This window comes from Lepidochelys kempii, chromosome 19 (genome assembly GCF_965140285.1).
Source record: "Lepidochelys kempii isolate rLepKem1 chromosome 19, rLepKem1.hap1, whole genome shotgun sequence".
In the NCBI taxonomy this organism is placed as follows: Eukaryota; Metazoa; Chordata; order Testudines; family Cheloniidae; genus Lepidochelys; species Lepidochelys kempii.
This window is the reverse complement of record NC_136398.1, coordinates 7,021,746-7,146,235: the sequence shown is the minus strand read 5'-3', so window position 1 is coordinate 7,146,235 and position 124,490 is coordinate 7,021,746. Positions and strand designations below refer to the sequence as shown.

Sequence of the window (124,490 nt, the reverse complement as noted above, 5' to 3'; positions counted from 1 at the left end):
TATCCACTGACCATACAGACTAAAATAAGTATTTCCCTACTTTTTAGTCCTCTTAGCCCACCCACCTACGAGAAAGTGAGCTGGATTCTATTCTGGCTTATGCATCACCATCAGTTCTGTTTAACTAAGTTCCAACTGCAGAACCATTATAATTAGTGACAGAGCCAGGAAAGGCACAGCTTGAATTTCAGATCCCAGATGGAATCGTAGGGCTGGCAGCTAGAATAGCCATCTTTTTCCTTGCAAGCTGAATGAGTCTGATGTGGAGCCATAGAGAGAGATGATAATGACGGAACCTTGTGATGCCATTTTACACTTTTCAACATATCACTGTCCTTTTAAACTGATAAGGAGAAACTCACTTGAGGCAACCAATTGCTAAACATAACTTCTTTGTATCAACAATACCCCTTTCTCAACTGGTGTAACTGACATTACTGTACGTGCCCTTAAGTCAGATCAGATTCCCTTGACTTTTAAACTATACGGAAGAGAGCGGTTAAGGGAGGGAGTTTATCAACTTTTACACCAGGTTTTAGTGCACATTTTATTTCTGTCCTTTTAAAATTACACTGCAGCAAAAAGATTTGGCAGGAAGATCTGATCAACTGCTGAGAGAGGAGAACAGCTAGAACAGGTAGTTAGCTTTTGTCTTGCTGTTGCTATTAGAGTGCAACACAATGGTGAATGCTCTTACTAGATTTGAAGTTGTAAAACATTTTATCACAGGGCTCAGATCTTCCTTTGGGGGTGGGGATGTGTGCGCATGTGTGTGTCTAGCATGATGGACTACTCCAATCCTCATTGAGGCTACTGGGCACTATCACAGTGGAAATAATAGACACTAATAAGGCCCCTACCTATATTCTAGAAGTGAACATGTAATTTGTCCTGCCATGAGCATTACATATATGATCTCTCTCTTTCTCTGCCCTTGCAGCCCCTCTGAGGTACAGTATTAATCAGTTATGTTGAAGAATGAAATCTTTAGCGATAAGGCTGTCTGTGACCCTGGAGTCTGTAGAAAACGCAAAGCTGCCCTGCGGCAGCTCCAGTGCACGTGGGAGAAACATTAAGATCACAAAACACAGGTTCAGAAGGAAGTCCCCACTTCCGCCTACTCCTCTCCAGCACAGTGGAGCCAGCCCTAGACACAGCACATATTGTACAGAACACCACCATCATCTCAAGTGAAAGACCTTACAATGTGTTTCTTGGTCAGAGCCATTTCATGTTCTCAGCATTGGTAATTGGTAATAGAATAACTGCTTTAAGGAAAGGCTAATATAAATAGTCTCCTAACTGCTGTGTTTAGTTTAATAGCTGATTTATAAGAGAAACATAAAACCTAAGAGGGTTAGCATGAAAATTCTTTTTGGAAATCTTTAGGCATAAAGGAGTACAGCACCTAAGCATCCACTGTTTAACAGAACTGCTTGCTTGTGTCCTTCCCACCCCCTGCCCCAGCTCTGAAGTGCCAAGGCTGATTGATAGTGACTATCAATCTCTTGTTAAGATGGGGCTGCAGCATCCCAGCTGTGCCAATCTCAGCCTGACTCCAACAACATCCGCCAACCCAGTGCTACTTCTTGGCCTTCCGAGGGAAGCATTATTAGCTGACATGCCTTTGCAAGGGAATGTGCTCTGCAATTTAACTCATGCTACTACGTCTTGCTTTTTTTTTTTTTCAAACACCCTAGAAAAAGATTAATCCAGGAGCCCTTGCCCCTTCTTTATTATACAAGTATTAGGAACAGGTAGGCTTTAGAGACAAAATCCTCAGCACAGGGATCTGTGTTTTAGGACCACACACAAATAACTCCCTTTCAAGATGCACAGCCAAGTAAATACCTGGGACTCTTTGGCTTACAAGACAATGGCCACTGTAAGAATGGTGCTAACATTCTCGCCTCCCCAATCAGTAGCTGCCAAGTGATAGTACTTTCCCATTCTATTCAAGGCTCCCAACAAGAAAAGGAGTACTAGGGGCACCTTAGAGACAAACCAATTTATTTGAGCATAAGCTTTCGTGAGCTACAGCTCACTTCATCGGATGCATTCAGGGGACTGAATGCACCCGACGAAGTGAGCTGTAGCTCACGAAAGCTTATGCTTAAATAAATTGGTTAGTCTCTAAAGTGCCCCTAGTACTCCTTTTCTTTTTGCGAATACAGACTAACACGGCTGCTACTCTGACTTCTGATTGGAGAGGTTTTCTAAAAGATGCATGTTTCAGCTGTTGACATAGCCTTAAAAATTGGGCACAGTCCCACCTCAGCACTTACAGACTAGCGGCAAATTGACACACCCTTAATAATAGCCTTCTTGGGACTCCATGGTGGCAGGCAAAATGTTCTCTTTCATTAACAAATGCAGTATATAGAAGTTAGAGCAGGGGGCTAGGAGTCAGACAAACCTGGGTCCCATTCCTAGCTTCACTGCTGATGCACTGAGACACCGGGCAAGTTATTTAACCTCTCTGTGTCACAGTCACCACACTTATAAAGCGATCATTACGAAGGTGAGTAAACTGCTAAGCCCCTAGAGATCCAACATGGAAAGGTGCTAGACAAGGGCAAAATATAGTACATGAACACAGAAACACTGAAAAAGAAAACCTGGGCACTGTGCTATTTTTTTAAAATTACATTAGCCAAAGCTGCCATGAGAAAATCTGATAAAAGGGGAAACCTTGTGAGATTTGCCAAATGGTTCTGACTTGTTCAATGCTTTGCTCTTGTCATTTTTCCTGTCAGCTGCCAGAGAAAATCAGGGCGTGAAGTTGACTCCATGTTGCTAGTATTTCATGTACTATACACAAGAAATATTTTGTCACCCACTGTTGGACTGCTTTATCAATGCTTTACATAGAGCATTTAGGTGAAACAGTTATACAGCACATGCTTAATAGTCCTTTAACACACAAAGCTACCCTAGACTAAACTGATACTTTCTCACTTAAAATGTATTCATTAATTCTAGTTTTCATTCAGCACCTTCCATGTAACCAAAAGAAAGAAAACCTGCCTGAAGCAAACACTCATGGCTGGACAAAAATTGGTTAAGGGATGTGGAACAGAAGTGTACTCTTGCATATTTGAGATGGTCTCTCCCATTAGGAGTTCTTATAAAAGGATGGTCTCCCACCCACCTGCACAACAGTTGAGTTTTTGTTTAGAGGGGTAAGTAACTAACAAGAACAAGAGCAAACATAGGCAGAGGTTTAAAGGCTGTCCGAGTACGTGTTTGAGGCTACAGAGTCCATTGACAGGTTTCAGAGTAACAGCCGTGTTAGTCTGTATTCGCAAAAAGAAAAGGAGTACTTGTGGCACCTTAGAGACTAACCAATTTATTTGAGCATAAGCTTTCGTGAGCTACACTCCGATGAAGTGAGCTGTAGCTCACGAAAGCTCATGCTCAAATAAATTGGTTAGTCTCTAAGGTGCCACAAATACTCCTTTTCTTTTTTGAGAGTCCATTGAAAGAATCTAACATTGCAATGGTTGAGTTACTCCTTCTCAGGGAAGTTGATTTTAGCTACAAGAGAACTACTTTTCCTCCTCCTCCTGGAGGAGATCCAGTTAAGCTGTCAAAGCTACAGAGAACTATGGGATGTGCCTAGGAATGATGAGATTCCTATGTATGTACTTACTATCACACAACTGACAAATTATGGAATAAGTCCCATTCCTCAATCACATACTACACGACAGGTCTTCTGTGGAGGAATGGCGAGAAGTGATGCTGAGCTCAGCACGGTCCCCTCCTTACACCCAGTACACCAGACTGAGACAACAAATAAGGCAATATGAAGTTCCACTCGTGAGGCACAGAGAGCTGCTCTGCCAGCTGCTCCACATTTGTTTGTTAAGCTTTTTAAATTCCCTGAAGTAATTTGTCTGAGATGTGTCACTTTAAATTTCTATAAATAACTAGATGGAAATAATAAATGTATTAAGTTCAATAAATGATCTTCATTTTCACTTGTCGATTTTACAATGTGTTGTTGTTCTGCCTCATGGACTAGGTTAGAACTACACAATGCAAAGCAATAAGCATAACTGCTATTTACACTGAGACAGCTGATGAGCCAAGAGTAGGAAAGGAGGCCCTTGTTAATCATTCACTCCACCTCATCCTATAAGGAAGGGAAGCTCCAGTCCAGCAACCCTTTGTTCTGTGCACTTGCCAGATAGGGTGGACATGAAAGCTTCATCTTTCTTCACTGCAATGACCCAGGCTATCTTGGTTAACTTGCCCTTTAAAAAAAATAGAAAGCCTCCTTGAAGAATTTGTTTAGCATAAGGGGACATGAGATCAGAACACATCCACTTAACTGTTGATAGGGTCCAAGAAAGGCCTTGTGCAGCAGAAGAGCCAATATGGACTCACAAGAAAATAGGTAAGCAACTAAGGAAGCATTCACATCAAGGCTGCTATTAAACATATGGAGGAAGCTACAAGTTCTCTCCTTGCTGTTCGTTCAGATTTCTCGACTGTCTTCACTTCAGAGCATCAGACCAGCTCTCCAACTAGAGCAAGCTGGCTCCTTCAGTTACAGTGCTGTTATTCCTAAAACATGGGTAGGAAACCAGATTGCAAGAAAGGGCAGAGGACAGGAAAGGACTCACACACACACACACACAGGGTCGCATCAAAAACAAGAGACATTTAGAAGTGCAAATTATTTATAAACACTATCAACAAAGTGCAAATCTACATGTAACATTTCACAAAGAAAAGCTATAACCAAAGATGACAAACAAGGGAGGCAAGTAAATTTGAGGAATGGGGAAAATAGTCTCTTAATTGATGCCAACTTGATGTGTCAAGCCAGAAGACTGCCTTTGTCAACCTTCATAAAAAGGACATCGACCACACAGGTGATTCCAACATTAATGGTGTCCTAAGGGAACCTAGCAGTTGCTCTAAAAAACTTAAAGCTTCGTTGTGAGCCCAGGCTCTGGCAAAAAGATTTCCATTCTAAATTGCATCATCCAGCTCCTGTAGCTGAAGCATTATATCCGTTAGATTTCTCGTTCGGTGTGACTTCCTTTTGAACAGTGGGGACACCGCTGTTTGTCAGCAGCTCTCTGGAAAGCTTGCTTTTGTTTCAAAGAAAAATACTGATAAGAAATGCTACAAAGAGTTACCTGTACAGAACAGATCACATCTTTAATTTGTATTTAAAAAGGAGGTTCTGAAGGTCTCCAAAACAAAGACACACAAAATCCTCATACTGGCCTTATTAAAAAACAGAACAATCCATAGATCAAACAGCTAAGCTACAGGACAATTAAAAACGAACTTTAAATGTAGAAAAAACAGAGCACAGTCCCTCCGTAACAAGCAGCTCAGACATTGGAGGATGTTGTGACAGAGCTACGCTGGAAGTGGTCAGGAATGTGCTGGAAGCGACGGTGGTGGGCCAAGTTCCTGCTCACCCATTCCTTAAGGCTGCACTTTTGGGTGGGTTTCTTGGAGAACCTTGGGTATTTTCTGCAAGAACAGAAGGGGAATAAAGGTAACAGAATAATTAAGGCAAATATGGTGTGTAGGAGCATGCATACAAGAGCAGCAGGAACAGTGGCTAATTTGCAAATGCCTTCCCTCATCCCGTGGCACTTGCAGACACCTTTCTATTGCCAAAATTTTTAAAAGAAAATTATCTTGCCACGCTGCTATGTTAGGTACAGTAGAAGAGGAGTCCTTCTAGGAGCATTATCTAGTGCTTTCTGTTACCCTCCTTGCAGAGATCTGTCTCTCCATGGCCTGCCAGAGAAGTCTGAAGGTTGCTCAGTTCATGACAGTTAAATGAGAAGTAAATTCCCACAGAAGGAGCTGTTGTCATGCAAATATTGCCATTTCTTGGATCTAGCACATTCTGAAAAAGCTGCTGGCTTTGGTCAAACAAAAACCCTCAAAAATACTTCCTACAAGGACTTAAAATAAAACAAGCAAAAAAATTTCCACAACACAATTCCATTTTCATTAACTTGTTTATAACACACTTTCAGATGCAGGAAAACAAAGCTTTTCCATATTAGCTGTCAGATGCTGCCTTCCCCCTTCTGCACATAGAGTTGGCTCCTCTTGAGTCTTTTCATTTGGTCTGGGCAGATATATTAGCATGGCTAGGAAATAATATTTATTAACTGCAGAGCCATCTGGGGAACCATGAGACATTGGGTGGGGTCACGCTTACAAAAAAATTAACTATCAATATAGTTATTTAAGAGAAGGAAAATTCATACCAACAGCTTTTCAGTTCTACAGCAGTGGTTCAACACAAGTTATTGTGATTAAACAAGCCTAAAACAGCAAAGTGGCCTGGCAGTTTCAGTCCTGAAAGACTGGTGTCCATATTACAGGTCACCATCACAACTCATTCCTGTGTTGGGAGCCTCTCTGAAGAGTTGGAGATGGAGCCGGGGGGGGAGGGGGGGGCAGGGAGCGGACAGAGAAGGGGGGACCTCCTCTAGGGAGGACAAAATTCAAAGTAAGTGTTACACTGGCAAGATAACACACAAACATTGTTACCAGATACTTGTGTTGTCACCTTGATTTGGCTTGAAATTTTGTTTCCAGCAGTGTCAGTCAGGTACTTCTGGTGAGCATTACATTCTGAATAGATATTTAGAATCCAGGACACCTTCCTTCTCAAGTTGTAACAATTTCAAACAAAGGTCAGTGTTCAGGCCTTAGCTACTTCATATTCTTAAAGTGAATTTTAAAAAAGTCAAAACAAAACGCCTCCAATGGAAATAAGCTCCTGAACAAGTTACTTTGTAAAGCCTATTTCATTTCCCATTGTGAGAGGGGCTTTCCTCTGCTCCCTCCCCTCCTTACAAACATTTGATGCCATACCTCATGGTGAGGTCTGATGGATGCTGCCATCTGCGGTCCTGGGTTTGGTACTCCCTGCTGGCAACCTTATCCATCAGTGCGTACAACTCATTTAAGGCATCTGCAATGCAGCAAAGTAAGGAGTGAATGGGAGACCGCGCAGGCCACATGAAGCTGGAAAAAAGACAGCAGCAGCATGGGAACTCTGGCCCCAGCTCGTAAGGTTGCTCCTGGTCTTACACCACGGGACAAACAGAGTCTGCCCGAAAGACAAGAGGTCTACACGTCCATTTTCAGGGACACTTGTGCAACATTTCCCTGGAAGCAGAGAAGAAGCAGACACCTGCTACTGACATGAGTAGGATACTACTTGCCCATGATGCTTGCCAAGTAGCGGACTCAGCTCCTCACTGCAGTGACGGTCCACTGCAAGGATCCATTCGCACATGTCTATAATCAGAGTGTAGCAAGAGACATCCCTGTCCACAATCACTTACATCTGAAAAGGATGTAACATTATTGCTCATGCAGCAGGGTTACCTACTGCACAGAACAAGCCCTTTCAGTAGATACAGTAGTTCTCCAAAGGCCTCACACCATGAATCCTTGGTAAGGGAATGCAACGGATGGTTTGGCAAGATACATGAGACTGTGTGTCCAGGTCACAAAATAGCTCAGACCATATCTGCAATGCTTGTACTCTTGCCCACTCCTCGCTTCAGTATCTGATAATGCAGGCTGAGACGACATACTGCACACTACTTGTGATGCACACTACAGCAGAAGTCTGTTGTTATGATGTTGCTACCAACAGAAAACAGTGCCCTTCCTCAACCAACATGAACGGAGGTATTTCTCCCATCTTGCTACTGTAGTCATGTTGCTAACACTAGGAGTGGTTCTACATGAGACTTCTTCATTCCACAGGAAGTGACTGCCTACTGAGTGCATCTGTGTAGAGTGGCCCCACCTCTCTTTCACCCACTGGAGCATCAGCTTCTGTTTGAAGTGACCAGTCCCAAGTCTGACAAGAGGCCATTCATTTTTAACTGCACACTTCCTAAAGATGGCTCTTTGAAAGTCCACAGTCTGTGTTCAGCCAGTATTGTTTACGGAGAAACGCAAAGTGACAAAAGGGCTAACAACATGCAGACACCCTCCATGCACACGTTGCAGAGCTGTTAAGCCCAGACAGCAACTCACCCTTTGAATCCATTTAGATTAGAGTAGAAGTCCCTGGAAGACTCGTGATTTCTTCCAGTTTATCTATCTTAAGCAACTTCCCTCCTCAAGTTCTTACTCTTTCTACACCAGGGCCCCTGACCGAGTTTCAGTCATGCCATCTTTGGGCCATCCCCCAAACTTTTTGCCAGTACGGCTGATGTAACTTGGATCTATTTGCTGTTCTCAGCTGCTGGGGACAGAGCGCAGAGGCACTCTGGCCAGATCTCCTTACCTGCTGAAAGCCCTAGTACACTGGCGCAGTAATAGAAGACTGGTGTAGAGCTGTTAAGTCTTCTGTACACCAGCCACAGATTAGGGGAATGCAATAGTCTGTTCAGCTGGCTTTCCTTCTGCTTTACCCCAATGTGAAGCCAGAAGAAAAGGTCAGAATCAGGACCATAGTTTTATTTATAAGACAGAAATTGGTGATTGATCTTTTCCATAAGGGTCTTCTGTCCATCCCTCACTCCCTCAGGGCCAGTGCAGGGTTTTTCCCTACAGCAGAGCATCTCAAAAGTGTCATAGCATGGAGCACATTTTAACATGTTTTATGGACATTTCTCCCACGCATTCACAAAAACATAAGCTACTTCCCTTTCCACTGGCAATCACAGCAATTGTTTCCATAGAAGAGTAACATTAAGCAGCCATTTAAGATTTGTAGCTTCTTTTAGCAGCTGAAAATGAGAGCCAACACCATGTAACTTGCCAATTCTCCAGACTACCAGTGGTTCTTGGATCACAGTGGAGAACCAATGCTGTACAATAGAAATAATCCCCTGCTTCTCTTTATCAGCATCTGATCTCCTTGGAATTTTTGGACTCTTCAAATACTTGGCGCTTCTTGCACTACTTAATCCAAAGATCTCAGAGTGCTTCGGCGAAAGCAATAAAAATTGTTATTGTTATTTACAGATGGAGAAAGGGGAATGGAGGCACAGAGACGAAGTGACTTGTTACGGTCAGTCTGCATGAGAGTCAAGAATAGAACTTGGATCTCATCTCCCAGGTCTGTTCCCTGACCACTGAGTTATTTTTCTGCGCTTACAGATATATTCCCATGCCCATCCTCCCAAAATAGCAAAACGGGGAGAAGCTATACATTTACATTCAGATTTTCATAAAAGCTGAGCCCTCATTTAGATACCAAGAATCTTCAACTGTTCTCAGTGGGAAGTTCTGGATGTTGAGCTCTTTTTGAAAGTCTGGTCACTAGTCTTAAACTTCCCTTAAAAAATAATCCAGCCCCCTTACTTGTTGCGTTTGGCTTCCCACTAGAGAAGCTTCTGCTTTAATGCTGGGCTTGGCTTAGGGGTGGGGGTTGGAAGGATGGAGGTAATGCTACCGTGGAACAGCTGAACGTCCAGAAGCTTCCCCTACCCCAAACACAATTTAAGTCTCATTGTGAGTAGGCACCTTTCCCAACCTGCTGTACAAACAGAGCCCATACACTCTGAAGTCCAAACTTATCCCCCTTCCCAGGATTTGAATTTATTATGGGTTTGGGTGGGGTTTTGTTTGAAAGAACCAATTCAAGCCTTCTTCCCAGACTTGATTGGGATTAGGATTTCTCCTTCAGGAAAGCTCAGCCCACACCATAGATCCTCTCCCTGGAAGAGCACTCCCCCATACTTTATATCCAAGAGCATCAGTGAAATCAGCAGAACCCACTTAACCTCTGCCCTTAGGTCCCTTGTATGACTTAATCCTCCTTGTCTGCAACACTTCCCAAAAATCTGCAACATGTATTTAATAAAGATAGTTAACCTTCATAAATTAAAGGTATTAAATAAAATCAGGTCCTAAAAATTCCCTGAGGCACTTCACAAGTTGTCTCCTCTCTCTCTGCCCCAGAGGGTCCAGCTTCATCATGTTTTTGCCCAGCTGCCAATGGCATGATCGAGTTGGGAAGCATTACAACGCAGATTGTGTGTTTCCAGAGAGGCGATAAACAGGTCACCTCCAAGTGGAGGCAGCCCTGTGTTCCTAATACGCTGTGTCAATCTGCCCTTGGATAGAACTCCTGGTACAGGTTTACTAGCAGAGGGGCTCTTAAGGAAAGAGGCTATTAGACGCCAGATTGGAAGAGCTAGTATTGCTTTCCAGGTACCACACAGCTTACAAGCCTGAAGAGAGTCCACGTGACGCCATGAACGTTGTCTGAGCAGCAGGTGGTGCAAGCACTATTCAATATGCATAATTATGTCGTCAATACCCTGCAAAGGCAAATTTACTGAACAATGCTGCAAAAATCAAGAGAGGGATATACAGAGGGAGAGGAAAAAAACCTCACCACTAAATTTGTTCTTCACCTGCTCTTTAAAAAAAAAAAGGGGGTTCTCAGCTGTTCTGTATTCTCTCTCTTATAGACCAAGACGAAGTAACAAAACTGGGTGAACATTCAATGCCAAGAGCCACAACAATAGTCACTTCCAGTTATGAAACTAGGGAGCCTCATCACGAGTGACAAATGATTCTGGACCAAACTGAATCCACAATGAGGATCTCGTCAAGAAGGATTTGATTCTATTTACGGTTGAATGAAGACCAATAATGAAGTTTGAATACTAAGCTAGTGGTCAGCTGGCAAAATTTCTTTGTGGTCAATTATGGACAGTTTCAGCCAGTCATTTGGAAACAGATGTTCAAATCACATCACAATTTTACATCCGCTAGGACACAGCCTCTGCAGCATTTAGATTCATGTGGAAAGCTGCAAACAAATCTATTTCATTGGAAATATTCTATTCCCTAGTTCCTGGAGGATATCCATAGACCCAAAGCCACAGGTTTATTCTGCACAGGGTCAGTTCACTTTGCCAAACAGGGAAAAGTTAGCTCAGAAAATGGACTCCTTCCAAACTATCCAATATCCATAAAGACTAAATGGTTGGCAGTTAGTGCAGCTGTTACTGTTACCTTTAAGTGGTTTAGCCCACAAAAGCCACCAACATGAGCACAGAAAAGTTTTATTTGTATAATATTGTGCTGGGTGCTATACAGACAGGTAAAAAGACAAGTCCCTGCCCCAGACTAGCTTACAATTGAAACAGGCAACATACAAATGATGGACAAGAGATGTGCTACAACAAAGAAGTGTGGGGGAGATTATGCTGAAGAGTGTGAACAATTAAGTTAAATGCCAAAGTACAAGTGACAGCCTACAATACAAAAAAAGACTAAAAGTGGTGGCATAACGAGGTATTACTTTCAGTCACCTGGTTGGTTACCCCTTCCCAGCAAAAGGCACAGATCTGGTGGGCTTTCTGGCCTAGATTCCAGGAGGAATTACTCACAGCTACAATACATGTGCTGTGGCTCCTTGACAGGGTTTGATTACAAATTCTCACTGGGTTTATGTGTGTATGGAGAAAGGATCTTATGTGACTCAACTGGAAAAACCCTCCCACCTGTCACGCTACATTCCAAGCCTAAAGTTATTTGGAACATTTCCACTAAGAAGCAAAAAGATTAGGTGCATCACACATAACATTCTTCCTCAGTGAAATGGAAGATCCTGCCAGCCTCGTTCATCAGGCTCCTTCCTGACTTGCTACGACTCAGAGATACACCTTGCATTTTTAATTTCAAAGGAGGAGAAAACGGGTCATAATTAGTTTTCCTCGCAGAGTCCCCTCTGCATTACGTATGCGATATTCATAGACTGGAAAGCAGCCCCATGGCTCTGCGGCTGTTTGCACTGCCCAGAGAAGTGGCGGCTCCATGTGAGCAGCGACACAACTGTCAGTTTCTTGAAACTCTCAAGAAGGGCCAGTTACCGCACCCATGAAAAGCCTGACGAACGAACACAGTTTGAGACCATCTTTGTAAGCCGCAAGGGCCATCTTTAACCTCTGGAGTTTCTCAATTCCACCCACAATTCCTTTAGGGGTAGCTCTTCATCTACTATTCATGTTTGCTCTTTATGTGTAGATTCTTCTTTAACCTCTGTCTGCAATAGCTTTTGTATGACTGATCTGAGAGATGCACAGCCTAAGAGTCCTGGAAGGTATTTGCAGGAATTTCAAGCCTTACTACTTGGCACTTAAGTTAAAGGTTTCACAGTTTTAAGTTCTATGCTGCCAGCTAGGAAGAATGGCCTCCCATCACTAATCACCATCAGAGACAAGCGCCCGTGTCTACCTCTCCCATTTTGCATTTTATGGCCAATTTATAAGTGCAATGCCCTCACTGCCCAAAGTGCCAATTTTTGACAGTGTACCTGCATTCACCGCACAACTTGAGCACGTGCATCAAACTCCTTGTCTATCGCAGCTCTTACAGGCAGAGAAGCTGCTTCTGAGCTTGTCCCAAAGTGGGGGTGGTTACATATTGGACCCTAAGTTCCCTCTAAGCTGCGCGGCCATGCAGCAGCCTATTAAGCACCGCGCAGGCGCTCAGGGGAGAGATGGCTCTCCCCCAGCCCCAACCCAGCCCCGGCAGGGGAAAGGCGCCCTTTCCCCAGCCTCGGCCTGGATCTGCCATGGTGGGGTGAGGATCTCCCCCCAGCCCAAGTGTTGCTGCGGGGAGAGAGGGCTGGGGGGCATCCTCTCTCCCCACCATAGCCCTGGGGCAGCCTGCACCCCAAACCCCTCATCCCCGGCTCCACCCCAGAGCCCACACCCCCAGCTGGAGCCCTCATCCCCCCGCACACACACCCCAACCCTCCGCCCCAGCCCTGAGCCCCCTCCCATACTCCAAATCCCTCGGCCCCACCCCCACCACATGAATTTTGTTATGTACACCAATATGGAGATGAGTTACACATGATCTCCATATTGGTGCGCATAAAATTAATTCTGCGCATCCGTGGGAAAAATTGGAGGGAACACGGATTGGACCCCACAGTTTCCATAAGTGGAGCAGGCAACATTATTCTTATTGCTACCTAAAAAATAATATCTGAACCAACTTTGCTGAATGCAAACTGACAAAATTTGGTCCTTTTGGTTTGGTCTGTGCCTTCCCCTCACCCCATCCCAATCCTTACTGCAGGTTACCTGGTGTAGGATCCATGGAATTCTTTACATGGGCACGCACACATTGGATATAAATACACTTCTTTTGCTCAAGTTCTGCTTCGGAAATGCATATCCGTTGTTTTGGTCTTTAAAAAAAAGAGAAAAGTTAATTTTTCTGAAGTACCTGTCAAGCAAGGCTCCATGTAACAAACAGCACCATGATTTCCTGTGTGGCGAATACAGATGGAAGGTCCTTATAGCACTATTCTTTTGGACACACTAGTTGTAAGAAGGAGATCTGGCAAGCCACTCCTAGGAGCAGGACAGCTGACAAGTCTGCTCTCAGCCTGTGGGAAGAGGGGATGCTTGTCTCCCATTAGCAGTGACCTACAGAAAGCTGAGGAGTGACAATGGCAGGAAGCACCAAAGTCTGATTGGAGTGAGACTCAGAGCTGAAGCAGGTGGAGGGAAGGGAGTAGCAAATCTAGGAGTAAGAAAAGATCATGTCAGCATCTTTCCCCATGTCACAGACTGCCTGCTTTAAAGAGGGTGGGTGAGGTAGTATCTTTTTATTGGACCAACTTCTGTTAAATACAAGATATTTCCTCACCCACCTTGTCTCTGATATCCTGGGACCGACAGGGCTACAACAGCACTGCATACTGCCTGCTTTGATAGTTAACATGCTTCCCTATCTTTGGTCCGCAGTATTGTTGCTGCCATCTGCTGGAAACCAAAGGGATAAAGGGGAACAGTGACCACAGCAGGTGTTCTCACACATTCATAATATGAACTACATCCTAATAGACACTGCCTCTCAGACTCAGGACAGCTTGGATCACCTCCCCTCCCATTCACAAGTAACCCTTGTGACAACTACAGCAATCGCTTCCATGGAAAATATTACCTAACAGGGCATTAAATAAATTTACTTGCAATTTAGCAAAAGTGGAAATGAGAAGAGTTATTACCCTGTGAGCAGCCAACTCTCCAGACCCCTAGCGAGTGCTGCACAAACCAGCGTGAGAATTGCTGAGCTAAGGTATGTTTAACATGTTACCTTTCTTCCACCTGTGGCACAGGAATGACTTTGCCTAGCTTCTTCCCACAGGTAGTGTCTTCCCCACAGTTCTGGTCTAAGACTGCAGAGTTTGACTGGATAGAGGAGGAGAAAGAGGATTAGCCTGCAAGACACTCCTGTGTCCATTAAGATGTATTATTTTCCTATAGAAAAGCTTACTTATTGTGCAAGGCTGCAAACCCATGTATGCACCCTGATATTGCTACTGACAACTGACCTATAATGTTTAAATAAAAACGTGTGTGATCCATCCACCCTACTGCTTATTTGTTCTGCTTCACAAGCTTATGGCTTTGTTGAAAGACAAAAACATTTCACTTTAAAACATACTGATTAAAAAACATTTTCTATTAAAAATACTTAGGCAAGGCTGCTTTATAAGAGTAAAGAGACAGAGGTGTGTGCTGTTACTTTAAGATTCTCTGGTGATTCTTCAACAGACATGGATTCCTGGCTCAAATCTTCCTTTTGGGAGCCAAAGGTCCCTGATAATCCATTGTCTGTTCCTTTGGAAGGGTCCTGATTTAAGACGACATTAGAGGTTTTTGGATGCAGTAGCAGTACAGGTGCTGTATTCTCCACTTTGTCCTTACTTTGACTATAGGCAGGGTCAGGAGAGTATGTGGAAAATTTTGTGTGCGCATCACAGAAGGAAGAGGATTCTTTGATTTCTGATGGCAGCTTTTCCACATTATCCATGCCCCCCCTGTGCTGCTCTTTAGAAACCAGGGACTCAAGGGACTCTTCAACAACCAAGCTATTAGAACTGATTTCCTCATACTCTATACTTTGTTTGCTTGCATTTTGTAGATGGTCATCTCTTATTACTTGTGAAGCTTTTTTGCCAGTTTTCTCCAAGCCATCATCGCCTTTCGGCTGATCTACTGAATCTGCATCAGTTGGGGAAAGACTTAGAGGCCCCTGAAGATCACAGTCAAATAGCGTACAAACGACTTGATTTGATTTCAAGCAGTCCACATTCAAGCATCCTTCACCCTCAGAATTAGCTGTTTCATTCTCAAGAATTCGAAAATATCCAGTATTAACTGAAGAGCCGGTCTGAGATAGAGACTCGTTACTTACTAACTCATCTATGGTCCTGAATGTCGTCTCTGTGCCTTCAGGGGGGACTGATGCCCAACTACAATTGCTACTCACTTCCTTCTCACTTTGCCCCCATACATCTAGAGTCACTAAAGCACTCTCTCCAGTGGAGTTCTGGTCATCTCCTAAGCAATCATCTGCTAACATTTCCCTACACTCTTCCTCGGTATAATTGAAGGGAGAGTTCCCTTGCTCATCATCTGAGGGTTCCAGCAAAGAGTCATCTGGCTCACTATCATCAAAACATCTAGTTGTATCCACAGAAAGGACTACCGCATTGTCTTCTGGAAGACAAACTCTGATGACAATGTTCTCCAGCTCAGTATCATCCAGACAGCCAGGGAAGCAGGCAGAATCTGGGGAGCATAGTGGTAGTTTCTTTGATGGACATGGAGTGCTACAATAATTACTCAAGTGGCACTGTTTCTTAGCAGCTGATTGCAGGGGCTGATCCTCCTCCAGCAAGTCTAAGGGCCTTTTAGTCCTGTGGATTGTATCATTAACAAGAGTCACTTTATGATTAGGATATACACCAAGCCCAGAGGAATGTGGAGAGCTGTCTTCCATGATGCCGTTGGTCTCTGTATTTAAGTGACCTCACTGCTTCTGCTTTGGCCACTAGAACCAAGGGCAGAATAGGTACCAGTGTTTACTGAGCCTCTAATCAGCCTATAATGTGCTTCACTCTTCCAGAAAGTTAGTCAGTCACAGGATGGATCCCACTTGCCTGCAAAGAAAAAACAACATAAGTGAACTAAAGGAGTGTTTCTCACCTGTTCGTATCTCAGCTAATCTTACTCCCTTTGCAGTCCCCTCTGTCCTCTGGAAAAACAGATGTACACCTCTCCACCTTGGGCAAGTTAAGTGTTGGATTTTCACTTGGCCCAGAACAGCTTACACTTATCCTGTGACTGATCCATGTTAGAAATACTAGTCACTTTGAAATCTAGGGCATTCTGCTGCCTAACTTTTAAGGAAAAAAAGTATTGCACATATTTTGCCTCTGTTGTTTCTCTTAAATTTAGTCCTTCCTGATGCAACAGCAAGGGAAGAGCCTATCAGCATCCACTCTTGGAGCAAGTAGCCCAATGTCTGAAGATACCTGGCCTCCATAGCCTTCACTCCTGGCTATTATAACCTTTAATAACTTTTATTTAAGTCATAACAGAGTGAGCTTGCTCACGCTATTCAAACATCAGCTAGAGAACTACAGCCTGTAAGCCAGACAAGCTAATGAGCAATCCCCCACATAGAGAGGGCTCACAAGTCAGAGGTCTAACTTCAACAGCTATATTAGCCAGCACTAATAGAGTCTAAATCATGAATACAGTGACCACTGCATGCGGTTTTCTTTTAAGCTGTTGATATAATCAGTGTAACATGCCTCAAAAAAGACTGTATAAAGAAATATTGTATGTTTTCATAGCACCTTTCATCCAAGGATCATAGAGCAGTTTGCATACTAAATGAAGCCTCAAACCTTTCCTCCCTCTCCAGTGAGATAGCATTATATCATTTTTAAATAAGAAAACTAACAAACAAAAGGGTTAAATAATATAATATTATAATGTTAATCCTTTTAATGGGTAATAATATTTCTTTGGATGTGCTCTTAGATTCGTATACTTACACCCTTCCTTGAGGACCTGGTGCTGAGAGACAAAGGACCAGCCCTGCCTCTGGCATGCCAAACGAATCTGATGGTCCAAGTTTCTCAATGCCCGAGATGGATGGTAGACAATGTTGCCTGATTTAAGGAGGTTAATATTATCATTTTAGATAATCTGGGTTATAGGCTCACCAGTTAATCTGATTAGAAGATAATAAGGTTCTTGTCCCAGAACCAGGCTACACAGAGTTTGCAAGGACACTTGGGATGTACGACAAGGATGCTCACACTGAGACAAATGTAGCCTTAAAGACTTTTATTGAGATAAATGGAATAGTAATCAAATAGTAAAATAATCAGAGTTACAAAGGAAATAATATTGTTCTAGAGATATATGTGATATTATGCACTATAAAGCTTTTGATTAATATACTCAGACCCTTCCTTGATAACCTGGTATGAGATAAAGGACCAGCCTTGCCTCTGGCATACCAAGAGAGTTCAGGTCCAGGTTCCTCAATTCAGGAGTGGGAGGTGCATTGCTTAGGAGAAGCTAAAGAGCTAAGAGCTATAGAAGACTAAAGAAGCTAACTTAGAGTTTTACTTAACTCACTGACGTAAAACTTACAATTAAGAACTAACGGACTAATAAACAAAAGGATAATAAACTAAGAATGAAGAAGCTTCCTTGGCACAGTTGGTCACTCCTCTTACAGAGCTTGAACACTTGAGCCCTCCTTCTATGTCCAAACTTAGTTTCCTCACCCACAAGATGCCAGGGTACACTTGCTCCAGAGGCAGGTATGTTCGTACATACTGATGACACACATACATGTTAATGACATTAGCTCATTCTCACATTTGTTATTTCCGTCCTAACCGGTCATTTCCAAGTTCTTTGTGGTGTACCTGTTAAGTTTAAAGAGGGTATGAACTTAGGTAGCTCTCCTATGCCAACCTGCTTCAATGCATCCTTTATCTACATTAAAGGTCGCAACCATATATGGACCTTATGGTTTAGCTCACCACCACCTATTTAGGTGAAAGGTCCCAAACATATGTACGCTAACTTTGCCTTAGCTCCGCATACAGGATGTGGCCTGTAGGTCCCTTGTGTTACAGCCAAAAATACTCTAATATAAATCTATAAACCTAGTATAATAAAACAAATAATCAAGCACACAAAAAAATAAGAAACCCATAAGAAAAGCTATATAGGCAAGCAAGCAGACTAGCCCTGTAGGCTACAATAACAATAGAGCTGAAGGATCATATGATGGAAAAATACACTAATTCAACATGCTGGTTTGCCCTAAGCTAATGCTCAGCCTTCCATGCCCAAGTCTAACTTCCTCACTCTCAAGATATTGGGGTGCACTTTTCCTATAGCTTAGGATATTAATACATATTAATGCCATTTAGCTAACTGTCATATCCGTCACTTCTTGCTCAAGCAGGTTGGCGGTTATCATTTCCATGTTCCTTTGGTTGCCATTTACCCTTAGGTTTCAATTCCTGCCACAAAGCAAGCTATTCCTAGTTCCCCAAAATCTAAGGATAACCATCAGGCCATTTATCTACGCCAAAGGTGGCAGACCTACTATACTTATGCTAACTTGTTTAAGCTAATATCTTACAGCAGTGGTTCTCAACCAGGGGTACATATACCCCAGGTGGTATGCAGAGGTCTTTCAGGGGGGTAAGTCAGCTCTTCTAGATATTTGCTTAGTTTTACAACAGGCTACATAAAACACACTAGCAAAGTCAATACAAACTAAAATTTCATACAATGACTTGAAAATTTGAAAGCAAGCACTTTTTCAGTAATAGTGCACTGTGACACTTTTTGTCTTTTTATGTCTGATTTTGTAAGCTAGTAGTTTTTAAAGTGAGGTGAAGCCTGGCGTAGGCAAGACAAATCAGACTCCTGAAAGGCGTATAATAGTCTGGAAAGGTTGAGAGCCAGTCTTACAGGATACAGACCTGTACGTTCCTTGCCTTTATTACATTCAGCTATAATGCAAGCCAGCCCTATAGGCTACAACAACAAAGTAACGCCATCCTCTTCCTAGGCCTGCTATGCAGATGGCTAGCCCCATAGTATAGCTACTAGACCAGAATCTATCCCAAATATATATACTTATTAAAAAAGAAAAATAGATAGAAATACACTACATATAGGCCTCATTAGCCAAAAATACCCCACAAACAAAACCTGTAGTAGTTTTCCTGAGCAACTCTTGATTTCATATTTTCTTAAACTCTTACTCTGTAAGAATATCATAGTCTGGGAACCTAGTATTCATCTGACTCTCTTCAATCAGTTAGTCTCAATAGTGGGAGGTATTTTCTGTCCCCTTTGACCAACTGGGATAAAGAAACACCTTTTGTCCATACTCTTCACACTTTCTATTGGTTTGCCTGCTTACTGGGACTAATGAGGAGGGGTTTGTTAGGGAGCTACACTATATAGAAGAGAAAATCAGGCAGCCCTGCGGCTTAAAGGGCTTCTGGCTACCATCCCAGTCTAAACACAGGAAAGAAAGGAAATACAGAAGGGAGCAGCCACATATTTAGAAGAAAAAGGGGAAAGTAACTGATATGGTAGTCTGTACTTGCACAATGTTTTGCAATTCAGATACAAATATTTTAACAGAAGAAATAGAGCAAATAAAAAGAAAACTAAGAACTGGTTTGGGTCCTGCAGGGTACTGCTCTGTGGTGGACTACTCTATTACAACAATAAACACTTGAAGTAGTAGAACATATGGAAGCTATCCAAGATTTTACTAGAACTGTTTTAGCAAAACACGTTCAAACATATTTACCTGCTCCGTTCATAAAATAAAGATAATTTCTTTAACTGCCATCCCTGCTGACTCACCTTTCCATCTGAAAGCCAACCTGGGTACTGTACTTTCTGCCTCACACATCAACAGATTGTGCAATCAGAATTTAAGTAACAATGCTATTGTTGATACGTGAACCAGAACAGAGTCCAGCTCCTTGCCCCAGGGCTGCGTTGACTCTGCAGGACTAACTGAAGTAAAAAAAATAAACTTGTTAGTAAAGTAGACCTGACTGAATACCCACAGGGAGTGAGTCTGCTGAGTTAAGAAGTCCATTTTCAGAGTAGAACCATGCTTTAAGTTGTAGGGGACACCTGCCATTGGACAAAGTTTAAAAAAAATGTTTCAAGGCTCAATCTCTCTACGTCCTAGTAAAGAAAGAAATAGGTTAGAAGAGACATTGGCAGGATGTTAGCTGTAAGTAAACTCAGAGAGCAAAGATGAAATGTAAAAATATTAAATACCGATATGGACTGTAATATCGCATTTTAGTAGCTATGTAAAGTGAAATCCTACTCCTTTACATCAAAGCTATACGCAATTCAGACCCTTAGATCCCTTGCCTAGACTTCAGTTCTATTCACACCTTTTTACTGATCTATTTCCTCTGTAAATACCTATTAGCCTTTGTAACCTTGATTTTTAAATGTTCCCAATTAATATTAAATTGTCAAAGATAAGGATACATTAAATCAAACTTAGTTTCCAGGTCCGAGGCTCTAGGTTGGGTACAGACAATTTAATTTAGCAGTGGACCCTGGAGGACACTTTGAACAATAGAACTTGAGAAAAATTATTAGTTAAGCAAACAGACATACAATTACTGTAGCATTTACACAGGTACTAAAATTATACTCACATTCAAAGATGGAATGGTGTATGAGCTGATCAGCCTACTGACAACAAAATGAAGTATAGCTTTTATAATCAGGTAACCTAGCTGTATGCTTTTGGTGTTAATTGGAGCTTCCTCCAAGTTAGCAAAGCTACTCCTTTTGTAACTTATTAAAATACTAATTAACATTAAATCTATTACCATATTCACATTCTGCCACTTCTTTATTGGCTCTTTACATTACAGATTATTTAAATTAACACCTGCACCAATTTCCTTTCCATGCTATCAGTATAGATAGCATTTTAATAAAACATTCCAAATTCTCAAAAACACCCATTAAAAATGGCTGCTAAAACCAGTTATAACCGCAACATAACTCGAGGTCATGTCCTTGCTACCTTCCATTTTCCCATCTTGCTATCTCCAACTTATCTCTAACTTTTATTTCCACTAACAAGCTCAATTTTTCATACTCCTCCATATTTAGCCTAATTTCTACTTATTTTTTAACCTAGCACATTTTATAGACTACATCTTCTCCCTTTGTAGTTTTCCTTTCACCTGAACAGCACCTACTTCAATTATCACTCATTTTTGTTGAGCCTTTCCTCTGACCTCTTCCAATTAAATACCTGGTTTTCCACCTTTCCTTCTGCCAGCTTTACCCTCATTTCTAAAGGCAGCCTCAAGGTATAAATATCACATCCATTTTTATTTTCTGTTTCTAGAGTCCACCCAAGGGAACAAGTCTCTCTTACATTACCTAATCCATTTCTTATGCAGAAATTCTCACACACACAGAAATTCTCTTTCTGGGGAGCAGAGGTCTCTAAAGGAATGGGCATTTAGTGCCCATAGATCTCATTCTATTTGGGGGCAATCAGGAAGAGGGAGGGAGTACCAGGAGGCAGTATCGCCCCAGTCAGAGCCCTTGAGAGGTGGGCTCTGACTGGGGAGTGGGCAGTGCCCCTTGTAGCCTTATTAATGGATTGGTGGTTAGCTAATTTATATTGATCAATCACTTAGACCACAATGGTCAATGAAGGTTTGGTCTCCTGAGGGCTACAGCATCAGGATGATGATCATCAGTATCATTAGAATAAAAGATGCTAGAAGCACATAAGAAACAACTGCAAGTCTCTTTATTAAAAAGTGCACTAAGCAGACGAACAATCCCACAAACACTAAAATACAACAGATAGAGAAAGAGTGTGAAGTTTAGCCCTATGATTAGCATCACTCACATCTCCTGCCGGGTAACCATAGAGAGTCAAAAAGAAAAGGAGTACTTGTGGCACCTTAGAGACTAACCAATTTATTTAATAAATTGGTTAGTCTCTAAGGTGCCACAAGTCCTCCTTTTCTTTTTGCGAATACAGACTAACACGGCTGTTACTCTGAAACCTGTCATAGAGAGTCAGTGATTATCTTCCTCCTCCTCATCAACACCACCAACACCAGTGGTTGCCATCCTAGCATCTCTCCTCTTCTTTGCCCCTCCCTCCCCCCCAGGCTGGCTCACCTTTTATTGAATCATGCTTACACACACTAAGACTCATACATATGCATATGCTTCCAATGCCTTTTTCCTCATCCATACTTCCACATCCCACTAATTTAGGGGCACCTCATTTCTCATTGGCTATCCCTTAGTTCCCCTTACTCTCATTATACTCTCTGTAAACTAGTTCCCATAGTAACCTGCAGAATTTCTCATGATGTTACAACTGGGTGCCTCGGGGTCTAGACAAGTACACTGTGGTCTATTTTCCCTAACATCACCCACTGGCACATTCTTTACAGAAACCTTGTAATTTCACTGGTACAGGGTTATTCCTGGGCCACCTTCTTATGCCAACGCTCCTTAGGCCTAATATGGCTAAGTGAAATCTTATAGGCCTCAACTTGTAGGCCCCATCACCCAACATTAATTTTTATGTTTCGCTCTATATCTTAAATATACTTAATATCTATTATTCTTGGCTGCACCCTCCTGTCCAGAGTTCACCTCAGCAGGGGGACAAGGGGTGAGGACTCCCCCTCCTCCCCATTACAGTCCATCTGGAGGGGGAAGTTGTGGTCAGGAACCCCCATTACATCCCACCTGGAGGGCAAGGGGGGTCAGCTGTGGTTGGGGTCAGGGCTCCCCCATCACATGCCACTCCTGCGGGAAACCAGAGGGCCCTGCACCCCAACTCCGCAGTCAGACTTGACTCTCAGTCAGCAGGTAACAGAAGGTTTATTAGTCGACAGGAACACAGTATAGAACAGAACATGTTAGCACGGAAATCAGTGACTTTCAGACAAGTCCATCTTGGGGAGAGGGGAGCCCAGAGCCAGGGCTCTGGCCCTCCCCCTGCGCCCCAAGCCAGCCGAGACAGACTCGCTTCCAGCTGCCTGGCCCCTCTCTGCACAGCCCTACAACGTCCTTCTTAAGGAGACGGCTACACGCCATCACCACGCTGTACCCAAGTGGTCAGGGACTCACAGGCCTGCGCTCTCTCAGCACACCACGGTCCATGGGAGGAACCCCTTCAGTGCCAAAGCCCAGCTGGGGGAGGGGGGGAGCGGCAGTCAGGGTCACAGCCCAGCTGGGAGGGGGGGGGAGCGGCAGCTGGGGTCAGGGCCTCCCCCCCTCCCAGCTGGATCACAGTCAGGGTCACAGCCCAGCTGGGAGGGGGGGGAGCGGCAGCTGGGGTCAGGGCCCCCCCCCCCTCCGGTCCAGCCCAGCTGGGAGGGGGGGAGCGGCAGCTGGAGTCAGAGCCCCCCCCCGTCACAGCCCAGCTGGGAGGGGGGGAGCGGCAGCTGGAGTCAGAGCCCCCCCCCCCGTCACAGCCCAGCTGGGAGGGGGGGAGCGGCAGCTGGAGTCAGAGCCCCCCCCCCCCCGTCACAGCCCAGCTGGGAGGGGGGGAGCGGCAGCTGGAGTCAGAGCCCCCCCCCCCCGTCACAGCCCAGCTGGGAGGGGGGGAGCGGCAGCTGGGGTCAGAGCCCCCCCCCGTCACAGCCCAGCTGGGAGGGGGGGAGCGGCAGCTGGGGTCAGGGCCCCCCCCCCTCCGGTCCAGCCCAGCTGGGAGGGGGGGGAGCGGCAGATGGGGTCAGGGCCCCCCCCCCTCCGGTCCAGCCCAGCTGGGCCCCCCCCCCTCCCGTCCAGCCCAGCTGGGAGGGGGGCGAGCGGCAGCTGGGGTCAGGGCCCCCCCCCCCCTCCGGTCCAGCCCAGCTGGGAGGGGGGCGAGCGGCAGCTGGGGTCAGGGCCCCCCCCCCCCTCCGGTCCAGCCCAGCTGGGAGGGGGGGGGAGCGGCAGCTGGGGTCAGGGCCCCCCCCCGTCACAGCCCAGCTGGGAGGGGGGGGAGCGGCAGCTGGGGTCAGGGCCCCCCCCCCCCGTCACAGCCCAGCTGGGAGGGGGGGGAGCGGCAGCTGGGGTCAGGGCCCCCCCCCCCCGTCACAGCCCAGCTGGGGGGGGGGGGAGCGGCAGCTGGGGTCAGGGCCCCCCCCCCGTCACAGCCCAGCTGGGAGGGGGGGGAGCGGCAGCTGGGGTCAGGGCCCCCCCCCCCGTCACAGCCCAGCTGGGAGGGGGGGGGAGCGGCAGCTGGGGTCAGGGCCCCCCCCCGTCACAGCCCAGCTGGGAGGGGGGGGAGCGGCAGCTGGGGTCAGGGCCCCCCCCCGTCCCAGCCCAGCTGGGAGGGGGGGGAGCGGCAGCTGGGGTCAGGGCCCCCCCCCCCCGTCCCAGCCCAGCTGGGAGGGGGGGGAGCTGGGGTCAGGGCCCCCCCCCCCCGTCACAGCCCAGCTGGGAGGGGGGGGAGCGGCAGCTGGGGTCAGGGCCCCCCCCCCCGTCACAGCCCAGCTGGGAGGGGGGGGGGCGGCAGTTGGGGTCAGGGCCCCCCCCCCCGTCACAGCCCAGCTGGGGGGGGGGCGGCAGTTGGGGTCAGGGCCCCCCCCCCCGTCACAGCCCAGCTGGGGGGGGGCGGCAGTTGGGGTCAGGGCCCCCCCCCCCCCGTCACAGCCCAGCTGGGAGGGGGGGGGCGGCAGTTGGGGTCAGGACCCCCCCCCCGTCACAGCCCAGCTGGGAGGGGGGGGAGCGGCAGCTGGGGTCAGGGCCCCCCCCCCCCGTCACAGCCCAGCTGGGAGGGGGGGGGAGCGGCAGCTGGGGTCAGGGCCCCCCCCCCGTCACAGCCCAGCTGGGAGGGGGGGGGCGGCAGTTGGGGTCAGGGCCCCCCCCCCCGTCACAGCCCAGCTGGGAGGGGGGGGGGCGGCAGTTGGGGTCAGGACCCCCCCCCCGTCACAGCCCAGCTGGGGGGGGGCGGCTGGGGTCAGGGCCCCCCCCCCGTCACAGCCCAGCTGGGGGGGGGCGGCTGGGGTCAGGGCCCCCCCCCCGTCACAGCCCAGCTGGGAGGGGGGGGGGCGGCAGTTGGGGTCAGGGCCCCCCCCCCGTCACAGCCCAGCTGGGAGGGGGGGGGGCGGCAGTTGGGGTCAGGACCCCCCCCCCCCGTCACAGCCCAGCTGGGGGGGGGCGGCTGGGGTCAGGGCCCCCCCCCCCGTCACAGCCCAGCTGGGGGGGGGCGGCTGGGGTCAGGGCCCCCCCCCCGTCACAGCCCAGCTGGGAGGGGGGGGGGGCGGCAGTTGGGGTCAGGACCCCCCCCCGTCACAGCCCAGCTGGGGGGGGGCGGCAGTTGGGGTCAGGACCCCCCCCCCCGTCACAGCCCAGCTGGGGGGGGGCGGCAGTTGGGGTCAGGACCCCCCCCCCCCGTCACAGCCCAGCTGGGGGGGGGCGGCAGTTGGGGTCAGGACCCCCCCCCCCCGTCACAGCCCAGCTGGGGGGGGGCGGCAGTTGGGGTCAGGACCCCCCCCCCCCGTCACAGCCCAGCTGGGGGGGGGCGGCAGTTGGGGTCAGGACCCCCCCCCCCGTCACAGCCCAGCTGGGGGGGGGCGGCAGTTGGGGTCAGGACCCCCCCCCGTCACAGCCCAGCTGGGGGGGGGCGGCAGTTGGGGTCAGGACCCCCCCCCGTCACAGCCCAGCTGGGAGGGGGGGGGAGCGGCAGCTGGGGTCAGGGCCCCCCCCCCGTCACAGCCCAGCTGGGAGGGGGGGGAGCGGCAGCTGGGGTCAGGGCCCCCCCCCCCCGTCACAGCCCAGCTGGGAGGGGGGGGAGCGGCAGCTGGGGTCAGGGCCCCCCCCCCCGTCACAGCCCAGCTGGGAGGGGGGGGAGCGGCAGCTGGGGTCAGGGCCCCCCCCCGTCACAGCCCAGCTGGGAGGGGGGGAGCGGCAGCTGGGGTCAGGGCCCCCCCCCCGTCACAGCCCAGCTGGGAGGGGGGGAGCGGCAGCTGGGGTCAGGGGCCCCCCCCCGTCACAGCCCAGCTGGGAGGGGGGGAGCGGCAGCTGGGGTCAGGGCCCCCCCCCCGTCACAGCCCAGCTGGGAGGGGGGGAGCGGCAGCTGGGGTCAGGGCCCCCCCCCCGTCACAGCCCAGCTGGGAGGGGGGGGAGCGGCAGCTGGGGTCAGGGCCCCCCCCCCCGTCACAGCCCAGCTGGGAGGGGGGGAGCGGCAGCTGGGGTCAGGGCCCCCCCCCCCCGTCACAGCCCAGCTGGGAGGGGGGGAGCGGCAGCTGGGGTCAGGGCCCCCCCCCGTCTCAGCCCAGCTGGGGGGGGGGGCGGCAGTTGGGGTCAGGACCCCCCCCGTCACAGCCCAGCTGGGGGGGGAGCGGCAGCTGGGGTCAGGGCCCCCCCCCGTCACAGCCCAGCTGGGAGGGGGGGGAGCGGCAGCTGGGGTCAGGGCCCCCCCCCGTCACAGCCCAGCCGGGAGGGGGGGGGGCGGCAGTTGGGGTCAGGGCCCCCCCCCGTCACAGCCCAGCCGGGAGGGGGGGGCGGCAGTTGGGGTCAGGGCCCCCCCCCGTCGCAGCCCAGCCGGGAGGGGGGGGCGGCAGTTGGGGTCAGGGCCCCCCCCCCGTCGCAGCCCAGCCGGGAGGGGGGGGCGGCAGTTGGGGTCAGGGCCCCCCCCCGTCACAGCCCAGCCGGGAGGGGGGGGCGGCAGTTGGGGTCAGGGCCCCCCCCCGTCGCAGCCCAGCCGGGAGGGGGGGCGGCAGCTGGGGTCAGGGCCCCCCCCCGTCACAGCCCAGCCGGGAGGGGGGGGCGGCAGTTGGGGTCAGAGCCCCCCCCCGTCACAGCCCAGCCGGGAGGGGGGGGGCGGCAGTTGGGGTCAGAGCCCCCCCCCGTCACAGCCCAGCCGGGAGGGGGGGGCGGCAGTTGGGGTCAGGGCCCCCCCCCCGTCACAGCCCAGCCGGGAGGGGGGGGCGGCAGTTGGGGTCAGGGCCCCCCCCCCCGTCACAGCCCAGCCGGGAGGGGGGGGCGGCAGTTGGGGTCAGGGCCCCCCCCCGTCACAGCCCAGCCGGGAGGGGGGGGCGGCAGTTGGGGTCAGGGCCCCCCCCCGTCACAGCCCAGCTGGGAGGGGGGGGCGGCAGTTGGGGTCAGGGCCCCCCCCCGTCACAGCCCAGCTGGGAGGGGGGGGCGGCAGTTGGGGTCAGGGCCCCCCCCCGTCACAGCCCAGCTGGGAGGGGGGGGCGGCAGTTGGGGTCAGGGCCCCCCCCCGTCACAGCCCAGCTGGGAGGGGGGGCGGCAGCTGGGGTCAGGGCCCCCCCCCGTCACAGCCCAGCTGGGAGGGGGGGGCGGCAGTTGGGGTCAGGGCCCCCCCCCGTCACAGCCCAGCTGGGAGGGGGGGGCGGCAGTTGGGGTCAGGGCCCCCCCCCGTCACAGCCCAGCTGGGAGGGGGGGCGGCAGTTGGGGTCAGGGCCCCCCCGGCCAGAAGTCGCGCGCTCCCTCCCTCGGGGGAGACTCACTCACCCGCCGCCATCTCAGACGCGACCCCCGGGCTCCAGTCGCGACTAACTAACGCGAGCTCCTTAGGGCTTTGGGGGGGGCTCGCAGGCTCCGCCCCCGCCCGCTGCGAGGCCACGCCCCCCATCGATATGCTCTGGGCTTGACTTCTCCGCCCTGTCCGTGCGGCGGAAGCGCTGTCTGGGGCGGTTGAGTCGCGGCCCGGCGCCGCGCGACGCTGATGTAACCCGGAGCCGGCGGCTGGAGACGGGCCGCGGGGGCGCCTCGCCGGGGAGCAGCGGGTCGGGTCACGGTAAGAAGGGAAGGGGGGGGGGAGGGGTTACACCCAGGACCCACAACCCCTCTCTCACCTCCGGGCCCGAGGCCCCTGCCTGGCTGCGGGGGGGGGGGTCTCCCGCTTCCCGCGCGTAGCGGCCTGTGGGGCCGGCTCTGCCCCGCTTCTGTGGGGGGAGTAGCGGGGGACAGGCGGGCGGGCGGGGGGGGGGTAGGAGCACCCCGCACAGCGTTGACATGGTGAGAACAAAAGTGATCCAGGAGCCCCAGGGCGTGAAGGGAAGAAATCCCCCCCACACACACACACACACCCCCCCCCGGCAGCCCGGGTGACAAACACCAGGCCTCGGCATCACTCTCCCCGGCGCGGGTCGGGGGTGCTGAGCATCTGGCGGGACGATTCGCGCTGCTGGCCGGCGGAGGATCCGTGGAGCTGGCCTGCTTCGGGAGGCTGGAAAGGGAGCGGGGCTCTGGGTCCAAAACGGCCCCCGCGGCTTCCGCGTCCCTGATAACGCCGGAGGGGAAGGGCCTGGCACGCTTCGGGATCGGTGTCCTTACAGGTAAAGGCCCACGCTGGGATATGAGACCACCGAACAGCCCGAGGGAGCCCATATCTGTAATGTGGGGGGAGGGCGGGGAAAGCTGCGTGATCATGGGGGACTTTCCGTCTGAGTGACCCGTGGGGAGGTCTCGCGCTACCAGAATTAAAGCATGGTTGGAATTTCTAAACCCTGTATGTGACAGTTTCATAACTCAAAAAGTGTTGCAGCCAACAGCAGAGGAATTCTTTGTCAGATCTTGCTTTACCGGGTGTAGTAGGAAGAGAGCCCTGAGACATGCGCCCTTGTATCAAAGGCCTGGTATAAGGCAGGACCTGCTCGCAGAATCTGGCAAGAACAGGGCTGGTATCGCGGAAATGCACATTCCGAACAAGTGCTAGTCACAGAGTACTCACACAAACACGTCCCGATATCAAGGATGGTATAAAAACATTAACAGGATAACAGGAACACACCGACCCCTCCTAAAAGATAAGGTCAGGATGACAGTACGTAACCTGTTTATACGTAACCCAGGGTATAAAGATGTATCTCAGAGGGAGTATCTTTGGCCAGCCAAGGGGGGAATGGATAGTCCTGCCACTAACTGAGCTGTGTCCATTGTCACGGGCACTCATATCTTAGTATCCTCGTAGAGTCTGCCAGGTGCTGTTACTGTGCTTTGTCAACAGTAAACCTGGCCTGGCGCCTTCGTAAACATTAACGGGTCTTGTGGTCATTGGGGGGTTGGTTCGAGGTCTGCTGTGCCGGCTGTCTGCGCAGAGTTGGGGCAGCACACAGAAAGAACACACACGCAGCCAGACATCTGACTACACCAGATAAAGTTGTGAACAGATTTAGTTCTGATCACAGAACTAAAAAGTAATGGTAGCTTAAGTAGAAGCAGTCTTGACTTGATCACATTTATAATGTGCAAGTAGAATAAAATCCAGACCAGTAATATATATACACTTGGTACTTTAATAGGACCAATATCACAAAGCTGAAAACAATTATGAGCCAAATCAACTGTAAGGAAGAATTTAATCAGAAAAAAGTGAACAATAATTGGGAATCATTTAAGAACACCTTACTAGATGTCCAAAAATCCATAATCTAGGAAGAAGGCCATGGTGGGTTAAAAAACAAAAACCTGGTTTAGAGGAGAAGTAAAGGCAGGTGTAAAAAAGATTAGAAGAAAGGGGAAGTTGATAGTAATGAATATAAATCAGAAGTTAGGAACTGTAGAAAATTGATTAGGAAAGTAAAGGGACACAAGGAGAAATCTATGACTAGCCGAGTTAAGGACAATAAGGAGGAGTTTTTAAAATATATTAGGAACAAAAATAATCCTGACAATGGTATTGGTCCATTACTGGATGGATATGGTAGAATTATCCATAAGAATGCAGAAAAGGCAAAAATGTTCAATAAATATTCCTGTTCTGTATTTGGAGAGAAAAACAGATGCTTATACTCTCATCATCTGGTGATGTTAACACTCTTTGCATTCCATTAGTTTCTGTGGAGGATAGACACTTTTAAATCTGCATGTCCAGATATCTTGCATCCAAGAGCTTCCTGAGGCTCTCCCTGGACTGTTCATGTTGATTTTTAATAAGTCGTGGGGCATTGGGGAAGTTCCAGAAGACTGGAAGAAATCTAATGTTGTGCCAGTTTTTAAAAAGGGTAAATAGGATGACCTGGGTAATTGTAGGTTTGTCAGCCTGACCTAGATCCTGAGCAAGGTAATGGAGTGACTGTGACTGACACATTACTCCCCTTTAATTCTTTATTAAGTGAGTCACGTAATTAATGTAAATCAATGATGGGTTTATGGAAAATAGAGCCTGTCAAAGTAACTTGATATCTTTTTTTTTTTTTTAACCAGATTAGATGTTTGGTTGACAAAGGTAATAGTGTTGACATAGGATACTTAGACTTCTGTAAGGTGTTTGACTTGGCACCGTACGATATTTTGAATTTAAAAAACTAGAATGATATAAAGTTAGCGTGGCACACATTAAGTGGAATAAAAACTGTCTGACTGATAGGTTTCAAAGTGTAATTATAAATGGGGAATCATCATCAAGGGGGTGTGTTTCCAGTAGGGTTCCTCGGGGATTGGTTCTTGGCCTTATGCTATTTGACATTTTTATCAATGAGACGACACACAAATTGGGGGAGCGGTAAATAATGAAGAGAGCAGGTCACTGATTCAGATCAATCTGGATCACTTGGTAAACTGGACACAAGCAAACAATGTGCGTTTTAATACAGCTGAATGTAAACATATATATCTAAGAACAAAGAATGTAGGCCACGTTCCAGGATGGGAAACTCTATCCACCAAATCTCTTTCAGAGTCACTGCTTCCTGGGATAATCAGCTGGACATGAGCTCCCAGCGTGAAGCTGTGGCCAAAAGAGCTGATGCAATCCTGGGATGCATAAACAGGGGAATCTCAAGTAGGAGTGGAGAGGTTATTTTGCCTCTGTATTTGGCACTGGTGCGACTGCTGCTGGAATCCTGTGCCCAGGTCAGGTGTCCGCAATTCAGGAAGGATGTTGATAAATTGGAGAAGTTTCAGAAAAGAGCCACAAGAATGATTAAAGGATTAGAAAACCTGCCTTATAGTGATAGACTCAAGGAGCTCCATCTACTTAGCTTAACAAAGAGAAGGTTAAGGGAAGACTTGATCACAGTCTGTAATTATCTACATGGGGAACAAATGTTTAATAATGGGCTCTTCAGTCTAGTAGAGAAAGGTATAACATGATCCAATGGCTAGAGGTTGAAGCTAGACAAATCCAGACTGGAAATAGGGTGTAAATTGTTAAGTGAGAGTAATTAACCATTGGATCAATTCACCCACTGTCTTGATGGATTCTCCATCACTGACAAATTTTTAAATCAAGATTGGGTGTTTTTCTAAAAGCTCTGCTCTAGGTATGATTTTGGGGAAGTTCTGTGGCCTGTACAGTACACGGGGTCAGACTGGATGATTTTGGAATCTATGGTTTCAAACCAGTGGCTGGGGAGTGAAAGGCTCTGTGTCCCACTACCCAGCCCTACCTGCCCCCAGTCTGTGAGTGGTCGGGGGAGAGATGCCGCCCTGCCAGAGTCATAGGGTGGTTATAGATATTTAACAGAGTCTGAACTGCCCCAGGGCGCGTGCCTTGCCCATGCCCTCTATTGAGCTGTGCCAAGAGACCAGCAAGGGGGTGAATCCCACACAGCTTCCCCTCCCCCTACACAAGGCCAGCAGGGTGCGTGCCTTGGCTGAGTGGGCTTCTAAGCCTAATACAGCCCCTCCCTGTGTGCAGGGGCAGTGGGGTCTGTGCCCTGGTTGAGTTGGAAACCACACCAGGAGTCCTCCCTCTGTGACTATCAGGAGGGTTTCCCCTCCCTCCCTTTCCTCTTGTGACATGTCTTCTGTTTAATCACAGTTTGTAAAGGCTTGACTGGTCAAAGGCTGACGCGATGGGGGACGAGCTGACCGCAAGGGAGAAATGCCACCTGATCACCCGGAACCTACAGGTACCTCTGGGATGGGGGCCTTCTCTGCACGGTTACTGAGACGAGAAATACAAAGGGATACTTGCTTCGCTCTACTTATCTAATTATTACTACTTGTGTTGCGGTAGCGCCCCGGACCCCACTGCACCAGGGGCTGTACAGACCCAGAACACAAAGCCAGTCCCTGCCCCGGAAGGCTCCCGATCCAAGAGGTGTCCTGAGGATTGGGGTGCCCCTAGTGCACCCTTCCCTAGACCATTGTGGGGTTTCTATTGTAACCACACTTCTGGGCTTGGTTCCTGCCTCTGCTATACTGTGACCTTGGGAAGCCCCTTAACCTTTGTGCCTCCATTTCCCCAGCCACAGTATAGGGGGAATACTGAGTTGCCTTACGGAGGTTTTTCTTTAGCTCTTGGCTCTTCCATAATGCTCATCAAGTGCCTCACAGTTACTAATGGATTTATCAACTTAGCAGCTCAGTGAGGTCAATAAAGATCATTGTCCCTATTCTGAAGATGGGAAACTGAGGCACAGATAAACTAAACAACTGACCCAAGGATAGAGAGAGCCAGGTATAAAACCTAGATCCCTTGATCCAGAGTTCTAACCGGACAGCTATCCTTCCTCTCCTGGAGTTACGAGCCCAGTGTATCGCGTTCCTTCTCCCATGGCTGTCGTGGTCTCTGCTGGGTCTGTTGTGCTGTGTAACATGCAGCCTCTGGTTTCCTTGCAGGAGGTTCTCGGGGAGGATAAGCTGATGACCATCCTGAAAGAGCGTGATCTGAAGGTATACTGGGGGACAGCCACAACAGGAAAGCCTCACGTAGCCTACTTCGTACCGATGTCCAAGATTGCAGACTTCCTGAAGGCTGGATGTGAGGTACCTGCTCTAACCTAGATGCTGAGACCTTGGGGAGGCCGAAGGCGGAGAAGGGGGGCTTCAGACCCAAAGAGGTCAGGAGCAGGGGATACCTTCAGCTCCAGGCTGAGTGACGGAAAGGAACCTGTAACGCCTCTTATCTATGTGACACCCAGTGTGACGTGCCCAACTCCCCACCCCCCCAACCCCATTCTGTGCCAGGTGACGATCCTGTTCGCTGACCTCCACGCGTACCTAGACAACATGAAGGCGCCGTGGGAGCTGCTGGAGCTGCGCACACAATACTATGAGACCATGATCAAGGCCGTGCTGGAGAGCATCGGTGTGCCTCTCGACAAGCTGAAATTCATCCGGGGCACCGACTACCAGCTCAGCAAGTGAGTTTGCGGGAGCCTGCTCCTCTCTCAGGGAGTGTTCCTGACCATATATTGCCTGGGGGTGGGATTTGACGGCTACTACGAGGGAGAGGGGACAAGTGGCATGGAAGGAGTGAGCTTTGTGGAGCTGACAAGCTCCACAAAGGAACCCGGGGGTGGAAGAGACAAGTGGGATATTGAGCCAGTTGGGGAATCTGTCTGTTCTGAGCCAGTGTCATTCAGGAAAGGAAGGCGGGTCGGGGGTAAGATATCCACACGCCTGATTTCTCTGCGCTCCAGCCAGTGTCCTCCTTTGCGTGTGGTGGCTATAGAAGAGGAAGGTTTGAAGCTTCCATTTGGCTGGCTTCAGCAGCAGTATCGACCTGTTCTTTCCCTCCAGGGACTACACGTTGGACGTCTACAGGCTCTCTTCTCTAGTCACCCAGCACGATGCCAAGAAAGCTGGAGCAGAGGTGGTGAAGCAAGTAGAGCATCCCTTGCTGAGTGGTCTGCTCTACCCAGGACTGCAGGTACCTTTGGGGAGGGTGGCAGCCACCTGGATGGAATGCATCCCCTTCCCCATGAAGGCTGCAATGCATGCGCCAGGCTAATCACAGTCCCCCTCCCCCTACTGCTGAGTAGGGCAGATTTACTTTCTCACTAATCAGCATGAGTATCTGATGTGCAGCCCAAATCTCGAGGACATCACCTGGTGTCGGGGCAGTGCACGGATATAGTGGAGGTTTGGTTGGTTGTTTTTACAGGTGTTTGTACCAGTTGCACAATATCCCTATGTAGCCAGAATGGGTGTGGGATTCCGCTTTCATGTGAAGCTGGGATTCCTAGCCCTGACAGCTCGGTAGATTTCTAGGGTGTGAACCCTGAAAGTGTGATGTCAGCTGGGGTGTGGGAGTCCACGTGCTGCAGCGTAACGCTTGTGGGTGTGTTCTCCCCACAGGCCCTGGACGAGGAGTACTTGAAGGTTGATGCTCAGTTTGGAGGAGTGGATCAGAGGAAGATTTTCACCTTTGCAGAAAAGGTTAGAACTGGGGAGTGTTTTGAACTTCCAGAAATGTAAGAGGCTCCCCCAGGCGGCTGGTTCCAGGTCTCTGCGTTTGAACTCTGCCTGCAGCTGGATGGCCCGCGTGGTCTTATGCACAGTATCTGTGAGGTCACCCAGACCTCTCTTCAGGTTCCTGCTGCTGCCCATCGGTGCACAGTGGCTGCTGATGTAGCTGTTTACAGGGATTCGCTGCCAGGTCAATGTTTGATGCTGGGACCCTGCCTCATGCAGGGGTGACAGTGACACAGCTTTTCCTTCCCCTCTCAGCACCTGATGGTGGCTGTCGCTTGCTGCCCCCAGCAGGTTGCCCACTGCTGTGTGCTGGGAGTGGGTCTGGGCTGACTGGAGAATGGAGCCTCCTCCAAGCAGAGGGAATTGGGATTCAGCAACGTGTTTTGATCCCAGCTTTCTGCACTGGGGGAAGTCTTGAGCCCGGATGCTAGGGGGGAAGAATGCACTGGGGAGTGATGGTGAAAGCTGCTCCTCAGATGGGAGGATGCTTAAATACTTTTAATTCCTTTTCTTCACTTAGTACCTGCCTTCCTTGGGCTATGCCAAGCGCCTCCATTTGATGAACCCAATGGTTCCGGGGCTGACAGGCACCAAGATGAGCTCTTCGGAAGAGGTAGGTTGATGAACCGCATGTCTATGCAGCAATCCCGCAGGGCGAGGCGTTTAACCCTTTGGGGCTGGTAGGCTAAGTCCTGGAACTCCACTGGCTGAGAAAGGAGCCCTCCTCTCTGCTTACTGTTGGTGGTGGCTTGAGACAGGTGGTGCCAACTCCAGCACACCCTGCCTCTCCTAGGGCGGAGGTAGGGAAAGATGCTGAGAGCCCCAGAACAGAGACAGCTGACCTCGGAGTTTCATTGCAGGTAGCTTGGCTGTGGAGCACTGAACCCTACAACTGGGCTAAAGTAAAACTCCTCTGTGTCCAGAGTGATACTCAATTAGTGCAGGATTCCAAGTGGCTGCACTGCCTGCTTCTGGTTTCAGCTCACAGGTCTCCTCTTCTCCTCCCACGTCCTAGGAATCGAAGATCGACCTTCTGGATCAGAAGGAGGACGTGAAGAAGAAACTGAAGAAGGCATTTTGTGAGCCAGGAAACGTGGAGAACAACGGCATTCTGTCCTTCATCAAGCACGTCCTCTTCCCACTCAAGTCAGGTGACTGTCTCCATGCCCCAGAGAGGTTGGGGTGCAGTCTTTCAACAGGAGCCCTTGCTGGGCGACGTTTGCTTAAATGTAGGCAAGAGGCATGAAAGCGAGCACGTGTTTCTCTGCATCCTAATGCAAGGCACCCCCTCATGTGCTCCAAAACCTGGCGCTGCCTCCCCCTCTCCCAGAGCCAGAAAGGAGACACCAGCCGCTCACAGCAATGACATGACCTTTTCTGGTCCCTGCTGCAATACCCCTCATCAGTTGTTGAGGGGGGGGCATTGGGGGTTATTAGAGTTGCCAGTGGGGACAGTGCCTCAGGGATTTGCCTTCATATTGGTTAATCTGACCCTCTAAACCCTCCTTGTGTCACAGAGTTTGTGATATTGAGAGACACAAAATGGGGAGGAAACAAAACCTACACGACTTATGAAGAGCTGGAAAAGGACTTTGCGACTGAGGTAACTCGGGGCAGGGGGGTCGCTATCCACCTCCCTCATGCCCACACTGCTGTATGCTTGGAAAAAACCCTGGAGCATGCAGAGAGGCCCGTGTTGTTTCCTCTGCCACAGGCTTTGAGTAGTGGGACAAATGTTGATCTCTTGCACCACATGTAAGTCTGTAGGCTCGCCTGGGGCATCAGGAAGGGCAGATTCTGGCCCGGTGAGTGTGGTGGTGCAGGCACCATGATGGTGTGAGGCAGAGACGCCCAGGAGCAGCTAGACAATCAGTGGCTGGTGCAGTACCCGCTCTCTGTAGGTCTAGTCGTTAATGATCTTCCATTTCTGGCAGTGCCTTTCATCTCTAAGCACCCTACAAATTGAGCAGTACACAGATCACTCACGGGGAAATGCAGCCATCTCTGGGTGGGAAAACAGCTGTTCAACAGTGCAGAGCAACGCTGCCCAACAGTTTAGGATAACAAGTGGAGAAGAATCTGTTTCCCATTTAAGCCTCAGGGAAGTTTGAGGGACATGAAATGCCATTATCAAAGCTGGAATTTGACCAGCGCGATGGGGTAATGTCCCTGCTCTTTGCTGGCAGGGGAGGTGAAAATACCATGAGATCTCTAATTACAATGGTGAAGACTTCGGTTTTACATTTCCAGTGCCACAGCGCCTCCTAGCACCACAAAGGAGCGTTGGGTGCAGCACTGACTCACAGGAGAGCATGGCTGAGTCACCAGCCCCACATCCTGCAGCTTCCAGCTATTCCTCTGGGGGGCGGGTCTCCCATCCAGCTAGCGACCCAGCCCTGACCTTCTTAGGACGTGATCCTATTAACTCTCCCAGCATAAGTCACTGTGGCTGCCCCACCTTACAGCTTTCAGTGAGGTACTTGTCTAAATGGGCACAGCCATGCGAAACTGCTCCACCCTTCCAGCCCACTTCTCCCCATGCCCTGGAGAAAGTCTCCTCCACAAATCTCCTCCTTTTCTTTATTCACGTGGCAGGTCGTGCACCCGGGGGACCTGAAGAGCTCGGTGGAAGTGGCCCTGAACAAGCTGCTTGACCCCATCAGAGAGAAGTTCAACACCCCAGACCTGAAGAAATTGACTAGGGCAGCGTATCCTGACCCATCCAAAGCCAGTAAGTGCATGCCATGAGTTCCCATGGGAGGGGAAGGCCTGGGCTGGGGAGATGAGTCCTACAGGTGGGGCTAAGAGCAAACAGAAGAAATTCTGGAACTTGAATTCCACCAGCAATGACCATGGGTGGCTCAGAGTCTGGGTGATACTGGCTTTGACCTTGCTGTCTGATGCAGCTCTTCTTCCTGCCTCTCCTTAGCCAGCATCTGACTTGGATTGTCCCCAGCAGGGCTGATGAAAGAATGGCCTATGGGCCATGTGCCTACCCCAGAAACTACAGATCCCAGCATGCAGTGTTCCATTTCTATTGGAGCTGCAGTCAAGCTGGAACAGTGCATGATGGGACCTGTGGTCCCCACAGGCTGTATTAGAGATGTGGGTGGCTGCAGTCTGCTTGATTTATATATGAATTGGGTGCTGCTGGCAAACCAGAGACAGTGACCCTTGTCTGGACAGAATTCAGGTTCTCCTGGTCCCTGCACCCCTTCCACAAATGCACCTTCACTCGTGGCTGGGTACAACTCTTCTCAGGGCAGGCTGGTTTCACTCTTTTGCACATGCAGAGGCTTCAGTGAAAAACTCCACCAAGAATTCAAACCCTGAGGACGTGATCCCGTCCCGGCTGGACATCCGTGTTGGCAAAGTGATCAGTGTGGAAAAGGTACCAATGCTTTAGCAAGGATCCTGTGATGGGAGAACAGGCATGACAAAGAAAGGGGGGCAGACAGTGGTTTTCAAGGAAAGTAAATCCTTCCAAGCTAGGCAGAAAGTGTTAACACTCTCCATATGCTTAGCTCTAGGTTTGCTCTGCAGGAGCTGCACCTTGGAGCAGTTCTTCCCTCGGGTTTCTGAAAGCTCTGTGCCTGGGAATTCCCCATACAGGAGGCACTGGGCTTGGGAAGCAATGAGATTAGTAACTGAGCCCTGACCCCAAAATACCATCTCTTTGCTGCTTGGTACCAGAATAGGGTCCTTCCCAGACTGATATGGGGGCAGTGGTTTGGTAACATATTAGATGACAGTTTTTCTCCACAGAGCTGTTTAATTATCAAGGCTTAATGAGCTCACCAGGTGCTGGGAAATGGACCTTACCTTTCATTAGTGGTGGTCACTCTCTGGAGCGCAGCTGAGCAAGGCGGGTGGGGATCTAGAAATGATCACCTGCTGTGTCTAAACTGGCGGAGTGTTTGAGCAGAGATGGTGTTGCAGGGGAGACCTGCCACCAAATGGCACACTTTCCCTGAAACAGCTCTGTACTGTTAACACAGCAAGGTTGACCTATGGAACTCACTTCTGCAAGACTTTGAGGCGAATAACTTAGTTTAAACAAAAAGATCAGATGCTTTAACGAATGAAAACATCACTGCAGTCACACAGCACGGGACTAACTAAAGCAAATTACCAAGGCCAGTGATCATGATGCTTCAGTGCCTCGGGTGATCAGCTGCTGGGGTCAGGAAGAAATTCCCTGCTCCCTGAAACTCTTCATTAGCGGAATAGTATTGTAGAGAGGGGACATATCCCCAAAGGCAGCCAGCATCAGCCCCTGTTAAGGTCCTGGACTAGATGAGCCAGACAGTGGTTACATTCTCCTGTTCATCTCATTTGATGGCAAGCAGCTATCAAGGAAATTGCCCCATGGGAAATTCTCCCTCTTGGCACTGTCAGTTGCCTCCTCCTAGCCTGAGATGAGGAGGGAGGCAGCCAGTGAGGAGCAATGGGGACAAGGATTTGGATCATCCAGAAGTGGAGGCTGCTCTGGGGTCTTGTTTCCTCATGGAGTGACTCAAGCACTCACTTGGAGGGCGTATGTAAACCACATGGGCGCCTTCCTGCTTGTGTGTGCTCTCAGCCCCCCTTCCTGAGGGATGACCGCTCCCGGCTTCTCAGCTGTACCTGCATTGGCATTTGCATTGGCAGCACCCTGATGCCGACAGCCTTTACCTGGAGAAGATTGATGTGGGCGAGCCTGAGCCACGGACAGTGATCAGCGGCCTGGTGCAGTTGGTGCCGAAGGAGCAGCTGCAGGACAGGATGGTGGTGCTGCTGTGCAACCTGAAGCCCCAGAAGATGAGGGGAGTGGAGTCCCAGGGCATGCTGCTGTGTGCTTCCAGGTGAGGGCGTGCAGGGGGTAGGGATAGCAGGGGTGACGAGGCTGAATTTCAGTTTGTTTTCCATATAGGGCAGGAGGGGAGAATACAGCGTAGTCCCCCACAACATCCAGGCTGCCTGTTGACCCCTGGTTCTTTGCTGTCCTATCTCGGGGGAGGATTAGGACGGGCCCCTTCTTTGAGGTCCTAGCTGGTCACTCCCTCCCCCTTTCCCCGTGTGTTTCTCCGCAGCGTGGGGGAGCCCCATCGGGTGGAGCCCCTGGACCCGCCAGCGGGCTCCTGCCCAGGAGAGCGTGTCTACGTGGAAGGCTACGACAGCGGGCAGCCTGACGACGAGCTCAAACCCAAGAAGAGAGTCTTCGAGAAGTTGCAAGTAAGGGGGGGAAGAGAGTCGTCTTGCTCACAATGGGGCTGTTGGGGACGGGGCCCATCTCTGCAGTCAGAGCCCTATCTGCTCTGGCAGCTGAGCTCTCTAGTCACCCAGGCAGCCTACGCCAGTCCTGTCACAGCTTCATGGGAGGCTCTCAAAGCGCTTTACGGCCCCTGCATGAGACAGGGATGTCGTCCCTCTTTCCAGGTGAGGAGACTGAGGCACACTGCATGAAAGTGACTCACATGAGGTCCCACAGAGGGCAGAGCAGAGCCTAGAACAGGAGTCTCGAGTCCTGTGCTCTATCCCCCCTGCCTGGGGAGTAGACGAATACAGCTGGCACTATGCTGTCTAATCCTTGCTAGCCAGGCATCTGCCAGCTGTCAATTGACTGGCAGTGAGGCTGGGGTAGGCCAAGAAGGCAGCTATTGGCAGAGACCTGTTTAGACCCAGTCCATCTCAGGGGGTCTTGTTACCTAGCAGCTGGCAGGCTGTCGCCACTACAAAGGGGACATAAGGGCAGTGGTCAGAGAGGGCAAGTGGGAGTCAGGACTCCTGGGTTCTCTTTTCTGCTCTGCCACTTACTTGCTGCACGGCTTTGGGCAAGGCACATTCCTGCTCCATGCCTCGGTTTCCCCAATGTAAAATGAGGAGCGGGGTATCTTGTAGGGAGGTTAGGAGGCTACGCTCATTGCTTGGAAAGCACTTGGGGATCATCTGGTGAAAACAGTGACAGAGCGGAGTTACAGCAGGGGCTGCCTGTGCTGCCATTTTGCTTCACTATTGGTGCCTACAGTGAGGGTTACGGGCCCCCTTTGCCCTTAATGTGAGTTACATGGCGGCATTCCCTGTTAGACCTTTAGCTGGCATGCCCTCCTTGGGCCTGGCAGGAGCAGGGTGCCTGTCCCCAGGGATTTGAGAGGTGGTGAGGGCCCCAAACAGGGATTCCCAGCTGCATGTGCGATTGGCTAGCCAGTCCGACATATCACCCCCCTGCCTCTTCCCAGGCTGACTTCCGGATCTCTGAGGACTGTGTCGCCCAGTGGAAGCAGAAGAATTTCATGACTAAGCTGGGGAACATCTCGTGTAAAACACTGAAGGGCGGAAACATCAGTTAACAAGTGCCAGCCCGTCCCTCTTGTCCTCTCCTCACCTGTTGTCATCCACTGCTCCATTTTGGGTTCTCTTCCCCCAACTTCCACCACAATCGCTGCAGGGCCACGCTCCCCCCACTGCAGCATGCCTCTAAGTGAGGGAGCTTCGGCCCAAAGCACCTGGGGCTCAGAGGCTGAATGTGCGAAATGCAGTAGATGGTTCACACCTTGTAACTGAACTTAGGTAGGTTCAGTGGAGAACTTGCCTCCAGAAGCAGCCTGTTTCCCTTTGAGCTGCCATGGACCTGTTCCCACCCAGCTGATCTCTGGAGAAGGCCAAGCATGACTCAGGGGGACCATGTAGCTCCTGAGCCCCCAGCAGGAGCTAGGGCTGCAGCCAGTTGTCTGTTTCCCCTGTGAGTCCTCCTACGTGCGGCTCTCCTGACGTGCCTGAAACAGGGGTAACGCTGTGATTGTGTAAAAGCACGGGCTGTCATCTGACTTTCTGGGGGTGGATTCCAGCGGCTTTGAAGGTTGCACTGGCAGCCTGACCGGCAGCTGCTGCTGTTGGAAAGCTCTGGTAATTTTGGGAAGAATGGTCATTCAAACCTGTGTAGTTTGTAACAGGGGAAGAGGGACTGCGTGGCATCCTGTGTAATGACCGTCATCCTGCAGCTGCCTCAGCCCCACATGCGCTTGGTGCAGGGCTTGAACTGCGAAGACGATGGGGCTGGGCCTGTGGAGGGCATGCAGGGCTCTCTAGATGCTCACGGCTGCTCTAACAGGCAGCAGGGCTGCTCTGGCAAGCCTGTCCCTGGGCTTGCAGAACAGGGTTTTGGCACTCAGCCCATGGGGCTGCAGGTGGGGGTCCTCTCCCTTTAGTGTTGAATCTGAAATCATCCATCAATTGTTAAAAACCCCAATAAAGTGTGAAACTGACTGAGGCGTGTGTGGTGGGGGATGGGACTGTCTTGCTGGAGCCAACAGCCGGATCTTAGAACGTGCGGGCAGGATTAACTGCGCTGAGCCCCCTGCCAGCCTGGGAACTCTGAGTCCTCTCCCCGGAAAGGTCTGGTGCAGGCAGGGGCCTGCCTCTAGGGGCAGGAGGGGAGTTCTAGCCACTTCTTCCCTTCTGCTGAGCCATAGCCCAACTGCAGCGCAGAGTGCTGTGGACACCTGTCCTCCAGCACTCGCTGACTCCACCCAGGCTCCCCTCAGCTGGTTCCACCTTTCAGGCCTAGAGACTATTACTGAGTGGATTTGTTTGCCTGGGGAGACAATAGAGCCTTTGTCAGCAGCAGAGGCTACTCCTGCTCCTTCTTTCGCATGGCAACAGGGGACCTGTGAAAGCAACGGCATGACTGCAGTTGGACCTTACGGACTCTTATCCCGTGCAGAGCAGAGGGGGTAGCCACGTGAATGGCTGAAACACCTCCAGGAGGAGCATGGATCGGGCCATTGTCCATCTGTGAACAGGTTTCAGCGCTGAGGGGGTTAACCCCGTGGACAACTGGTAGGACAGTTGGTTGTCTCCTGCCAGTTGCTTGATCCCTGCTTCAGGTGAAGTTTTACACTGCCACCCTCCAGGGGGGTAGCTGGGCACCTTCCATGTAAAAGCAATAGCTGAGGCCCTCGTGGACTCCAGCAAGGTTCTGGAACTTCTCCCTCGTTAGGGTGAAAAACTAAACAGCTTGTGTGTCTGTCTGGGTGACTCATCTGTTCCAGGCTTTTGGGGAGGAGGGGTGAGTTATGCAAATAGGGGTCTCCCTGTTGTCACTCCAGGCATCCTGGAGGAGGGAAACCCCCGACTGTTAGCCAAGAAGCAAAGGAGACAGCCAATTTCAATCATCATCTTTAACCAAAGAGAGACAGAGCTTGTAACTTTTACTCTGCAGCTTCTCAAGGCAGATGGTTTTTACAATCAAGGAAATCAAAGCATGACCCCATGTTTAAAGAAACAGAAATCAAGGTGCCTGGTTCTAGAGACCAGGGATGAATGTAAAACTCAGGCTTTTGGTCTCATTTAATGCTGCATCCAGTGTCACTCCCTGCTACAGGGTATCTGAAAAGCTTCTCCCTCCCCCGGGGCTGTCTGTGTACACACAGGGCCTGGCTGGGGTGAGGGCACAACTCTGAAATTACAGAGCATGAGGGCAGTGGAATCTCTCAGGGTAGAGATTAGGGAGCTTGGAGAGGCCTCAGTGTCCAGATTCTCCTCCCTTGGACCCAGAAGGCTGGCAATGTGGGAGGAAGCCCTTCCTTCTGTCCCAGACAGGCCCTGGCTGGTTGCAGCTCAAGGGTAATCGCGCCCTGCAGTGACTGAGTCCTCCCCTGCACTTCCTGCCGAGCGCCCCAGACTCACAGGGCAGCAGCTTGGGGCTTGTGCTTTCGAACAGCCCAAAGAAAAGGGGGCTCAACGCTCCCCTAAGGGGCCACTTGTGGCTAACCGCAGCTTTGCAGGGCCCTGCCTGATTAACTGCTTGCTTGGCTATAAATCCCTTTCCAGCTCCTCAGCCAGCAAAGCTGTAGCTCAGAGGTAGGCAAACTATGGCCCACAGGACCCTCCTGCCTGGCCCCTGAGCTCCCGGCTGGGGAGGCTAGCCTCCGGCCCCTCCCCTGCTGTCCCCCCTCCCTCGCAGCCGTGCCACGCGGCCAGCGCAACACACTGGGCGGCTGGGCAGTGCCGCTGCAGAGCTGTGGCCTGACCCGGGGCTCTGGGTGGCATGGGTGTAGCGCTGCCAGCCACCGGTGCTCCAGGCAGCATGGGAAGGGGGGGGTTGGATAGAGGGCAGAGGTCCCGGGGGCAGTCAGAAAGGAGAAGGGGCATTGGATGGGGCAGCAGGGGACAGGGAGTGGTGGATGGGGCAGGAGTCCTGGGGGGGTCAGATAGGGGGTGGGGGCTGGGACACGCCTGGCTGTTTGGGGAGAGACAGCCTCCCCTAACCGGCCCTCCCTACAATTTTGGAAACACAACGTGGCCCTCAGGCCAAAAAGTTTGCCTGCCCCTGCTGTAGCTTGAGCCTCAGCAGCATGTAACATGAAGCAGCGTGAGCCTGGTTTGTTCAGCTCCCTCGGGACTGGCAGAGGGATCCTCCTAAGCCCTGCTTCTGCCTGCCCCCAAAAGAACTTCCCAAGGAGCCCTTGTGGGCCTGCCCCATCCCCACCTTCTCAGAGCACGGCACAGCCAAAGGGACAGTAGAGCCAGTCAGGCGGGGCCCCCCCACAACACACTAGGGTCCAAGCACTGCCTTGGGGTTGCTCCCTTGCCCAGCTGCGTGGGTGGGGAAGGCCTTGTGCCTACACACTACCACTGGCCCCAGGGAACTTACGCGTCTCCCCTGCCGGAGCAGCAGAGGTAGGGAGCCTGCACTCACGAGCACAGGAGGCCAGGCTCACACAGCACGTCCCCTCTGGCACCCTGGCCTTGCCTGCCCACTGTCCTGTAACAGCCCTAAAGAGCGAGGGAACAGCAGCCAGCCTGACACAGGAGGAAGCTGGGCCCTGGCCACCTGCGTTGTCTGCTGTAGGAGCTCGGAGGTCTTTAGCAGCCTGGGCCCCATTTCCCCTCCACTCTCAGCCAGGGCCTGTTCAGCACAGACTCACCCCCCTGCACATTCTCAGTGAAGTGGTCCTCGAGCCTGGGGAGGCCACCCAGCAAGACAGAGGCCTTTACCGCACCTCGGCCAAGCTGCTGCCAGCCTCCGCGCGCCTCAGGCCTGGTGCTGTACCTTTCCAAAGCTAGTCGGGGCATATCTAGCACCACACAGCACGTGTCCTGGAACACGAGGAGTCCCCTGCAGCAAAGCCGGCAAAGGAACTCCTTGGCCAGCCAGCCATGAAGTCCGAAGCATTGGGGACGCGCCTTCAGCTTCTTTTGAAGAGGTGCTTTGATTTCGTGCCGTCTCAGGTGCACAGAACAGAGCCGATCCTCTGCGCCGTGGAAAAACGAGTCCCCAGCCAGGCCGTCTTCTCCCCACCCAGGAGGCCATGCTTCAGGTGGTGCAGCGTGGTCTTATAAAAACACCCCCCCACACGCCTCACAGCGGCTTCTCTGCAGCCTTCCCTCCTGCACCAACAAAACCGGCAAATCCAGCGGGTGAAGGGCGAGGCACTGGACTCCAGGACAGGGTTTGGTTTAGTTTTTTGTTTTGTTTTTTTTTTAAAAAAAGCACAATAAAGCTGTATTATTGAAGAAAGTGAAACCAACACCAGTTTTTGCATAAATATCAAGGCCATCAGAGGCTAAGGCTGTTTGCTTCCATTTAGTCAGTCATGCCAGCTCCACGCTCATCCTTTCACCTGCTCAGGTCCCTGAGAGAGATTTGTATTCCTGGAGGTCAGGGCACAAGCACAGCAGCGTCATCCTTCAGGCTGTCTCTTCCCGTTTGTCTGCAGGAAAAGGAGAGCAATTCCCGTCAGAGCCGGGCGGCGCTCAGGTGGGGTGACAGCTGCTTCACATCCACCCCAGCCTCCTGCCCGAGCTTTTTATACTGAGCCCAGCACACTGAGCAGCATGGGTTTCAGGCTCCCCTCTGTCTGAGCCACGGAACGGCGGTGCCCGTTAACAGAGCTGGGGGCTCTAGCCACTGCTCTTAGCTCTGGAAGCCCCTGGTTCAGTCTTGGGGTCAGCCAAGAGGGTGGCCACCTCCTGACGCTGCTGGTTTCTAAAGCTGAAGAGCCTGGGCTTGTGCAACCCCCCTCAGCCACGGTTTTATTGCCCCAAGAGGCAGAGTTACCTCCTAGCACGTCAGCCTGTTTCCGAGCAGCTTTGAGCCAGGTTGTTTCTGGACTGACTGATGTTTAGATAGAGGGATGGGGTCAAACTGGGCCAAACAGCCAGCGCTAGTGGGGATCCTAACAGGGCTACGTTTGTTCCTCGTCTCCCTTTGATTCAGGCATTAGGAGATGGGTCAGAGAAAGTCACAATTCTCCCCACCATCCCTGCCTAGCACTAAGCTGTTCTCCAGAGGGTTCCATCATCATCCTCTGTCTTGTTTTCTAGCCCTGTTCCTGCTGGTAGAGAGACAGGGTGAGTGCAGGACAGCAGAAGAGTTATGCGGGAGGAGAGCTGCAGTGGAGGGGAGGAGGGGCTGCAGGTTGGGATTGGGGTGCATTAACAGCTGAGAGTGGAGTGCATTGACAGCTGCAAGTGGGGGGTTGCAAGTCAGAATTGGAGTGCATTGACAGCTGTGAAGGGGCTGCAGTTTGGGATTGGCGTACATGGACAGCTGTGAGTGAGGGGCTGCAGGTCAGGATCACTATTCCCTCTAAGCTGTGGGCATGTGCGTGCACACACAGATCCTAAACCCCGCACACACGGCGAAACACCGCACGCACAAAAATTTGCACAGAAGCTCAATTTGCACAGAAGAAATTTTTTGCACACAGGGCCTGTCAAAAATTAGAGGGAACATTGGTCAGGATTGGGGTGCACTGGCAGAAATGAGAAGCTGCCTGGCTCCTACACTACCCTGTTACACCCTGCATTTTCCAATCGGCACCTCCTCTCCCACACTCCCCAATCCCTCTGTACCTTGTGCAGGGGGATTCTGCGATGGCGTCTCTGGGCCTGCCAGGTGCCCGGCTCTGCTGCTCTTGGCTGCGGGGGCCGCGTTCACAGACAGTTCGCTCTTAGTCCTGTTCTCTTCGGCCGAGGGAGCCTTTGCTTTACTGTCTGGTAGGGAACAGTTCAGCACTTCCTCCCCCTGCGGCTTTGGGCTCACAGGTGACTGACGCTGCCCCATGCCAAGCGAAGGCTTCCTGGCTATGGGAGGTGGAATCTTGCTGGACTTCCTCTGTGCTTGTGACTTGCCAGGGGGCACCTGGCCCTGCTGGGTCATTGCTGGGACTGTGGAACGCTGCCCGGAGAAATTCATCAGCTCAGCTACCAAGTTCCTCTTCAGGTCGGCCTGAGCCTCCGGGGAAGATGGGGTCTCTATGACCAGCTTCTTGGAGCTCTTGGCGAAGATGAAGCTGGCGGTGGAGGCAGGTGATTTGTGGATGGGGGACACCTGGCCGTCCTTGGCATCCCCAGCGGTGGGCTCCAAGCCAGAGGCCGCGTGACCTGGGAGAGTCAGCTTGTTGCCATTGGTCCTGTCCACCAGTCTGGAGGTCGGGGCGTCTCTGGAGGACAAGGTGGAAGTCTTCAGCCGTACGGCATTTTGCAGCTGGTTCAAAGGCACGGTGTCTTTGGAAGAAGGGGACTGCCGCAGGGACAGCGACTTGCGGATGGGTTTCTGGGGGACAGGCTGAGCCTGCTTCCCTAGGCCATTGGCGCCCGGTCCATTCTGGCCAGGCGTCTGCTTGCCCGGGCCGGCCGGCGCGTGAACGCTGACCGAACGCAGGCGCACCATCTGCAGCAGGGAGGGAGTGACGATGGGGAGGTTAGCGTCCTCCTTTGGCGTGGGGTTGCTCTTACTTCGAGAGACAGGCTCCTTCTTAGGATCCAGCCGGGAGCCATTCGTTGTCTTCTTCAGGCTTGCTTGAGGCTGCAGAACCATGGGCGGGGCTGGAGCCGCAGGTGCAGGGGGTGGGGCTGCAGCCACTGCAGGCTGGGGCTGGCTAGGCTGCAAGCTGGGTGTTGCTCCGGCTGATGTGGGCACGGTGATCAGCATGGGCAACTCCCCGGCGGGAGCTGGCAGTGTTGATCCAGCCAACAGGCCCTGGTGCTGCTGAATCCTCAAGGAGACTTTGGTGGAGAACGCGAGCGAGGCTGCCCCTGGACCATCCCCCGTGGGTGCTGCTTTCAGGCTGGCCGGCTGCTCGGAGCCCGTGAGCTCTGGCTGGGCTGCAACAGAGGAAGACACCGCGGTTCCAGTGACAGGGAGAGGCTCCGGCAGGGTGGAGAAGCTGGCCTCGTCTGGAGGAGGGAAGTCCGCCATGGACAGATCCTGCTCGTCCAGCGCTGGGGGGGGAGGTGGGGGCCACGAGGGGTCCTGAGGCACCTCCTGAGTAGTCTCTGAGTGGGGGGCCTCTGGGCTTGCCTCACCCTTTTTCACTGGTGGTGGTGGAGGATGGTAGGGAGGTGGAGGAGATGGAGGGGGTGACCTGCTAGTGGGCTTGGGAAGCACCGAGGGCTCCTGGATGGCCATGCTCGGGGCAGGGGAGGAGACAGCGGGGCTGGCAGAAGGCGCTGCCTGCCGGAGTTTGACAGGCGGGGGGGAGATAGGGGCCGGCACCTTGGGGTGAGGAGGAATAATGAACCTGTCCATTCTACTCTGCAAGGAAAGGGCCGGGCCAGCTGGGGGCGCCACGGTCTCTGCAGGGGCTGGGTCGGAGGTGGAGGAGGATAAGGATGCCAGGGAGGAGGAGATGGACAGCACAGGAGACTGCAGCGAGCAGACCCTCTCCGGTTTCTTTGGCTGGGGCCTCCTCTTTCCTGGAGACGAGGCGTGAGAGCCAAGGCCTTTTGTGGGGAGGGTAGGGGTGCCGCTCTGACTCGAATAGCCACTGGAGGGCGACATGGTGCGCTTGAATCCCTCAGGGGAGCTCTGCCTGGAGGGGGCCTGCTGCTCCCTGAGGATGACGGCCACCCCCTCCACCTCCCTCTGGAGCTTCTCCCCCGGCACCGGGCTGCACCGGGACACGTCGGGGGAGCTGGCGTCAGCCGAGTAGGCCAGGCTCTCGGAGCGGATGCTGCTGGTCTCGCTCAGCGAGCCGGGCGAGAAGACCTCGTCCTCGCCCAGGGGGCTCTGGCTCTCCAGGCACGGTGTCCACGGCTCACGCTGGTGTCGGGGATCTGGCTTAGGGGGCAGGCCCAGCACTTTCTGCCCCCCCTCGCCCACCGCTTGCTGCTGCTCAGCCCTTTGGTGCAGGGAGTGGGTCCTCCTAGGGGGCGCCGGCGGTTTCTTCATTTTCCTGAGGGACACGCTGCGCGTGGAAGAGCGGTCACTCCTCACGCTCACGGTGTCCGAGCTGCCCGCCATGCTGCCGGTGCTGTACGCGGGGGAGGTCCTGCCACTGCTGCCCCCCAGCCCCGCTGCCAGCAGGCCGTGGGCTGTGTAGGCGGGCCTGGCCTTGGCACAGGAGTTGGTGCAGCTCGCGGCACTGTAGACACTGAGCTGGTCCGTGTCGGACCGGCCTGCCGTATCCGCCTCGCTGGGCGGCCCAGCCCCCCCCTTCCTGCTGTCGGAGCCGCCCTGCGAGGAGATGGTGGAGCTGTCGGACACTATGGTCTCCGTGGACTGGGAGTGGCTCCAGTTGTCGCTGGAGGAGGAGTGCTCCCGGCTGCGGCCGCCGGGCTCCGAGAAGCGGGCGAGGGAGCGGACTGAGGCTGGGCTGGAGGAAACCAGGCTGCAGCGGCTCAGCGTCCGCACGCTGCTCCTGCTCAGCGCGATGACGTCCACCATGGGGGGCAGGACGGCGTTGGGAATGATCTTGGACATGTAGGTGGCCTGGGGGGAAATGGACATAACAGGGCCCAGCAGCTCCGGAGGAGGGCTGGCGTTGGTGGTCATGCCCGGCACAGCCAGTGACTTCGGCCTCAGCAAGGGAGACAGCTTGGCTGCCGTCCTCCTCCCTAGCAGCATGTCGTCGTAGTAGACGCGGTTGATGTGCCTCTGGATGGCTGCGTCTGACTCTGCCTCCTCCAGGGCTTGCAGGGATATGCGAGCGCCGCCCTTGGGGGCTGGTGGGGGCTGCAGGTTTCCATTGATGGTGGGGATGTGGATTGTGCCACCGTCTGCCTCATCACCATTCACCAAGGGCTGGGATGCCATGCTGGGGGGGCTCCCGCCCTGCCTGGGGCCGTCTCTGGGGGAATCACTGCCAGGGCGTTTCCTCAGCTCGTGACTGTTTCTCAGACCTGAGGGTGGATAGGAGCAAAACCCGTATCATTATAAACCGATCCTGGCGGGCAGGCAGCCCTTGCTGATTGCATACAGGGGTTACTATGGGCTGGCAGGGCTCACTTAATCAACGCTGGCCAAGCCGGGGCCTCAGTGCAGCTCAGTCCGCCTGTTCTCTCCCTGGGACACCCAGGAGTTCAGACTCCTGAGGGCTGTAATACCATGGTCTGCTTCTGCTTGTCGGGCAGGGTGTGACGCGGCTGGATGGGGTGAGGGCCTCTGCTACACAGGAGGTCAGATCGGGGGCTCTGGTGGTCCCTTTTGCCTTACACTCTGACTCCTCCCCGCCGCCCCTTGGACACTCCACTGCTAAAGGGGTGGCAGGGGGACCTCCAGGAATAAGCCAGCTCCTAGCCTGAGCCGGAGCTGAAGTCTCAGCAGGGAGAGAACTCTGGCTCACTTATGCACACGGAGCAGCCACCGTTCCTGAGCTCTCCCTCCAGCAAGGCCCATCTGCCCTCCTTACCCAGCTCTTTCTGGACATGCTGGGGGATGCCCAGCACCGTCGTCCTCCTCTCCTTCCTCCTCTTCCCTGCCTTCTCCGAGGATTTGGGGAAGGAGTCGTGAGGCCGGAAGGTGGAACCTGAAATGAAATTACGATGAAATAAAGTCCCAGACTGGTAAGCAGGGACCAGCCACTGTGACGTCGCCCGCCCACGGTCTGCGCCTCTGTAGGAACACAGGCCCACATCAGACCTAAGTAAACAATGGTTTTAAATTGAGGTTGGATTTTACCATGAGTGAGAGGCCCCAGGTCTGTGACCAAAAAGACTGAGACCATAAGAAAGGGGAACCGTTTGTGGTAAACTTGTAACAACCCTGGAAATACCAGGTATCTTATTTAAGGGTTGGGCCAAGCACTAGAAATAAAGAAAACATGGGTAATTGGGCACCAGGTGCAGCAAATAATTGGCAGGAAATGCTTAGTCCAGTAGCAGGGGAAAATATGGCAAAGTGAGATAAGAAGAAAACCTTGGAGAAAGCAGAGTGCAGCTCTCAGCTGCTATAGCCGAGTTTAGTGAAGGTCCAATAACCAGCAATGCCGTCACTTGTTTGTTACAGAGCACAAAATGCCCCGCGTTCTAGGGCTGCTTTGTCAAGGGCTGCTTTGTCAGAGCGTTCCTTACCCCTCTGGAGCCATGCCATGATGGGAAGGCGTCTCCCAGGTCTGAACCAGCTGTAAATATCTTGGCCAATGCTTGCAAATGGACTGTAGCTGGGTATCGAATATAAGGCTGTTTATGTTTATATTGGTACTTTGGATGTAATCAACACCGAGTAGCCATTGGGGCTAACGAAGGAATGCCTGCGTGGAAACTGAGTCCTGGAAAACCTTGACAAAGCTATCAGGGAAATGATCTCCCACCATTCCGGTGTCATTCTGCCAGGAGTTCTCCCTGCTACTGCCCTAGAGCACAGTCCAGCCCCAGTGCAGGGGAGCCAGGCTCAGGACGACCAGTGGAGCCCTGACAGCTGTGTGAGCATACAATGAACATCTGCACAATCTATTGGGAGTGGCAGCTACCCTGGGCAGAGCTTGGAAGAGTACTACTACTCCCTGCCAGCGGCCCTGCCCTAATCCCGGAACAGTCCCTCCCCCCATCTCAGCTGCAACCTCTGGCCCAAAGGACAGGCTTGATGTCCCTTGTGGAATCACCCAGCAGTCCTCAGGCTACCCAAACCCCAGCTCACACGTCTCGGCTGGATTTTGTGCTTAACTCTCGCCAGAGCAGACTGCTGAGATGGCTCACCCTTCCCAAAACTCCCACCCTGCCCGTGGCTAGTACCTTTCCTCTGGATCATCTCCGAGCGGATGGAGAGGGCATCCTCGGAGGCATTCTCCGTTGTGCACGACTGGGTCCTGCTTCGGAAGGAGATCTCATCCTCCTCTGTAGAGGTGTGGGAAGACTGCATGGGGAGGAGAACAGATTCAAATAAGTCCTGAGCCTTATAGGAACAGATGCCTCCCTCCTTGTGCAAGCCGCTCCCCAGCATCAGAGTCCCCCAACTGGGCCCCTTCTCAGCCAGAAAGTGACTCAGCAGCTACGCACTCTGAAGACATAAAACTTCTCGGAGGCCCAGTGTTATGAGTCAGCCCCATCTGCATGCAGGCAGAACCCTCCCAACTAGGAAATGGGGCCAGAGAGGGCAGGCGGGAAAGCCCTCTGCCCCAGGTTCCCTTGGGCCCCCTTGACAGAGAGGGCCCAGCAAGAGGGAATGAATGCCCAGCAGTGACCTGACCTGGCACCAGATGGCGCTGCCTACTTCACCTACCCGTGAAAATGAGCCCTTAGCAGCGAGTGGCCAGCTGCAGTTGTCTGACTGGGGATGCACTGATTGCAGTTGAATTTAACCTGGCTCCCAAGCGAAGTGCAGCCAAACTGGCATAACCCTGGTGTGAGCCAGAAGGAGAGTTCCACCCAGCCCTCGGCACCACTGCGTGCACCCTGAGCTTCCCGGATTTCATCTCTTTCTGCCCAAGGGAGGGGAGTGCCTCTCGAACATGCCAGATGGGAATGAGGGAGCAGCCTGGCTGTAGATGATTAGGAAGGGCATTGGGAGGGATGCAAACAATTGCACAGCGGTGGAGCTGCAATTTGCCGCAGCGGGACCCCAGAGCCCCCTCCCTGGGTGAAACAGCAGCACAAAATCCCAGCTGGCAAATGGGCAGCTGCATTTGCCAGCAACACCCTGCAGTTTATTTCTGCTGCCTCTCTCTGAAAACTACCACGCTGTCCATCTTCCCCTCCTCTTCTCTGTGCCTCCTCCCTCCCCCATCTACACACTCACGGGCATTAAGGCTGCTCGCTCGCAGCCCAGCGCTGCATTGCTCTGCTAGAGCTTTGTCCAGTCTCATTTCCAACATCGCCAGCTCTGGGGCTCCCCCAAATTCCCTTGGGAGACCGTTTCATAGCCCAGCAGACCCTATCTGTGGGAAATACATCCTGACATTCAACCTACATTTTCCTTGCTTGATAATATGGCAACCAAATCAATGGTCTGCAGTTGGGGTGTCTGCAGCCAATATGAATAGCCTTGTCGTTCAAGCTGGGAGTCACGAGATCTGGGCTCCATCTCCAGTGGCTTAATTGGCTGGCCTTGGCCAAGTCACTTACCTGCTTTCTGCCTCAGTTTCCCCATTTTGCAAAGCAAAGATGATAATCCCTCTCTCACAAGGCATAGCGAGCATTATGCTGCCGAAGACAAAGGTACCCTCCACTTAGCCTCTGCCCAGCTGGATACGTTTAGATGAACCATGCCAGCATATGAATCATATTTGCTGCTCTTCTCCAAATTCCCTCAAACATTTGATATGGAGGAGTTCAGAACCTGCCCCACAGGGCTCTATCTGAGGTACTGTGTAGGACAGAGGTCTCAGGTTTGCCTTCCCCAGTGGCTCTGTCTGCCCTACTGAGTTACAGTCTCACTTCTCAGCTTTCTGCCTCTCAATCTGCCACCAAAGGGGTTACGAAAGCAAAAAACCAGACAGTCAGCTGTTGGAGCAAATACACGCAGTGAGGCTCTAGGAGTGGGAAGGGCGTGGGCGGAGGAGGGTCAGAGGCCCAGAGACAGGCTGAAACCAAACTTTGGCCAAAGGGGCGGGCATTTTTTGGCTGTTAGAGACTGGGGAGGATCTGTGGACATGGGGCCAAGTGGGTCACAGTTGGGCAGGCCCTCCCCACCACTTGTTACTGCCAAGATAAACCTAAGGGAATAACTCCAGTGAACGGAAAAGCATGCATCAGGACTCAGCCCTATCAGCTCATACGTCCTGCTGCTTCTTAGTGCCACAGCATCTGATTGCATCTCTCAGCTCCTTGTGTCCCCCCTGAACCCCCAGGGTTTCCCTTCCTCGGCCATCGCCCCCTAAAAGCTGCTTGCCAGGATGCTCCCTCACTGCCAGGCTCTTTTAGACCCAGCGTGAGTGGGAAGGCACCCAAGAGACAATGTTTCGGGGATGCCCAGGCCTTCCCCATGATGGGGCGGGGGAGCACCCAGGAACATTCCCCGCCCAGCACTGTACCTGCCCCCACTGCAGGGGCAATGACTGCTTTGTGTATCAGCAGAGTACACTGCATGCCAACCAGCACCCTAGCCCAGAGAACCACGGGCAGGGGCGGGTGGGGTGAGGGCAGTCACCCACCTGGATGCTGTTGCTGTCTCCGTAGTCCCAGCCACTCCTGGTCTGTTTTTGTTTTTCTAGAAGAGGAAAGATGGAAAAAAATCCCTAAGGAAAATGTAAGATAGGAGGAGTCCCCTCAAACTGTGGGCTGGCGGAACGGCTGTGCCTGGAGGCCCCGGCCTTGGGGCGCAGGAACGGAGCAGCCCAGAGTAGGGCTGGGGGACAGCAGGTGACGCGGGCCCTGCGTGTCCTGCAGATCAATACGCCCCCATCCCCCCAGCTGCAACCACTCCACCTTCTCTGCCAGGCCCACAGTGACTGGACTCTGGTCAGAGACAAAAACAGCCCACCCACAGCCCCGCCTGTCCAACCAAGAAGCAGGCGCGGGGGGGTGTGGGTGGCAGCATGGGTGGGTGCAGGCTGCTGGAACATATATACTGGGCCTGTGTGAGAGAGTGAGATTTGGGGGGTGGGGGCCGGGGGGGGGTCAGATTTATGTGACCCCCTCCTGCTTTGACTCTTCCTCCCCTCAGTGTGTCGGCTACACCAGTGCTGCGTCCCTTGATGCTTGCCTCACACCAGGGCGTGCCATGCCTCGTTTGTATCCCCAGGGAGCACCTGGGCCTGCCCCACCCCCTGGGAGACCCTCTCCCCCTGGATGCATGCTCAGGTGAAAGCAGGAGCAGAGTACCTGGAGCGGACAAGCAGCCCCGTGGGGGACGGATCGTACCTTGGTGCTGCAGAGATTTGAGCCCTGCCTGAGCCTGGTTGTGCAGCTCTTCCAGGTGCGGCGGGCGGCTGCTGGGGAAGAAGACATTGTCGGGCTGCTCCGCTCCTGCCTTGTACTGGACATTCAGCCTCTTCTTGTTCTCAGCCTTGGCAGAGCCTGGGAAGGCAAAAGGAATCAGCCTTGTACCACCACATCCCAGCACCTGCAGCCAGGGCTCCTGGGACGGGGAGGAGACAGCAAGAGGCAGCTCCAGGCCCAGGCCCCCATCAGTGCTGAGCTGCCCTCACACTCACAGCTTCCCGGTGCGGTGACTTCATCGGGGACAACTATTTGTTCCCACCCTCGCTCCTGGTTGACTGACTCTGTCAGTAAGACGGAAGCAGAGCGGGGCAGCCACCCGGCCTGAAGGAATCCTGGTGCCCCAGTTGGGGGGCGGGGGGGTGCAGAGGGGAGAGTGCATTACAGAACGTGGGGGGGAGCCCAAATAGAAGCAGATGTGCAAATAGGGGGGCACTGGGGGACTTCTGGGGAAGCAGCAGGCGTGAGTCCCCTGGACTCATTGGAGGCCTAGGCTCTCTCGCTCCCACCTGGTCCTGCTCACACATACGCCTGGCCACACCAGTGGGATGCCGACGACTCCTGCTTCACCCCTAGGGCTCCACCCAATGCCCATCCAGCCATGCGAGCCCCTCACAGCCCGGCCGCAGGTAGGGAGGGGCCATCCCATCCTGTACAGACAGGATCTGAGGCCCAGGGTAGATTCAGTGCATTATACAGCAACTTGTGGCAGAACTGGGAACTGACCCCAGATCTCTCAAGTGCCTGCTCGGTGCATCCTTCCTAAGCATTAAGAGGATCTCCATCGCCCTTGCGGGGCACGGCCAGGGTTAACTCGCTCTCCCTGACAAAGCTAGGGGCAAAGCTAGATAGCTGAGGGCCTGGCCCTGCTGGGGAAGGTCAGTGCTCAGGGCAGGTCTACACTTAACAAGCTGCAGCTGCGCAGCTGTTGCACGTTAGTGAAGACACTACTATGCTGACGGGAGAAGCCCTCCCATCGCCCTCGTGCTGCCTACACCAGCAGCTAGGTCGGCCTAACTGCATTGCTTTGGGGGGTGGATTTTTCACACCCTTGAGTGACATAGTTCCACCGATGTACGTTTATAGCGTAGCCCTGGCCGCAGTCTCTGCTCCAGGAACCCCTCCTCCGGTCACACTCCCCTTGGCATCCCTCCTCTGCTGGAGTCTGTATCCCCATGGCCTGGCATTTCTGACTCTGCGATGCCAGCAGGAATCAGCAAGCCAGCTAGGCGAGTCCAGGGCTTTTGCATTTCCGGTATCCATTGCAGCAGATCCCTTCATTGGCAGCTCCTCTTACAGCCCTGTGCTGGCAGAGGTGACCTGATACCTTCCCCACCAGCCCCTGGCTTTGGCAGCGGGAGGCTGCAGGTCTGACTCTGCTCTTTTGGAAGTGGATCCTGTGCCTTTAAAATGAATGCACTGAATAAGTGAAAGCTCCCCGGGGTGTATCACATGACTGAGACCAGAAATATCTGTGCACCTTGCACACAAACCAAATGAGCCAGCAGCTCTGGGCAGCTTAAAGAGACAGGCCACATCAGCCCTCCACAGAGCCCCAAAGCCTGCAACTTCATCTCTGGGAGCTGCAGCCACCTCAGGGACTAAGGAGCCAATCCTAAACCAATGGGAGCAGAGGGTGCCCAATGCCTTGCAGGATGGGACCAGAGGGCTGTCTGGCATTATCTCGAGGGTAGAGGGTAATTGCCGGCTGATTTACTGCTGCCCTAGTGATCAAAATACCTTGAGAAACAGTCAGGCCCTTAAATACACCCCTAATAATAGTATTGATATGCTATTTATAGCGCAACTTTGAGCCAATAAATGACCAATAATCCGTTGTCCTTATTATACAACCCCTTTCATCTGAGGATCTCAAAGCACATTACAAACACTAAGTAAGCATCATAACTGCCTCTCTTCCCCACAAAGTTGCTATATATTGTAATAAACTAGATTTTGGGGGCATGATTGTCTTCCGCTAGGAGGAATCGAAATAGCTCAACTGAGTTATAGTCCCTATGTGGACAATAACTAAAAGAGAATCTCCTTACATCCAAGTGGCAGGGGCCTGTGGATTGGAAATGAAACAGGAGGACCAACTTTCTATCCCCATGGTCTCTGTGAAGTTCTGAGCAGCTGCAGGGGTTTAAGCACAGGATTCAAAGTTGTCACTAACTGGCTACAGTGGGATTTATTCCCAGATAAGAATCCCCATTTCACAGATGGGAAAACTGAGGCACAAATCACATGCCCAGAGTCATACAGTGAGTCAGTGGAAGAGCCAGGAACAGAGCCTAGGGGCTTTGAGACCCAACCCCCTGCTCCAGTTACTGGATATTACTTCCTTTGTCTTGTCTACACAGATTTTGTACCAGTATAACTGTCGGTTAGGGGTGTGATTTTCTATCAGTAGTTGTACCAGAGCAAGTCCTACTGTGGAGGCAATTTTACCAGTATAGCTATTCCCATACAGGAAGAGACCGGTACATGGTAAAACCACCTTTATACCACTAGATCTGCATCCACCCTAGAGGGTTGGTATTGCTGTAACTATCCCACTATGGCTACAGTGACACAACTTGCGTGCATAGACAAGGCCTTATTTATCCACACCAGAAATTTGCACTCATTTCTCCAACCCACAGCCCGGCTGGAAGGAGGAAGCACTGACTTCAGAGTATTCTCCCTGGGCTTCTCACAGCCAGCCGAGATGAAGGCGGGAAAGGGCTGATGACCAGGACAATAACTGGGACCTACCAAACTCTGTGTTTGAAGATCAGTTCCCACCCCAGCCACGCACCTTCCGAACTGGCTCTCTCCTTCCCATTCCCCAAGGCCTTCCTCCCACATTCTCCTTTCTGTCCATCATCTCACACTTTCCCTCAGCTTTGCACCTCTTCTCTCCAGGCAGGTAGCACTTACACCTTCGTACCCTACTTCACCCTCGGATGCTGTCAGAGGGAGGGGAGGATTATTATCCCAAGCCACAGAGAGGTGAAGGGACTTGCCCCGATGTCATCTTCAGAGCAAAACTCCCTTTTTGGAAGAGATGCTCTGGTCAAACACAGGTTATAGGGCCCAATGCAGGGGGAACTGGGGGGAAGTTCTCTGGCCTGTGCTCCGGAGGAGGTCAGACGACATGATCTCATGGTCCCTTCTGGCCTTGGAATCAATTAATCTCTGAATGAGGTGTCCCAGCCAATCACAGGCAGAGCTGGAAATAGAACCCAGGAGTCCAGGCTGGTTCTTAGCCCAGGTCATTGCCCTACTTCACCCCACTAATTACTAGTACACTGAAGCCTTCTACATGCTGACTCCAGACTGCCCTTGAACACCTCACCCCCCACCTGCCTTTTCTCAGCTTAGCAACAAATCGATACAGTGGAGACAGGTTTCCCAAATGCTGCCAACGCTGGGGAGGTTTCATCCTCACTTGCCTGAGAAGGACAAAGCTGGGGGTGCAGACGCTGGGCCCAACCATCTACCAGCGTCCTTGTCAAGGGAAAGCGAGTTTGTACATTGGACGTGGGTTTGCCACCAGCAAAGGAGATAAGTGGCAGGGGAGGGGGTGGGAGTCTGAAGCGAAACAAGTAAATAAAGCAGAAGATTCTCCTCCCACCTCAGCATTTACACCCCTTACAGCACTTCAACCAGGCATCTCAAAGCCCCTCAAACACAGGAATTAATTGAGCCCACAATCCCCCTGTGAGGCAGGGAAGTATTTACCCAGTTTTTTAAAAATGGGGAAACTGAGGCACAGAGGGAGGCTGCGACTGGCGCACGGTCACCCAGCCAGTCGAGCCAGAAGCAGAACCCAGATCTCCTAACTTCCAGTCCCCTCCTTTATCTATTAGGCCACACTTCCTACCCCATTCCAGTGAAATCATCCCCTTCCCTGTGGTAGCACGCTAGATTCTCATCTCAAAACAGCCTCCATGAACACAGCACTCAGTGGACTGAGGCATCAGCAGCTGGCTCTCACTAGCTGTCCCGGGCTCCAGAGTCTAAGTAACCTGCCCTGGAGGAGTTCTGTGGGGGGTCACGCTTCTCACTGTCTACCCTGGGAGATAGGCGGGTGCTGAGTCAGCTCAACAGGCTCTCCCCCTTCAGCCTACATTTCTTGCCCATTACGGCTCATCTCATTCTAGGTGCCCTGCAGCAGTGGAGAGAAAAACAACTTTGTGCTGAAAAAAGGACGGGAGAGGATGAGTAGCTGACCGAGGCCGTGGAATCACTACAGAGGCACCGACCGTCCCCCTGCACACACTTCCCAGTGTCTTCTTCACCAGTCACCCCGTCTTCAGGGCGCACACACACAGGGCCTCTAACCCAAATAGCTAGAGAACCACCCCTCCTCCACAGCATCTCTGCCACGGCTGCACACACCCGATGTATGCACTCAGATTAAAAGCCAGGCAGATGAAATACGGACTGCTGCAGCAGCTCCAGATCTGCACAATGGGGAAAGGACACAGGACAATAGAAAGGATTCCGCCCTGCTAAGCCGCACAGAAAAAGAGATTCTCTCCCAGCCAGGCAGCATCTGCAGCCAGCCAGCCAGCCGCAGGGTCGGACATGGGCAGAAACAGCAGGGCCAAAGCATCCTGGATAAGTTGGGACACAGACTACAAAGCACACGCAACCCAGTTTATGGGACCCAGGAGCCCTCTCACACACCCCGCCAGGGCCAATGCCTTCATCCAGGACCCCGGTCCACCCCCATAAGACCGTGCATACCCCAACCAAGCCCTTTACTGCTGTGATTTCAGCACAATCGCTCCCCCAGCCCGGGCACACCCTGCGAGTCATCTTCAGGCAGGAAGCAGCTCGCTGGTTTATTCCGTTAACTTCCTAACAAGAGCAGCCACTGCTGGGGTGACCTTTCCCTGCCTGATCCAGAGAAGCAGCCAGCTAGAACGGGATCCTTCTCGCACCATGCCGGGGAGCCAGCCCAGCCCCACAACACAAGGGGGGCAGGGAGGCTTCATGCTTGGAGATCGCCTATGGCCAGGGTTACATAAGGACAAGGGTTCGTCCCACCGAGGCTGTACTCACCTTTCTTCTTAAACAGAGCCAGGAGGGAGGGCAGGTTTCTGCTGAGGAAAACCACCATCCCGGCGACTGGCGGGCTCTGGCACCAAGGGACCCTCCAGAGATGGGGCTACGCAGCCAAGAACTCCTGCCACGCCAGGGGTCCCAGCTGAGGCTGCTGCCTTTATCCAGCTGCCCCCCAGCATTCAGCATCCCTGGCGCTTTCTGCTGCCTCTCTCCTTCACACTCATCTGTGCCTCGGGATCCGGCAGGAAGATGCACAAAACCAGCCGCACAGAGACGCTGCCAGTGCAGCAGCCTCCATACAGAGAGCGGGGCTGGAGAAGTGTGAACTCAAGGACAGGGAGAGGAGCGGGGCGAAGTGGGGGGAGGGATCTCATCTCCCTGGATCTCTGCATCTCCTTGGAGGCCAGCAGGGGAGTGAATACCGGCCCCCGCTGTTTCAACTGCACAGCTAATTCATTGAAAAAGAAAAGCAGCCCCTCCCCTGCACCCCCTCCTCCCCTCCAGGCCCAGTGTCTGTCCCCGAGCACAGATGCTGTATCCAGAGTGGGAAGAGTTCAGCAAACGCTTCGGCTTCCAGGAAACTAAATCCAGAGCAGCTGCCTGGAGCGATACAGCCCAGCAGGAACAAGCCTGTATGGGCTGCAGAGCAAAGGCAAGAGGGAGCCATGGGGCTTGATCCCAGCTCCCACCTAGAGGGGCCTGGGAAAGCCAGGGGAGCCGTCAGCCTGTGCCCATGGAAATTCCAGTGAGCCCTTTCACTGGGCCCTGCTGGAGGGAGCAGACCTGTTGCTCTCTTCCAAACCCAAGTTGCCAGCTGTCAGGAGCTAGCAGATTTTCAGCTGGAACTTCCACTCTGGCGTCCAGAGTAGCAGGGGCTTTTCCCCTGGACTAAGGGCAAGCCTTTGGCACAGACCAGTGTGATGAGGCAGACCCAGCTCAGGAGTAACTATCCCCAGGCTTGGATGGATAGAGACAGACAGACATGGGATGGGATGGGCAGGGGGTTGGACGGTTGTTCCCAGAGCACTAGGCAGTTTAACCCTGGTTGGCACAATCATTCCCCCCCGCCCCCTCCGAGCTCTCGGATAGCACTGGGGGATGGGACAATACGGAAAAACGACCCCAAAGCAGATCTAACCGACTAGCTCAGGAGGGATGAGATTGGCCCTAGTGCTGAGTCAGCGGGCACGCCCCAGCAGAGCAGCCTCCCTTCAGATACTGGGCCGACTTCTCTTTAACTGGGGAGAGGGGTGTGCAGGACACCTCGTCACCGAGCCGAGCAGGACATCCCTCCACCCCACTCCTGCATAGGGAGACATTCGCCCGGGGCCTGTCCCACCCAAGTGACCGGCGGTACTCCAGGGAGGGCATGACCCAAGAACACGCTGGCCTGGGGGCTGTCCCTGCCTGGACACATGTGGGGACAAGGAGTCTGGAAGGCTCTCGGGGAGAGGGAACTGGGGAATTATTAGCAACCCCACGGTCTGATAACCATCCCCCCGCCAAACCCCTGTGGGTCGCAGACCCTGTGGGTACTACAGAAACACCTATACAGTGGGGAGCCTGTTTAATGACTAGACTCCTGGATTCTATTCCTGGTTCTGCCACTGACTCCCTGTGATCCTGTGTGAGCCACAGCCCCACTTTTTGCCACGGTTTCCCCATCTGGAAAATGATGCTGACCTGTCTCCTCTCAGCACTAACGAAGGCTTGCAAAGTGGGAGGAACGCGCGAAGGGTAACTAACACAGACACGCATGGAGCTTTAGAGTAGCAGCCGGGTTAGTCTGTATCCGCAAAAAGAACAGGAGGACTTGTGGCACCATAGAGATTAACACATTTATTAGAGCATAAGCTTGGAGCACTTGACAAACACTGGCTAAGGCCAGGGCTACACTAGAAAGCTTTGCTGGCAGGGTTATCCTGCTAAGCCCCCCATGTGAAGACACAGTTTATACCGGCAAAAGAGTGCTTCTGCTGGTATAGCTTATACTGATTCTCTGAGCAACATAATCTGTGTCTGCAAAAGCATTTTTGGGCCAGTATAACTGCGCCTATCCGGGGGCCTTGGACAGTTTAGAAATGCCATACGAAACCCAACCACCACCCAGCTGCCACGGCTAGATCAGCAAACATTTCTTGTGTGGACCTGGCCTGAGCCTCATAGTCCCCTGAGAGGCAGATCAGAATTATCCTCATTTTCCAGAGGGGGAAACTGAGGCATAGCAAGGCGCTATGACTTGCCCAGGGGGTGACACAGAGTCTGGCAGAGCCAGGAATAGAACCCAGGGGTCTTGGCAACCAAACCAGACCACAAGCCCTCCCCACACCTCCCCGACCTGTTCCCTACAATGGTGCATGCCCCTCACTTGTCAGCATTCCCCAGCATTCCTCTCTGCCCCTCTCCAGCACTGGGGTCCCTTCCTCTCAAGCTCTGCTCCCCTCCCCTCGCATGGGCATCGCTGAGTTCATTCCCACTGGCTGGCATGGCCCTACCCCCACCCCTTCTGCTCTTCTAGGGAGCTGAACCTCTGTCTCACTGCTGAATATTCATCAGGACTATGGAGAGAGGATCCCCGGGAAGGACAGGCCAGCACCATCTGGCATGCGGGGAGGGCTGGGTCTGTTGCACAACCCAAGGAAAAGTGCAAGAGGCTGGCTGCAGCTGCAGTGTGGAGAGACAGAAGGGGAGTCTGCTAATTCTCCCTTGCAGTGTCCCTCATCCAGGGGGAAACAATGCCTGGCAGGGTGTGGGAAGGACACCAGGCAGCTGGGATCAGCGAGCACTGAGGAGGAGGGGGCCGGAGGGCCAAGCATTTGGGGGTGGGAGAGGAGCCCAGGGCAGGAAGGGAGCCGAGGGCTCTCTGTGCCCCTTCTCTTCCCCAGGGTACCCTACAGCCCCACCCTGCACAGGCTTCAGATCCAGTCCCTCTGGAGATTCATCTTCAGCCCCAGTTCTGAGGCTCATTTTTGTAAGTCCTGGTACGTAAGATGTCTCTGCCCCCTTGGGTGACCGCTCCCTGTTTCCCCCAGCCCTTAGACACAGGGCTCAGAGGGCCTTCCCTGCAGACCTTACAGACATGCTCCTGTGGGATTGCTCGGCACTGCCAGATGGGTCAGGCACATGTCCCAGACGGGGAGCACATGGGGCTGTTTGTACACGTATCACCGATGGCTCCGTCCTGTTCAGTGTTTGGAGAAAGGACAGAGGTTGACAGCATCAGACAAGCTGGATCCCTGCCAGGAGCATGTGTCCTTGAGGTCGCTATATTAACAGCGTGGCTGCTTCACTCTGCCTCGACCCAGCACTACATTCCAGCCAGAGCCTAGTCTGCGTGATGAGTCCATATGTCCAACATACAGCTCATGCTCCAGCAGGATCACACTGTAGGGAGTGAAGGACATGTCCCAAAATTGTCAGGAGCAGGGGACGGAACTGAAACTTCATCCAGAAGGCACTGGGCCAAGCTAGGAAGAGACAGCTGTTACCCAGGTGGTGGGGATTCCTATTTCCTTGGGAAAACGGGTATGGAAAGAAGCAGCGTTAACTAGTGGTTTGAGAATGGGGCAGGGAATCAGGGTCAGGTTCCCGAGTCCTACCCCTGGCTCTGCTGCCAACCTGCAGCACGACCTTGGGCAAGTCACCTAACCACTCTGTGCCTTGGTTTCCCATGTGTAAAATGGGAGGTGATGACAGTAATCAGTGACTCCCAGGCCAGTGGGATTGACTGATGTAAAGCTCTAAGTGCCAAGTATCAGCAAATTCACATTCCCTAGGAACGTGCTGTCAATATGCTACACACCATGGTCACTGGGAACCTCATGCCAGCGGAAACCAAGCCCCTACAATGAGCTAAAGAATCTCCAACAGCTGTTCACAGTACAGGGTCTATGACACGCAGCGGAGCAGTTCAGATTACATCCACTACTAGAAGACAATGGCATGCACAAATAAGCCAGTGCATCACACTACTATTACTACAAGGGCTCCACTCCTGTTTACTGGTTTAATTCCCTGTCCTTCACTTCAGAGGCCTAGTGGATAGAGCTGGGACCCAAGAGACCTGGGTTCTATTCTTGGCTCTGCCACTGGCCTGCTGGCTGTCCCTGGGCAAGTCACTTCCCCTCCCTGTGCCTTGGTTTCCCCATCAGGAAAGTGGGGATAACGACACTGACCTCCTCTGTAAAGCGCTTTGAGATCTGCTGATGAACAGAGCTATAAGAGCTGCTGATTATTGTTATTAACTGCACGTCCCCAGAAAATGGAACTCCCTGCGAGTCGATAGTTTTAACTGAAATGTCCATGCCAACACACTTTCCAGTCGTCGTCCGTTCCCTCGCCGCCCCCCCACACTCTAGTAAAGCTTGGTTATTTTAAAACATGCAGAAACGCCATTCTGTCTTGGGGACAGCACCTTCTGCTGCACAGCCCTTGCCTGATGCAGGTGGCGGGCAGACAGTGCCAGGGGAGGGGAGCGGGAGCCCCTAATCCCTTGGAAAGCATGTGGAATTCTTTTGATTTCCACCCTAGCTGTAATGGGATTGGGGACGGCCAATGAGAACAGAGCACTGGCATCTCCTCCAGAGCATCAGGGTACACTCAGCTCACTGTACTGGGGGCGGCTGGGTTCTCCCTTGGCCGTGTTCAAAGTGGGGTAGGAGGGATAGATTTCCCTGCCTTTGCTGGGGCTCACCCCTGGCCTCTTTGGATCTTCCTAAAGCGCCCCAGCCAGGAGGCCTCTGATCTCTGGTTCATGATGATGCTTTGCACTAAATGGCAGGCAGTTTCCAAATATTTTTTTTCTGCAGGAGGAGATTCCCAAAACTCTCGCCTCGCTTCCCCCTCCAGGGAGAAGACCCTCCCACACGTCCCATTTCCCCACCCCTGCCAGTTCCTGAGTCCAAACATGCTTTCTGGTGTGTGCCATTTAATTATCCGGTGAGACACAGCGGCAGATGGAAAGGAGTTCCCCAAAGCAGATGCACAGGAATCCATGTGCAGGTGGACAGCGTGAACAGGCAGCTCTTCCCCCCTCACCCCCTCACGCACCCCTTAGCTTTGCCGCTCTGCAGGGCAGGGACTGTGCTTCCCTCCCATATGGACAGCGCCTTGCACATTGTGCATGCCATCAGCCAACACACAGCCAGAGCTACCCACAGCCGTGGCATCTTGCATAGAACAACTTCCCTCTGAGCGGAACCCATGCGGATGCTGGTACACTGCATGGCCGGGGCGGTCGTTGCATCGCACTCTCCAACAAGTTTCCCTGTCTCTGAGCTCGCCATGCCCCCCGCCCCGCTCCTGTCAAAGCCAAAAGCCAGACACCCTCGAACATCAGCGTGTGATTGGGCCCTGCTAAATGAACACTTGCACAAAGGGCGGCGTTAGCTGCGGGTTGATGAAGCCCAGTTGTTTTCACAGCCTAAGTAGAATGCACTACAATTAAAAGGGCTGATAATGCACAAAGCGAGGAGCCACGTGCTGCGTTGAACGCTGCCCTACTCCTCTCCTTAGGCTGCTGTTGCAACACATCATGAGCCATGACATCAGCCATGGCAAACAGCGGGCATTGCTGCCAAAGGAGATGCTGCCCCTGGTACTATCCAGCACTGCAGGGAAGCAGAAGGGCATCCACAGCGGAAGAGTTCAGCTCTCCCTGCACCGACTGAACGGGAGAACCAAGCTCATCAGCTGGCTGCCACGCCGGGGAACAACTGTGACAGCCCATTGTGTCAGCGGCCCAGAAAACATGTTCCACTTTAGGGTCCAACCTACTCTCCCTTGCTACGGCAGAAAAGAGTTGCGTTAGTCACAAACCCATCCCAGCGTTTCCCACCTCAGCACTAAAGCCATTGGATAGTCTCTGGCTCTCCCAAATAGGCCCCCCGTCCAGCAAGGCACTTAAGCACATGCTCCCATGAGCAGTTCCCTCTGATTCAGGGGAATTCCCGGAAGTGCTATGTTGAATCGGGTCCGTAGCTCCTAGAAGGCTATTCCTCCATGCACATACACAGACCGTGGACATTGACCTTTAAGCTCAGGCAGCCCCATTCATGCACAGGGATCCACAGTGCTTTGCAAACGTTACTCGACACACGTTGTAGGAATCCCATCCCTGATCACGGGAACGCAGCCAGCTCTAGAGTGGAGCATGGCAGCTGCAGATGCAGCAACAGGAGTGAACAGCAGCAGCTTAGGGCATGAAGTGAAGGAGAGGTCTGCATCCACTTGAAATTGCACAGGCAGGATATAATTATCCCAACTGTAACGTGACCAGGACACCGGCGCCAACGCCCCTTCCCACATACGCAGAGCCACGAGATCTCTAATAACCGCAAAAGGTCAGGCCCTTGGGTTTACATGCTCAAAGCATGGGTTTCTGGTTCTCTCTCGGTACCTTACGTGGCTGCTAGAGTCTAATATGGCCACAGCTGCCCTTTCTACAACACCCAGTACTCCATTCCCAGACAAACAAGGGTTGTAGGTATGGCCCTGCCAGTGCACTGTATTTACGTACAGCACAGCTAGAAATACGGCAGGGTAGAATCCCAGCTCCGTAATACTCATACGGGCTCACCTAGGAAATGGACCAGCGAGACGCAGAAACTCAGCTGAAAGGGGAGACAGATAGACAGAAGTCTGAGCCTTTAGTGGAAGCTGCCGAGTTTCACGGCTGAGGAATTTAATCCAGCTGCAGCCTGTGCTGGTAGCAACATGTCCAGATGTAACTGGCATCTCACTCTCCATACGTCCTTGGTGAATTGCCCTGGATTTGCTCATCCCAGCCAGTACACACCGGCTGGATACACTAAGTAAGTAAGCTCCAGTTCAGAGAACCATGTGTCTGGTTCACATGAGCTCCCAGACTGGAGGCGAAGGAGCAAAAAGAGAAATCCTTCTGGATGAGGAAACCTTGGCCTCCCCATGCTGGAAGGTATCTCGGGCACAGTCTCCTTGGAGTGGATCCAGAGGCCATTAGCTCAAGCAAACGACGACTGACGAGAGAGCTTGGCTTGAGAAGGACTTTGGGATCTGGCCCCACCCCAAAGTAGAGAGATAGAAGCGCTCCTCTGGGGAGAACCACCGTGGGGAGGGTGCAAAGAGAGCACCAATAAGCAGGTTTTAAAAGCCAACTTTGCAACAACTCTGATAGACCCAACCACAAACCCCAATATTCCCTCCTAGCCTGGGACTTTGGCTCTCGCTTCTGAACCAATAGAAGTGCAGGCCCAAACGTAAAGATTCAAGAGATTCCAACATCTTGGATCTCAGCTGGCCATACAGGCCCCAAACATTGCCATTCACCCATCTACAGGTCACAGAGCCCATCGTGCTCATGCACCCACCCGAGCTGCACCTTTACTTCTCTAAGGCCTCTACTGTCTAGTGTGGGAGGCAGCCATTTTGTGTTCAGTTCAGTGCAGATTGTCACAAAGGTGCCCACACACACTGGGCTCTCTCCTGGAGGCTTTGCTTTTGTTCTTTCTTGTTTGTGGTTATGCTTCATCTGAAACAAAAGATATTCAGGCTGAACGTCTGTGTTTGGTCTTTGTGTTTGGAAAACACAATGCTCAGGTTAATACATTCTCCACCTGACCTTTGTGTTAACTAAGGCTTTGCCCAGGAGTACAGCATCAGAAAAACTGGGGAAATCTTAAGTATTGCTTTTAAGAAGAGGTTATTTAATAAAATAACTCAAAATATTAAAAGGAGGGAAATTTTGCCTAAATCCCCTCGACAGCTGGGAAGAGATCACACAGAAAAGATTGGTTTGGACCACTGACGGGAGAAGGAGAGGAGACTTCCATTCCTCTAGCTCTTCTCAGACAGAAGGCACTTTACAGACCGTACCAACAATCACCAACAGGAATAATTCCACCCACCCCTGAGATGCAGCTGCTTCTGGGGTGGAGCAGGGCACCTGGTCCACAGCTCACAGTTACACAACAATACAGTTGATTACAACAATACAGTTGTATTGTACAACAATACATAGAATGCACAACGACAGCAGCAGGACACTACCATGTGCCACACACAGGCATCCAAATGCCTGCCAGGAGCCCTGCACTGACTCTAAGCAATTCCTGAAAGCGAATTTAACTGAAAAATATAGAGGAAATTCTGCTTCCCAGCCATTTCTCCTTTGTGGCACAGGCTCAGCAGACGGAGGCAAAGGTCTAGACTACAATGCAGGGCTAAGAAAGCGCAGAGCAGAGGCTGCAGGTTGGTTTGGGAGGCATCCAGCTGGTCCCACTGACGGGGGTGCCCAACACTCGTCAGTGCCTCCCTGGTTGTCACAATGAGACAGAGCCGGATCTGCAACCGAGGTGCTACTCGGTGCAAATCAATCTGGAGTCACTGCTGCGGACACAGAGCTTGCAAAAGCGGACAGCCACCAGCACCGTGGGGCCTGACCCAAACACAGCAACCTCAGCCTCGGCTCTAATCACTCCGACTGGGGCACAGGCAGCTCCAGTCTAGCTCTCTGCATGCCAGTACCACACAGGACACAGCAGCTACCCACCAGGCCTGGAGTAAAGCAAAAGGGTGCCATGGACTCTAGCCACTGCAGCCCCAGGCCAACAGCAGCGGGGTATGGGGGGGTGCACCCCACACAGCAGGATGAAGAGACCTCTCCGCTGGTCACCCCTGGGGACGGAGCATCACAGTGAGTTACAGCCCCAGCCTTTCACTTCCAGGAGCCTAAACTCACGAGAGAGAGAGCTGGGGCTTGGCAGGCTCTGCTGTAGAGAGACCCAGAGCCAGGACAGACAGGGCGCTGCAGATCAGAACTGAAGCGCCCTGGCAGGGCACTGGGGGGAGCAGGACTGGAACTGGAGAAGATGCTGATCAGAACTGAGGGCCACTGGCAGAGCTGCGGCTGCAGGAGGGATCCAAGACTGAAGTAAAAGTGCAGGTTAGGATTGAGGAGCCTCTGCAGAGCTGTGGGATGCCAGGTCAGGAACAGGCACTGCTCAGGGAGGTGGGGAGGGGCTCCACCCAGTCCCACAGCTGCACGGTGGAAGCCGGCAGTTGCCTGACCGGAGTTTGCATGTCTTGGGACAGTGCTGCTAGCTCAGGAATAAGTAAACACAAGGGCTCGCTGGGTGTTTCTCTAGAGCGAGAGAAACTATGTTTCATGCCAGACCTAGGCCTGAACTCTCTGTGCTCTGCAGCTTTCAGTGGACTCAGCTTTTGGAGGAGCCTCCAAACATCCATCTCAATCATCTCCACCGCAATGCCTCAACTTGCCTGCTCCCTCTGCAAACGATCCTGCAGCAGGAGGCAGGGAAACACCCAGTTCGGGCAGCCCCCTTCCACCACCACTGACTTGCGGGAGAAAAACGAAAAGCAGGGGTTGTTGGGGAGGCTAGTCAAAGGGGGTGGAGATGGGGAGCAGCAAGGACCAGAGAGATTAAAGTAGAGGAAAAGCCGGTTTATCTTTCTCTGCAATGCTCAGTCCTGGGAGCCTCGGGGCTCGCCACACACAACCAGGTCTCTCCCTTCAATCTCAGCACCATCACTCACCCCCAGTCCAGGACAAGAGATGCTGCATGCAACCTGCAGGGCCTCCAGATAGGCTGTTGCTGACACACACCCTCATGGGCTTGTTTCTGCAGCATGCACCAGGATACTGACCAAGGGCATGCAGATGTGCTCAAATGTACAACCAGCCAGGGTGTGTGCATTTGTCTGTCTGTCTGTCTTCCTCCTGCAGCCTTCTTGCTGTAACTGAATTGGTGATCCCCTTGGGATCCTGCTGTAAATCTGAATAAAGCTAAAGAAATGGAAATTCTCTTGAGAAATGTGCTGTCCAACTGGCCTAGGGGCTACGCTGCAGGTGTTTGCTACAAGAGGAAAGGAATAGCTACAATAAAGAGCATCTTAGAGCAGGGCTTTCAGCAAAACTCGGCTCTATGCAATTTCATCTATTTCCAGCTCACGTACTGACTTGCCATGTGGTCTCGGAGAAGTCACCCTCTGTACCTCAGTTTCCCCTTCTGTAAAATGGGGAGATCATCATCTCCCTCCAGGCATACTGTAGCATCTAAGTTACAACAGAGGCAAGGTGAGCATGTCCCTGTTTAGGGGACTTGTGCTACCACCTGCTCCAGTTCTCAAAGCCGTTTCCTGGCAAAGGGCAAAGCTGGTGCTCCCATCACAACCCAGCTCTCTCTCTCTCTCTCTCTGTCTCTCAAAATGGTGACCATCACCATCTGGTCCCAAGCCATGTGCATTTACATAGGGCAGCTGGAAAGCTGATTAGCTACGGTTTGCAAGTGCTTCTCTGAAAATCCCCGTAGACGTGTATCTTACATTACAAGGGGGATCCCAAAGCCCTCAGCCTATATAGAACACCAAAATTTAGCCACTTCTTAGGTAGAGGAAGCAGCCAACTGGAGGGCTAGTGGAAAGCTTGCTGCACAGCAGTGGTGGAGGGGGCAGATTTTGGCCATGGATAAACACCATGGGATCTGACCTGAGTTGTTAAACGTCTCAGAGCCCAGCTCACAGCAAACGGTCTGGGACTCCACCTATTTCAAGACAGGAGAAGGGCGGAGACACCCCTACTGAGACTTGAAACCGTGCCACTGGGGCATCCGACCCCCAGTGTTTGTCCAAGACCCTGTTTCAAAGCAGCTCAAACCATTTTCTGTGAAATCCTCTCCTTCCTTCTGCACTGGGCGCAGCAGCAAGGGCAGGTCCCATTACCAGAAGTGGACCAAAGGCCAGAGGCTCCAAGGAGACTGAGGGGGGCTCTGTGAGCTTCATCCTCATGGCTCCTCGCATGGCATTTGCTGGCTAGGAAGGGCCCACACTGCACAGGAATTAAGATCCCAGCATTTTGCCTCTCATTAGAGCCAGTTAAATAACCAGTTAGGTGGCTTGGGCAGAGTTAGCTACCCTAACAAGCTCCTTCCACACTGGGAAGGACGCTGATTCTTTCAGGCAACACACATGCTGAGTCTGCTCACCTCTCACCTATACACATCTCCTCTAGGGGTGATCCATTCACCCACGATTCATACTCTGGGATAGCACAGGCCAGCCGCCCCCAAGGGCACCTCCATTTCCTCACCCATCACACCTTCGCTTCTCTACCTGCCCCTGCTCACAGCCACACCCAAACACACCCTCGCCTTTACAGCACACACCGTTCACTCTAAGGCCACTTTCAGGAGGACATCACTTACTTGAAGAGATTTTCATGTCCTTATCTCACAAGCTGGTCTAATGGCTGGAGCACAGGACAGGCCTGGCAGCCAGGACTCCTGGGTTCTATTTCCTGCCTCCTGACCCTTGGGTAAATCATTTAGGCCTAAATGTTCAAAAGCACCTGCAAATTTTGAGTGTCCACCGGAGACATCTAGGACCTAATATGCAGAGGCGCTGACCCCTCTCAGATCCCATTGGCTGCAATGGGCAGTGAAGGAGACTATTTGACAATGACCTGTGGCTAGGGTGGATAAAAATCAATGATTTTTTTTTGTTATTTAAATCGGATTTTTTGGATAGGTTTTTCCTCAAAAAGAATTTTATCTAAAGATAGTTTTAATTAAGATACGTTACAGGCGAGTCTCATCTTACGCACATTTAACATACGCAAATTCAGCTTTGCGCAGTCAGCCAAAAAAAAAAAAAAAGAGAGAGAGAGAGAGAGAGAGAGAGAGAGAGAAAAACCAGGTGCAGGTGATGCCGCCCGCCATTACACTGAAAGTAATTTTGACGATTCGTGATTTTCGCTTTACGCGCTGATTGCGGAACGTAACCCCAGCGTCAGCTGAGACTCGCCTCTATAGCTCAAAGATCTCTCGTCGTGGAACAGGGACTGTAAATTCTAATTCTATCCTATGAGACAATACATTCATGTCATGTTTAAGAAAAGTTTTGTACATGAGTTCCAATAGTTCATGGATTAGGGACTCGGTTTTATGGGGCTCCAGGGGCTTCTGTATAGATGATTTAGGTGAATCTTTCTATCGACCCAATGGGACTCGGTGCTCAGCCTAGGAGATGCCACCAGAGATGCTTAGTTTTGCGGTTCTCAAACTGTGGATTTGTGTCTCCAGAGGTAACATGCTTGTTAACAGAAAAAATGTTTTTAAATAAATAAATAAAGAGAGAGAGAGATGAGAAATAACAGATCTCAACCCTATTGTCCCTCTGCAAATTTGGGTACACAGAGTCAATCCCTTACCTCTTTCTAAAAGCGCAAAGTTTCAAAAAGTTCAATGAATGGAAGATTGTTAGGGGCAGAATAGACCTGAACAAGGAAAAGAAGTCTGGAGATAAATGTGAGACAGGAGGGACAGGCAGTAGAAACGGCTTGAGCAGCATATTCCAGAAGTCTTGAGGTCTTTCTGATTTGAGATCTAGCATACCATTCTCTCACTAGAAGGGAAAACCTATAATGGCAGCAGGCGTAAAAGAGACCCAGTTTGGGAATAAGAACCATTCAAGAAATATATGTTTACTGATGATGTTTTAAAGAAAGTCACACCAGTGAGCTGGTGGAAGTCACTTAAGCACTTGGATTCAGACTGTTGAAGTGATAATCTCACTTTTACCAGCAGTAGCTTCTTCTGCCTGTGTAGAAAGAATATTTTCTTCCTTTGGACTAATTCATTCCAAATTGAGAAATCGTTTGGGACCTGAAAAAGCAGGAAAGCTTGTTTTTCCTTTTCCAGATTATGAACAAACAGGAAAATGAAGGTGAAGACGACTGAGTTACCTGCAGAAGCCAATATTTTAAATTTCTCATATTGGCCTGGCTGACACAGTTAAATGGAATTTTTTTTTAAACCAAAAATTAAATCAACTATTTTAGTTAAAAACAATTTTAACAAAAACATACCTGATATAAAAAACTTGAATGTTTAACTAAATTCAAAAATTCATATGCTTGTTTTGTTAAAATATTAGATGTTTGCTGTTGAAGAAAAAAAATCCAGAATACATAATGTTGTTGTTTTAGTTAAATAAAACAACCTTAATGTCTGTCTGGTGATGTTCTCCTCCTAATACAGCATGGCAAGAAAATCCTCCAATTAATGATTAACCTGTTGAATTGGAGATAGTTCATCTCCCAGTGACTTCATAAATATCTGCTTCAATTACCTTTGTTAAATGAAATAACCAAACAATCATTCATATTCTGATATAGCTGTCAAACTAATCTGAAAAGTTTTCAAAACAAATCACTTTAAAAATTTATAGTGTGTACCTTCTAAAAATGAAATCTACGTCTGTCTCTGAGTTGTGAAGAATAGGTATTAAGGTGATAACAACCAACAAGAATGCACTTTTATGTAGAAATCCAGGATTAAATTGAGTCTCCCTGACTAGTGATTTAAATCAAATCCACCCTGCCTGTGGCCCAGTCCTATCACGCTTAGCCAGTTCCTACTTAGGCTTCAACAAGAGTAAAAACCAAGTCAGGAGCCCAGGTTCCTAGGTTAAGAGCACAAGGCTTAGCCCAATATCAGAATTAAGGTCGGGGGGACAAACACATTTCCCCCCCTTTTAAACATTCTCTTCTATTTGCTAAAGGAACTTGTCTGGAATCCACGCCCTTGTTGTTCTGAGAGTCTTGTATCCGGATTTGCATCCCCCTGGCACACAGCAGCAACAGGCTCTTTCAAGGCCAGAGGAAAAGTGCAACAATATGTCTGATGGCATAGCAGCAGTACCCCTTGCAGTTACAGAGACTACTGGCAGCCCCTTTCCAAAACCATTATTTTTCAAGGGTTGCAACCTGTGTTAAACGCCTCGCTGGGCTGAGAGGTTCAGAGCCCCACACCTCAGCCCAGGAAATCTTCTCACAAGGAATAAATAATCCAGGTTCCCATTTCTAACCCCAATTAGGATTCAACATGCAGAGGGAAATATAACGTTATTGCAACACATACACCTGCTCTGGATATGGCCGTAAGTGGAAAAACAACCTGGGTATTTTTTTTTCTCCAACCAGTTCCCCCTGCACACATGGAAAGCTACAGCCTTGGCACACTAGATTGTAACCAGGCAAGAACCACAAAAGAATAAGCCTTGATGCAATCCACTATAGGAATTACTATATTGGAAAAGACTGGTGGTCCATCCAGTCTAGCAACCTGCCTCCAGCAATTGCTTGTACCAGCTGCTTTAAAAGAACGGAACACACTTTTTTGTGCAATACTGGCTCATCAAATTCCTTCCTGACCCCAGTTAGTGAGCAACATGTGCCCTGAAGCCTGAGGATTGGTGGCCCCTTGGAATTTCATCCAGTTGCAGATGTCATTCTTATCACAATATTTAGCAATTCTCTGCTAGCCCCCCTGGAAGGCTCTAAAACCTTTACTAATATTTAGGGATAAATCCTCACAACGTAGCTGAGAAGTATGTAGTCACATTATCACCCCCAATTTACTGAACAAGATGGAGACAAGAACAGAGATGCTAAGTGACTTGCTCAAAGTCACACAAATGTCAGAACTCTGGTTTCCTGAAGTCCAGTTGCATGCTCTGGCCACTAGACAATGCTGCCCTCCCTGTGAGTATTTCTACATTATACAGCAAACTTCCACAAGTTAATTACATGCCATGACCATAGCACCAATAAGCAGTAATGGCTTCTACCAGCTCTACGGTCTCCACATTAGGCCTGGCATCGGCGCACATTAAAAGCAGGAAACGTTGAGGCACAGAAGTGTAACTGCAGGGCCTGATCCTACAATCCTCACTGAGGCAAAGTGGGAGTCAGGATCAGGCCCCAAGGGAAGACGAAGCACCCGCAGTAACTCAACGACTCAGCCTTTCAGATTTAGGGGCACACGTTCGACATCGCTCCAGCACTGGGTTTAGAAAAGCTGCAATATCTTGTGTCTCGGCTCCCCTTAATATAGCTGTTCCATTCCATCAGTGACCTCAGCCTCATTCCTCCTCTCAACGATCCCCACCCCTGTGCCTCTGCCTGCCCTCCTGAGAAAAGCCACCTAACAGGTTTTAAGGTAAATACAGATTTCCTCTGGAGCCGGAGCCGAGCAGGAGGAGCCCAGGCCCTGGAGAGCAGAGCGGTGCAGACAATAAGGAGACTGAAGGGGTGGCAATCAGCAATTTTGCGAATACAGACTAGCCCGGCCACTACTCTGAAACCAATCAGCAAGCAGACCACTTCAGACTGTGATCTTGTCAAAGAGCTGTACAGGGTCAGCTCCGGTCAGAGCACAGATGGGGCTGAGAGGGCCAAGGAAAACCCAGGGTGTTGCACAAAGGGCTGCCAGTGAGTGAGCATGCTGAGTCAGGATTGAACTAAGGCACCAGCATGGTGCCAGAGGACGGGGTGTTCCTAGAGGTGCTGACGAGGTCATGACCCCCGGAGACAGGAGAGATTCCATAATACTTTCTTCTACAGGTTTAGATACACGTGGCCCACACACCAAGGCTAATGCCCACTGCCTACCTATATACCGGGTTCGTTTTCAAATGGATGCATTGTTCTTCTTCACTTCCTGTCCTAAACTTCTGAAGTGTTGCAGAGCGCTGCTGTGCTCCACCCACAGCTGGCTGCATTTCAGCCCCAGGTGAAACAAGTCATATATTGCATGTGGAGGAATTAAAGCTGCTCTGTAAATATCAAATACTAACGTGAAAGGTCAGCGACTGGATTTCCTGATCCTGATTCACACAGGGAGGGAGGCAGATTACTGACATGAGCACGTGACCTTGCACACCCTTCCACGTGCAGGTACTTTACCACGCAGCCAACAGCAACCACATGTGCTCTCTGTGCACTGAGCCAACACGCAATCAGGACTCCATCACTCACATCCTTGCACACCCTGCTGCCCATCACACATGTGCCCGTGCCCACATGCTTATCACATGTGTCCTGCCACACAGAAAGGCCTTACTATAGGCACATCAACCCCCCCCCACATGTTCTCACACTGGATCGGATACTGCAGAGTTGGGGGGGGGGGTGGCGGATTCTTATTTGAGGCGGTGGCTCCTGCTCTCTCTTACCCAAGAGGAACAAGACCTATGATGCCAGCTTTACAGCCCTCCTCTGCAGCTTCATCCAGGCTCTAACCTTCTCCCAGTGGACAGCAAGAGCCTTCACCATTGCAGCAGCTTGCTGCTGTCCCTGCCAGCAAAAGAGAGAGAGGACAGAGACGGTGGAGAAGTGCAAGAACAGGCCTGTCTCTACTAGGGTTGCCAATTTTGGCGGACAAATTCCTGGACGTTTCATCACATGACATAAGCTTTAATTAATCTTTAATTCCTGGAGACTGCAAGACAATCCTGGAGGGTTGGCAACCAGTTTCTCCTTATGGAACCTGCTGGTGGTAGGACAGGAAGTGGGAGCAAAGCAGAGGGAGGAAGTGAGGGAGGCTAGCAACGGGGAGCTGCTAGGCGCAGCACACAGAGGCTGCTTCCACAACAGGCTTCCCACAGGAGAAGCTTTGTGAAGCTGTTAAATGGGGAGTCCCCTCCCACCCCTCTCGGGAAAGGAGGAGGAGGTGCCCCCTCGGCAGGACCCAGCCTGTCAGAGCTAAATCCTGGAGATGGCTCTCCTGCGAGAGGAGCCCCATTCATCATCACCACCTCTGCAGATCTATCCCAAGAGCATGAGTTAGCATGGGGGAGGAGAAGTGTTTTTTTAGCCAGTGTCAGCCAAGGTCCTGGCCAGCCAGCACAGCAGGCCAGGTGTCTCCCCACCACGAGCCCCAGGATTCTGGTGCCCAGAGGGAGCGCCTGTACTTATTGTGACAAACATGTTCCCCGGCTGCTGAGGGTTGAACCCCCTCTTATCAAGTTGCGGTTTATACACAGACCCAGCCCAGATTCTTTGATTGTCTCTCACTGGCTTAGTGCACCTGGCGGTGTTAACACAGCCGGCTAGGCTAGAAAGAATCACCGCATCTGTGCTGGCTTCCTCAATAAACCATTCAGAGGTGGGTACAGCAAGGGCCTGTAAGCATCTGGCCTTCTAGACCCAGACCATAGGGACGGTCCCCTCACAAACATCCGACCCAGGAAGCACCATGCCCTCCCTTCTCCAAGGCTGGGAAAGAATCTGGCCATAAGCATGGCACGGCTCCTCCTTAGTGTGGGCTACCAAAAGGCAACACTGAACAGCCCCATGGATAACGGAGAAGCTGCAGGTGTGGGTTACTGGGGTCATGGTAGCAGGGATCCACCTCATTTCTCCAAACCCTGCAGCCCAGGGGATTTTTGAAAGCAGTGTATCCCCCAGGGAACATGGACCCAGCCACTGGGCAGAGCCATTTCAAAGGAAATTACTTCTGTGCTGGTGAAAGGGGTTGGACCAGCAGCCCTACAGACTGGACTCCTCCAGCGACACAGTGGCTGCAGCTGCATTAGCTACCCAGGAGGCAAGGGAGGCAGAGGATGGTTCTGTCTTTGTGACCCATTCAGTCCTGGCCTTTCTATACAGACTGCAGTGCCCAACGTGATGTTGGTTCCCTATGGGAAATAAACTGAGCCCACAGAGCTGTGACGGTCAGTCTGTTCACTTGCTTTTACAGAGCAGAGTTACTAGCTACCTGCTTCACATGTTCAGCTGTCTCCACCCTGCAGGGTTCAGGACACTTCCCCAAATGTGTGGGGACGCGTCACAGACCTGGCAAACAAAACAATTAACCATCAAGCTGGATCGCTGAGGGGAACACTCCCCAGCACTGTCTGACCAAAGCTGCTACTCCCAGATAGGGTGACAAGACAGCAAGTGTGAAAACCCCCATCCGGTCCCGATTTAATAGGCACCTATATAAAACCAAGCCTCAAATATTGGGACTGTCCCTATAAAATCGGGACATCTGGCCACCCTACTCCCAGATGGCAATAGATGATCCAGTTCTTTCAGACTTCTTTAAGCACTGGGGGCCACAACAAGCATTGCGGGGCTGTCACCGGCAGCCCTCAGCATTGGGCCATTCCTCCCGAGTCTGTGTGCTGCGCGCCGGGGGGGGAGGCTCAGCTGCGGACGGTGCCAAGAAGGAAGCAGTGTGAACGCGGAACCCGGTGCTCGTGGCGACCCAGCAGCAGCTGGCTTCACTGGCCACCTTGTTTCCGTTGGGTGCAGTTTGGCCAGAAGCCACGTTCCGCTGCCATGACTCAGCGAGCGCCTGGTGTGCCCCTCCCAATAAGGAGATCAAGAACTCCCGTCTCCATGGAGTTCAAGGACTGCGAAGGCCCTTTCAGAGGGAGCAAGGGGATAAGGTGCTGCAAACCCTGTGGGGCAAGGAGTGGGATTCCTCCCAGTGCAGGGTGGGCAGAGTTTGATCCAACATGGGTGCGGGTGGGGGGTTGTTTCCATGGAGGCATAAGAGTTTGTAACTTTTTGGGTATGGCCAGCCCGGGGCAGGGCTGGGTTCTGAGAACACAGCGTCCAAGGACAAACAGAGTGCCAGGTGGGGGAGCGAAGGATCAGGTTACAGGTGACCGGCAGGGCAGGTACAGCCCCAGGAATCAACCCAAAGCGATGCCCTGCCTCCATCTCCTGGGAGGGAGAGGGAACATCCTGGGCTCCTCATTCAGCCTCACCTTGAGTGACCCCATCTCCGGCCCACCTTTTCCTGCGTTGCAGGAGTTCCCCTGCGGTTGCCCCTGCCCATGGGGATCAGAAGGAAATAGATGCCCTGCTAGGGCAGCATTCAAGCACCCTCTGCTGCTTCTGCCCCTGGCCTGAGCACTGGGCCTGAGCTGCCTCTGCCCGGAGCACTGGCCACAGCAAAGTGAAACTGACTAGGTTCTCCCAAAAGCTTCCTTCTGGCCCTGGCTTGGCATCACAAGTGCTGTGTCCAGGGGCAGGCAGAAGGGGAGGAGGGAGGAAGGGTAAGGAGCAGAGAGAGAGAGAAATCAGGAGAGGAAAGGTGAAGAGAGAAGAAAACCCATGGAAAGGAGGAGGGACGCACCGAAGTGCAAGAGGGGAGCGGGAGCTGCATTGCTTGGTGCAGCAGCTGCATGGATTGGGGACTGAATTTGGACCCTCTGTCCACAGACTCACAGGGGCTGTGAGCATGGGGGAGTGAGAAACACTCAGCATTTGCCAGCGCCCCCCTCTGCCCAGCGGAAATATCTGCAGCAGTAACCGTGGAGGGAGCAGTGTCCTGCAGTGCAGAAGCTATGGGGTGGGGAATGAGAAGGGGGGAAGATGGGAACATCCTGTCCCAAACACCCTCCCTGCCCAAAGAAAGGAGAAAATGCTGAGCCAAACAGGGAGTGATGCAGAACGTTGGGGGAGTGACAGAGACACAGGGTTAGTGGGATGGAAGGCGATTTAGAAGTTTAATGTTGAGGGGAAGATTCTCTCCAATTTATTCAGCTACTGGTCCAATCATCAGTAGTAATTAGCCAGCCTGGTAACTGAAACCCAGATCCATCTCCCTTCCCACATTTGAAAGACCAGGAATGAGGCCGATGGGGAATTACCTGACCACTCAGACAGAGAATGTGTTTAACCCCCTATCCAGGGAAGGGAAGAATCCACCCTCCGCACCCATGTAATCCCCCACACCGGTGTGTCCCCTGCTCCCCAAAAGGGCTGAATCCCTAGCCCCAGAGACCACACCCTCCCTCTGCAGATGGAGAGAGGGTGCCTCAGCAACCTGGCCTGCTCCCTCAGGATCTTCCTTGTGCTCGCCGAACACACCCTGCCCCCAGCCTAGTGATCCCAGCCACACGCACTGCAAAATGCTGAAGCAACACAATGCAAATTCTTTCACTTCATGGCCTCTGTTCCGTTCCCATGGAGCCAGGGCAGAGAACAAACAGAACTCATTCTATGTTTTCTCAGCACCTTCTGCCCGATGCCCTTCCCCCTCTCACTTCACCCAATTCTTCCTTCCTCCCTCCCTCCCCAACCCCATTCACTCTCCTTCTCCTCTCAGCCCCGCAGTTGTAATGTCCCCATCACTGTAACGGCTAGGTCCTTCTTTCTGGTGTCCCACGGGGATGCCAGCAGAAAAGTTCATGTTCAGGGCCCTGCTGCACCAGCTAAGTGAAAGCCTGTTCATGCGCACTTTCCCCACACCCAGCGGGATCAAAGCCAGGCATTCATGGAGTGCCCACTACCGTAACACCTAGGCACCAGAAGGGGAGCTGGCTCCCCTAAAGGCATCACACAGAGCCCCGCAGTGGGAGCATGTCTGATATTCTTGGCTAGGAAGGTAGCGAGGTGACACATCGCTCACCAACCTCATGTTCCAGGCCCAAGGATCCAGCTAGAAAGAATGTGAATCCAATGAGGGAACGGATCTGCCTGGAAATTGGTCAGCCTTCGTATCCCAGGGGAGTGAGGGGGCCAAGGTTGGTGGTGGACATTCCCATGTGGGTTGGTCTCTCCCCTCACTGCTCCCCCAAGACTATTCAGGTCCAGTGCCCCTCCAGTAACTGCTGCTCACTTGGAGAGGGGTTGGGTGCACATCACAGCCCTCTGCCCCACACAGTCACCAAGAAATAATGAAGGCCCAAAGCCAGGCAAGAGAGATCCAAGAGGAGCAGAAAGTTTTCTCCCAGGAAGGCCTAACCACCCACCCCATACAGCCAGGTCCAACCACCCTCCCCATACCCACCCCAGGCCCCAGACTGCAAGGCCCAGATACCCCTCTCCCTGCCTTCCCCAAGTCCCACACCAACTGGCCAGGCTCTTGCCTCCACTCCCCTAGACCTGTTTTACGCCTCGCAAATCTGATTTCCAGATCCTCCCATAGTAATGGGAAAACTGGAACGCACTCTCCACTCCTGGTACCCATAATCCCGTCCACACCAGTTGACCAGTCCAGCACCACTCAACTTCACTCTGCATTCACTATTCTGGATGAACCCAGCCAACTCCCCCAAGTCAAATGCCTACAGAGACCTGCTCGTGGGCTAACCCTCACTTCCAACACTGGACGAGGAGGGCAGCCCTGGCACAGAAAGAGTTTGCCACAATCCTTCCTCATTGCAAAGCTTTGTGGGATCATCCTACAGCCAGTCCCAGCCTCCCCGCTGCAACCTGCACTGAGAAGTTACAATGGCAAGTGGAAACCGAGATGTGGCTGATCCAGGCAAATTCAGACGGGGTGTGAGTGACCAACTGGCGAATGGGTCTTAGAGTCAGTGCTGGGGATGTGTTAGTTTGACCCCCCAAAGTCCCAGAATTCCAGTGGATTCTGGTAGTATCCCACAATGCACTGTGACCCAGAATGCACAGAGCCTAGCGGAGGAACATTGCACCATAGGCTCTGACCAGAATGTTGTGCGGTTATTTCCAACAAGCTCAGGGCTGTGTGGATGCAACGATTCACAGGGGAAATGGCTTAAGCCAGCATAAACAAAGTGGTGTGGGTGCCCCCTCTTTTGGGAGAGTTACATCTGTAAAGTTACAGCAGAGAACCACATACAGAAAAAACCTTCTCAGGTAAACAAGCCCTTCCAACTTGCGGGGCCAGATGAGAGAGATGAAGTAGAGAAAGCAGCTCACAGGAGGGGCTAAGCTAAAGCACATGAGAAGGGCTGCATTTCAGTTGTTAAAAATTTTAATTGATCAATGAGGGTAATTGAACAACTTCCCAGGGGTCGTGGTGGATTCTCCATCACTGGGAATTTTTAAATCAAGATGGGATGCTCTATTTCAAACTGGAATTCATTCAGGGAAGTCCTGTGGCCCTTCTGGCTTTATAATCCATGACTTTACACCTACTTCTAGCCACTCAGAAAAGAAATCACCCCACCAGATATGTCCCCTTACCAACAGGTAACCCTCCACTTTTGCATGTTACTGCAAGATTTGGCTTGCAGCCTCTTGGAAGAGAAATACAGGACAATGGAAATACAGCCCAGCCAGGCTGAAATCAGACTGACGTAGAAGAGTATCCATACTGTTAGTCAGTGTAGTTTAGAGTGGTGCTTCTCAACCTATTCCATGGTGCAACCCTGTCTTACAACAGAAAATAGTTTTGGGGGTCCCCAAGCAGCCATAAAGAAGGGAAGCTATTTGAGAACCCACAATCTAGAGGACAAGGCACAACACCAGCACCAGCAACTCCTGGATTCCAATCCTGGCTCTGCCACTGACTCCCTGTATGACCTTGGGCCACTCACTTGATCTCTCTGGGCCTCGGTTTCCCCCTCTGCAAGATACCAACTTGTCTCCCCTGTGAGTTTGAAGGTTACTGAGTCACTGCTCTATGATGTGAGCAAGTGCTAAGAATTGTTATTCCTCCGGCCTGCCTTTGTTCTTCCAGGTGGCTCCTGGCCCCTCTCTGCTCTCCTTCAAGGTGAGCTCCAAAGGGAAACAACGCTGGGCTTGTGCTCTTTTTTTGCTTCTTTATGAATGACAGTCAAGGGGGAAGGAATTCCCAGACAGACTCTTTGGGGGTTGTTTGCTGTGGGTAATACCCATTTAACTTCAACAAATAATTAATGGTGTGGATAAAGGCAGCCTTTGTTACAAATTTGACAACCCTCCCCCTGCAATTAAGGAGTTAAGACTCCAGATCAATTTCGATTAGGCCTCCCAGAGGTGCCCCTGCTAAACCTGACTTGACCTTCCTGATATTTCTAAGGTACAAGCCAAAAACCTCACAAGTCTTCGTTCTCCCTCACAGAGCAGCAGGGAGGGGCACCACCTCATTCTTTCTGAGTCCTTTGCAGGTCACCTTTAAGCCATCCCCAGTGGGTAGTTTTGCTTTGTTTTGTCACTCCCTAACCCTGCGCTGAAGGTTTTGAATCTGGGCCCAGTGCATGTTTACCTTGAGGACAGTCTGGCTAGCCCGTTCCAGCCACACCTGTGCAACATGCTGACAGTAAAGACAGAATGAAGCAGGGGGATCAAGAGTTGTCAGACAGTGTGTGATATCAGCAGGAGCCCCCTTGCCATCCGTGTCTCCCGTAGGGGCAATTCCTCCAAAACACTCTGTCTGAACCAGCACAATGTTCAGGAGTGAGCAGGGTCGGGTAACACACCCAGGCACTGGCTGGAAAATTCACCCACATGGCCAATAGGAGACACACTCCCCTTCTGGAGACATCTTGGGGAGTGTTTATGTACATGGGGGAATCCAAACTCTCCCTTCAAAGACTTTGGCAAAAGATAGGTTGCAACTGGTGCTCTCTGAGCAACCAGAGCTGTGCATGGGAGAATCCGATCCTCAGAGAAGTGACAGATGGAAAAGACAGATTAGATCCCATCTATGCCCTCTTCCCCCTCCTCAGCCATTATGGGACTGGTCCCAAGAATCACTGCTCTGATTTTTTAACAAATCTAGTTTTAAAATGCCCCAAGTAGAAGAAGGTTTCTAACCATCAGAAAAGGGAGGTTCTGGAACAACCTCCCAATGAGAGTTGTGGGGGGCAAACAACCTGGCTAGTTTTAAAGAGGAGCATGAACGGGATGACATGATGGAGTTGCTTGAGGTGGCAGGGGGCTGGGCTTGAAGGCGTGGGAGATCCCTGCCAGTCCTATGTTCCTGGGTTTGGCAAAAGCCCCCAGAAGTGGGGCACTCGTCTAATGGATCAGAGTGGGCAGAGAAGTGCACACGCTGAAATGGGGGACAGCTTTGCTCTCACAAAGCACAGAATCTGGGATTAGGGCAGCTCCCAGAGGGTCATTCCAAGCCAGGTCTCACTCACTGGCCTCCAGGAGGCTGGGGCTGCACTGGTATATTGCACGCATTGGATATTATTGCTCATTTGCTTGGGTCATACTTGGGTATGAAATGTAAAAAGCAGCAAATGGGAGAGCATCTCAGTTTGTCAGTGCCCACACACGTCTGTTCGGGCCAGCTGGTCTTCCCAGGGGGGAGTCTCCCCGTTTCAGTGATCATTAGAAGGGGGTTAAAGCCCAACTCTCAGACTTTGCACTTGCATGGAACTTCTCTATGCAGAGCACTCACAGCACTGTACCACGACGGGAAAGTCCAGCGCAAAGAGGAGGAGTGAGGTCTCTCCCAGCAAGGCAGTGTCAGAAGCAGCACAAGAAGCCAGGTTTCCTGGCTAAACCCACTCTGCTCTATTAGACAAGAGTGCCCCACTTCTGGGGGCTTTTGCCACACCCAGGAACATAGGACTGGCAGGGACCTCCCACGCCTTCAAGCTCAGTCCCCTGCCACCTCAAGCAACTCCATCATGTCATCCCGTTCATAACCTTATCATGCTCCCCTTTAAAACTAGCCAGGTTGTTTGCCCCCCACGACTCCCATTGGGAGGTTGTTCCAGAACCTCCCTTTTCTGATAGTTAGAAACCTTCTTCTGATTTCCAGCCTAGATTCCTACTCAAGTGCAGACTGACCCCCCCCCCATTCCTGTGTTACACACACACACACAAACACACACAGAGCTGAGGGAACAATTGCAAATGTAGCAAAATCTAAAGGATGGGCCAGTTTCAGTGTCTGAACCAGGACAAAACTATCACAAGAATAATTTCATAGATTTTCAGCTTGCTCCAGTTCAGCCACTGAACTGATGGGGGAATCTTAGTGGGGGAGGGATACCCTAGGGGGTCTGGTACCTCTGAAACACATGTTCAACTGCCAAGGAATCAAGTCCCCTGTCTCCCCTGATACCCAGATCCAGCGAGGAGGGACATGGCCCATTCACCACCCCTGCCCTCAGTTTCTGGAGTTCTTAAACTTTTCACACTCTGAATCCACGGAACCAGAGCAGAGAAAGCAGTAGAATTTGTACCCCACACAGTCAGCCAACAATAACAGGGTATTGTTAGGAGTTTTACTTTCTGCCTTTATACTGCAGCCTCCTGCAGTGGAGGTATCTTCCCAGCTTGGAACGAGGGGGAAAGCATAAGTCAAAGGAAAATCTACTCCTTGCCCTCCCCACTCCTCATGGTGTGGGTTGAACAGAGACATTGGGAGAACAAAAATGGAAATCAATATTGTGCTTAACCAGGGAGAATGAAAAGTCCAGGTAAGAACACTGTGCATGTACACAGCCCATTCACAGTAAGTCACTTTCATACAAGGATCTCAAGACACTTTGCGACAGTCATTAAACCTGGTGCGCTTTTACAAGATGGGGAAACTGAGGCACAGAGTGAGGAAAGCAACTTGCTCAAGACCACACAGCGAGGTAATGGCAAAGGTGGGAATACAACGCAGGAGTTTTGGCTCCCTTCTGCCTGCCCTAACCACTGGGGCCATCCACTAGCTGAGAAGAGAAAAACAAATCAGTAACTAACTCGATGGATGTTAATTGCACTGACAATGCTGAAAAGCACAGGTCTCAGAGAGAGCACAGTGAGAAGTTCACCAGTCCCAAAGCAGATTAGGATCTTTTCAGCTCCAGTGCTCCGAGCCCCAGCCCTGACTAACCGTGGCAGAGCCGGCAAGGTGTCCTTGCAGCAGATTGCAAAACTCCGGGAACCTCAGACCCACCGAGGCTCCTTCCAGCCTCGCTAAAAGAATCCTTGGGCACCTGCACGAAGCCCCCACATTGCGCAGCACCAGTACAGACAAGGCCTCCTACCCACGGCAGCCCCACCTTGCGTACGAGGGCGTGGGCACAGTTCCCCCTATGTGCTAAAGTGCCACCCCAGAGCCTGGGCACCCATCTGCCAGCAACAGGCTGTGGATCATGACTGCAGAATACCGTTGTACTGTGCATGAACCATACCAGCCCTGCTGGAGCTGCCATCAACAGAGTCCCGCCCCCACCCCACACGCGGACTGGGTTCCTGCCTCAGGCTCCTACCTGTCTTCAGCTTCCCTGTGCGGCCAAAATGCCAGGAGGACCTGGCCTTGGCATTCGGCGGGTTCCTCTTGTGGTGCGTGTTGCCCATGGTGCCTGTGTGTGCAGGAGGCACTTTCCCTCCCCCTCTCCTGGGTGGAGGAAGCGCGGGGTGCTACATGACTGCACCAAACAGGCTTCACCTTGGCCTGCTTCCAGCTCCAGAGAGCTGGCGCTCAGCTCCGGCTCCCATCCCTCCAGCCACGGTCAAGCCCTCAGATTTCCACAGGCTGCACTCTCCCTGAGCCCCGGAGCCAATCAGGGCGGACACAGAGGAGGGGCCTCCAGGAGAATAGCTGGGATGGGTTGTCCTCTCTCACCCTCCCTCTCTCTGCCCCTGCAGCTCTGCTCCCTTCCCGCGCTCTCTCTCTCTCTCTCTCTCTCCCCACACCCTGCCCCATCCCCGTCAGGTTGGTTGCAGCGTCCATGGCTCTGCCAGGGAGTGGGATACAAAGTGGGGGATGGCCAAGATTGGCTTTAGGATTCGGTGGGCCCACCGCGAGGTGGCTCCTGGGGATCCTGCCCCCACCAGCGTGCAGCACAGCCCCCAGGCTCACATTACATCTGGGACCGTTCCCCATGAACATCCCCTCACCCCCATCAGCCAGGGTGGGGTCACAGCTCCCAAAAGCCAGCTCTGGCCATCACACACCCATCCAGCCCACCCTCACCGCTCTAGTGGAAGTGGGAGCAGAGCCAGGCGAGGGCAATAGCGGAGAGGTCCTCGAAAGCAAGTCACTTAATCTTTCTGTGCCTCAGTTCCCCATCTGTACAATGGGCACACAGGAGGGCTGAGATGATAAATACATTAAAGGCAGCGAGGCGCTCAGATACTACAGAGATGGGGGCCACATAAGTAGCCAAGACAGGCAAACAGGTCTTATATACAGACTCCCAGATAGGAGAGCACACATACAGCCCATTTGCCCTCTGCAGCCCACTCTTCACATGAAGCTACAGCAATACAATACAAGGGGGGATTGGATACCGATTAAATGGAGGTCACTTTGTGCATGGACACTTACATCGCCGTCTGCCTGGCTCGTGTCACCCAGTGGCGCAAATTAAACCAACGTGAACCAGGTTGATCGTTCAATAAGAGCGTCCACACACACAGCTGCACTGGTTTGAATGAGCTGATTCAAGAGTTAACCCAGTGCAACCTCTGTGCAGAGAAGCCCTGAGGCAGGAGACTGTGAAGGGCACTAATCCAGAAAAGCAGCATGTCAGATTCAAGGCCTGGCTGAAGTGTAGCTTTCGCCTCTTCTTTGAATTTGAAAATGAGATGGTGTGTCAGAGCAGGAGGGGTCAGCTGGTCAGAGTCACGGGCACACGGGACGCACTCCCTAAGGACAGTGTTTACGTGATTAATCGGACATTCTGCTAAGGAGGAAGGACGGCTTTGTGGCTAAGGCACAGGACTGGGAATCAGGAGCCGTAGGTTCAATTCCCGGCTCTGCCACGGACACGCTGTAAGACCCTGGGAAAGTCACCATCTCTGAGCCTCAGCTCCCGGCAGTTCAATGGAGATAGCTCCTCCTCCTTTCCTCCACACACAGGCTGACTTAGACTGAAAGTTCAATGGGGCAAGGACCTAACACCATGGGGCCCTGATCTTGGATGGGACCTCTAGGCATTGCTGCTTTTGTAATACAAATAACTAAGAGCAGCTGCACCCAAAATCTCAGTCTGTTTGGTGGCAGCTCTGCCTTGGAGGATGCTGGGGATGTGAAAGGATGGGTGAGCAACAGCTTAGCCTCTGTGATCCCATTGCTCGCTACACCCTACTTTACAACACAGGCTTCTCACCAGATTGCAAGATCACAGCAGCTGGGGAGGGAGTGCTCAGGCTGGAGTCACATGCCTGCACCACATTCTTGAGTCTCCATGACGAAATGATGGAAAGGGCTGCCCTGGCCTCTGCCTCTCCCCTGCAGGTTCGCAGGATCTGACCCCAGGAAAGGAGGTGTCCTAACGCAGTGGCTTCACTGTGGCAAAAGAAAGGAACCTCTCCACTCCAGACTCCCCCCTCTCCTCCGCATGACACAGTAGGGAACTCTACAGCAGAGTGCAAAAAGGACGATGCATGCAACAGATTTTCCACATGACACATTTGCTCCTCTCTTGCCACGAAAAGGACCTGCTTGTCTGGATATAGCCTGAACCTTCCCTTCCTACCCCCAACACAGAAACCCTTCAGTGCCCAGACCAGGAACATCTGCTCCCCCATGACCCTGAGCCCTTGGCTCAGACACTCTACACAGCACCCAGACTTCACTGCCTCTGATCACAGTGATCAGGGTGTGGGCATGTCCTCGAGGCTCGGGACCTGCGGGTAAAGCTCTGAGGCACAGAAGGCCCCACAGGGGTGCAGAGGCCTCAGAGTTGGACTGCACCTGTGTTTGGTGGGATTAAGAAGGACAGTGGGCCCCCTGGGCTGGCCTGGTTTATATGCCATGTAGAGACAACCTGCTGAGCCCAGGGAGCTGCTGACCTCACTAGTTTCAGATCTTGCGGCCTCTATGGCCCCTTCTATCACAAGTGCATGAGTGTCGCTCTTAGTTACAATCCAGATCAGCCAGGAGCCCCACCACCTACCCACTGAGAGCAGCTCATTACCCAACTGCTTACTGTTTGCACTGGAACAGACCCTGTCACAAGATCCATGGCAAAGCCCCCAGCACGGTCATGTCTGCACACTAGCTGCAGCTGGCCATGCACATCTCTGCCTTCTGGACTCAGATTTTACCACATTGCACTCCAGGGTCCTCTCAGAACACGCTCCAGCAGCCCGGAAGCATCACAGACTCTCCCAGCATGTCATTCACATCAAGGAGGCACACTCTTATTGGTACAAAACCAGGTGACAGCAAGGCCAGCAAGGGTGGAGACGCAGCGCAAGGGGCCTTTCTGCCTCTAGCATGTGCTGTGAAAGAAACCCTCAAGTTATTCATCAAGGGGACCGGGTGGTTCAGGGGGTTGGTGGTGAGATATGGAGCCTTTCACCACTCGGTGACCAGTTCAAACACAGCTTGGGTCCCTAGCGGCCAGTCATTCCCCTGCTGATGGCAGTTTAGTGGCCTATGGGAGGGGAGTTGACGGTCTCAGTCCAGTTCCTGTAAGCGTCCACATCACAGACCTGATACCAGCTGGGCACCCTGGGGGATGGCCAAAGGACTGAACGGCCCATGGAGATTGAGCAGCCCTCTTCACCCCCACAGCTGTTTCCTTCCAGTCAGAACTGAAGCCCACTGATGGAGCAACGAGTGGGAAAGCTCGCCCCACCAAGCCTAGGCCAGACCTGTTCTGTGGCTAAACAAACATCTTCAGTTCCCAGGGCTGCCAATCTGGCATCTTTCCAGTCCAAAACTCTGCATCAAAGCCCACAATTTGAGCTTTCAGTACTAGTCCCTCGACCTACGTCCCTCCTCTTTACTATGCTGAGAAAGGTTACTATCTCCACAGTCACTGTAGCCTAGCTTTTAACCCATTATACCAACGAGTCAAAGTCCTACAGTGATGGGACCCTTCTCCCTTAGCAGAAGGAGCAGAGAAGCCAGCCCTACGATTTTCTACCCTCGATATGCCAATGAACAGACACAGAGCATGATCTGGGCTACTAGGATGATCTCTTAAAGGGGAAATGGAACACTGAGGGAAAAAAAGGGTAACACAAAAAATGTTTAAGATCCCAAACCTTTAACAGAAAAAAAAAACAGAAGGGTTTCCACTCATGTCCTGCAAAGCCCGAGTCCAGGTCCCCAGGTCTTGCTATGATTGATGGCTGCGCTAACACCCACAGTGCTGGGTCCCCCCCTGCTCCAGCTGAGGTGTTCAGGTGCTCATCACCTGTAGCAGTAGACACAGAAAACCCAACGGCGTGAACTCCAGTGTGGCCGATAGACACTTTGCTCGGCTCTTCACCTTTCAGTGGTTTCTGTTTCTTTCGGTGCTGGAGTCATAGTCAATGATCATATTGTCTTATGAAATAAAACCGTCCTTATGAAGAGAAACCTGACTCCAGCAAAATAGTTTAATCGGATCTTATGGAACATTATTTGCAAGAGTAATTCTTCCAGTTGTCTCCAGGTGGAATAGCAGTGGCTGGCAGACACACCTCTCTTTGTTTAACAGAGAAGCTTACGATTTCCAGCTCAGACCAGCCAGTGGATTCCTGTTGTTCAGATTTTCTGAAATGTCACTCTTTACTCTCTGCAGATTAACAAGTTCATTACCAAATACATTGAAGCAATTCTCCTGAATGAGAGACTCAGCCCTAGTCTACCTTCTCATCACCCTGGAGCCAATACCCAATACTCCAGACCCTGAAGCTGGAGAAGGCAGCTCTGGGGAGTGCACATTTGTAATACAGTACAAGGTTTAAAAGCAATAGTGTTTAATGTTTTATTTGCCCTGAAGACTTGGGATGCATTCGCAGCCAGTACAGCTACTGGAAAAGTATTAACGTATCTGGGGATGGAGCGGGAATCCTCCAGGGACATCTCCATGAAGCTCTCCTGGAGGTACTCGGACAGCCTTTACAGAAGGTTTCTGGGGAGGGCTGCCTTATTTCGTCCTCCATGATAGGAAACTTCACCACGCCAAGCCAGTAGCAAGTAGTTTGAAATCATTGCAGCACAAAGCATGGCAGCAAATGGTCCTGGGTTCTGGTCGCATTCAAGCAACATTCGGTCTATATCTTTCTGTGTTAGCCTCAGGAGAGTGATATCATTCATGGTCGGTCACCTGGTTGAAATAGGGGATTTTTTTGTAAGGGAACAGTAAAAGGACCCTGTTCATGTTGGGTTGTTTGCGCTTGGCTAAAAGGGATCATCCCGGAGAATAGCCACGCGGCGGGGGGAAGGGTGAAGGGATCATCCCAGAGAATAGCCATGTAGTGGGATGGGGGGAGGTGTGTGCTCCACATCCACCTGAAAACCGCAGCCCCTCCTTTTAAATGTGAAACCCAACCGGCATTGCTTTCTATGGGAAAGGATGGCGCTGCAGTTTGAAACCATTCCTGCATGTTATGAAGGCGGAAGAAGCCAACCCCACGTACCAAAAGGCTTATCATGGCTGCCTGGAAACCGAATTCTGTTGCCCAGCCATTTGTGATGTGTCACCATACCGGCAGGCACTAAATATAAAAGGCAAAATGCGACCTTGCACCTAATGCACATGTGCTGTCTGCTGTGAATTCCTTGATTCACTGTGAAAGAGTCTCCCTTTTGTTCTCAGGGATGTATCATCTTAAATTTTACTCTCCCTTTTTATTTCCTCAGGTGCAAATATTTCTATGCTCCCCCATCTTCTCCGTCGCTGAGGTTATCGCACATTAGAAGGCAGAAAAAACGCACTCGCGATGACATGTTTTCCAAGCTCATGCAGTCCTCCTGCACTGATAGGGCACAGCTTGAGGCATTCAGTGGCAGAGGCCTGGAAAGCATTAAGTGAGCGCAAAGAGCAGAGGCAGGAGGCGATGGTGAGGCTAATGGGGGAGCAAACGGACATGATGAAGCGTCTGTTGCAACTGCAGGAAAGCCAGACCCCCGCTCCTCCCCAAGTTCCATATCCTCCTCACCCAGACGCCCAAGAATGCGAGGGGCGGGGGAGGCTCCAGGCATCCAGCCACTCCACTCCACTCCACTCCACAGGATGGCCCAAGCAACAGAAGGCTGTCATTCAAACAGTTTTGATTTGTAGTGTGGCTACAATAAGAAATGTGTCCTTCCCTCCTCCCGCACCCCACCCTTGTCTACCTTGTCAGTTATCTCACATTTTTTGTAATTACTAAAGAAAGAATGCATGGTTTCAAAACAATAGTTACTTTATTTCCTTTGCCAGCTGTGATTGAAGGGGGGAGGGTGGTTGGCTTACAGAAAATTAAAATCAACAAAGGGGGCGGGTTTGCAGCAAGGAGAAACACACATAACTGTCACACCGTAGCCTGGCCAGTCATGAAACTGGTTTTCAAAGCCTCTCTGATGTGCAGCGTGCCTAGCTGTGCTTTTCTAATTGCCCTGGTATCTGGCTGCTCAAAATCAGCTGCCAGGCAATTTGCCTCACCTCCCACCATGCCATAAATGTCTCCCCCTTACTCTCACAGCTATTATGGAGCACACAGCAAGCAGCAATAACAATGGGAACGTTGGTTGCACTGAAGTCTAACTTAGTCAGCAAACAGCACCAGTGAGCTTTTAAACGTCCAAAGGCATAATCTACCACCATTTTGCACTTGCTCAGCCTATAGCTGAACTGCTCCTTTCTACTGTCCAGGCTGCCTGTGTACGGCTTCATGAGCCATGGGAGCAAGGGGTAGGCTGGGTCCCCAAGGATAACTATTAGCATTTCAACATCCTCAAAGGTAATTTTCTGGTCTGGGAAGTAAGTCCCTTCTTGCAACAGCTCCAACAGCCCAGAGTTCCTAAAGATGCGAGCATCATGCACCTTTCCCGGCCATCCCACGCTGATGTCGGTGAAACGTCCCTTATGATCCACCAGTGCTTGCAGCACCATTGAGAAGTACCCCTTGCGGTTTATGTACTGGTTGGCAAGGTGGTCCGGTGCCAAGATAGGGATATGCGTTCCGTCTATTGTCCCATCACAGTTAGGGAACCCCATTGCAGCAAAGCCATCCAGTATGACCTGCACATTTCCCAGAGTCACTACCCTTGATAACAGAACGTCAGTGATTGCATTGGCTACTTGGATCACAGTAGTCCCCACAGTAGACTTGCCCACTCCAAATTGAATCCCAACTGACCGGTAGCAGTCAGGTGTTGCAAGCTTCCACAGGGTTATCGCCACTTGCTTCTCAACTGTCAGGGCAGCTCTCATCTTGGTATTCCCACGCTTCAGGGGGAAAGCAACTCACAAAGTTCAAGGAAAGTGGCCTTACACATGCAAAAGTTTCACAGCCACTGTGAATCATCCCATACCTGCAACACTATGTGGTCCCACCAGTCTGTGCTTGTTTGCCAGGCCCAGAATCAGCGTTCCACTGTATCAACCAGCCCCACTGCCACCATGATGTCCCAATTGCCACAGCCCGTGCTTTCAGGAACGTCCTGTGTCCATGTCCTCATCACAATCGTCCTTGTGCTGGCATCTCTTAGCCCGGTTCTGCACATACTCCAGGATAATGCGCGAGGTGTTTACAATGCTCACAACAGCAGTGGTGAGCTGAGCGGGGTCCATGCTTGCCGTGGTATGATGTCTGCATGGGTAACCCAGGAAAAAAGGCGTGAAATGATTGTCTGCCATTGCTTTCATGGAGGGAGAAAGGGAGGGAGGAGGGGCGACTGACGACGTGTATCCAAAACCACCCACGACAATGTTTTTGCCCCATCAGGCATTGGGAGCTTAACCCAGAATTCCAAGGGGCAGCAGAGACTGCGGGAACTGTGGGATAACTACCCACAGTGCACCACTCCATAAGTCAATGCTAGCCCTGTATTGAGGACGCACTCCGCCAACTTAATGCGCTTAGTGGGGACATACACAATCGACTGTATAAAATCAATTTCTAAAAATCGACTTTTATAAAATCGACCTAATTTCGTAGTGTAGACATACCCTCAGAGGCAGCATGCAGGAATGTCCATATGGCTGCAGTGCCTCGCTTATTACAGCAGAGCTCTGAACCCTTGGCACTAGGATACAACTGCTGCATCTGCAGAGAACTAGGAAGTCTCTATTATATTACAGCAATGGATCTACATTCAGATTCAATTTCACTATCTCAGCTATTATCACAGAGCTGCATCCATGGACTTTCAGTCCTGACATGGTGCTGTTAAAGCACAGCACCTAGGAACTTCCAGTACTACCCACAACTACATCTTCACTGATATATGGTAGTCTAGCACCCAGGAATCTCCAGCACAGGGATAACAGCATTACTTCCGCTATATCACAACCCTGCACCAGGGATCCTCCAATACAGATATACAATTAGGTTATATTGGCTCACCATGGCAAACAACAAACCAAATCATACAATTTCCAACTCTCTCTCATTGAGTGTATTTAGTATTTTATTTTTAACCACACAGTGAGGAGTCTATATGCTGCTGGACCAAATTAATACCAAAAAAAAATTATTAATTGAAAATGTTTGGAACATCAACTCATTCTTAAAACCCTTGAGAAATAATATTGTGAAACCTAGATTAACCCCCCAAAAGATGGGCCAAAATCACTAGGACATCATTCCTCAATGATGTTCTATTCAAATGGTCTTCCTAAAATGGGGTGGTGCTCCACATGCACTTTCACAGCAGGGCTAAGGGGACACCTTAACTATCGGGGTGGATTTGCGATCACAGTTTTTTTAATGCTTTTCTTCTTTCTTGTCCCCAAGTGAAAAACCCCACACACCCCCGGGAGAAACTGACTACACCCAAAGTACAGGCAAATGCACAAGGGTTCTGCGGTTAGGACACTACCGTGGCACTTGAGAGTAATTTCTTGCTTCATCATAGATTTCTTGTCCCTTAATTTCTCCATGCCTCAGCTCAAAACTGGGGATAACAGCACTGTCCTACCACACGGGGGTATTGCGAGGATAAACACATCAAAGACTGCGAACGGCTCAAATGCCACAGTAATGGAGGCCATATAGGTACCTAAAACAGATAGATTAGATGGGATCAACAAACTGAATAAACAGAGAAATATCATTGTTTCGTCTCATTTCCCATGATCTCAGGTGTTATTTGTAACAACAGTAGGTAAATTATTTTCAGACTGAAGCGTGGTGATGGAGTCCCTTTAACTAGATTGTATCCTCCTAATACTGTAGTAACCCTAACAGGTTAACTAGACTCACTGTACCCTTCCATACTCCAGGGTGCCAACAGAGATTACAGTGATAGGATTTATTTCTTTTAATAAACAGAAGAGAGGAAGTTGGCCAAGCAGCTGTATGGAAGATTTTGCTGTTTAAAAGTAACAGTAGGGGTAATAGTACTTTGTAGGGACAGGGAGGGGTTCCCACAGCACAAGGCCTCAGCTGGTAAAGCAATAAAACAGCAGCAACCAGAGGAGAATAGGGGAAGAAGGTACCTCAAGCCAGGGAGTTGCAAGTTTCAAACCAGCAGAAGGAAATACCTTTCCGTGCGCAGAGTTAGCTTGCGAGCTCCTCACAACAAGGTATCATTGCAGTCAAGAGCTTAGCAGGATTCTTTCTTCTTTTTTTGTTGTTGTTAAAGTTTGGACATTTTTATGGATAATTGGAACATCCAGAGATACAAAAGAGAGGATTTTTAAAAAACTTTTGGAAGGGATCTAATACCTTCCTGCTTCAAGGCACAAGGGGGAAGGAAGACTGTTTCCCCATGGGTAGGTGATCCCAGAACTGCCTATTGCAGGATTAATTTCACCTTTCTCTGATGCAGCTCAGCTAGTACTGGTCAGTCAGAGACAGACTATTTGACGAGACGGATCACCGAGTTCTTCCGTATGGGACTTCCTACATTGTTACATTTCCATTATTTCAGTGCTCAGCCACCCAGCCTTAGTTTACACCCAAATCATGAACAGAGAACCAAAGCTCAGGGGAATTGGATCTTGACCCAGCCCTGACCCATGCCTTCCTTGACTTCACTGGAATGAAGACCCTGTACCCTCCTGCCGTTTTCTAACATATGTCTGCACCCCCTCCCCAGGAGAGAAGGGCTCTTATCGCAGCATGGACACAGGAGGAAATGTTTCCACATGCATCCCAACCACCCCTTCCATAACCAAATCTAAGTCTTCAGAATGAGCAAGGGAGTGCGATGCAAAGGTGAAGAGATTCACAACCCTTGGTTACATCTCTGCTGGAGAACATGGTATTTCACAAGATTCCATGCTGGTCTTTGGAAGGGCCTGAAGTACCTCCCGAAACCAGAGAAGTATAAAAAGATCAGCAGACACCACCAGCAACCTGTACAATCAGAGCCCTGGAGGTCAACCCAGACCTGCCTAACTCCAGACTCCCTCCAACAGTCCTGGCCTGTCGCCTCCTGCTTGATAACTGGAAAATTCACAGGCTCTGTATTATTGGCAAAATGTATTATTGATAGGTCCGCCCCTGTCATCAGCTCAGGGTAGACCTAGCCTCCATCCCAGTCAGTATTTCAGGCAGTGGAAGCTGAGTGTTACCTGACTCCAGTGAACAGCACTGCACCCAGTGTACATAAGAAACTAATCAATAACTTAGCACTTTAATAGCGGTCACTCTTTTCATCTTCAAAGCGCTGCCCAAACATTAACTGAAGAATCTGCACAGCCCCTCAGTGACCTAGGGAAGTGTTTTCCCCCTCATTTTACAGAGGACGACGACATTGAAACACAGACCATGACTTGCCCAAGGTCACATAACAAGTCAGTAATGGAACCGGGCTTCCAAGCTTGCAGCCCAGTGCTTAGTCCCCTGGTCCATGCTGCCTTCATGGCCACATCATTAGAATACAAATGACAAAGCAGCTGGGATAGGAAGGGTGAAACAGGGTGTGGTCCCTTCATGTTTTGCATTTTGGAAGCGAGCATGTTATTAGAACAGACAGAGTGATTTAATCAGGCACACAAACTGCAATAATTTCATATGCATGTTGTTTCTACCAATCCACACCTCTCTCCCCGTCACACCAAGAAATGGCTGCACTACGGAAACATGGCAAGGAACTCTAAGTATGGTGTACATGCTCCATGGCACACACATACACATACACGGCCTGCAGCCTTCCACGCAAAAGGGAGATGGTTTCATACAACAGAGCAGAGTAAGGCATACAGCTAGTTTACGGGTCTCAGGAAGTGGGGCATTTAAAGCAGTTTGAGTGGGCATGGAGCGGATATCCAGTTTACACTTGTCAAAGGGCTGGCCAGCGATGCTGGAAGCATAATGCTGGAATCCTAGCCGGCATTCACAACACACGGCCAGTGTCCATAAGAGAGGTACACATGTTTAGCAGAATGAGAGCCAGGGTCTCTTGTGTTCTGATCCCGACTCTGGCAATGACTGGTTGTAAAGGCCCTGTTTTGAAGATTAGGTATGGAATTGATGCCAGTATTGGTGGGGCACCGCAGTGAGGAATATCACACTGGGTGGACCTATTATATTCAGATTCTTATGCTTTGCCCATCACCATGGTATCTGAGCACATAGCATCAGGGGAAAGCTGCAGCCAGACATGTCTGACAGGACGTGCTGGTATCATCTTATGAGACTTTAAGGTGAAAATTCAGCCACCTTTCAAAGATCTCTTTGAAAGAGCAACTTGCATTTCCACGGCTGTTCCCCTCTTATCACAGCTCTCAGTGTTCTCTTGAAAGCAATAAAAAACAGACCAGTAAAATAGCAACTGAGTATTGATAAAAACAGCAACTCCCCACATTATGGATACCTGCAAATTAAACTAACTAATGCCCAGCGAGGGAGCCAGGATGGTAATACCGGACAACGAATCATGGTGTGGGGCACTCCTCTGGATGGATTACCGCAGGAATCTGTATCCCCTTTTCCAAAACACCAGGCAGAAGAGACTTCATTTTGATGGACTAACAGGTGGGCGGAGACACTAGCATACATAGGGTCCCTAACACCACGTCCCAGCACTGGCAGAAGACCTCCAGGTGAGACAGGACAACACCTCAAGAAGTACTTCGCTCTTACAGCTTGTATACTGGGCCACATGCAAATGGAAAGAGGCCACGTTAAGAAGAACAACACCTCCGGCAACACAGCATCACTGAGCAGCGAGGGCTGGAAGCGGGTGTATAATCCGGGCATGAAGGGCTGAGCTCCTCGTAGCATGACACTACATAACATCACACACAGGAGCAGTGGAGGGCATGAGCATAGCCCGGGTTTAGTAGCTGTGCCCTCTCTGAGGGATCGTATCCTGCCCTGCAGAAGGATGGGAGTTGTCGCTCTAAAGGCCTTTGTCATTTTCAGCTACGCTCTTACATCCAGGCTTTGAAGGCCCTGCCTCCACAGCAGAGCAGCTCCTACCGCCACCCTGAAGTAGTGGGGAGGAATTACATCCAGGTTAGCAAGGCCAGCACCTTGGCCTGGCTGGTGATGTTGGCAGTAGGCCGTAGGCCGCCAGCAAGGGGCCACACCTGGAGCAGCGCAGCTCCTGCAAACACCGTGCTGAAGAAGAGGAGAAATCTGGATTTGCTCCAGGTTCCCTCCAGTCTCTGTGACCTTCTGACTCAGCAGAGAGAGAACATACCCAGTGAACCGGCAACATCCCTTAGGGGAGGAATGAGATTACGCAGGGCGCCCAGCATTCCCGATTACAGGGAACCGGAACAGGCCTGCTGCAATAGCCATAACACGAGCGAGGGCAATGAGCAGCTAGTCCCCTTGCAGGGCTCCTCAAGGCTGGGTGAAGGGGGCTGGCCACAAACCAGCGCAGGGGGCAGAGGGGAAAGTCTCGGTGGCCTGAAGGGGAGGGAGGAGAGACCCAGCCAGCAAACAGCCCCTGGCCCAGGCACCCACCCCTCCGGGGGCAGCCCCTGCCCTACCTTTGCCCTTCTTGGCTGGCTCCTCGTGCTTCTTTCCCTTAGAGGGCGCCTCCCCCTCCGCTGGGAGCGCCCCATGGTGGGCGCTGGAGCCGCTGCTGCTCTTCTTCTTCTTCCTCTTGCCCCGAAGCCAGCTGAAAGCCCAGCGCAGGCTGGAGGAGCCAGACTTGGGCTTCTTCTTCTTTGGGGCCCCCTGCGCGGAAGGCACGTCCCCTTTTTCCTGCCCACCAGCGGGGAGCCAGGTGCCCGCAGCCGCCGCAGGTGCCTCCTGCGAGCGCCTCCCGGACATCTCCGGGCAGGGGAGGATGGGTCGGAGAAAGCCCCGCTTCACCGGGAGAGCTCGCCTTGGCTACGCTCCGCCCGGGGGAGCCACCGACGGACGCGAGCTCCCCATCCGGGGTGGGGGGAAGCGCCTCCCCTCCCAGTCTCCCGTGCCCCACGCCGGAGCCCCCTCTCCCCTGCGCCCCGGCTCCCCCCTCTGGATTCCTGGCAGCCGGGCTCCCGCCTCTCCCCTGCGCCCAGAGCTCCGGGCCCCCCTCACCTGCCCCGGGACTCCCCCCGCGCCTTAGCTCCCCACGTCCCCCCGGGACTGTTCTCCTGCTCCGGGTCCGCTCTGCGCCCGGCTGCACCAGGCGCCGAGGAAGCAGCCGGGGAAAGTTTCTCCCGGGCGGGCGGGGCCAGCCGAGCGCGCTGGGGTGTGGAGAGGCTCTGCCCCCGGCCCCTCACTCCGCCTCCCCGGCTGCCCGGCCCGGGGCTCCGCGGACGCTCCGCGCAGGGCGCCCCGGAGCGGGGCCCGGGCTGGGCGGCCCATCCCGGCCCGCTGCCAGGGGGCGTGCGGCGGCAGGTAGGAGCCGGCGGCGGCCTGGGGCGAATCGGTTGGTGGGACTGGCGGGGGGCGGCCCGCGGGGAGCTGCCTCGGGGAGGGAGAGGGGCTGAGCCCAAGGGTAGGGGGTGTGGGGCTAGGCAGCTGAGGAAGGGGAGGTGCGTGGGCTGTATTGTGGGGGACAGCAGGGGGCAGGTTAAGATGCGGGGGGGGGGGTCTTAATCTCCTTCTCCAGGCTGGGGAGGGGCACCGTGCTTCCGAGCCAACCACCCCCTGCTCTGCGGAGGCTCCGAGCCCGGGAGCAGGCTGGGGAGAGAAAGGCCCCATTGTGACTGAGTCTGATTAGAGGGGAGCGGAGGGGCAAGGATTACACCAGCGGGATGCAATGCCTGTCTCTGGGCAGGATGTAATCCCTCCCCCGCGCCCCCAACCCGGGTTTCTCCCTTCCCCTCTGCCTCCCCCACGCGCTTGCCCTGGTGTGTGTTTGGAGGAGGGGGTGTCTGCATTGAGATGGGTCTGTCTGATTACGGGGTCATCTTTAAACGTAATAATCACCGCATTTTATTGACCTTTTCCCTTTGCATTACATTAAAATTGGCTCCAGCCCCATCACATGGGAGCCTGGGGGCATGTTCAGCATCCTTTGTCAAAACCTCATCTCCCATTCTAGCCATGGTGGGTTTGGTCAGTTTTTTAAATCTAAAACCCCCGCAGTTATAGCATTACAATGGAAGTGAGTGTGGAGTCTGTTGGTTAGAGCTGGGCACTATGAGCTCACATCTGGAGGACTGGGAGTTAGGACTCCTGGGTTCTACTACTGAGGTCTTGGACAGGAGTATAGTCTAATGGTTAGAGCAAGAGATTTGGAGTTCGATCTGTCTAATCTGCTGCCAATCAGCGGGATACCGGAGCACCTCCTGAATTCTTGATCATGGGCAAGTCTGTACCTCAGTTTCACTATCTGAAAAATGGTAAGTAAAAACATTTTAAGTATCACAACTCACCTTGCAGGGCCCTACAGGATCTTCAGAAGAGGTGCAAGTTATATATAATAACATAAAGTCAGTGCAAGAAAATTAGGAGGGAGAGATTTCTTCCAATTTCATGACTGGTCTTTCCCCTTTTATTGCAGGCTGCCTGGTACCACACTGGTGCTTTAAACTGAAGTCCTGAAACTTGAGGTATCCTGGAAGCAAAGCACAGTCTTATTGTTTCATGAATGATGACAAAGCTAATAAAGGGGACACTTCCTGAGCATCGTTGGGGAACTGATAGCCTGGATGTGACCAGGGTCATTAACCCTCTGTTGGTCATTCATTCCTAGTAAATGCCTTGTGTCAAGCTGCTGGTTGTTGCTTATAAGTCTCAATTGGAAAATTAAAAAATATTGGGTCTTTAATTGTTTGATGCAGTTTTATTACTCTAGTTATAAAATAAGTAAATGTAAGATCTGCCTCTCGGGTGCAAAAAGCCCACACCTAGCAGAGCAGAGTTTACTTAAATTGTGTATGTCTGTCAGTATTATAAGTGGGTGGATAGGAAGCTGGTGGTCAGATACCGTGGTGATGAAAGCCCTATAAATATCCACTAGAGATAGTGTTTAATCCCAGACAAATTTAAAACTCTCATGCATCCACCTATGCATGAGAGAAACAAACATTCCCAGACAGACACAAAACATTTAGGGGAAGGGGAATGTCAAAGCAGGCTGCCAAAATAGCTGCAGTATGAGTGTTGTGTATGCAAGCCAGGAGGATTGCTTGAATCATCCTCTGCTCTCAAGATTCCATTCATCTCCTAATGATGCATCCTAAAGCCACTGAAGGAGCTGTTATGCATCTTGTCAGAGCTATTAGTTGGCAGATCTTTGACATGATACATCGTAATGGCTAACCATACATCCTGTCAGCCTGCAGCTTGCAATATTATTGTGGTAAAACAAAGGGATGGGCTACAAACCTTGCAAGAAAGCAGAAGCTAATTTTCTGTGTTACAAATGCTATGTGACGAACAAGTTACCCATGTTTACGTTATTGCGCAGATGTATTTTTTAACTGTGTAGGCTGCCTGATCGCTCTTTAAAATGCAGCCTTTCTTAGAGGCTCAAAATGGTCTGCCCAAATACTGATGACTTTTGCCAACTTGTAGAAATCGCTAGAAGGATTTTAAACCTCACCCTCTGGAAACTAGCCCCTGTCTCTGATGGGCTTCCCAGTGCGTGTTTGTAGAGCCCTGCAAATCAGCAGATATTCACAGACCATTTTTTGCAGATTGTGGCTCAGATGAGGATACAAATTTTGTATCTTCATATCTGTTTACTGTATCTACTTCATTCAGTTCTTAAGGTGTGTATTCTGTGATTTGTACAATGCTGAGTGTCTTGTTGCTGCTTAACAAAAAGGCTTCTGGACTGAAAATGTGGATACTGACTGTGTATCCTGGATTTCCCCATGAGCAGGGATCTGATTCCCCAAACTTCAGTTTTCTTCCACTCACACTGTCCCTCCTCTTAAACTTCTTCACATCTTTATTTAGATCTAAACTATGACTGAAGTAAACTATATTTTCTGATTGCTTCTAGTTTTGTCCCTTTCCTCGGCTTGCCTGTTTACTCCATGGCACGTTTAATGTTATTTAGTGGCTACGGTGTCTTTACCCTCACCCTTCAATAAGGTCTTAGGTAAAATACTGCACCCATCCCCTTTCATCTCTCCTCCCCTTACACCAAAAGGTCTGTGGCCTAGTTACTGACCCCTACAACAGGTGCAATTTGTTCCACCTTAACTACTGTGGTATGAGTGGCAACCTTGACATATTTCAGAGTAGCAGCCATGTTAGTCCGTATTCGCAAAAAGAAAAGGAGGACTTGTGGCACCTTAGAGACTAACAAATTTACTTGAGCATAAGCTTTCGTCAGCTGATGCATCCGATGAAGTGAGCTGTAGCTCACGAAAGCTTATGCTCAAATAAATTTGTTAACCTTGACATAGTCATCACTATACCCACAGGACTGCACCATGGCTCTACAATGATGGATTTCCTGGCTAACCTGGCCCCTCCAGCAGCCCAGCCCAGCCCAGCGGAAATAATGATTATATGTAAAAAGAAAAGGAGTACTTGTGGCACCTTAGAGACTAACCAATTTATTTGAGCATAAGCTTTCATGAGCTACAGCTCACTTCATCGGATGCTCATGAAAGCTCATGCTCAAATAAATTGGTTAGTCTCTAAGGTGCCACAAGTACTCCTTTTCTTTTTGCGAATACAGACTAACACGGCTGCTACTCTGAAACCAATGATTATATGTGAAATTCACATCTGAGAGAAGCAGCTGTGAGGGACTCTACCTGCAAAGCTTTTGCTGTGTGCCCATGGGAACAAGTCCATCCAACCCCACCTTGCACAGAACTGGGGTGTAAAAGCAGAACAAACGGGTTGTTTGTCATGAAAAGTGCATGTGACCAATTTAAAAATAACTGAACTTTGCAGGGGAAAAGCTAATCCCTAATTAGGGCTTTTTTTTCTTTTTTAATACTTTCTGCTGCCGGCTCAAACTGCTAATGACTCATGAGCCTTCTAAAAAGTGATTGTATATTTCACATCTTTCCCCTCCTCAAGTGGCAACTGAACCTGTCTGAAAATAGCTTTGCACTCAGTTATGGGGCGTTGTCCAAATAATTATGAAGAGAGAGGCAAGAGAATAACAATTAGCCTGCAGGGAAATCTATCCCATTGGACGTGCTAGGGAGGCAAATGAGGGATAAAAACACCCTTTCTCGGATGATTTCTAGAGGGTGACAAAAATGCCCATGTGGTAACTGCAGCCCTTACGTCAGTCTTATTTTATAGCTATGGCCTGAATCTCACATTATAATAATTGTACCCAGCCCTCTGATTAGTGCTGTTCATTGCTGTGCAAGAGACCAAGTGCTGTAAAGGTGCATTCACTTTGTTTAGGCATTTCCACAAGGGTCAGCTTGGCTCTCCCCCAAGCTAGTCTATTGTTAATGTCCTACTCGACATTCTCCTTTTATAGTCATGGCACTGGTTAGGGGAGTGAACTATAGGTACTGCTGACCTGTTTCTACTGCTGGAGTAGTCAGCACAACACTACAAGAGGACCCAGAGGGCATGGGGGGGGGGGCAACTGCAGTTCTTCCCCAAAAGCCCTGCCTTGCAGAGTCCCATGAGGATTATCCTGCCTAGTCATTTGCAGTATTTACAAGTGGCAGCTGGAGAGGTGGTGTGATGCTGTGGGTTCCACTGCCAGCAATGCACTCATGATACCCAGCTGTGTAATTCATTTTCTGCAGATGCAGCCAAGACCATTGCAAGGGTGTCAGAGTGCCTAGAGGAGATCAGTATCTGGATAAAAAGCAGCTGGCTCAAACTCAACCCAAGAAAGACCCAAGTGATGCCGGTTGGGAGAGGAAAATGTTTTCTGGCACAAGTCAGGACACTGGCCACCCCTCCCACTAAAGGCATCTGCCCCCTATTTATTACAGCAGTGCAAAGCCTTGAAGTTCTGCTGGACTCATCACTAGCCCTGGTTGACCAGGTAGTGACAATGTCAAGGAACACCTTCCAGCGGCAGCTTGCTAGGGGACATTGCCCTTCTTCTCAGAGGAGGATCTGGACCCCCAGTGATCCATGCATTTACTACCCTGACTGGATTTCTGTAACTTACTCTATCTGGGGCTGAAAGTGGAAGCAATGCATAGGCTCCAGTGTGTGCAGAATACAGCAGCCCAACCCCTCAGTGAGACCAGCCACTGACAGCACATCACCCCTGTGCACCAATTCCCCCTACTGGCTCCCAATCAATTTCTGCTGACAGTTCAAGGCGATGGGTCTAATTTACAAAATTGTCAGTGGGTCAGAACCCAGCTACATCAATGACCAAATCTCCATCCAAGACCAGACTACTTCGTCTGGGATAAAGCAGCTGACAAAACCCAGGACAATGTGTGTGAGGGAAAAAGCTAAGGCATTTTCGTTCCTGGGGGCTTGACCATGGATTGAGCTATCTGAGGACATCAGAACACACTGCAGGATCCTCCTTTGTGACAGAGGTTTCTCACAACAACAGGAAGTTTTCTTTCTTATTAAAACTCTAGACACACCCAAGCCAACTGTCCTTAAACTTGGGACAGGCAAAGAGCAGAATCCTCTGAAGTTTACTAGAGTCTTTGCAGTGCAGATCCAAAAGACCAATGCAGAATTTAAGAAGCTACAGTGACTGGGGAGAGGGGGGCAATAGAAAACTGTAAGACAGATGAAGTTCAGATGCTTTTTGCTGGGTTTTGTTTCCTCGTTGCCTCTAACGCTCCTTTCCCCCTATTTTCACCTATTTTATCTATCATATTTTACCTATCATTATTTCACCTATTTTAGGTACTACTTTGGCCCTCATTATCCCAGTGTCTGAGCCCCTCACAATCTTTAATGCGTTTATCTTCACAAAACCCACAGTATTATTATCCCCATTTTACAGATGAGGAACCAAGGCACAGAGAGACTGAGTGACCTTTCCAAGGTTATATAGAGTAAGGTCGAATAAACACTGAAGCTGGGACTCAACTCCCAGGCTAGATCCCCAACCACTGGATCCTATTTCCTCTCCTATCATAGAGCCAGTGCCCCAAAATTAACACTGATCTTGCCTGCCAATCACTAATCTCATGGCCCCAGAGATTAAGGTTGAGAGGAGATATTTGCTGAGTCAGAATTTCCATGAAACATTTGGACAAAGAGAGGTTTCATTTCTGGCTTGTACTTTGAGACTTATGGTCAATTTTTAAACAGAGAACATTGCTCTCTGACGTGCTGGCTGATCTGAGATGTTACGTCAGGAATAAGAGACAGGTCTGGTCGTTGCAGAAATTTGAATGTTCCTGTTATTTCCGCCCTCTGGTAAGGATCATCTTTAAATCAGGTAGAGCTTTGCTAGTGAAGAGGCAAAAATGAAATGACAGTGACAGGAATGGGAACAAATGGGGCAGAATTTTAATGTCTTCTTTCTATGCATGTGCAGCTGAATTTCATGCTGGTCTGACAGCTCTGGAGCCTCGAGGGGTAAGCTTTTTGAAGGTGTTTAGGCATCTAAAGGTGCAGGTGGGCGTCTGTTGGGATTTTAAAATGCACCTCGGTGTCTAACTCCCATTAGTTTGCCCAACCTGCTCAGGTGCTTTTGTAATTCTCAGTACCTGCCTTCAGGCACTTAGGTACCTTTAAAAATTTGGCCCAAGGCCTCTATTAACAGAATGTGTAGAGCACACACAGAGATAGTGCAGGCTCCCTTCACGTCCCAAACATTATTCAATCAGTGTACTTAGCCTGTGGGGCTTATTCAGTCCTGCCCCTGGCCTCACTGCTGAGACTCCTGGTGGGGGAGCCAACTGCAGTGGAACAGTTCCCCCCTCTCCCCCCATATTTCCCTGATTAATGCAAAAATACCAGGTTAAACCAGTGTCCAGGGTGGGGTGTGTGCCCTTGAGCCTTAGGTCCAGCTGAGCTGTGCTTGGCCAGGATGGGGGTGCAAAAGTGACTATGTTGCCTTTATACCCTTTCTCTGATGCTGGGGCCAGTTCATTCCCCAGTATGTGTTAAAGCAGCCTCAGGGCAGCTCTAACTTATGCCAGCTGTAATTGCCCCCAGTGGGCTGTTAGATCATGTGGGGATCATCAGAGAGCAGCAGTGTTCTGACCACTCCCCTCACTGTCCCCTGTCTCCACATTAGCCAGGCAGCTATGGATTTCTCCAGAGTGGCAAAAAGAGGCCATAGCATGAGCCAGATCTGGCCTTGTAGTCCCTCTCCTCCATCAGTCTAGATGTTCCCCCTTTAAATATGTGCTTTTAGAACAGCCCACCCTCAAATGAATCCCATTCAGATGCTGAACTCCCTGTGCCTCTGGTTTCCTCCCTCATGTGGACACCAGAGAGGCCATTCTCCCTGGGCCAGCTGTCTCTCCTCTGTTGATCTCGCCACATTAAGATTCAGTAACACGTTCTTTGTACCTGCACTGAGGCTGCACTATAAGGTTCAGATCAGGAGGCACAGTTGTTCTTGCCCTCTGACCTGGGCAGTCCCGCCTAACTAATCTGCTCAGGACACCTCAGCTTTTCATCTCCTAGGTCACTGCAAACACCTCGCAGCTATAACTCACGGAGTCCCAGGAGTTGGAAAGAATCCACCCCAAGGTTCCTGTTAATTTTTACCTGTATTTCTCTCTTCACCCAGCTGTGTGTGGAAAGTGTATCTTGATCTGTGTCCTGCCCAGACAGGCACTAGCTCTGGGCTCCCTCACAGTTGGGTGTGCCGGCTGGAACAAAAATGATATGGCAACTTCCAGGGCCTGAGAGGTGTTTCTGACACTTCTGTGCATGTTTTGAGTACAAACTTTTTGCCGAAGGGAACCTGGCAGTGATGGGAGTGGTCCAGTCTGTGCATCTGCTCTAACAGTTGCCCCAAGAGATGGAAAAACCTAGCTAAGAGCCTTTTACACAAGCACTCAGGCACCACAGTGGCTGTTAGCTGAGCTCAGACTATCCATGAATCATTGCAGTTGTTTGGGAGGGGAAATGTCTAATGGTTAGAGCAAGGGGGCCTGGCTGTCAGATCCCTGGATTCTCTTCTCAATTCTGTTCCTGAGTTGGACAAGCCACTTACTCGCTCTGTGCCTCAGTTTACCCATTTGTTAAATGGAAACAATACTACTTCACAGGAGCATGGAGGTTAAATAATTAATGCTAACCAATTAATCATTAGTATAATTTATTGGGGCCTAAAACTCCATTTTCAGTCAGTCACAGATTATTTATTAAGTGTACTGCATTAGTGCCTGGGAACCCCACTCATAGACCAGAACCCCATTGTGATAGATGCGATACAGACACAAAACAAAAAGACGGACCCTCCCCCAAAGAACTGACAATCAAGCTAGGGGTAGTCAATAGGTAGGCGGGGAGCCAAATCTAGACTGCCAGATGCTTTTGAACAGACCACAAAATCTTTTTATTTACCTATTTATCATCTTTATTGTTATTATTTTCTTTGGAGTCTGGAACTTGACTATACCTTGACCAAGAAACTTGGACCTTGACAAAAAAGAATTGATTCCTTTACCCCGGAGTAAGCAATCACAGATGTGTCAGCTTAGTTCTTCAGAACCGCTGTCACTTGGGGCAAGCTTTACAAACTCTAGTGATGATTCTCCGTGCTGCAAGGCATAGAGACACTGACGGGGGCAGGAATGGAATACTCCCTGTGAAAGGGACTCCACACCGCAGTCCGGCCAAACTAGTATCGGGGTTGGGGAGTGGGGACAGGGAGGGGGAGTGCTTAGACCACTGCTGCTCTCTGGTGAGCCCCATCTGATCTAGCAGCCCTTTGTGAGTCATTACCAGCTAAATTGGAGCTGTCCGCAGGCCATTCTAACTTCTGATCTGAATGGGTTTTTCCCAAGCATTCCAAAATCATGTGATTAACTTCAAATTCAGGAGGGTTTTTTGCGGGAGGAAAATAATACATTCTTGTCCTTTTGCCTTCTGGTGTTGGAGCCTTTAGGCTGAACTTGGGGTCACATTTTCAAGCTTTTCTCTGCAAACTACAGGGACTAGAAATTTACTGTTTATTTTTTAAATGGAGGCTGAGACTCATGTACTCACCTCACTCCAATAGCAGGGGCCTTAAGGCAAACCTCAAATAGCATGAGATTAATGGTGGCAACACTGCCACCAGCAAGGAACATCTGGAGCAGCTGTTTGCTAGCCCAACTCCCACCTGCAGGAGTGTCAGGAAGGGTTGGGGTAAGCAGAGCACACTGGACTACAGCTATTCTCAACTTCCCAAGGCCCATAAGACCCTAAATACAGAGGAAGCTGCATGGTCCCCAAGAGGCTCCACAACACAGGGAGTGTAAAAGAGAGTTAAAGCCCCCCTTTGCCTCACCCACCCCCACTTTTTATCCCTGTGCTCAGCTCAGGGACAGACTAAAGAAGAATCGTGGCCTTTCGTTCTTGTTTCAGGAATTTTGTACGTGGTCTATTCGGGACATTAGCCCCTTGTTGCAGGGACGTTGTCTTTCATTGGGTTCTGTACAGCACCAGGCACACTAGCCAAGATCCCTAAGTAATCACGCTAAGCGCTCAACAGGTTTTTCATTACAAAGCAAACACACTGTAACCCGTGATGAACATACAGGGAGGGGTTTGTCAGGGGTTTGGAATGATAGATAAAAGTTTGCAATTTAGAAAGGTGTTTTAGAAAAGAACATTTGAAAAACATCCCATTCAATTGCCATGTGCATTGTGTGTGCTCCTTTGTAAAACAGGGATAATGACTTGGCCCCTCTCTGGTAAGGTGCTTTGGGAGCTCTGGATGAGAAGCACCATATCAGTGCTAAATGTTATTTCCTTCCCCATCTCTAGTGATTGCACCAGGATGTAAGTGCGTAAACAGCAGCGTTTTCCTCTCTAATCAGACTGCTCCATTCAGTGATATGCAAGCCAGGGCTGCTGATGCCCCACTTTATAGCCGGGTAAGTGATTGTATTGTCACAAAAAGAAAAGGAGTACTTGTGGCACCTTAGAGACTAACCAATTTATTTGAGCATGAGCTTTCGTGCGCTACAGCTCACTGCTGTAGCTCACAAAAGCTCATGCTCAAATAAATTGGTTAGTCTCTAAGGTGCCACAAGTACTCCTTTTCTTTTTGCGAATACAGACTAACATGGCTGTTACTCTGAAACCTGTATTGTCACAGTTGTTGAATAGCATCATCGCTACATGAATCATTCAGGCCAAGGGAGCAGATTATAGAGGACACAGCTTCTGTTTACACACAAATAGCTTGTCATTCAGTAAAGAGGGGGCAGGAAACACAGAAAAGTACATGACATTTTAGAAGGGCTGTCTGTCCGTCTAAGGCCATGGTTTCCAACCTTTTTTCATTTGCGGATCCCTTTGGAAATTTCAGACACGGTCTGCGGACCCCAGGTTGAAAACCACTGTATTATGGTAACGACAACCTTTCGCAGACCCCTTAAACATAGTCTGTGGACCCCCAGGAGTCTGCAGACCCGAGGTTGAAAACCACTAGTCTAAGGCATTTCCCATGTGCCCATCAGTATAGTATCTAGATGTTATAGGATCTGATGGGCATGGGATTTGATAACACGCTATTGTTGACACATCAAATGTCTACACTTTCTAAAGTTTGCTACAGCCTAATAGTGAGGGTTTGAATTAGGTTAAGGTGCAGCTCCCAAACAAGGGACAAAGCAGCAGGGCTGCCTAGCATCTGCCCCCAGCTTGCTGTCATTCAGCTACGTGGACATCTGTGCAGCCTGGCCCCGATCCAAGAACACATGCCTATTCAGGATAGCACCTAAGCATCTGACTAAGCCCCACTGTCTTCAATGGAACTTAAGTGAATGCTTGAAGTGAAAAAGTCAATTACGTGCCTTCCTGAATCAGGCCTGGGGTGTGTTGATGTGGCACCATTTTGTTTCAGCCAGGAGCTGGTTAGCCGCTGGGACATGGCTTACGCAAATGACCCTCCCATGAGCCCTTGGAATGAACGGTGAGTGTGGCCGAAACTCCTGCAAACCCACAAGTTGCAAGACAAAAGACAAGCAGCTGCAGTGAGGAGGAGGGCTCAGAAAGCTTTGGGAAATGTGTCTGTGAACATTATTAGTGAATGGCAATCAGGAGGACATTGTCAAAAGACAGCTCATAATTTTGGAATCAAGGCATTGTTGTTCCAAACTTTCCCTCAGCAGCATGACCCTGAAAGCTCTTTGCTAGCTCCATCCGTGCACACTTCTTATGAGCACAGTGGGTTGTCAATAATGTGGGGTTGTTACCAAGCGCTGGGCTCTGTCTTCAGCAGTTTGGTCATGTCGGGTTGCTCATGCGTGCTGAGCTGCACTCACACACGTTTATTAGTGTAGGGTTGTACGTGATTGCTGGGCTATACACACTCACATTTATTATTGTAGGGTTGGTCTTGGGGTTGTAGTACCAGAGATTGCATTGAGGTTTTGGCTGCTTTAGACAAAAGAGCACCGACAAACGTTTTGCAAAAGAATCTGAACATGACATACACTCTGCATGGAGAAATAAAGGGAAGAGAACATCATTTTGATTTTGGACCTACCACTGTCATCCACTGAATAGAAGTTCAACTCGTGTGCATGGCATTACCTGATTTTTGGATGTCCCAGCTTTGAAGCAAAACTGTAAGAATTAAGACAGGAGGTAAGTTTCTCTCCCATGTGTTTGGGGGTCAAACATTACCAATTCCCAGCCTCCTGCAGCCTCTTCTTTCTGCAGGACTGGGAGCATCCTCACAACACAGTTTGGCGCCTGAACCTGCTTCTGTGAAATGTGTGGAGCCATCGGGACAAGGAAGCAGTGGGAAGGCGAAGCCTCAGTACCACCAACATGAGCAAAGGGATTGTGTGGAGGATACTTCGTGGCACAAGGGAAAGGGATGGGGCTTGCTCTGCCCAGCCTCAGTGTGAGCAGACCCCCACCCAGAAGACACAGGAGTTCTGTGGTGTAGCGACTATGGCTATTACTGTTATTTGTATAACAGTAGCACTGAGAGGCCCCTAGCTGATATCAGCATCCCATTGTGTTAGGTGCTGTACAGACACAGAGGGAGAGACAGTCTATACCTCAAAGAGCTTACAGCACAAATAGACAAGACAGACAAAGGATGGGAGACGATACAGAGGAGAAGTGACTTGCCACAGGGTTACCCAGCAGGTCAATAGAAGAGTTAGGAACAGAACCCAGGTCTCCTGAGTCCCAGCCCACTGCCCTACCCATTGGGCCATTGGTCAGCCCCTCCCTGCTGCAGCTTTTTCGCTTTTCTTGGAGAAAAACGTGGCTCCAACCCTTCATGCCAGATTTCGCCCTTCCACTTTGCCAAGAGTTGAGGCTGAGCTAGAGCAGGCTAGAGGAGCTGCAAAGTGGGCTCCCACCTAGCCCTAGCCCCAGTGCTCTCAGGGTCCCCGTCCCCTCACTGAGTCTTCTCATAGCTCTCTCCCTCAGTCACTGTGGAAAGAGCTTCCCCATCCAGCCACATGGGTCGCTGAGAACAGTTCGCTGTGGGTGGGTGGGGATGGGAGGGGATTTGGCTGAAGGAAGCCTGGGCAAATGCAACAATGGGAAATGTTATTAACACCTCCACGGTGGAAGGGGGCTGTCTCTGCCCCTCTCAACCCCATATCCCCCTGCCTTACTCTGGGAGGGGGCTGATTCTCTGATTCTCATCCCCCAAGCCCTCCTGTCTCACCCAGGCAGGGGGCTGTCTCTGCCCCTGTAAACCCCAGAGCCCCCTTTCTCCTCCTCTGAAGCTCTCCCCCTACCCCTAACCTTGAGCCCCCACTCTCCCCAGGGGCTGCCTTTGCACTTGGCAAATGTTGTCATGAGAAAGCCCCTTTCTGCATCTCTCTTCCTTTTAAGCCAGTAGGGACGACAGAAAGGGCCTAGGCAACTGGGAGAAGCTAAAAAACGCCCGTGATTGTAACCTCCCTGCGGGCCCCAGCTCCGGGTGCCCCGTTCCTCACAGTCACTCTATTGTCTGCACACAGACAAGCTACAAGCTCCTTCAGGAACATGGGAAATAGTGGGTGGTTGGCAGCCTTGACCTCTTCCATTTCATCTTTCACCCCCCCTCCACCACGGCCAGATGAGTTTTTAGTCTATTTTCTCCTCTTTTCCTTCCCCCTCCTCCTCCTCCCCCTGTCTCCCGAGTGTCCTCCTGGGGTCTCCATCCGCTCGGTCTCCCAGTCCAGGCGCCTACCCGAGAGCTCTTGATCTGATTCCCACATACAGCGTTGGAAGTTTTGAACCGGGTTGCAAGTCTCTGTAGTGAAGGGTTGGATGCCAAACCCCCAGCACAGGAGAGGAAGCCTCCTGCAGACCAGCTACAAACAACTCGTCCAGCTAGTGGCAATAGGACTCCTCTGGATTTTTGGCATAATTCAGAACAGCTGCTGGAAATGAATTCCACGATTAAATGTGGAGAGCGAGCTCCTCTGGGGGTGGGGGGGTGGCAGCTCCAAGCTACTGGAGCAGGGAGCCAGAGCATGGTCCCTTAATAGCCACATCAGGCTACGTTGCCTCAGGGGTGTGGAGATGCCCATCAATGAACGTGGACACAATTGTCCTCCCAGTCTGCTACAGAGTGTGCAGAGCAAAGGACCATTGGTGCAGCCCTCACCACAATTAATCCTATTTACCCCTTTCTGTTGGAGGATCCCAAAGTGTTTTACTGATTTAATCCCAAACAACTCCTCCAGTGAGGGAGGTAAGGATCACCCTCAGTCACAGATGGGGAAACTGAGGCGCGGAGCAGGGAAAGGGGCAGAGCTGGGAACAGAACCCCTGTTCCCACTTCCCAAGCCAAGGTTATAACCACAAGGCCCACTCCCCACAAAGGAGTCCTGGGATGAAGGAACATGGGAGCTGCGTAGACCTTCTCACTCTAGGACAAGGCGTTCCCCTCAGCCTGGGCTGCACTGACTGTACGGTGTGGAAACACCACACTCCCTTGTCTCCTAGAATTAACCACTGCCCTGCTCAGTGAATTAACCTCAGCTGGTTCTAAGCCTCCTGGGAAAGGGTTTGCTCTGCTCAGAGGTTCCCGAATACCTTCCTATCTTATCAGTCTGGTTAGCCCGCCCTGCCCCTTTCTAGAGCAATCAGGGAGGGCCTGCAGCTCCTGTGATTACCTCCCATCATCTCAACACTGCATTTACATTCCCTTCCTGCAAATCACATGAAATTAAAGCAAATCAACAACACGATTATGCCCATCACATGCAACCAAACGCACAGAGGGATGGGATGACGCCCATTGGATAAGGATGAGTCTGTGACATGAAGCAACAGATCTAGGCAAGGTGATGCTTCAGACAAACCCCACATCCTCAGCAAGGGCCCCCCGATGATTCGCTTTGGTGCATTAGATAAGCACTGCCTCCTCACCGCACAGCCTTAATATATTGGACCACATTCATCCCTGATGTAACAAATGAAGGCAATGGAGTTACACCAGATATCAACATGGCCCATATTGCTTTGTACATGGATTGCCTGGGGGGGTTAAAGAGTTTAAACTAATTAACTAGTTATAGTACTTACGAGTTATACGGTTGCAAACTGTCCTCTTTCTAATTGTATCTATCTGTCTGTGTTCGTTCACAGCGCACCCATCAGTGCCCTATCTCAGCATCAATGTGTACTCACATGTTGGAACATGTACAAAAGGTGTATTTAAAGATTCATGCACACCACAAGCTCACACAAGGTTGGCCACACCCTCTCACTAGAATCCCAAGGGAGAGGGTGATGGGAGTGGTGAACAAACTGTACTGATTTTCTAAAATAGAGACTTTTACGAAAACTTTCTCCTGAACCCTCGGACTTTCCTCTCCTGCAGATCAGTGAGAGGAAGAGTAGCCTCTCACAGACTCCACAGCTGAGATAGAGGAGATACTGAGAGGCATGGGTGAAGGGTGTCGCAGGCCAGGGGAGGCTGAGCCTTCCCAAACAGCCCCACCCACACTCCACCCCAAGGCCCCCTCCTGCTTCCCAGGGCACTCTTCCCCTGGGGCCAGGGGCTAGGTGAGGCTGGTCTGTAGCGTGCGACTCTGGGCAGCTGGAGCCATGCCACCCACCTGACCGATGCTCTGGGCCTGGGGGCACTCGGGTGGCTTGGGGCTGGGGTGGGGGCCTGGTGGCCATGTGGGGGCTCTGGTGTGAGGGGTGGGGCCTCAGGCAGAAGAGGCAGGGCCGGTGGTTCACACACCACCCATGCTGAGAGCTATAGCAATCACAAGGGTTTGTTTTAAACACAGGAGATAAGCTCTGGGCCAACCAGCAGAAGGCAATAATGGACAGGGGTCGGGGGTCATAGATTGCATAGGCCAATCTCTGCAAATCAGGATGATGCAGGCAACAGGAGAGAGGGTCATATGTGGGGATGGGAATGGGTCTGTAACAACAGACCCATGAAGACGGGTAGCAGACGAGTCTAGAACAGAATCGCAGTGAGCAGCTAAAGGCTTTGCTGGGACTGTTCCATTCCTCTTTGCTGCCTCGCCAGCAGAGCGGATGTTGCGATATTGTATTGCACTGGGAAAGCAAAGTCACTCGCATGCCAAGAGAAATACACACAGAATGAGAACAAAGGAGCCAATGAGGGCCACACCCTGGAATTAAGAACAAGGGCTGCACTATTTGAGTCACATCACTCAGCTACTCCCCCATGAGGTCTTGGGAGACCTCTGGTATCAGTGCAGGAAAGAGGCGGCCACACACACAGCCAGAGCTAGGGAAACACCCAGATGCACACACACAGTCAGAGACGCACAAACAGTCATGGAAACACAGGCTGAGTGTCATGGAAACGCACACACAGAGGCAGAGGGATGCAGAGGGTCACAGAGAAGCAGAAAGACACAATCAGGGAGGCAAACATACACAGTCAAGGAGATGCACAGAAGCACAGAATCAGTCAGGAAAGCACATGACGAACCAGGGAAACACACTGAACTGCATCCGATGCATCCGATGAAGTGAGCTGTAGCTCACAAAAGCTTATGCTCAAATAAATTGGTTAGTCTCTAAGGTGCCACAAGTCCTCCTTTTCTTTTTACACTGAACTAGAAGTAGGAAACAGACACTCATACAGAGTCAGGGAGGTGCACAGGGAAACACACAGAGATGACCAAGGAGATCCACAGCGACACACAAAGGCACACACAAGGCAAGTAGACACATAGACAGGGCCTCCCACCTACAGTATCAAGGTCACACACTATGTGCCAGACAAAAACACACAGAGTCAAGGAGACCCACAATCAAGGTACCCTATGCAGAGTCAGGGACGCGCTCTCTCTCTCTCTCTCACACACACACACACACAGAGTAATGGAGGTGCATGGGCTCACACATCCATACACACAAGTGTCCAGCACTGGAGCTGTCATGCACACAGGCATGCCGATACCAAGTGCCAAGTTGTTATGCCCACGGGAAGCCATCTAGCTGGCTGGTCTTTTCTCAGCGTTGAGTCAGGATTCGCAAAAGGATCTTTCTCACCTCTCAGTCAGTGTCAGAGCAAACCTCAGCAAAGCGAGAGCTGCTGCACAGGACAAACTCCAGGGGTGCCCCGTTCCTGAAATCTCTCTCCACTAAGCAGTCCGGTCCCCAAAACTGCCCTGACAGCAGTTTAGCTTTATGTGATGTCCATGGGCACCCAGAATAGAAGCTGCAGTGTGAGGATGATTTTAAGCTCCTTGGGGTAGTAATGTTCCCTTCTTATGCGTCACAAGATGCACCACAAATACTGCACAGACTATGCAGAACACTGGGGAGAGGATGAATCAGACCCCCAACATCCCTGTTCCCAGGTTGCCACAAGCCTTCCTGTAGTACCAGCTGCCTGGCGGCCAGTCATGGACAAGCCAGGGGCAGAAATGAGTTTCCTGCAAGCAAAGGACTCCACTCTGCTTCCTCAGCCTCCCCTCATCCCATGAGCATGGCTATGCAGTATCCCTTTAAAATTAAAACGACCCTGTCAAGGTGCTGGGATGTCCCAGGGGCAGGGGAAAGGCCTGTGTTTTCAGCTGCTGTCTGAGAGAAAGTATTTGGAAGCAGAGAGGTCACATGCAGACGTGTCAGAGCTGCGGCATGTGCCCCAAGCGGAGACTTCATTGAAGAGCCCTCAGGGGCACCTCATCCATTTTCTCTTCTGCACAGTAGAAGGAGAGGACACGCCCCCCCAGCTTTTCTTGGTCCTTGTTGGATGCTTCCCACTCCCACCGACTGCCATAGTGGAGCCCACCACACTCCGTGGAGCCCACCACACTCTGCCTGCACCATTTCTGAGAGGGATTCTGCTGCTGGGATGGGAGCCACTGCCAGCTCTCCAATAGCTAGAGCTCCTATACCATCCCCCTACAGTGCCTCCTGCTGGAAAATGATGGGACCGGTATAGCAGTGAGCACATCCCACCAGTATTCAAATACCATCCCTTGACAGCGCCACCTGCTGGAAGAGGTCTTTATTGTAGCAGCTCTAAACTCATCCTGCATGTTGAGTTACAGACAGCATCCAGCTCAATGGGAAATCCTGCAGAACACTATTCAGATAGCAAGAGCTCACTGGGGAAGAAGATGACCTGGTTAAAGGAGAGCGTCCCTGTAGAAGGAGGAGCAGACTGCCTCATTCCCTCTCTAAAGGCCCAGGCCTGCAAAGTAGGGTGCACCCCCATCTCCTATGGTCAGGGCCATAAAACACTCATAGGAGGACAAAATGAGGAGGTTATGATGGGGTTGAATGGGAAGGGAGGTGAGGGCCAGCTGATGGCAAATGGGAGTGGAGGTAGAAGCAGGCAATAATGAGGAGGTGAGATCCTGAACGGAGGGGGGTAGGCAAGAGAATTATGGCTCCCTGTTCCAGAATAAACTAGTCAACCTAGGTTGACGGTTTGAAGCCTCTGTATCCAGCTGCTGCCTCTCTGCCAGGTGGCTGAGCTCTGCCAGACTCCTCCCCAGACTGCTCCCAGCTCCCTGCCTGGTCGGTGCCAACATGCGCGCTCTCTGGCCTTGAAAGATTCCAAAGGAATAGCTATCACTTCATGCACTTCCCCCTCCAACCGATCGCTCATCCAGCTGCCGGAAACCTTCATTCCTACCAAGCTGCCTGCTTCTGGATGAATTTTAGGACAGGTTTGAAAGCGAGTGCAGGGAAGGTAGAATTCCAGCTGCCACACCCACCCCAAAAGGAACAGGGAATGTTCAGCCTGCCCATGTGGCAACACTTTGCCAGGTGTTTCTTAACTCTGAGCGTAATGTGCCCTGGATGGAGCCTGAAATGAACTGAAAATGCAAGAGCCGCTTGTCTAGTGAGGCTGATGTGACATGCCAGGCCAAGGAGTCAGGAGGGCAGAGCTTGGGATGCTTGTCTGTTATTCAAGAGTAGCAGAGCCTAAAGATTCATGCTGCTGTTAAAGTGAACCTGCTGTGCAGGGAGATGGCTGCCTCTAGCTGCTTATTTGAACTGGCTGGTTATGCTCCGGCACTGCCTGCTTTCTAAAAGTACCAGCCAGGACCCCAGCTTCCACCCAGCGGTGCCCTGTCCGTGCCGGGCAGGACTGGGCTGCGAGCTTCCTGGCAGTAGTGCCCTGTCAATGCCAGGCAGGAAGATATGAAAAGCAAATATCCCAGAGCAGTGGAAGCCTCATTCCTGCAGTGTCCGCAAGCAGCCACAGGGACTGTCTTTTGTTCTGTGTTTGTACAGCACAGTGGGGTCCTAGTCCAGGACTAAGGCTTCAGGAGCAACAGTAATACATAAAATAATAAAGGCTGAAATAAGGCTGAAAGTAATGTTTGGAAGCTGGTGAAATTGTAAGTTTCTCCTTCCTCTCCAGAGCCCCACCCCAGCTGTCTTCAAAGAGGAGAGTGTCTTTATCCTGATATGCTCTTAGAAAGCTTTTCCCCTTTGGACCTGGCCAGGCCCTGCCAGCAGCCACAGCCTATCCTCTCTGGGATGTTTGCTTTGCCTATCATATCAATCTTTCCCCAGCTTAACCCTTTCCTTGCTTTCTCACACATTATGTTCAAGCCTTATCTCTCTATTACTAACTATTTCATCAGGGCTTAGGCTGACATTTCAGTGGAGACAGATCAATGCTAATCAAGAGGGATAGAGCAGAGGCTGGGAATGTGTTCTCCCCATAGCCAGCACCTTTAACAATACTCCCTACATTAACTCCAGCAGGGAGAAGCTGAATCTGAGGTAGCTAGAGTGCCCCACAGCCTGCCTTCCTGAATAGATCCATACAGGGACAGCTGCCACAGAAGGCTGGGGTAGGATTAGCTGGGGGCACCTTTGCTCTTGCAGCTTCTTGCTGCAAGAAGCAACACCATTCTGAAGAGTGACTCCTCCAGGGGGAGCTGGGAACTCCCTACAGCAGGACTTTTGATGTAGAAGAATAGGATGGGAAGAGCCATGACTTCCCTTACGCTCTATCTGCGGTAAAAAATGGACTGCTTTAACTACACTGGTAGAGGTAAAGTGACAAACCCTACCTAGTGTGGATGCAGTTATACTGATATAGCTTATTCCAATTCTGGAGGCAGAATAAGTTATACCAGCATAACTTTTATACCAGTATAATTCTGTCTACACTAGGACTTTTACTGCTATAACTATATAGGTAAAAATCACCCCCCGACTGACAAAGTTATACCGGCATAAGTTACAAGTGTAGACATACCCTTAGAGCCAGTGCTCTGGCCCCTCCCTGTCATGCCTCTAACTAGCTAAAAAGTACTTTTCTGGCATCTGTCACCATAGTGTCTGAGCACCTCACAATCTTTCATGTATTTATCTTCCCCACACTCCTGCGAGGTAGGGCAGTTCTGTTATTGCCATTGTACAGATGGGAAAGGGAGACACAAAAAGACTAAGTGTGTCCACACTAGAAATGCTACAGTGGTGCAGCTTTAGGGCTGTAGTATAGACCCGTACTACATCCATCACTGGAATAAATCCAGCTTGAAAGAAGGTAGCTCGGTTGAGGGAACACTTCTTCTGTCGACCTAGTGGTATCTACACCAGGGATTAGGTCATCTTAATTACATCACAGAGGGCATGACATTGTTTGCAAACTTTGTAATGTAGACCAGCCTAGGGCACAGATCCTTAAAAGGTATTTAGGTGACTAAATTGGGAGGTAGAGGCCTAAATCCCTTTGAAGATCTGGCCCTAAGTGACTTGCCCAAGGTCTTGAGGGTCTTGAGTCCCAAACTAGTACCCTAACCACTGAGCCATCCTTCTTCTTTCCAGCTGAGAGAGGCCATTACTGGAGTGTACAGCCTTGAGTACAGTATACTCTTCCTCACAAGCTCTTTTACTCAGGGAATTGATGAGATGTGACTGCTTTCAATCTACTGTGTCCTCAGAAACCCTGCTTTGCCTGTGAACCTATAGAAATGTCCCTTTGCCCCATGTGACATTTTGGGGATCACCCAGACTAGCAAGGGGTTCTGCAACCACCTTCCTTGTAACTTTGGGTGCCTTAATGATATGCTGCTGTGGCTCAGAACCCAGACACCACTAGCCAACCCATAAGCCTAAGGGCTCATCCTGACTTCCACCAGCCTCGTTACTCCTAGCAGGGTGACCCTAACAGCCTTTCCACTCCAGAGTCTACCCCAAGTTCATAATCACAGTCTGTATACATCACTCATAATGATCAGATCCCCTCTTCTCCCTTGGGGTGTGTGGATCCTGATGGTTGCCCCTGCCATGCTGCTCCCATCCTCTCTCCCCTTCCAGCCAGGATGTGGGTGTCAATTTCTAAGCTGGAACTGTTGGTTTTCTGTGGCTAGCCCTCAAATTACACTAAGTCTGAGGGAAAGAACAAATAGAAAGCAGAAGGTGGAGGGGTGAAAAGAAAAAAAAAAAATCACCAAAGCAGGGTAAGAATGCCAGCCCTTCCAGATTCCTGATCAGAGCTCTCCAGACAGCACCACTGCACAGAAGTTGGATACCTCAGGCATGTGCTGCTGCAGCCCAACTGTTTGTTGTAATTTGGTTGTTTACAGACATCTGCTCTAATCAAATCTGAGCCAGATCCCCCCTCCCACAGTACCAGTTGTGTCACTGCAGGAGTCAGGGAAGAAGGAAGTTGGTGGGAGGAGAGTAGCTCTCTGATCCAAACCATGGCTGCTATAGGCAATTCAGCAGAGGGGGCATTCTCTCCGAGTAATAATGCTGCATTGCACATCGACAGCACCTTGCAGGGATACCAAGGCATACCAAAGCAGCTGCAGTTCAACCGTCTCTGTGTTATATACAGGGAAACTGAGGCACGGAGAGCAGCAGTAACTCACCCAAGGTCACACAGCAGTTCAGTGGCAGAGCTGGATGGATACTATGGCGATGAATGCTGTAGAAACCCATAAGGTAGATAGATAGAACCCAGTAGTCCTGATTCTAGAATATGCATTACGCCACACAGCATCCCCCAAGAATCCCACTTCGTACCTAGCAGAGCCTGTTTGTCCGAGGGGCGGGAAGTAGGGAATCTAGTTCTACAGTTCCTTACAAATATTTACTCCTGTAGATAGCCAGAGGGTGGGATAAGGCCCATTGGTTTGGAAAGTCCCTGCCACAACTGCTAGGTACTTGGAATGTAACACAGTCAGGACTGAAAGGGAGTCCGGATGATGTCTGGTAGCATTTAGGGATTTATGTCTGTTGAGCCCAGTGGTCTGGAACAGATGGGAGCAGTACAGTGCATGTCACTCAGCAGGAGCAGAGCTGGGGGGGAAACTGAAGTTAATCTATCAGTGATTAGCTCAAACCGATGTAATTTTTAACTGGAAAACAAGAAGGCTCAAGGCCCAGCACTGCCCCTCCCCCTTGGAACTCTGACTAATATTTAAACCTGCCTCCTGTCCAGGCAAATCACAAATGTAACTCGCATTCTTGGCGGCCTCTGGCGGCCAAAGGGACGAACTTACACGTCTGCAGAACATCCCCGTACAGTAAATCAGTTCACTCCTGTCACCCTGCATCGCTCATGACACACTACGTCAAGTGTTGCCAAGGCAGAAAGACCTACCTGTGGAGGGCCTTTTTGTTTAGGGACAAAGAAGGGGAAATCCCCATGGAGAAAGATGCAGGAGCCTGGACATCATGCAAAAAAGCCTTCCCATGGAGTGCTGCCTTCCGTGGAAATATACGCATGGCTGGATGAAAGAGTCACTTTTTCCCCACAAAAAGACAAGGAGTACTTGTGGCACCTTAGAGACTAACCAATTTATTAGAGCATAAGCTTTCGTGAGCTACAGCTCACTTCATCAGATGCACAGAATCAGATTCAAAATCCAAAGGGCTCATTTCCAGCCCAGCTCCGGCCCAGGTCTATGAGGAGTCAGCGACAGTCCACAGACCCAGGATTGCCAACCTCAAGAGATCACAAATCATGAGTCCCACCTCAAAAAACTCAATTAAAAAAAACAAAATTACTGTTTTTTCAGTCAGCCTTTTGATTTTTGAATCTCCCACCCCCGCACTTGGTGTCTATGTGTGACAATCAGTGTTGCCAACACTCCCAAATGTATTGGTTAAGATAATTTGGCCCCTGCTACAAGAACTCTCACCCCCATGTCTGCCTGTCCTGTGCCCAGCAATCAATCCTGTCCCCCAGACCCCACCCAGCAGATCAGCCGCTCCATCCCACTGTTTCAGGCCCCCCAAAGTCATCTCTACTCCTCCTGGATTCCTCTGCCTGCCCTCTGGCCTAGGAGGGTTGCAGTGGAGTGGGGCAGGTCTAGGGGCTCCTCACCTCCTGTGCTCAGCACTTCTCACTGGAGGGTTAGGGGAGGAAGGAACTAAGAGCTGTAGCACAAGGCCGGGGCAGAGGAAGGTAAAGACCCCCTAAAGCTGGCCTCCCTCCAGCCTAGAAGCGGGGAGGGGAAACGGAAAGTTTTAAAGGACAGAATTGCTACGTCCAAAGGATGGGGGGTCCCAGCTAGCAACGAAAGCGTCAAGAGATTTTAAAGAGTCTCTTTGTGAGATATAGAGGAGGATTGGACAGGGCAAGCAGAATGGAATTAAGGAAGTGGAAGGAAAATGCACAGAGTGACGAGTGAGTTTGACTTCAGCAGATGGCATGACAAGGAAAAGACTAATAGGATAAGAACAGTCCACATTAATTCAGAAAGTGAGATCAGAGAGTGAGGTCTGAAAAGGAAGGTGGAAGAGTTTGGAGGAGGAAGCTGTGGACATCTTTTTCCTGAATGTTTAGGCCATTTCTGGAGACAGCACCTTGCAAAAGACTAATCCATACAGTTAATTAGCATCTCTGCTTGAGAACATTAGGAACAGGTTTAGCTATCAAACACATACAGCTCAAGCACATGGAAGCAGTTGGGAAGGGAGGCAGCTAGCTAGTGCAGAGCCACAGAGATCAGTAAATAAGGATCAATTTTGTTTAACGACCTGGAAGAAGGAAAGTGCAGTTGGCTGGTGGAATTTGCTGATGTTAAGGCTGGGAGGGAGGAAGGGAGCTTTCAGTAAAATTCAGAATGATTTGGTCACTACAGATGATGTTATTCAATATAGAAACAGACACGGCAATGATGCTAGGGACATACAATGGAGGGAAGGGAATAAACAGATCCACAAGACGATATGCTATGAAACACTGAGGAGCAGAAGAATCAGGAGGAGTGGCACATAAGATCTTAAAACCTTTGACACAGGCTGCGAATGCAGTAAAAGAACAAAAGAACTGCTAGGTTACATACAGGGATGGGGAAATGATGCTACCCCTGCTGGAGGGATTACCCAAGCCTCTCAAGGAAAACTCTCTGCCCCCCTGGACACAGTGGGGAAAACAGAGCACAGAAATTGAGATAATTCAGAGAAAAGGGCAATGGCTGTAGTCCAGAGGGAAAGGGATCCTTAAAGCCCTGCATTCTTTGGGAAAAAGAAAAGGAGTACTTGTGGCACCTTAGAGACTAACCAATTTATTTGAGCATGAGCTTTCGTGAACTACAGCTCACTTCATCGGATATGAAGTGAGCTGTAGCTCACGAAAGCTCATGCTCAAATAAATTGGTTAGTCTCTAAAGTGCCACAAGTACTCCTTTTCTTTTTGCGAATACAGACTAACACGGCTGTTACTCTGAAACCTGTTCTTTGGGAAAGAAAGCCATCCTACTCCCATTTAAATCAATGGGGAAACTCCAGTGAGAAGCAGGATAGGCCATTAGAAGAGAACTCACTGAGGTGTATGAAATTCTGTGGGGACTAGACAAGACATGGGCTGCAAAATTGTTCAAGTCAGTGTCAGAGACAAGAAGCAGACAGAGGACATGAACTTAACCTAAGAAAGAAGGACAATGGAAAATAACTTAGGCAGAATGACTTTATATGGATAGTATTTACTGTATTTACCATGTGAGATAAATGGTCCCACCAGGGAGAAAAGAGGAGACACTGATTAAACCTCTTAACACTTCTGTGGGGTAAGTATTATCCCCTTTAGAGAGATGAGTAAAAACTGAGACATAAACAGTTAAATGCTTTCTTCAAAGATCTTTCAGTGAGTCAGTAGCAAAGCTGGGTCCGGAACCCAGGAGCCTAGAACCATGTCTCTCTAGTCTAACATTTATTAAACCTACTACCCAGATACTGGATTTGGAGAAGATGTGAAATTTTTGAAGAGGGAGAGGAGAAAAAAAGGCACAATTCAAAGGAAAAAATGTGTCCCCCTCCCACTTTGCTGGGGTTCAGACGGAGAGAGAGTGAACTAAGTATTATTTTTGTGCTCTGTGGTGCTTAGCTATTTTTAGTAGGTCATCAGGTTCAAAGCAGAGAAATCTGCAACCACAAGAGGGAAAATCAGGGACACTGCAGTTTTTTTAAAAAGCAGGAACATTTAGTCTTTGCAATATGCTCATGTGTTTTCTTTTCTCCTTCATGGTTTCAGTAGTGTTCCTGATAAGTCCTCACTGGTGCTGTTTACAGGAGCAAAGTACAGACTATTCTAGTTCACACACACACACACACACACACACGTTTTTCGGATTGCTCCATACAAACAGGAATCCACCCAACCTTCAGACCTGAATTAACTTCACAAACAACCAGGCCTAAAAGAAGCACATGTGGGGAGTCTTACTTAACCAAACCCAAAAAGAGATATCATTTCTCTGCAGCTATGAGGGGTCACAACGTTGCTGAGATCTCTTCTCTGGATTTGCTGTAACAAGCTGCATTGTATCAGTAGCCCTGGGCATATCAGATGTAATGCCCCTTCCTCTCCTGATGACACCCTAGCTGACTGTTGCCTAGCTATACTCACAAACAGATCCCCAACAGGAGAAGAGCTGCAAACGCACCCAGTCCAGAAGGAAAGCACAGCTGAACTTTTTCCACATTCCTCCCTCCCCTGAAATATTTAATGGATAAATCAGAAAGAGGTGTAAAGCAGGCATTTCAGAAGTAACCTTTTTTTAATTTAATCCCATACAAGGCTTTTTCTATGCAGTGCACATGACCCACAGGTTTTATCCCCCTGGCAGCTTTGGACAGTTATATATTTATACACACACACACACACACACACACACACACAACTTGTTCAAGTTAATAGCATTCCTGTGCTATTGAGTCAAAAGGAACTCCACAAACAGGGGAATTTTTTGGGGGGGGAGGAGGGGGAGTGTGGACTGTACTGAAAAAAGGATCTTTTTTAACAAAAATATTTGTCACTTAAAGCTGTGTTTCCTTCAGTGCTTATATTGGCAAGCCTGATTTAGCCCTGATTTCACTGGAACTTAGAAACCTGAAGGCAAACAAGGGATGGGTAACCTGATCCTTGCACTAGTGTTTGGCCCAGGGAGGATTAGCAAGACTGGGGAAGCTGACATTCGGGACTACGTTGACATTTATGAAAGTTTCAAGAGTGTGGTGGGTGTTGCTTGGCAATTCGTAGGTAGATAAGCAGAGCCAGCTAGCAACTGCTGGGGAGGGTGTCGAGGACTGGGCATGAACAGGGCTGTTACAGCAAAGGTAAGGTCTAGTTTAATTCCCACCATAGATTATTGCTTGATTTACAGATTTGTATTTTTTTAAAATGTAAAGGCACACAAATCACAAGGCCTATCAGTACAATAGGAACGCAAGGTTGTCAAGACCTGATAATCTCAAAGTGAAGGAGGTGTTGAGAAGTCATTAGTGAGGCTGTGAACATCTCACTGAAACACAACAAAGCCCTTAATTGCAAGAGGGAGAGTCTTTAAAAACGGTCTTAAAACTAATCCAAAAAGCAGAAACTCCAAGACTTGTCAGGTCTGCAAATGCAAAGGGTAAACTCTGGCTTCTTATAGACTTAACTGTATGATATATCTCTTTCCTGGGGCTAGGTATACCTTGTGACAATCTTTATACATCTATAGTTTTATGTCTTTCCACTCCTTTGCTGATGGTTTTATAGAGCAGTCCTTTATACTGGGAAGACTATCATCACAGGGTTATGCAATCACCATTAGAGAGTAGCTGGTACCTTCTTCCACTTCTGAGTTTGCTGCAGCTGATACAGTGAGCAAGGCCAAGACTGCCCTGAGAACTTGGAGGGGGAGAGAGACAGCTGCCAGGTCAGGGACTGAGGCTAAGATTTACCACCACTGGAAAGAAAAGGGCATCTGCAGCAGCAGAACCTGGTGGGCACCGCTTGGCTCATCCCTCCTCCCGCTCTC

General features: G+C 51.1%; 3 protein-coding genes and 1 long non-coding RNA gene across 16 annotated transcripts; 2 read left to right on the top strand and 2 right to left on the bottom strand.

Moving 5' to 3' along the window:
* Window positions 1–4,670: 4,670 nt before the first annotated feature.
* Window positions 4,671–27,427, bottom strand: S100PBP (S100P binding protein). 10 transcript variants are annotated; one of them, XM_073317742.2, is made up of 7 exons: window positions 27,339–27,422; window positions 20,534–20,570; window positions 14,524–17,734; window positions 14,092–14,186; window positions 13,071–13,177; window positions 6,868–6,967; window positions 4,671–5,499 (listed from the first exon to the last, which is right to left on the bottom strand). In XM_073317742.2, the coding sequence occupies exons 3-7, from the start codon at window positions 15,781–15,783 to the stop codon at window positions 5,355–5,357; spliced, it is 1,707 nt and encodes a 568-aa protein (XP_073173843.1). In that variant the 5' UTR covers window positions 15,784–17,734; window positions 20,534–20,570; window positions 27,339–27,422; the 3' UTR covers window positions 4,671–5,354. The 10 variants fall into 10 exon arrangements, with proteins under 10 accessions (XP_073173843.1, XP_073173845.1, XP_073173850.1 ...); XM_073317744.2 differs by having other exon boundaries at window positions 14,524–16,963; XM_073317749.2 differs by having other exon boundaries at window positions 14,524–15,943.
* Window positions 27,428–27,498: 71 nt separating this feature from the next.
* YARS1 (tyrosyl-tRNA synthetase 1) lies at window positions 27,499–41,218 on the top strand. The gene is made up of 14 exons (XM_073317752.2): window positions 27,499–27,624; window positions 31,594–31,684; window positions 32,397–32,543; window positions 32,745–32,920; window positions 33,300–33,429; window positions 33,858–33,938; window positions 34,495–34,587; window positions 34,990–35,125; window positions 35,492–35,577; window positions 36,570–36,705; window positions 37,268–37,365; window positions 38,625–38,818; window positions 39,047–39,188; window positions 40,193–41,218. Exons 2-14 carry the CDS (start codon window positions 31,628–31,630, stop codon window positions 40,301–40,303), a joined length of 1,587 nt encoding a protein of 528 aa, XP_073173853.1. The 5' UTR covers window positions 27,499–27,624; window positions 31,594–31,627; the 3' UTR covers window positions 40,304–41,218.
* A 900-nt stretch (window positions 41,219–42,118) lies between these two features.
* Window positions 42,119–97,819, bottom strand: NHSL3 (NHS like 3). 4 transcript variants are annotated; one of them, XM_073317735.2, is made up of 7 exons: window positions 97,368–97,819; window positions 53,979–54,134; window positions 53,270–53,325; window positions 50,913–51,033; window positions 49,592–49,708; window positions 45,813–49,082; window positions 42,119–44,668 (listed from the first exon to the last, which is right to left on the bottom strand). In XM_073317735.2, the coding sequence occupies exons 1-7, from the start codon at window positions 97,651–97,653 to the stop codon at window positions 44,646–44,648; spliced, it is 4,029 nt and encodes a 1,342-aa protein (XP_073173836.1). In that variant the 5' UTR covers window positions 97,654–97,819; the 3' UTR covers window positions 42,119–44,645. The 4 variants fall into 4 exon arrangements, with proteins under 4 accessions (XP_073173836.1, XP_073173837.1, XP_073173838.1 ...); XM_073317736.2 differs by lacking the exon at window positions 97,368–97,819 and adding an exon at window positions 84,816–85,041; XM_073317737.2 differs by lacking the exon at window positions 97,368–97,819 and adding an exon at window positions 59,112–59,443.
* Window positions 97,219–99,586, top strand: LOC140900449 (uncharacterized). Its single transcript, XR_012155638.2, has 2 exons — window positions 97,219–98,208; window positions 99,320–99,586. It is a non-coding gene; the product is annotated as an uncharacterized LOC140900449 (long non-coding RNA).
* The last annotated feature ends 24,904 nt before the right edge of the window (window positions 99,587–124,490 follow it).

Excerpts from the sequence above, each read along its gene's own strand:
- S100PBP (XM_073317746.2), bottom strand. The coding sequence starts at position 15,783 with ATGGAAGACAGCTCTCCACATTCCTCTGGGCTTGGTGTATATCCTAAT. Across the intron at positions 13,178-14,091 it reads GTGCCACAGGTGGAAGAAAG|ACCAAAACAACGGATATGCA; the intron begins GTAACATGTTAA and ends TTTTTTTTAAAG. Across the intron at positions 5,500-6,867 it reads CCATCAGACCTCACCATGAG|AAAATACCCAAGGTTCTCCA; the intron begins GTATGGCATCAA and ends CTGTTCTTGCAG.
- YARS1 (XM_073317752.2), top strand. The coding sequence starts at position 31,628 with ATGGGGGACGAGCTGACCGCAAGGGAGAAATGCCACCTGATCACCCGG. Across the intron at positions 33,939-34,494 it reads TTTTCACCTTTGCAGAAAAG|TACCTGCCTTCCTTGGGCTA; the intron begins GTTAGAACTGGG and ends TTCTTCACTTAG. Across the intron at positions 36,706-37,267 it reads TCCTGACCCATCCAAAGCCA|AGGCTTCAGTGAAAAACTCC; the intron begins GTAAGTGCATGC and ends TTGCACATGCAG.
- NHSL3 (XM_073317735.2), bottom strand. The coding sequence starts at position 97,653 with ATGTCCGGGAGGCGCTCGCAGGAGGCACCTGCGGCGGCTGCGGGCACC. Across the intron at positions 54,135-97,367 it reads GCCAGCCAAGAAGGGCAAAG|GCTCTGCCAAGGCTGAGAAC; the intron begins GTAGGGCAGGGG and ends TTGCCTTCCCAG. Across the intron at positions 44,669-45,812 it reads GCAGAATCCCCCTGCACAAG|ACAAACGGGAAGAGACAGCC; the intron begins GTACAGAGGGAT and ends CTTTTCCTGCAG.